This window comes from Tribolium madens, unplaced genomic scaffold, assembly GCF_015345945.1.
Source record: "Tribolium madens isolate multiple individuals breed KSU strain unplaced genomic scaffold, Tmad_KSU_1.1 Scaffold_20;HRSCAF=117;Tcas5.2_LG4, whole genome shotgun sequence".
NCBI lineage: Eukaryota > Metazoa > Arthropoda > Insecta > Coleoptera > Tenebrionidae > Tribolium > Tribolium madens.
In genome coordinates this window covers 8722151-8859681 of record NW_025400985.1, presented here as the reverse complement: position 1 = coordinate 8859681, position 137531 = coordinate 8722151, and the positions used below count along the sequence as shown (strand labels likewise).

The 137531-nt window shown below is 33.6% G+C and overlaps 21 protein-coding genes across 45 annotated transcripts; 8 read left to right on the top strand and 13 right to left on the bottom strand.

The window, feature by feature from the left end:
* Positions 1 to 1332: 1332 nt before the first annotated feature.
* Positions 1333 to 24458, bottom strand: LOC123005697 (potassium voltage-gated channel protein eag). Of its 4 annotated transcripts, none has more exons than XM_044399563.1 (10): positions 24004 to 24458; positions 12369 to 12602; positions 11749 to 11757; positions 7597 to 7728; positions 7427 to 7548; positions 6941 to 7336; positions 5464 to 5887; positions 4376 to 4575; positions 3810 to 4062; positions 1333 to 3763 (listed from the first exon to the last, which is right to left on the bottom strand). In XM_044399563.1, the coding sequence occupies exons 1-10, from the start codon at positions 24080 to 24082 to the stop codon at positions 2421 to 2423; spliced, it is 3192 nt and encodes a 1063-aa protein (XP_044255498.1). In that variant the 5' UTR covers positions 24083 to 24458; the 3' UTR covers positions 1333 to 2420. The 4 variants fall into 4 exon arrangements, with proteins under 4 accessions (XP_044255498.1, XP_044255497.1, XP_044255500.1 ...); XM_044399562.1 differs by lacking the exon at positions 11749 to 11757 and adding an exon at positions 10243 to 10254; XM_044399565.1 differs by lacking the exon at positions 11749 to 11757.
* Positions 24459 to 25013: 555 nt separating this feature from the next.
* LOC123005702 (histidine--tRNA ligase) lies at positions 25014 to 27934 on the bottom strand. 2 transcript variants are annotated; one of them, XM_044399584.1, is made up of 8 exons: positions 27719 to 27934; positions 27276 to 27557; positions 26733 to 26954; positions 26368 to 26589; positions 26111 to 26317; positions 25748 to 26042; positions 25419 to 25699; positions 25014 to 25368 (listed from the first exon to the last, which is right to left on the bottom strand). In XM_044399584.1, the coding sequence occupies exons 1-8, from the start codon at positions 27806 to 27808 to the stop codon at positions 25144 to 25146; spliced, it is 1824 nt and encodes a 607-aa protein (XP_044255519.1). In that variant the 5' UTR covers positions 27809 to 27934; the 3' UTR covers positions 25014 to 25143. The 2 variants fall into 2 exon arrangements, with proteins under 2 accessions (XP_044255519.1, XP_044255520.1); XM_044399585.1 differs by lacking the exon at positions 27276 to 27557 and having other exon boundaries at positions 27719 to 27931.
* Positions 27935 to 28078: 144 nt separating this feature from the next.
* LOC123005698 (proton channel OtopLc-like) lies at positions 28079 to 42970 on the bottom strand. 12 transcript variants are annotated; one of them, XM_044399570.1, is made up of 14 exons: positions 42711 to 42970; positions 38746 to 38910; positions 36808 to 36938; positions 33654 to 34065; positions 33356 to 33421; positions 32695 to 32995; positions 32486 to 32646; positions 31615 to 31771; positions 31297 to 31509; positions 31016 to 31228; positions 30714 to 30963; positions 30385 to 30666; positions 30060 to 30273; positions 28079 to 30008 (listed from the first exon to the last, which is right to left on the bottom strand). In XM_044399570.1, exons 2-14 carry the CDS (start codon positions 38893 to 38895, stop codon positions 29700 to 29702), a joined length of 2859 nt encoding a protein of 952 aa, XP_044255505.1. In that variant the 5' UTR covers positions 38896 to 38910; positions 42711 to 42970; the 3' UTR covers positions 28079 to 29699. The 12 variants fall into 12 exon arrangements, with proteins under 12 accessions (XP_044255505.1, XP_044255501.1, XP_044255502.1 ...); XM_044399566.1 differs by lacking the exon at positions 42711 to 42970 and adding an exon at positions 41869 to 42027; XM_044399567.1 differs by lacking the exon at positions 42711 to 42970 and adding an exon at positions 41869 to 42027 and having other exon boundaries at positions 30060 to 30240.
* Positions 42971 to 43736: 766 nt separating this feature from the next.
* On the bottom strand, positions 43737 to 50607 carry LOC123005701 (proton channel OtopLc-like). Of its 4 annotated transcripts, XM_044399581.1 has the most exons (8): positions 49983 to 50064; positions 48758 to 49099; positions 48145 to 48336; positions 47982 to 48095; positions 46792 to 47015; positions 46502 to 46678; positions 46285 to 46445; positions 43737 to 46179 (listed from the first exon to the last, which is right to left on the bottom strand). In XM_044399581.1, the coding sequence occupies exons 2-8, from the start codon at positions 48820 to 48822 to the stop codon at positions 45022 to 45024; spliced, it is 2091 nt and encodes a 696-aa protein (XP_044255516.1). In that variant the 5' UTR covers positions 48823 to 49099; positions 49983 to 50064; the 3' UTR covers positions 43737 to 45021. The 4 variants fall into 4 exon arrangements, with proteins under 4 accessions (XP_044255516.1, XP_044255515.1, XP_044255518.1 ...); XM_044399580.1 differs by lacking the exon at positions 48758 to 49099 and having other exon boundaries at positions 49983 to 50606; XM_044399583.1 differs by lacking the exons at positions 48758 to 49099; positions 49983 to 50064 and adding an exon at positions 48388 to 48700.
* A 484-nt stretch (positions 50608 to 51091) lies between these two features.
* On the bottom strand, positions 51092 to 52327 carry LOC123005710 (vesicle-associated membrane protein 7). 2 transcript variants are annotated; one of them, XM_044399592.1, is made up of 5 exons: positions 52139 to 52327; positions 51883 to 52086; positions 51602 to 51830; positions 51481 to 51548; positions 51092 to 51431 (listed from the first exon to the last, which is right to left on the bottom strand). In XM_044399592.1, the coding sequence occupies exons 2-5, from the start codon at positions 52084 to 52086 to the stop codon at positions 51267 to 51269; spliced, it is 666 nt and encodes a 221-aa protein (XP_044255527.1). In that variant the 5' UTR covers positions 52139 to 52327; the 3' UTR covers positions 51092 to 51266. The 2 variants fall into 2 exon arrangements, with proteins under 2 accessions (XP_044255527.1, XP_044255528.1); XM_044399593.1 differs by having other exon boundaries at positions 52160 to 52321.
* Positions 52328 to 52548: 221 nt separating this feature from the next.
* LOC123005700 (protein MLP1-like) lies at positions 52549 to 55615 on the top strand. Its single transcript, XM_044399578.1, has 2 exons — positions 52549 to 53025; positions 53074 to 55615. The coding sequence occupies exons 1-2, from the start codon at positions 52606 to 52608 to the stop codon at positions 55516 to 55518; spliced, it is 2865 nt and encodes a 954-aa protein (XP_044255513.1). The 5' UTR covers positions 52549 to 52605; the 3' UTR covers positions 55519 to 55615.
* LOC123005712 (cyclin-dependent kinases regulatory subunit-like) lies at positions 55578 to 56182 on the bottom strand. The gene is made up of 2 exons (XM_044399595.1): positions 56025 to 56182; positions 55578 to 55957 (listed from the first exon to the last, which is right to left on the bottom strand). The coding sequence occupies exon 2, from the start codon at positions 55948 to 55950 to the stop codon at positions 55705 to 55707; it is 246 nt and encodes an 81-aa protein (XP_044255530.1). The 5' UTR covers positions 55951 to 55957; positions 56025 to 56182; the 3' UTR covers positions 55578 to 55704.
* A 5-nt stretch (positions 56183 to 56187) lies between these two features.
* On the top strand, positions 56188 to 58051 carry LOC123005709 (ATPase ASNA1 homolog). Its single transcript, XM_044399590.1, has 2 exons — positions 56188 to 56378; positions 56428 to 58051. Exons 1-2 carry the CDS (start codon positions 56269 to 56271, stop codon positions 57308 to 57310), a joined length of 993 nt encoding a protein of 330 aa, XP_044255525.1. The 5' UTR covers positions 56188 to 56268; the 3' UTR covers positions 57311 to 58051.
* On the bottom strand, positions 57377 to 58809 carry LOC123005705 (actin-related protein 10). Its single transcript, XM_044399587.1, has 5 exons — positions 58652 to 58809; positions 58360 to 58600; positions 58117 to 58313; positions 57994 to 58070; positions 57377 to 57944 (listed from the first exon to the last, which is right to left on the bottom strand). The coding sequence occupies exons 1-5, from the start codon at positions 58717 to 58719 to the stop codon at positions 57412 to 57414; spliced, it is 1116 nt and encodes a 371-aa protein (XP_044255522.1). The 5' UTR covers positions 58720 to 58809; the 3' UTR covers positions 57377 to 57411.
* Positions 58712 to 60044, top strand: LOC123005707 (transforming growth factor beta regulator 1). Its single transcript, XM_044399588.1, has 4 exons — positions 58712 to 58965; positions 59013 to 59217; positions 59276 to 59552; positions 59604 to 60044. Exons 1-4 carry the CDS (start codon positions 58780 to 58782, stop codon positions 60007 to 60009), a joined length of 1074 nt encoding a protein of 357 aa, XP_044255523.1. The 5' UTR covers positions 58712 to 58779; the 3' UTR covers positions 60010 to 60044.
* On the bottom strand, positions 60034 to 61708 carry LOC123005708 (etoposide-induced protein 2.4 homolog). Its single transcript, XM_044399589.1, has 7 exons — positions 61556 to 61708; positions 61370 to 61488; positions 61133 to 61323; positions 60829 to 61084; positions 60434 to 60777; positions 60312 to 60386; positions 60034 to 60265 (listed from the first exon to the last, which is right to left on the bottom strand). Exons 2-7 carry the CDS (start codon positions 61382 to 61384, stop codon positions 60154 to 60156), a joined length of 993 nt encoding a protein of 330 aa, XP_044255524.1. The 5' UTR covers positions 61385 to 61488; positions 61556 to 61708; the 3' UTR covers positions 60034 to 60153.
* Positions 61648 to 62532, top strand: LOC123005711 (trafficking protein particle complex subunit 4). The gene is made up of 2 exons (XM_044399594.1): positions 61648 to 61915; positions 61966 to 62532. The coding sequence occupies exons 1-2, from the start codon at positions 61741 to 61743 to the stop codon at positions 62442 to 62444; spliced, it is 654 nt and encodes a 217-aa protein (XP_044255529.1). The 5' UTR covers positions 61648 to 61740; the 3' UTR covers positions 62445 to 62532.
* A 4253-nt stretch (positions 62533 to 66785) lies between these two features.
* Positions 66786 to 77298, top strand: LOC123005704. Its single transcript, XM_044399586.1, has 4 exons — positions 66786 to 67491; positions 69451 to 69732; positions 76150 to 76387; positions 76849 to 77298. The coding sequence occupies exons 1-4, from the start codon at positions 66786 to 66788 to the stop codon at positions 77162 to 77164; spliced, it is 1542 nt and encodes a 513-aa protein (XP_044255521.1). The 3' UTR covers positions 77165 to 77298.
* A 270-nt stretch (positions 77299 to 77568) lies between these two features.
* LOC123004706 (acetylcholine receptor subunit alpha-type acr-16-like) lies at positions 77569 to 79694 on the top strand. The gene is made up of 7 exons (XM_044398100.1): positions 77569 to 77750; positions 78142 to 78335; positions 78384 to 78713; positions 78762 to 78930; positions 78979 to 79131; positions 79183 to 79352; positions 79399 to 79694. Exons 1-7 carry the CDS (start codon positions 77669 to 77671, stop codon positions 79618 to 79620), a joined length of 1320 nt encoding a protein of 439 aa, XP_044254035.1. The 5' UTR covers positions 77569 to 77668; the 3' UTR covers positions 79621 to 79694.
* LOC123004707 (chromatin complexes subunit BAP18) lies at positions 79686 to 80542 on the bottom strand. Its single transcript, XM_044398101.1, has 4 exons — positions 80378 to 80542; positions 80191 to 80282; positions 80043 to 80141; positions 79686 to 79984 (listed from the first exon to the last, which is right to left on the bottom strand). Exons 1-4 carry the CDS (start codon positions 80393 to 80395, stop codon positions 79762 to 79764), a joined length of 432 nt encoding a protein of 143 aa, XP_044254036.1. The 5' UTR covers positions 80396 to 80542; the 3' UTR covers positions 79686 to 79761.
* A 239-nt stretch (positions 80543 to 80781) lies between these two features.
* On the bottom strand, positions 80782 to 85418 carry LOC123004898 (serine palmitoyltransferase 2-like). Its single transcript, XM_044398413.1, has 8 exons — positions 85315 to 85418; positions 84977 to 85259; positions 84791 to 84844; positions 84690 to 84737; positions 82818 to 83155; positions 82383 to 82747; positions 81736 to 82333; positions 80782 to 81685 (listed from the first exon to the last, which is right to left on the bottom strand). Exons 2-8 carry the CDS (start codon positions 85136 to 85138, stop codon positions 81445 to 81447), a joined length of 1806 nt encoding a protein of 601 aa, XP_044254348.1. The 5' UTR covers positions 85139 to 85259; positions 85315 to 85418; the 3' UTR covers positions 80782 to 81444.
* Positions 85419 to 85458: 40 nt separating this feature from the next.
* Positions 85459 to 95553, top strand: LOC123004935 (THO complex subunit 2). Of its 3 annotated transcripts, none has more exons than XM_044398477.1 (21): positions 85459 to 85593; positions 85778 to 85946; positions 86003 to 86137; positions 86190 to 86305; positions 86806 to 87193; positions 87240 to 87559; positions 87609 to 88436; positions 88487 to 88604; positions 88654 to 88998; positions 89051 to 89635; positions 89687 to 90214; positions 90266 to 90329; positions 90384 to 90480; positions 90537 to 90690; positions 90743 to 90938; positions 90991 to 91028; positions 94752 to 94907; positions 94959 to 95016; positions 95065 to 95138; positions 95187 to 95248; positions 95404 to 95553. In XM_044398477.1, the coding sequence occupies exons 1-21, from the start codon at positions 85532 to 85534 to the stop codon at positions 95432 to 95434; spliced, it is 4524 nt and encodes a 1507-aa protein (XP_044254412.1). In that variant the 5' UTR covers positions 85459 to 85531; the 3' UTR covers positions 95435 to 95553. The 3 variants fall into 3 exon arrangements, with proteins under 3 accessions (XP_044254412.1, XP_044254413.1, XP_044254411.1); XM_044398478.1 differs by having other exon boundaries at positions 90381 to 90480; positions 95068 to 95138; XM_044398476.1 differs by having other exon boundaries at positions 90381 to 90480.
* An 84-nt stretch (positions 95554 to 95637) lies between these two features.
* Positions 95638 to 96853, bottom strand: LOC123004647 (zinc finger protein 91-like). The gene is made up of 2 exons (XM_044398001.1): positions 96455 to 96853; positions 95638 to 96403 (listed from the first exon to the last, which is right to left on the bottom strand). The coding sequence occupies exons 1-2, from the start codon at positions 96468 to 96470 to the stop codon at positions 95889 to 95891; spliced, it is 531 nt and encodes a 176-aa protein (XP_044253936.1). The 5' UTR covers positions 96471 to 96853; the 3' UTR covers positions 95638 to 95888.
* LOC123004646 (G1/S-specific cyclin-D3-like) lies at positions 96353 to 121227 on the top strand. 4 transcript variants are annotated; one of them, XM_044397999.1, is made up of 5 exons: positions 96353 to 96751; positions 109112 to 109717; positions 109768 to 109983; positions 113351 to 113507; positions 120425 to 121227. In XM_044397999.1, exons 2-5 carry the CDS (start codon positions 109520 to 109522, stop codon positions 120709 to 120711), a joined length of 858 nt encoding a protein of 285 aa, XP_044253934.1. In that variant the 5' UTR covers positions 96353 to 96751; positions 109112 to 109519; the 3' UTR covers positions 120712 to 121227. The 4 variants fall into 4 exon arrangements, with proteins under 4 accessions (XP_044253934.1, XP_044253933.1, XP_044253931.1 ...); XM_044397998.1 differs by lacking the exons at positions 109112 to 109717; positions 109768 to 109983; positions 113351 to 113507; positions 120425 to 121227 and adding exons at positions 100588 to 106337; positions 106390 to 106516; positions 106562 to 106764; positions 106821 to 107027 and having other exon boundaries at positions 96569 to 96751; XM_044397996.1 differs by lacking the exons at positions 109112 to 109717; positions 109768 to 109983; positions 113351 to 113507; positions 120425 to 121227 and adding exons at positions 100588 to 106337; positions 106390 to 106516; positions 106562 to 106768; positions 106821 to 107632 and having other exon boundaries at positions 96572 to 96751.
* Positions 121228 to 121332: 105 nt separating this feature from the next.
* On the bottom strand, positions 121333 to 122208 carry LOC123005400 (dynactin subunit 5). Its single transcript, XM_044399129.1, has 4 exons — positions 122077 to 122208; positions 121837 to 122024; positions 121670 to 121781; positions 121333 to 121621 (listed from the first exon to the last, which is right to left on the bottom strand). The coding sequence occupies exons 1-4, from the start codon at positions 122122 to 122124 to the stop codon at positions 121421 to 121423; spliced, it is 549 nt and encodes a 182-aa protein (XP_044255064.1). The 5' UTR covers positions 122125 to 122208; the 3' UTR covers positions 121333 to 121420.
* A 156-nt stretch (positions 122209 to 122364) lies between these two features.
* Positions 122365 to 123063, bottom strand: LOC123005069 (60S ribosomal protein L31). The gene is made up of 3 exons (XM_044398678.1): positions 123008 to 123063; positions 122589 to 122817; positions 122365 to 122538 (listed from the first exon to the last, which is right to left on the bottom strand). Exons 2-3 carry the CDS (start codon positions 122810 to 122812, stop codon positions 122388 to 122390), a joined length of 375 nt encoding a protein of 124 aa, XP_044254613.1. The 5' UTR covers positions 122813 to 122817; positions 123008 to 123063; the 3' UTR covers positions 122365 to 122387.
* Between the last annotated feature and the right edge of the window lie 14468 nt (positions 123064 to 137531).

The window sequence follows — 137531 nt, the reverse complement described above, 5'->3', positions numbered from 1 at the left end:
ACTTGCTAGAGCTCTGTAATATGTCCTCGGTTTTGTCTAATGAGACAGAAAACAAAAGTTTTATTGAGATAACAAAAATTAAATTAAGTTGAATCAGAAGCTACTTTCTGTGATTTGTGTTCAGCAGAGTTCAATAGATTTTAAATATTCACTTTTAAATTAAAGCAATATTGACGAGTAATTTTTCTGTTTACTGTGAGTGTGAAAATGCAGTCGTAGATTTAATTAATATTCCATTATTCAAAACGTTGTATAATATGAAAAAAGCTGACAACCCAAACCGAACGAAAGCCACTTTCATCCGGCTCATTTCCTCTTATTAACATAAAAACTTGTGCGATAAAAGGATTGAAATAGATCCACTAAAAATATTTACTCTTCATTGAACCGTAAAAAACAGCAATAAAACGTCTGCATCTTCAACAGCTCATCTATTTCTACTGAAAATTTCGACTTGACTTAGGCACTTGAACTCGAATTTTTGTGTTGGTTCATTAAATTTAATTATTGTTCAAATTCTTAATTAAAGTTTAACGTTACGCACTAGCGAGCACTTTAGTGAAAGTAGGTTGAGCTGGTTGTTTAAAATTGGTCAGAGACATACGTGACGTCGCTAACAAACTGCATACTTTACTTCCTATTCTCCAAAATTGAGCGAACATTTTTGTTTCTTATAGACCGGAATAATCTCTACTAAATCCTGCGGAAAAAAAAAACAGGAGAGACGCTCATTTTATTATTCTATCAGGTAACGGGAGATACTTCGTTAGAATTATTCTCATTTACAGAAATTTAAATACTTGGCTAATTTCCAGATGCTTTTTTTATCTGCGGCTATAATAAACCCTTTAGAAGGTTTTAATTAAATCTGCATTCATTAGTTGCTACATAATTTATTTAGATTTAATTTGGACCAGAAATTGGTTGCAAGAAAGTTATTTAAAGACCAAATTAATGTCTTCTTTTTAACTGTTTTTTTAATTATTATTACCATGCCGGTAAACAACTACTCAAAAAACAATAAAGTAGTAAACCGTAATCAATGATTTTAAATTCATATTACCATTATTATGAGGATCATGATCATAAATCATTAGTTGTAAGGTCGTGAAAGGCATTAAATTATTATCTCGGAAGAGAAACAAGAGAATATTGTGCGCCATCTGCACGATGGTAGCTTAAAGTAGCATGCAAGAAACCCAAATAAATGGTTTAGATTTCTTTGTCTAAAATACATTATCACAAATTTTTCATTTTTAATTATTTTTTCCTGTAATAAGTCTGTTTACAAAGTTAGATGGGAGAAAATGACTAAAACTCGATTTGGCTGTGTATTTTCAATTGTCTTTATTGCTTCAACAGTACAATAAAAATTTATTATAATAAATATGTTCCCGCTGCGGTAAGTCCGAAAGCAAAAAACGATTTCAAATAAGAATATTAATGATGATACACGTATGAGCAAAATTAGTGCTTTCTTACATTTGTTATTTGATATTCTGATTTTGGAGGAAATAATTTTATTTTTCATTGAAATGTATTTTTGCAGAGCACTATAAGTGGTTTCACTTTATTAAAAGTGACGTAAAATCAATAACAATAAATATTGGAAAAACAAAAACGTAACAAATCACTTTAGATTAGCTGGACATTTGAATACTCCTAATTGAATATAGAAATGTACATTTTATCTTATTTAACGTTTCATTTCTTTTAAAGAAACTTTGTTTAGAAATAAGTAGGAGTAGTATATTGCTAATGATATATGTTACCAGCAACAACGTAAAACTCTAAGATACAAATAATGTTTTCGTTGTAAAATATCAACAATACAATTCATTTTGTAACAATAAAAACTGTAATTATATCTCTAAACTTAACAATGAAACTGTTAAAGTTGCTGGCAAAATTCTGTACAATCTGGAGATAAATTTCTTAAATTTATATCTTGAATAATTTACAATCCTATAGTTGAGAAGTTTAAAGTTCGGTTAAATATTTCTTTCTTCATTGAAAACAAATTTAAACTTCTCTTTACTTTTGCAATATTACTTTTGGTGTTTATAAATATAGAGCGCTAGTAGCGTGAGTTTTACAAACTACTATAAAAGCTCTTAGTTATAGAGCACAAGGCAAGTGTGGCCAAAAATCCATGTAATGCTAATCATTAATTTAATGACAGACGTGAGATTATGGCCGTTTTTGTAATTATTTAAGCTATCGTTAAATTCCTGTTATTTACATATTATTAGAAAACAATAAAACATGCTTCAAAGATGAATTCTAGGTGAAATGTGATCAATTTGATTTGTACAATAGAATCTAATGCGACTTGACAGCCCTGCTGTTCAAATTAAGGCGAAACGAAATCTACTCTTAGTGGCAGGCGAAACTATCCTATAAAAAATCACTAAAATTTGCTAAAGAAAGTCCTTAGGTTTGCGAGAGGACGGCGTGAGCACTGGCTCATCCAGCATTTTGGTTGTTTCGGTTGGACTCGTTGCTGAACTTTCAGGAGATGTAACTTTCCCACTACTAGGGGTAGGGATTTGAGGCGCCGTACCTTTAATCCGAGTTTTCGAACGCCTTTTTCGTAAAATAATAGGCCCTAATCCCGTTCCTTCGGACGTACTAGGTCGAGGCATGAGTTCGGTAGGTCTTTCCGGTCCTGAGCCGGCACTGGAAGACTTTGGTTTAGGTTCAGAATCGCCCTGAGGTGAACTTGAACCACTTTCAGGAGTTATCCGCTTAACCAACTCCGTCAGCAACTCTTCCATCCTGTTCATCTTCTGGTTAAGTCTCTGAATCTCCAACTTAACGTCAACTTTAAAATCCATCAAGTTTGTCATCAACTCCTTGTATTCAGGAGGTGCTATAGGGTCTGGCAGCGGCGTTTGGTACATTGAAGCAGTCGAAGGATCCCTCAAACCACAATCATAACTCTGCATCTTTCTTAGGGATAAATTCCGGGAGTGGTGGTGTTGCGGCTCAACTTCTACCATTTCCTCGATTGTGTCCTGTCGAGTGATTCCGGGTGACGAATTTGTTGAAACTTTTTGTAACTTGGGGAAAACTTTATTGCCGGAACCTGGAGTTGGTTGACTCCCTGAACTACCCGAAGATGAGGAACTCGGTCGCTCTTTCATCGTGTCCTTAGCACTGAGACTTCTAGTGAAGGCTTGCTGAGCTGGAGTTGAACTTTCTGATCCTGAGTCGAGACTTGCCGATCCTAGGAGTCGGCCCCACTTGCTTGCTCGACCTGCTGCAGGTCTGGCAACTGTTGTTTTGACACCACCACCACTACTGTCGTCTTTTTCCGCCACTGATGACAATTTCGTCGTTGACATTACACGTGTCATGGCTTTATCACCAGACTCTTCGCCTTTTTCAACATCGGATGAGTGTTGAGAGTTTGCAGTAGATTGTTGTTGGCTTCTATCTCTTCTAAATTTGGAGAAAATTTTGCGAACGAGGTGATCCTGGTTTTGGTCTAATTGCGGCTCGTTTTTTCTCCTTTCTGCCAGTTCTTTCTCTCTTTTGACATCCGCGACTTTTCGGAATATCAAACGATGCCTTAGGTTGTATGTTAAGATTAAATTTCTAGCGAAGCTATTTGCGAAAGCTTGATAAAAGTCCAACACTTCTAAAAGCTTGTCCCTTTTTATCGTATGTAAATCACAGTATGTTAAAGCACGCACATTTGCCGCGGACTGTCCTACAGCGTTATCCTTCCAAAAGGAGTCACCGAAAACGTCGCCTTTACCTGAAAAAAAGATTACATAAATGCTTTCTTTGTAATCAAATCTCACCTAAAATTGCTACCACTTCGTCATCTTGTATCACTTCAAGTGATCCAGTGACAATGAAACAAAGTGAATCGATGGACTCTCCAGTGTGATAAAGAAGGTCACCGGGAGCCGAATGAGACATTGTGAAATGCATTGCTAACGCACGGAGACATCCATCAGAAGCTAGGCGAAAAGCTGGATGCTCGTTGAACACTTTTCGATTTAAATGGACGCAAATATCAGCCTTCATGTCCTTAGGACAAAAATTCAATACCTACAAAAAATTTCAGATTAAACCACCGAAGTGTTAAGGCAAGCGGTTTGTTGCTTATTAAAAGGCAGCATATGGTAACAATACGCGCCTTGTAATAAACTTTGTTTTCGAGTCGTTTAAACAAGTCTCTTATCAAAAATTAAAATTTTTCCTTTAGAGAGAGAAAATATTTGGCCTGAATAGCAATAAAGTGAATCTGCATTTCAATGATAGCAAACAAGGCAATTGTTCATGTCAAAACAAGAAAATAGTCGATTGGGATTAAATTGATTCGGCCGAAAAAGGGCGTGTAGAGAATGAAATAGTGTAGTACCTTGTCTTGATCGAGCCCTTTGGTCATAGCCCATGTTGAAACGACATAATCCATTACTCGTTCTGACAAGGCTTTAGGGACTTCGTGGAGTTTCATGAACTCCCTTACGTTGTTCAGCATGTCGTGGTATTTAGCCGTGGCTGAAGTCATCTGCTGAATTATTGTCGTCACGTGACCGAAGATTGTTGCATACAAAAGAGCTGCAAAAGTGGGGTTTAAGTTTGAGATGCAACGAAAACTGATCTTTGATTATCATTTAATTAATGAAATGAAATGCCAAAATTATTTTAATCAAATTAAAACAGATAGAATGCAGGGGGGATTCTTTATTTGAGCCAATAAATACTGAAAAATTGACTGGAATCAAGCCAAAAATAAAATTTTAGTGTGTGCTTTCCATGTTTCACTGATTATTGTTTTTGGAAAACAAATGAAATTAGTTGTAGTTTTAAAGGTGTCAACGATTATTTCAACGCTAAATGTACCTTTGGTAGATACTTGAAGACTAAGCAAATATTTGTCATTTAATTTGGATTATAATACAATGAGAAAGTTGACTTTACTTTATGAGGACGTTTACTATCCTCGTACATCATGAGAATTGAAACATTCATTCCAAAATGTAAAGAAAAAGATCTGCAAACATTATTTCACTGCAGCAGTGAAATGTCAAATATTGATATTAGCAGGAAACACTTTTTTCTTCGTATTAATCAAACCGATGACTGAAACTAGAGCTAAAAAATCTTTTGTTTAGGTTTCGGTTTATTAAATTTCATCAACATAAATATGAAAAGTTGCAATTGTACCGAATGCAAGAAAAAGTTAGAAGAATTATTGCTACTTAAGTTTCTAACATCACGGTAGGAAATAATTTCTATCTCTTAATTTACCAACTTTGGCGTCTTGTGACATATTATTCACTTTATTATACTTTAAAATTTATTCCGCACTTTAAAATATATAAGGAAACTTTTATTGTCGTACAAATTAGGAATGGTTGATTCAAATTTTGCAATATGCTGACTTTAGTGTGCGTTCAAAATTGCAATCACTAGTTGATTATAAAACAACAAGCAAAAAATTACCAGCAATGATCATCATGCAAATAGTGAAAATCCTCTCGTTGTCCGTTTCGGCAGCCACGTTTCCGAATCCCACCGAGGTCATACAAGTCATGGTGAAATACAACGCCGTCACATACATGGTCTTCCTCGAGGGACCATTTATTAGTTCTGGCGTATTGGTGTCATTTGGCCACACGTACGAATAAGGACTTTGCGTTATATTCGCCAGTTTCCAGAGCCAACTATACTGGACACCATTATCAGCGTCCGAGCGTCCTATGGAGTACCATATGCAAGCCAGCCAATGTGCCACCAACATATAAAAGCACAAAAGCAGGATGAGCATTGCAGCTCCGTATTCCAAGTACCGATCCAGTTTACGGACAACACGACCCAATCGTAACAATCTTACTACTTTCAGGGCGCTGAAGAGGCTGCCAATGCCCTGAAAATGGCACAGACCATCAAGTTTACATTGACAGAAATCTTTTAAACTAGTTTTTGCAAAGAAAGCAAAGTTTTTATATTTCATATTGTAAGAGATAAAAATTATAAGTTGGCCCTTAATCACCCGTAATGAGTTCTGAAAATTAAAAGTTGAGATAATACATTGTTGAAGGAACTTAAACACATTTCAGTTTATGGCTTTTTTGAAACAGCGTTACCTGATTAATGAGTTTTTCGTGAAGAATTTAAGTCTCTTTTAACTCGACTTGCTCTAGAACGAAAACACTTCTTGATTAATTTGTCGGTAAATTTATTTTTATTAGATGCTCTCTATTTTACACCAAATCTAAGCTACACTAGAAAATTATGATATAATAAAATACCAAGTAATATATCAAAAACAAAAATTTAACAAAATAATTAATTAAACTTAGCAAAATATGGTATATAATATAAAACCTGAAATAACTGAACGTAAATAATGTTAGTACTGGTCTTGTGGAGAGAAACACAAAATAAAAATACTAAAATATCGGCTGTGAAATAAATACATGACACATAAGCAAGAGACATGCACTTTAAGAGTTGGAGCTTTCGCAAAACACGAACTAAAGCTTTTATGTCCAACTGGTAAAATTATTTTTCTTTTCTGAAGAAATCAACATCAACTTTTTGTGAGAAAGTAAACGCTAGTCTTTCTCGATTACTTCTGGAGTAATAAATTGTTCTACACCTCGACTCCTGAAATGTGAGGAGCTTTTTCGCTCTCTTCTACAAAATCGTTTATCAAGTACGTAATTTAGAAAAAAAGTCTTGTCTTGTCCCTCAGGGAGCTCGCTTCTATACGTGTCTAAGTAAACAAAGCGATTTGTTATTTATGCTTGATACTGAATGTGAATTACGCAAGTGTGAAGTTTAGTCTTAACAGGTGTTGATATTTGAAGAGAGTTTTAAGTGTCTCTGGAAAAATCGCATTTTGCGATTAGGGCACTTGATCGGTGGTTATCGTAAAAGTTGAAGTAGATATTGTAAAAAATTGTAATCTACTTACGTCCTCGTCATGATCAAAGGCGTTGAAAACATCGTAAGGCAGACAGCTCAACAAATCGATGATGAACCAACTCTTTAAGTAGTTCATCCTGATAACTTTAGGATCGGAAACGACTTCCCCGCCAGGTCCAACAAAAGTCGTGTGAAAGTTCAAAACAATATCAATGAAGAATATCACATCAACGATGGAATCCACAACTAGCAGAGACACATCTTCGGAAGTTTTGTTCTTGAAAGCCACATTGTAAGGGACCATAATGGCCGTATAGAACGTTAGACATAGGATGATCCAGTCCCAGATGGCCTTGAAAGCGCAATAATGGAGTAAGATATGGGGCGGAGTCTTCGGGGCTTCCTGGCGATATTGCGGCATTATATCTGCACTTAAACTCATCATCTAAACAAAAATAAAACAGAAACAAAATCCCAAGCAGCATGGAACGAAAATGCAATCAATGAAGTTTCATTTTTGGTAGATTTGACTGACTTGTGCCAGGTGTGACTGCTTCGTGGTGTCTTTCAAGTTGGGTAGATGAGAGGAAAACTGAGACACTAAAACGGACCGACTTCGAGTCACAGAACGAGCCAATTTCGCAAACTTGGATAAACCTAAAGCTGAAATATTCAATTTTTTCCCAAGCAATTTCGATGAATTACCTCCTTTGGTATCGTCCGTTTCGATAGGCTGTTTCAAGGCCGTTATGTCCCGAAATGTTAAAAGGAACAAAACGACCAAATCTCGTTCGTTCTTTATGGGAGAGATCTGCAGGAGTAGCCATAATGGTGTTTCTAAAACAGATAAGCTTCCGTTTAAAACACAAACATTTCAACCCTAACTTGATTTTTACAATACTGTTTTGCTTTCTGTTTTAAGCTGCCAAACTATTAAAGCTGTAAATACTACAATTTAAAACTACTCTATTAACTAGCTGGTTGTGTAGCTTTTCGTGCTGTGTAAACTTTAATTTGGAGATTTGTCTTTGAAACTTATTAAAAATTGTCATTTTAATAAGTTTAGGGTGCTTTATTACATCAGAGAGAACACAAAAAATATTAAAAATTCAAATTCAAGGTACGAAAACATCGACAAATCAGGCAAAATATTTCGACATTAATCTCATGCCGGGTTTGGGAAATTTGAAACTTCAGAATAATTAACACAACTTGGATATTAATTTAACTAAATTTACGGCAGCATTCCTAATTAACAGAGGTATTCCCAAAATATACTCATACGTACGGCGACGCCTTTCAAAGTAATAGAAATCAAAATTCCATCGTTAAAATTATATTTTATGTGTGAAAACTAAGCAAGAATTTGTACATTCGCGCATTGAATTTGATGAATAATCCAGTTTTACATTTACATTCCATTTCTACTTAATACTATGTATGAAACATGCTAAAAACCAAACTCTAAAGTTGCAACTAAGTACGTGTTGTTATTCTTGCAAAACACCATAAAAATCTTAACGACCTGCAAAAATCCTTGATTTATTCTCTTATGCGATTACATTAGCACTCCACTAACTGCAAAATCGATAGATATCCACTTTAGAAGAATTATGTTCCAGTAAAAAGACGAATTAATAATTTAAATATATGGTCAAAAATATAACGTATGTGAACGAAAATCCATATTATTTATGTATATTCCAAGCGTATGTCAATGCATGTTTGTTTCTAATTGATTTGTACTGTTTTGAATACATCACACGGGTGATAAATTTTGAATAAAGGAGCAATTTCAATGCCTTTGGGGTATCATTTTAGTTTTTGATTAAATGTTGCATCACACAAACACAATATAAAAAAGAAGAGAAGAGACTTCAAAATTTACATTCATGCTTAAAGTCACTAAGAAGCTGGTTTAGAAAAGTAAATTTAAAATTTTGAAATACAATAATACAAAATTAAGTTATAAATTTCTACTAATTAACTAGTTAAGAATAGGAAAAATTACTTATCATTCTTTCTGTCTCCTTATTGTATATGCAAGCCGCATCTTAAATAGAAATTTAGTTAAAAATAATTTTAATCAAACAGTGTTTAAAGTAAACAATCATTTAAATACACTAATTAAGCCAATATTTGTATATATGTACAAAATAAATAAAAAGCTAAGATGCAAGTGAACTAAACAATAATTAAGATAATCTTAAAATGTGAGAATTTTTGTTACCTTTGTGAATGAAATCATTGATTTGGTTGACCTTAGCAATTTATCAAAGCATCATGAATAATAAATTTCAAGGACAGAATCATTACTTGTTTTGTAAGCCTTTTTTAGAGTAAATACAGATTAATATTATAATTTGATTTAGCTAATCAGCAAGCAGCGGTTAGAATATGACATTTCTAAAACTTCCTTTATGGTTCCGTTGCATGAACTATCCTTTTAAAGGATTAAACCTAATATTATTCTGAGAAGAAAAAACAAATAATGTGCGTGAATCACGCAATGCGCATAACGATCAGATTTTTTCATAGATTCCTTGAACGAGATTTTCCAGTGCACTTTTGTGTCGCAAATAATTAAATACAAAGTCAATAGAACGGCAATAAACGAAACGTAAAATAACCAAATTACCCATCTGATAGCATATTCTTTACGTTTCCGGAATGAAAAAATTACATTTTGTTGGGAGGCATGATCTCGAGGGATGAATACCAAATGCCTGTTAGCAAACATGGATGTGAAATGCCGCTCACAATATGTACGTTAAAATTCCACAAGTGCACTCATTTCAAATTGATTATCAATTTTTTAGCGAATGAACTTGTGTTTCACTGAGGAATACAAAGTAGGGTTGCAATTAGGTGTAAACAGAGATTAAAAAGCGTGGCTTAATTTCATTAATTTTAGTTCCGGTTGCCAGTTTTTATTAAGAAGGTTAACCAAACCATACCAAACTATTCGTCTTGCCTGATGCGGCAGCAAGCGCGATTTATCAATTTTGTTGCCTCAGCTTCATGCTAAGAACTAGCAACAATAATTATTTACAACATGCTTAATATAATTATTGAAATTTGTTGTTATTGTCTTATCGAAAAAAACATGCAAAAGTTATCTAAAGCCTTTTTAAATTTTTTCGGTTTTTTCTCTTGAAAGTTACATCCAGAGAATGGTTTGCAAAAAGCGATAGTTAGAGTGAAAGTTTAAGGAAAAATCTCGTCGTAAAGAGAAATGTCTAAAAGAAAAGTAAACTGAAAAAGATTCAAATTCTACAAAGCGTAAATGTTACAGAAGAATTAGGGAAATTTTATAGCCTGAAAATGTGAGAAATTATTGTAACTACATACCTTCTGGAGTGCCTGTAGAAAAAAAATAAAAAAATATTTTTAATCAGTGCTTTTTAACCTGTAAATTAACATATATTTAAACCAAGTTTTTAACGTTTTAATTACTCCAATTCGAATTTAAACATGTTTATTTGTCTTCTCTTTCTTATTCAACGAGCGCTCTTGAATTATTTATCAAGTCTTTTTTGCACACGATTGTACATTATTTAGACCAAGATTCACAAACAAGCGAAAAGCCTTGAGATTGCTTTGCAGTTTCAGAACTAGAAAGTGATTTTTTTATGGATGTAACTGCAATTTCAATAATTCAGCATTTTTATAGATTATCGATGGTGAGAGTTTCGGTGTAAATAATAAAATATTTATCCTGGCGCATCCACCAAAACTCAATGCCATCGTAAATGCAATTTACGTCCGAATTATCAACGGCTCGTTATTGTTGCCAACAATATCGACGTAGTTTCCTGCTTCGTATTTATTACCAAGCTTATGTTTACTTTAACCATAGGCGCCAACATTAAAACTGACAGGGGTTTCGTTGTTATAACTTGTCAGAAGCGATAAATCCGAAAATCGATCCAAAGGCGAGATATTGCAAGAAGTGCACTGTAAGTACAATGACACTGTGTTTACTTAACTCAAGGGTCAAAGCCGGAGAAAAGTAAACTTAATTTGTGATGAAGAAAAATAGCTGATAGTTTCGTTTTAAAATTGAGTTTAACTGCCCAAAATTGTATGATATGTTTTGATTTGTTTATTTTTAAAAACTGCAACGCTAAAAGATTATTAAAAAGTAGTAAAAACTGCATGTTTTAGAAAAACAAAAAATAATTTGAAGATAGCATAATAATATAAAATCAAAATAACCAGTGATTTGAATAAGCAAGATTATTATCCTTGTGCGTCAATAATAGAATTTGAAATAAAATATAACAAGTTAAAATTTGTATTGTTTGTTTTGTAAATAAAAAATAAATAAAAAAAAGTGATATTGTAAAGATTTGTATAAGTCGGCGCCTAGATTGATCAGAATTAGCTACATTTTCCAAGAAACAACAATGCAGAATATGCCAACGCTACACATTTATTTAACATTAAGCGAACTGACATGAAGTGAATAAAATAAAAGGCGAGTAAAAATAACGAAAAAGCATAGATCGACAATTTTACCACATTATTCAGGGTACAATTACATTTCGAACTGAGTGAAAAGTGATGTGAAGAAACTACCATAAACTAAGGGTATTATCGGAGGTTGTAACACCGCTCTACACACCCCTTTTCACAACCACCATAATAAATAAAATATTTTTTTTATAATTCTGGATCCTCCCTACTTGAAAGGTGTTCAGATCATGCAAACGTGTCCATTTTAATTATATAAGCAACTAAATTTTCACTAAACATGACAACATTCAGCCAGTTGCAACGAAACATCGAATACTAAACCCATTCAAAATTGTTTGAATTGATAATTTTTCTGAGAAAATACTGAAAGCTACATACCTTTGTTTTCTATACAGAACATGCGCGGTGCAGGAGAACGGACCGGGGCAAACACACAGTTATAGTTAAGTATAAAATATATATTTAAACAATTAATTCTACGTAATTTTATTTAAGACCGTGTGTACTCTAACAATTCCTTAAAATGTAAATGTAATTAAGAGTCACATTTCACGAGAAATAAAGTTAAATACTCGTAGTTTATTGCTAATTAATAAAATTTGCCAGTGTTTAAAAGCCCAGCGCCAAAGTTTCATTGTACGGAATATTTCACGGTGAAAATAAAGCGCCAAAGCTGTTAGGTAAAAGCTTTTGGCGTGGCTTTTTAGTAATTAAAGTGTATTTCCGTTTGACTGAAGAAACTTTCTATAAAATAATGAAACTGAATTGCATGTTATGAGTGGTTATGCAAAAATAAATAATAAATTCTAGCTACTTTTGATTGGTCCAAGTGTCGTCCTTGCATGTCTCAATAAAAATGCACTTGTACCACTTTGTATCATTCCTTCATTAAGTCCTTATCATAAAAAAGAAAAGCACAGACTGGCTAAATGGCAATAATATATGTATTATAATTTCTGTATTAAAATTAAACAATAAAGAAAAGTAGCGACACTTACTATTTTTCTTGTAGAGGAGGATCTCAAACTGATCGTACAACTGATGTTCCAGAACGTGGTCTATTCTACTGATTGTCTCCTTGTCGGTAAGTTCGCCGAACATAAAGGCACACCTGCAGGATTTTTGCATGACTTCCGCTCGATTATAACCGGAAATCTTGCAGAAAGACTCGTTGCAATATACTATCGGGTAGTCGACTATCTGTGCGTTTGCCAACAGGAAACTGCTGTCAGCTGTAACAGTTTTCAGTTTTATTAACAAAAATTAAACCGAAAATGTAAGGTGATAGATGGCAGAAAAATCGTATAGAGACTAATGGTTGTTCAAAACGAAATTGCTATTGATGTCTCGGTTTGATTAATACTCCGCTGCTATTTTTCTTACTTTCAACCGTTTTATTACGATTTGAACAATCATTCAAAAGGACTAATCTACTGTTTCGTGACGCTTTCAAGCACGCATCTTGGTCAAGGACAATGCAGAAATTTTAACATTATTTCTCTTTTTAAGGCGTGAAGTAATTAACGAAATTCTTTACATTTTTTGGCCCTAGTTAAGCGATTGAATTAAGACAACTTAAGGTAACTTAATGCAATTAGACATTGTTGTAATTCATTAATATTATTATTTTTGTTATATAAATAAAAATTTTGATTGCATTAAGTTATTTCTCTTTTGTTAGAAACATCTAATCATAGAATCCGTGTATCAACTTGTTACAGGAAGCTGTAAAATGATTTTATCATTTTATACCTTAGATAAATAATATCACTTGTAAAGAATAAAGAAATCACCTCATAAGACCATTTTTTACAGTAAAATTGTTGACTCTGCCTTTATTCAAGTTAATTTTAATTTGACAAAGCTATGGACTAAAAGAATTAATAAATATTAAGTGTTTCTATGACTTGTTCAAAAAGACAATAAATAATTATGCTGCATTAAACGATCAATTGGCTTTTTTGATTATAATGGTGGATGCGCCGGGTTACTACACAATAATATCTTAATGTAAAACTTATTCCTGCATTACCGGTTTTAAAATAAATAATAAGCAATAAAAATATATTGTGTGTTGTGTCAAAAATGGTATCTAACGTTTATTTTTATTAAGCGAAATTTATTATTTTTTCAAAAAACGGTAAATGCCAATAAGAGTAAAGTTATTTTTGTTTTAGGGATAAGTATTTTACATTCGTTTACATAATTATAAAATTTTTAAACAAAACAAAAAGGCATAATCTTTGTGAAAAATCGATTGCGAGTATAGAGTTGAGAATTTCCTGTGGCAGGCCTTTGATGTGGAGTTTGGCAGAACCACACGTTTAAGTTCATACCCGAGTGTGCATTGTACCTTCTAAAGTTTTATAACCCTTTAAAATAATCAATAAAAAGTATCATCAACGTTAAAAAAAGTGATAAAACAAAGTTCATTATTTAAAAGTTTTTAAATTTCTTTCTGTGATTTCTCGGTTCAGTAAATCTCAAAAAGTAAAAAACATGTTCTGGAAAATTTTGTTTTGTCAAGATTAGTTGTCGTACAAAATCTAATTTACACTCTTTATTTTACAACAAAAGAAGCACTCAGACGGCGAAAAATGCTTAAAGAACGTTCACTGAACCAGTAAGTTTATTTTTACAACGTTATTACACTTTTCTACCTAAAATCATCAATGTAAAAATACTAGGAGTATCCTAGAAATAAACGAAAAAATAAACAAAAAATTTAGAACTCATCTTTAATCGATATGTTTACATTCGATTAAATATTCCCAAGCAAGCTAGTCAAATATTTTGATACAATTTCCAATACAACGGATTAAGAGGGAATCACTTAAAATTTTCAAGTACTTCAACTAAAGTATTGATATAACGAGTCAAGATTCCGCTGATAGGCTAAGCTTTCACCGATAGCAACCGGAAGTTGAGTTCTAAAGATAACCGCAAAGCTCGACCTTGATGAAAACACGTAAGGTCAACTAACTTTATTGCATTTCTATTACTCTCCACTGAAAAAAAAATCTCTGATTTGTTTGTTATTTTTCAATTCGAATGGTATCATAGATTGGAAGATAAACTAGTGTAAAATGAGGTTAGTTTATTTTTTACGCTTGCTTTATAAAGGAAATAAGTTTCGTTATCATCGAAAATAACAACAATGTACTATTGTGTAAATTCTCCACAACCATTTTACGTAGAACATAAAACTGAATTGTTTGGTATATTGGAACGGCATGGCGGGTCTTTCCGCTGTAATAGTTTCGTGGTAGTGCCACAGAGATCGAAAAAAAACTCATGACAATAATTTTAAAACGAATTACAAAACACGGTGCTTTGATCGTCTGCAAAAGCTGCTTTTTACCGAGGAGTCCTTCAGGATAAAAGTAAAGTGAAATGCTCTTTCAGCTGAAGTGTCATCCAACAGAATTATTAGATTTTTCGTTTATCTACTTATTGATTGTTATTGGTAGATTGTGCGACTTAATTTAAAATGTCATAGGCATTGACAAAATGCTACGATATTATTAAATCTACTATGAAGCGCATGAATGTTTAAGCAAGTGAATAATCAATAAAAAATTTACTTCCACACATTTTTAACTGTCTTCTTAATAATGACTTTTATGTTTAATATTTATAAATCAGATAAAAACATAAATTACAAGTAATAAGAAAACTTAGTAATCCGTAAGTATATTTAAGCCAACTCATGAAGTTTTCCGCAAGAATTTATCTACTTTCTGTGATAAATGATATGTCAACAGAAACAAAAAGTCTCATAGCAAGATATAACAAGCAGAAGTTTTCCAAAGCAGACATGCTTTTGATTGCAATGTTCTAATTACAACATTAATAAAAAATGTACACACAGTACACATAAAAAAATATTTTTTCTATCATTTATGTAAACAACATAATTTAATGCACATATTCATCAATCATCAACTTGTAGCTAGGGTCACTAGTGTGGAATCTCAGGTCATAATAACTCGTCTTCTCAAATGGAGCATGACTTTACGGATACCAAGTAAACAAAGCTTTACTTTAATAAACAGATAGGTAGAGTAAATGCATTCTGACTCTCCCAACAAGCGTAATTAGCATTCTGGATTACATTCCCACAAAATGCCGCACCTAATATAGCTTCATCAAACACTGTTTTCACACCCATTTTAGTTGCAAATAATTTTTTGTGTTATTGGTTATTAATTTATCAAAATCAAAATAAGATTTTCCGATTTTTCACTGATATATAAAACGACAATCGAGTTCTTTGAGGAGTGATAATTAAAACGTTGCTTTGTAACGATGAGACCTTGTCATCTTGATAGTAGAACCTCTTTATACCATTGTGAAGCAGAATGAAAAAGCTTCCGACTTGGAAGTCTATAGAAAAGACTTCATTTTTTTTTTAAATTAAAGAATCAAGTGAATGATATTTTTCTTATTTTTTAGGTATAATAACCAAAATATACAGTTACATTTTTACAAAACATATGTTTTAATAAAGAAAACCTGTGTTGAACCTTTTTTATGTGTGTAACCTGGTTTCATTCTTTTAATGCAAGACAGCACTCAGCTATCGATTCCTTAAAAGCTTCGTTTTTTAAAGATGTTTCCCGAGAACGTTTTAATAACGAAACCAATTTTCTATTATTAAATTATTTTTACGCAAAAATGAAATCATTCAAAAACTTTAATTTCCGTTCATTTTTTTGTGGAAAATGTTGGTTATTTAAATTACCTGTTGAAGTATTGTTTAAAATTTTCTTTGTCAAGTTTTTGGTTGGCAGTTAAACAAAGGGTTGAAATATTTCGTAATCTTAGCAATCTTGATGGGGGTGCACACGCAAATCAGTTCTGCTAATGTAACAAAATGAGTTTGTTTTTCGCTTGAAGTAATATGATATACTTTTACGGCGACACTTCTCTATAAAGCATCGAATTTCGGGTCGATTCATTAGCATCGATGCCGCAATAATGCTGCAACATTTCCATTGTTGACCGCAAAAGGCCAGTAAGTCTATTAAAAGGCTAAATAAATTATCCGAGGAATAGTCTCGGCTTAATTAAAACGGTAGGTTTGTTATTTTTGTTCACACATCCTGTGGGAATATGACGTGCCTTTATCAAACATACGTCCAATTTATTGCTCCAATAAAAATTTACGAATTATTCGGTCTGTCTGTGCCTTCATTTTTGCTGTCCGGGGAACCAAAATTAGATAAAAATCACTCCAAACTATTTATTTTAAATTTAATTAAAGTTTTATGCAAATTGTTGTCCATTTTTCGACGCTCTCGTGACGCAAAAAACTTGAATAATAATTTACTGCATTTGGTTATACTCCCCAACTCGCTTTAAAGATTGCTTATCAAATAAATTATTCACCAAGTGAATTGTAGTTAGGCTCTAGGAGTAGGTAATGGAAAAATAAGTGGAGAATGTAATGCATTATCCTAACAATGTTATTATGTCAAGTTTATTGTTTCTTATCTCAGATTAAATGTCAACTTTACTGTTGTTTTCTGTTATTTGTTGAAAGCTAAATCTAAATAATTTTTTATTAAATGTGTGAAAGCCGTTGATAAAAAAAATGATGAAAAATTCAAGGAATCGATTTTGATTTGTATCTTCTTTTATTTACGCTTGGTGGCCACCAAAAGTTTATCGAGATCCTAATTTTAAAATCTAAAAGAACGAAAAACACGGGAGATAAAACAGCAGTAAACCTACCTAAGCTGTTTCTTTTTTGCCTACGTAAACCGCTTTTTCTTGATATTAAAAATTATTTATTTACAAAACACCTGGAATAAACTTCAAATTGCTTTATAAATATTAATAAACACCTTTAGTTTGAAACAAAAGTTTTATAAATCAACATTTTTAAATGTTAAATGTAAACGGGTATTCGGTTTGCTTTTGTAAATACCATTGTTTGAAATTTTATACAAATAGAGTTTTATATTAAAATGGTGTTTTTAATCAGTAAAACTAATTATATATTGCCCATTTATAAATAAAATCGGTGAAAATAATAAAAACATTAATTCAATATTGTTACAAAATCGTTAAAAAAAGAATACTGCATTTATAAAGTAAATTTTCCAAACGATGAAAGAGACTTTTAAAAATAGTGTCCTGTTAAAGAAAGTGCATCGCCTTTTATAATAACTAGAGACATCCCGACGCTTCATCTAAACACTTTTTTCATTTTTAAATTGTATTTTCTTAAAAGATTGGCGACGGAGTCAGTAACCATTAAATCTTCTACGTTACTAATAAACATACGTTATTTGTAAAAAATTATTTTTGGTATCAATTTTTTTTCTTACATCACAATCTAACTAAAACTTAAGCACATAACTTAAACTTAATTGTTGTAAATAAATAATTCCACAAGACTGATTTAAAATGACTGGAAGTTCTTTTAGAGGATAAATCTTCTTTCTAAATCCATTGTCACTGAATACCGATTCAAATGGAAATAATTGTACAGAATTAAGCTTTTAATTGGAAAAGTTATCCATAGCTAAAGAAACTTAGTTGTATCGATTGCGAAAATCCCGGATTCTGGCTACCACAAACCTAATTCCACGTAATTAAAATTAATTTATTCATTAAATCAGGTCGTCCAGACTGATTTTATATAAAATGATGAGGTGCTGTTGTATTTATGGCAAGGCCTGTCGGCTCAGTAACCGAACCGAAACAATTAAAAATGAAATAAACACGTGAAATCACGCCATGTCCTGACCCAAATTAGCATTAGCGCATCGCAACCCCTCTGTCAAGAGCAACCTAATATCAAATTCCATCATCCGGAACATAACAATAAATAATTATTTTTCGCATGTAACTATATTTTCTGTCACGTGAAAAGAAATTGGAGCAAATCTAAAAATAGAAGCGACCTGTAAGTCGAGAGGGTTGCGGAACACAACGGGATAACACGAAGGAGGTCGTTCACAGCACCACCACGCCAAAAATAGAACCGAGGGGTTATATTTATATTTACAGATGCACGTTGCAATGTGCGGTGAGAGTAATGAATTGACGTCCCACAACCAGGGTTTACGCAAATCAAATATTTATAGGGCGGAAAAGTAGCACATGGGGTGGATGATCGAAGGAGCGAGTGCGTCACCAGAAACCAATTGCGACGATTGATTATTGAGGAAATAATGCAACCGGCTCTTGCACCGGTGTTATGTAATCAAGCCACTTCAAAAGAGAGAGATAATGTTAGAATAGTTTAACAAAGATTAAATTCCAATTTCAAGCGAAATGACACGTAGAATATTAGTATGCATTTTGGTGGATGCGCCGGGATAAAAACACCCAACTAAATCATTAATGCTTTCAGATTATTAATATTTATTGTTAATTAAAAATGTACTTAGAACTATTTAAATATTTAAAGTGCATTGAAGTCAGATTTTATTTTTATTGTACGAGTAAATGCTGACTGCAGTGAAGAAAATTTATAAAATGCTTATTAGGCAATTTTTTAAAATTACACTTAAAATCCTGAGTTACCTTATTAATAAATATAAAACAAAAAACAGACAATTTACACAAGTATCAGTATGCAAAAAAATACTACTAAATTATTCAGGTTTAATACAAAAACCTCAACCTATTTTTTTTTTATTTTTCATAATTTATAATGCAAAAAATGTAAAAATTATCTGATGAAAACGTGATTATTATTTTCACAATTCTGATTTTTTTTTATTTTTGAGTACCAGAGGTTTGAAAGCACCGTCAATGTAATAAAGCAGTCTCTCACCCACGCCATGAATACAAAAACTCTAACATGACACTTCAGCGTTCTCTTAAACTTCATTACAACCGTCATTAGTTCAACTTATTGACATCATTATGAACACTCAACGTTGCTCTTTTAGTTTCTGAACAAATTAAACATTCGATAATTTCCTAGATTGGAATTTAATGCTTTATTTTTCAACCTACGAGTAACTGAACAAGCAGCATATTTATAAGTTTATAAAGTGTAAATAGAAAATTTTTCACAATATTAGAGAAAAAAGGTGTTGTTTGTATCTCAAATGATGTTTAAAATTTTCGTTAGCAAATATACAGGATGCGCCAGAACTCGCGCCCTAGAGGAAAATGCCATATAAGGTAAGATACCAGGAACATGGCAAAAATGTTAAAAAAAAATTATCTATAAAAAATTCGAAGTTATGAGGTTTTAAAGTTTGCACTTTGACTTTATTTATTTCTGTTGGAAAAATAATTATCCAAGTTTTTTTGTTATAGACTATTAAAAGAGGAAACAAGGAAGCTGTATCCTAAATTGTAACTCTGAACCCAGGTTATTTGTGGCTTTTATTGGCAAAATTTTTGTCCCTTTACTAAATAATTGTAAAAAAAAACATATACAAGATCATCAGTATCATTAAATAGATATAAAAAAATTTCAATTGTCAAAATTTTTTGACAGATAGAATTTTTTAAACATTTTTTTCTTGTTCTTGGTATCGTACAGTGAAGGACAGTGAATTTCGTCCACCCAATTTCTGTGAATTCACAAAAATTCACTGTAGTCTGTGCTTTATTGTCATGATAACTGACATTCAAATACGTATTGTCAAATTTAATCAAATTCGAACATAATAAAATAAAAATTCTGGTACAAGAACGTATGTCTCAAAGACGTGGCTCTATACTTTTGGACATACCAAGGACTACCACAATTACCACTACAAATGACAAAGGTAAAAAGTAGCAAGAAGCATCGAGCATTCTGTCAACATGACAAACGTTAATCAAAATTCTGAAACGAGGTTAGGAAAACCTAAAGACTAATTTACACTTTTAATCTGTCAGGGAAATTGGGTGGACGAAATTCACTGTCCATCACTGTACCATACTTGAAAATTTTCTCTGGGGCGTTAGTTCTGGCGCAGCCTGTATATCCCACTCTAAAAAAATTAATGAATTAACGTAAAGATTATTGTAAAAGTTGTAAGCATTGTGATTGGACAGTTTAAGGTCGGCCATTATAAAGATGTAAAAAACCAATCACTTTTGATTTTTGAGTTCATTCAAAATTTAATGCAATGATTTGATTGGTCCGTTTGAGGGCGGCCATTATAACAACGTGATAAGCCAATCACTTTAGACTGGTTCGTTAATTCGATCTGCATTTTCATTCATTTAGTTAATACTTATTATTTTTAATGAAACTGTTATGTGTGTGCCCTTTATGCGCTCTGGGCTTTCTATTGTTACTATTGTGAGTACTTTATACTATACTGTGAGGGAGAATTTGCCCCTTTCGTTTCGTTTTACTAAATACCTAGTGGAAAATAAGACATTAAACTTTAAAATAGAAAGAGGAATGTTAGTGTTTTATCCATCCTGTGTGCTTAAAAACAACATAAATTGGTGACAAAGATACGAAAGTGAAAGGTTTCTTCAAAGTTGAACATTTTCATATAAGAAGTAAAACATAACCACACTTTCTTGGAGAGAGGTATGTACGAAAATACGATTTTCTACAAGTAACTGAGGCCTACATTACAATTTGCAATCTACAACCAACATTTCCTCACAATCAGTTTTGTGGTGAACTTGGAATTTAGGCACCATAATGCAAAGTAAAACAACAAAACTGTTTTTTTTTTTTAAATTGCAATATTTGCTAGCGCATATAGCTATACAAAATGGTCAATTTTTTTTTAATTTTTATAGGGCTTGAATTACGATTGTTATGATGATATAAGGGGTATGAATATTAGCTTCAAAACAGTTTTCCCCATTAAAAATGAAATTACAAGTGACCTACGTGGCGGTAAGATGTACGTCACTAGCTCTGCGTTTCTTTAATCGCATTTAAAAAAAAATAAAAAATACGTACAAATAAGTAGCGAGAGAACAAAGCTGTTTACAAATTTTAAAAAGAGATAGCGATTTGGTACGTCTTTGGAATTATTAATTGATCCACACGCATAAATTAAAAGAACGAACTTACAATTTTGGTGTCCCAATCATCTCAGAGGACCGAGAACTTCTAATATGTTTATTTCCTAACTACCCTTACAAAACAGTCCTGAAGTAAAAAATGTTGTTCTTGACAACCCATTTTTGAACCTTTATTGACTAGACTAGATAAAAAAATTCTAAAATTATGCCAAACAAATGCGAATTATTTTGATACAACGACGCAGCTTCTTATTGCTTGGCAAAATAAAAACGCGATACTTTGGGATTATTTATTTTACGTTCTTCGTTTATGAAGTTGGGTTTGCGCTTGGAATATGAAAGTGTATAAAGAATTTATTGTAAATTGGACATTTTAACATCAATCATAAATGTCAGGATTTATTCTATTTGCAAGAAAATTTTTTAGTCCTAAATATTTTATTTGAGAAAAGTTTTTAAAATAAAAATCGATCAAAGTTGGGATTATAGTGGTGAAACATAAAGAAGAAAAATATCGTGGGTTCTAAAATGAGATTCTTTTACAGTCAACAAAAAGAACAGTGGTAGGCGGAACTGAAAAATATCTTTGATCTCATCTCAATATTTAATACATTTGACTCGTCCAATAAAAGTTTTATGAAACTACGATTTTAGTACCGTATGTGGTGATGTGACAAAACATGAAGTTATTGACAACATACTGAATAATACCAATTTCATCTCTTATTATAAAGTTTAGTATTGCATAAAATGTTACTAGTGAAATTGTAGCAATATAAGTTAATGAATGAATTACTCCAATGCACTTTAATATTAATAATTTGATAATTTAATACTGAGATGTCGTTGAAACCAATAATATTAAATCAATCCGAAATTCTGTAAAAACGCTCTGCCACACCTAAAAATAGAAATTCTGAATAAGAATCATAGGTACATTATTCCTGGGATTGTAATCACATTTTGCCCACTTTTCTCGATCAATTATGAAACGGCTATTGTCCCGCATTTGTTATTCAACAACAATTGTTAAGTCACACTATAATCAAAGTTGTGTTCTAAATAGAGTTTGCAGGCAATAAATTAAAAGCTGGATTAAAAAAAAAACTCATACAATTTTGTAATTATGCATTTTAGTAAAAAAGTCTATCCTTGAACCTTGAATATTTTGTATTTGATTCCCTAGTATGTTTTGTAACAAAATATTTGTTTGGCACTGTGCCTGTCATACTGTATGTGCAGAGTATACAAACACGACGACGTGTACCGACTTAAATGTCACGAAGGTAGATTTCTTTATAAAAATTAATTTGTAAGATTTGTAAGATTAATTTGTAATTCAATGTAAAATTGAACTTTTTTCAAAGTTCGTTACTCATTAACTGAAAGTTCAATTCAAATTATCCAATTTTCTACTAATAACCGCCACTTTTCAAAGAAAGCATAAGTTTGTTCATACCTACCACAAAAATCAGAGAAACAACAAAAGAATACACCTTAAAAACTGTATTCTGATTGATGTTTTATTGTTTAAGTGGGTATTAAATTTGAGTCATTTTTAAAAACCTTACATTTTATAACTTTACATGTGAATCGATAAGTGTAAAATTGGTACATTAACCGTAAATACTGAATACTGCATCGTAAAAATGTAGACACGATGTGGTCATAAATATATTACTCTCTAACTTTTCAGTTTTAAACAAACGGTGATCAATTATGGTGGATGCGCCGGGAGAAACTTTATAAACTCTTCATCATCGCAATTTGGAATTGAGCTCATTAAAAAATAACAAATTGAGAACAACATTTTCCTCTAGAAATTCATTAAACAAATATGTCACACTTAATGATCTTACTCCATCACCTTAAATTACCCCTCAATGTGTTTTTCCCCGCGACAAATCTTGAATGTCGTCAGCAAGTGCATTCCCTTGTGATTTGCATTCCCATCTCTGAATCTTTATTATGCATCCGTGTTTTATTCAACAACCACATAGCATCGATTCCAAAACCTAAATAAAGCTCGGAAAGCTCTTCTGACACCTGATAAATAGTTGGTACGACCTCGGCTTTCATACTCCTTGTTTCTACTAACCCACATGCGGGGTATCTTACAAGGTCATTGCTGCAATGTCTAGACAACATCAACCAAGATACATTATTTGCCTTGCACACACTATTATTAACCCATTTGCAAATATCGATTATAATACACCAACTGATACGACTTCTCTTTGCATAAATGCGATTAAACTAAACCGATTTTGTGTATTGGAATTTTTTTTTTGTTGAGGTGAAGTTTAAAGGACAACAAGGTCGACGAACGCTAAAGTTAAGCTTCACAATCGGCAAAAATGAAAAATATATCAAAAGTTTTGTCATGGTTTACTAAGTGACAAATGGATCTACAAAGTCAACTTTTACGAGTCTTTAAAGAGTGTTTAAATCAAACATTGACTCGTTTCACTTGTTTGTAGCGTGTAGACATGCTACAAACTTTGCACTTTTTCAAGTCCACAAAAACAAATTGGCCTGCCGCCATTTTGGGTCATGGGAGTTCCCTAATGGTAAAATTAATTCTCCCTTAAATTAAATTACTTCCCTCTGCATCGTCTCACTTTTTAAATTTTCATTTCATTGTTTTTTCCAGCGCAAAAGTTTCGAGGAAAACCTTACGTTGCGAATTCGATCTCCTGATGATGTTTTCTAGAAATGTGTTTTGTGGGGCGACAAGGCCCCTTCTTCCTCCCGGCATTTTTGGTTTCTTCAAAAGAGCAAAGTTTTGCCTGTCATCTTGTCGTAACTGACATTGTGGTTAGTCTTTTACGATTCGTTGCGATTCAAAGAAGCCATAATCACACTAGCCGGAGTCTAAATGCCGTAACTTACGCACCATGTTATTTTTTTTCGGGGACACAAAAGTCGCACGTGCATGCTTTAAACACTAGACCGGCACTCTCGTACATATTTCCATATCTGGGTGAAAACAAGACAAATTCCGATGCTTATCACTACATTTTTAAACTTTCCTTCTTTGATTTTGTTTAAGATTTTCTTGATTTTTGCGAGCACGAAGTGAACATATTTGCACGATATGTTCCATTATACTGGCGATATAAACACGGTGCCGACCGAATATCGCCACTGAATAAACGAAAAATCGAAAACGACTTGAGCGCCAGGCGTCAGGACGCAACGGCTTCTTTTCGTACTACAGATCGGATTTTGAAGTAAGATGGGTAGATAAAAACGGACGCTTGTTATCTGCTTACTCAAACTTTGATTGTTTTTGACAATTCTGTTTCGGCTGATCACATCAGGACAATCCACTCCAGACAAACAGCTTTCAACTGACTTGAAATATATGAAATTAACTCTCAAGGACGACTTCGAGCTAAATCAACGCGGTTTTGCGTTATTGGCGTTTAGTTTAAGTAGAAAGAACCAAAATAAAGAAATCAATTTATCTAAATATCTTAAAGCATATGCGATTTTGCTTCTATTTATTTATTTTTTTGTTCAGACTCATCTCTAATAATTTGTCAAATTTTATATACTCAATAATTTTTTCGACTCTGTCAAGAACAGGCACAGTCAATGAATGTATTTATATAATTTTTCATCTATTATTTTCTAAATTGTTTTAAATCTTGCGTTTATAAAGTCTCATGAAAAATGAGTTTAAACAATTTTGAAGCGTTTATTGTGTAACAATTTCATACAATCTAAATAAAAAAATGACCACTTAAAAATAAATAAATAGACCTACTTCTCCGCCGCATAATAAATATGTTTCATGTTAGTGAAAATATCTTATTAACACGTTCCATTCATACAAGATTTCTGCAACATTTTCCTAATTTCATCCACTAGTTGCGTACGTGGAACTTCCACTTCATTCCTTGAGGTCACCTCTCGTAATTTAACAACACCCCTCTGAATTTCTGATTCGCCCAAAATAATCGCTAGAGGAATACCGTATTCTTCACAGTGTTGCAACTGTGCTAACAGTTTTGGATTTTTCTTGTACGAATGCTCAACCTGAAAAACACAATAATTATAAAATCAAACCCAAACTCATATTCTCTTACTTTAAATCCTTCATTCCATAAATGGTTACAGAGTTTCATTCTCTCCTCAACCAGATTTTTCTGAGCTGACGCAATGTAAACTTGAACTTCGGTAGTTCGGATTTTTTTATTCGCGGCTGCATATTTTGCTTCAAGGACGGCAAAAATGCGCTCGATACCGATAGAAACGCCGACACAGGGAACCTGTTTGTGTTTGGAGTCAAACATGCTGACGAGGTTGTCGTATCTGCCACCCCCAGCCACGGAACCGACTGAGAATTCAGAGTCGCCACCTGCATCACCTTGAAATGCACCAGTAGTGTTTTTTTAACTTTTTTGCAGTTATATACCTGTTAAAACAGCCTCGTAGATAATTCCGGTGTAGTAATCCAGACCTCTGGCTAGGCTGAGATCGAAAGAAATTTTCTCGGAAATGCCATAAAAGGTGCAATAGTGCAAGATTAATTTCATTGCTTCCAAACCATCAACCGCTGATTTACTCTTAAGCAACCTTTCATCTTTTAATAATTTCTCAACTAGGTCTTCTTTACCATTCAATTGGACATATTCACCAATTAGGTCAGCAACGCTCTCTTCTAGTCCTTTTTCCTCAACCATTTCTTTTTTTACTTCATTCCAAGGTGACTAAATCGATAATTAGTCACGTATTTCAAATGAAAGTGTTTCAATTTAAAACTTTCTAAATTACCAACCTTATCCAATTTATCCACAGCTGAGCAAATCGACCGAAATTTATCCTTCGGTACGCCACAAGCCTCAAACAATCCATCCAAAAGCAACCGGTGATTCAATTTTATAATAAACTGATCCATTCCTAACACTTTTAAAATTTCATAGACGATTTTTACACATTCAGTGTCAGGGATCATGGGGTCATAAGCACCGGCTATATCAAAATCCTAAAATTCGGCCCAATTATTGGGGTTAATTGGATTCGAGATAGACCTACGCATTGATAAAATTCTCTATAGCGGCCTCTAGCTATCGAAGGATTATCTCTGCGGTATACTTTAGCAATGTGGTAACGCTTTATGTTCGTGATTTTGTTCATTGCCAGATATCGGGCAAAAGGAACGGTCAAGTCGTAGCGGAGCGAAAGGATTTCGCCGCCTTGGTCTTTTAAATCATAGATTAATTTCGAATCTTCGCCGTATTTACCCGTTAATACTTCCTGAAGCCGTAACAAATTAATTTGCAAGAAATATTTATAAAATTACATAATCTTTCAAGCGAAATCAGATTATGTTGAATGAGTACATGATATTAAGACACACCTCCAGCATCAAGGTCATCACGTGATCCCGTTATACTCACTTTCAGCTCAAAAATGGGCGTATCAATGGTCTCTGCTCCGTGTTTCTTGAATACTGATATGATTTTGTCAAGAACAGAGTTCCTTAAGGCCATCTGTTCCGGAGAAAAATCTCTGGTCCCCTTTGGTGTCTTGAGAATGAATTTCTGCGGACCAGCTGCTGGAGATTCATCCTCGTTCAGTTTGGCTTTTAACTCTAGTAACTTACTAACTTCTTCAGCGATCTGTGAAAGAAATAAACAGTAGATAACACACAATCGCTCGTTAAATGCTGAACTAGTTTGCTAATTGCACCTACTTCAGCATTCACCTCGAGCTTATCTTCAGGATTTGAAAAGGTCGAGGTCAAATGCATGCAAATTGTGCGACTATTTAACCGGTATTGGGAGAAAAAAGAAATAAAAATGCACTGACCTGTGGTCGGAAACTTGGAGAAGAGGTGCATAAAAATTTGGTAAGTCCCACAGGCCGTGACAAGCGACAAATAGAGCGAAACATGTTGAGGCAACCAAATCAACACTTCAAAAGACAGAAAAGGCAATTACCTGCACATCCAGATAAATATCGATTATGTTTTTCAAGTGATTTAATTTCTGATGAGGAAATTTGCGCTTTTCCGCATTGGAAAAACTCGCAATATGAGCGTGCCATCGGTTGAGATGGGGGTACATTTTATAATAATGGTTTGAAACTAGTTGAAATAATTCCCCGTCGGCAGTCGTGGGGCTATATCCTGAGACATAGCTGCGACTCGAAAAATAATCATTAAGGGCCTCATAGTGCTTTTCGGTTAGTTTTGTATGAAAAGGTGAAAACCCATTCTGGCCCTGGAGGAATTCAAACCTTTCATAATGTGAGGCTAAACTTTTCTAAAACTACTCGGACATAAACCGCGAATAACCTCAATACTCATAAATTAGAAAATGCGTATTAACGGTTTGTTATTGGCGCTTTATCACTTATCAATGATGTAATTATTTCAACTTACCTTTTCTTTGCTTTCTTTGGCAGCTTTGTATTTTCTCACAATTTCACCCTGTACTTTGATTTGTTCTTCCAAGATTTGCTTATTCGACATTGCACTATTTTTTAAAAACTTAAATATGATTCAAGTAATTAACAATAATTAACTCTTAACTGAATTTAACTGAAAACATGTGCTTCGCTGTCACTTCGAAAGTAATCTGATGAAATCTGACGTTAGTGTTTTTGTGCATCGGTTTAGTGTTTTTTGTTGGTAGTTGAAAGGCGCGAAACTTGAATGTTTGAAGTTGCGTAAGTCTTATCACAATCTCTTAATTTTTTGCGATTACAATAAAAAAATAGGTTGGGTTATAAAAACTCGTAATGTTTTCGCACTTTTATTAATCTAAATAAATAAACAATGTAAAGTTCAATGAAATGACTGGTTACTCTATTATGTTTATTACGCTAATTACGTTAAATTACACACAACGTACTAAAATATCAAATGTAAGAAGATTTGTATTGAGAACTAATAATAAATATTAATGTCAAGCATGAAACAAATTGAAAATGTAATGGTAAAACGTTGAACATTTAGAGAAAACGGCAGTGTTGAGTACGATTCAAGCCCACCTACACAGTAGTAGTTTTTAAAATTTATCAATTTAATTGGACATTTGAGCTTAAGTTTTGAATTACCTACTACACATCACGACCTTACTTGAATCTTATTATTTTTCTCGACAATTTAAAATGGAAATAAATACATTATGTTTTTAAAATATATACATTTAATATGAGTATATATTTCTCCAATATCTAGCTCTAGCTATAACATTACTTATAAATATGTAATATTAATGTTATATAATATCTTCTTACGGTGATATAACACAGATTTCACAAGACAGTAATGTAGTACATGTAAAATTTTGATGAGAACAATGACTGATTCAATAACTTAGTGCTAATTTTTACTTACAATGGAATCACATTTTTAACGATTATTTGCATTTTCATGATCTAATTCGAGACCTTGTATAGATTTCAATTTTTTGTTCTAATAAACATTGTACCAAACAATTGGTCATTTACTTATTATAATATAAACTGATTCAGAAATAAGTTTTACCCACCTTTGTGGGTAAAGTAAACTCTATAATCATTCAAAGGGAATGAGATAAATAAAAAACTAAGGTCGTAGGTATGTGTTAAGTCTTTTGGTTTAACATTCAGTTTTCGGTGGTCCACAAAAATTACAAGCAGTACATTTCAATAACTATAGAACTAGTGATGTGGCGGTACAAAAGTGACAAAGAAAATAATCTCATTTTGCCTGTGAATATATCTATAAATGTTTATTTGTTGTTTATTATTCTCCCTTGAACAAAAATCACATAAAATTTCCACATTTCCACCAATATGGTTTGTTTGTTATATACACACATATACCAACATCTAACTAGACTACAATTCAATATTATTAGTAGCGCTCACTTGAAATGTATATAAAAATGTTGGAATTACATATTTTAAACTTCTAGAGTGTAATTTCGAGAAAAATGTATGGATAGATACTCTCCCCTCGTCATTACTGATCATCTATGTATACACTAAAACAGTTATTCAGAAACACTGATCTAATGTTGGATGGGTCTGTTCCGAGTAACAAAACGTCTACGGGTTCATCTAAGTACTTTGGTTTTTTTATTACAAACATGTGCGTATAACAAGGGAGCAAAACTCCCAAAAATAAATCGTGTGAACTAGTTTTCTAGCAACTAAATAACAATGAGAAAATGAAGTGAAAAGCCTAAAGTGTAACGCATAAATAAAGTATATACAAAACAAACAGAAAATAAAATTTGCTATTCCAATAAACTATAATAAATAAAACAAAAATTTTGCTTACTTTAGATGAGCAAAACGATCAGACTTATATCTTAAAGGGAGTGTGTTTGTTAGCTGATCCCTCGAAAAAACATAAATGCTTTAAGTACTTATTATTCAAGTCTCGCTTTGTAACTAGTTTTCCAAATTTCGGCTAATGTGACGGCTGAATGGAATCTATGGAAAATGCAAAGTGGTAATGTGAAACGCTGGACGATAGCCCAAGCTAAGAATCCATAAAACTTTAATTGTACAGGATTTGCTTTCACTTTCTGCATCTCGAAAGTGTAAATTATCCACATGGTAACATTACAAATGAGCAGAAAAGTGACCACTTGTCGGCCCGGTTTTGAACGATCGTGTTCCGGAAGATGGACGCGACGGCGCGAAACGTCAGCGATAAACAGCAACTGGAGAATCACCTTCAACATAACAACATTATACCACAATTTTTTTAAAGTCCTTTTTCGTACCTGGAGCACTGAGAGGATTCCGGTAATCATGACTAACAAATTGGATTCGTTGGTGAAGGCGTTCATGTGTCCCGCAATGACACTGAACACCGCATAGATGAACAAACCGAAAGCAGAGACGCGCAGGAGGATGTCATTGAGATCACTTTGTTCTTCAGTTTTAAATTTGAGAGATTGTACCCTGTAATTGAGTCGTGTAGACCTTAGGTGCATTCTTTGATGTGTGTGAAATGAATGATGAGCGCCAAACAAAAACAAAGCATGAAATGAAGAGGCAAATTAGTGCGCAATAAAAAGCTTGATCTTGAGATATCGAGACACTCACCTTATAAATCCAATAATTATAGCAATAATGCTGAGCACCATAAGAACACAATGAGACACATCCGCGAGATAGATTGCGAGAAGTTTGAAGTGAGACTGATGGATGAGCACGAAGAAAAGGATCAGACATATCAGAGACCCGACTAGAAGGAGAAGTCCAAAAAATAAGCCTTTGGAAGCCCCTACGCAATCGACGCGGCCTTGTTGGGCATGAGCCAAAGCGACGGCTCTTCTTGAAAGCATCACTTCAAGACGGTGTTCTAAGTCTTCTTGGGTGACATATCTGGAAAAACTGAGTCATTCTGGATGTTGCAAAACGACCCAAGGTACCTTGGGTTCCTTCCGATGTGTTTCCACATGACGTAAATCACCGCAGCCCCGATAAGCGAATACTCAATGATAAAAGGGAACAAATAAGGTGCAGAATCTTGAACTATTGATCCCATTATATTCACTCGGCCACAACTTAGAGGACTCACATCCGTGCCATTAGAAGCATTTAAAGCTTTCAGCGCTTGAGGTATAATATCTTCCATGAATTCCGTTCCGTTATTAATGGCATTCGACGGCTCTTCCGCCACTAAAAATCCCCCCAAAACAATTAAAAACCCTTCAAAGGCAACAAAGCGTACCGTTAACCACATTGTTAGTATCAAAGTTATTGAAACTTCGAAAATCAAAAAAGCTTCGGTGAGCGGTTGTGGTTGTCGTTGCAAGGGTTGTTGTTATAGCTCTCCAGAATCTGGTAGTTGCAGTTGTTGTTGTTGTGGGGGTAGTAGTGGGAGTAGTTTGAATTAATCGCCACAAAGTTGTTGGTATGATGCTTGTAGGAGTTGTGAACACACCTTACATGCGGAAATTGTTAGTAACTGTTAGTAGAAAAGGGGAAAACATGCAATTTTAGGTGACTTACGTCTAGCGCTGGTGGTTGTTGGCAGCGTGGTAGCTAAACTACTTAACGTAGTCGCAGCAGTGCTAGTGGTAACTCTAGCAAGATTTCTCAGTGTTGATGTAACTACAGGTGCTGTTGTAACAGCAGCAGCTGTTGTTGTTATAATATCTGGCACTGCAACGTGACTTCCTAGCACTGTATTTGCGTTACGCAAGTTGTGCATACGAATACTATCTGCAATTATATACAAAAGCAGCTTAATGACCGCTGAAGCATTGTAGCATTTTGTTTTAGATATGTTCGTAAGTGCTCTTGTGGAAAAATCAACAAAAAACTTACCTGTAAAGTTAAGAGTCGAGTTGAATTCGTCTTTATGGTAGATGGTAATCTCCTTAAGATATTCAAGCACAAGAGTCCGAATCCAGACACAAATATTTGTTGCAACAACATGCATTAAACCGAAACGTGCTATGACTTTAAATCGATGAATGTTTAACTGAAATAATTTAAAAATTTGTTAGAATCCAATTCATTTCTATTTCTTTTCGTTTGATTTAAAAATGCTTTTTGATAATTTAAGTAGATATTTTTACGTCAACATTATGTAAATCACTTATTTCTTCTGCAGAAGGAACAATCAATTAAAAGTGTTTATGAGTATTTAATAAATCAATGCCTTGATTAAATTATGATTACCTAATTCTTAAATTATTCTAATTAGTGCAAGCTTAAATTTTAATGCGTAGTATGTGCAATTTCGAGTAAATAGAATTGGAAAACATCTTGAGACCTATCCAAGTTCAAAAATTACCTATTGTGACATTATTTTGTTTTGTTATATTTTTTTTAATTAATTAAGCCTTTAAATACAAACTAGTTTTCAAGCGTTAAATGCCAAAAAACATAAATTAGTTCCATCTGTATGAATTTCTCTCATATTTATAAATTTCTGCGTAAATGAACTTTTCTAGAAGTATAATAATAATTGTTTATCAATTAGTAATAATACTACAAAATGGCTACAAAAACATTTCTACAAAAGGTGCAGGGTGCAAATAAAATTCAAAATAATTGAAAATGGTAACAAAAACCATGTTACTTGAAAAACACCAAGATTTTAGTTTGTGTTGCCATCGACAGAGCAAAATTTTGACCTGACACCTATATGTATAAAATGTTGGTGAGAAATTTCTGACAAATGTAAACTTACCCTCGAATTCATAAAAATAAAATACATTTGCATAAAAGTGAAGATCATCTGAAGAACAGGATTGACCCCTCGCAAAATCATGTAACAAGGAGAAGTGAATGGCACTTCGAAAAAGGTTCCGAATTCCAGTCCGTTATAAATCATGGTACCCAGGCCGAAAGCTGTAACAATATTTATGATTATTTTCTTTAGTTTTCGATAAATCTCACCGATGGCGCCGATTCTGAGGAAGAAACTGCCGTGACTTTGGTCATTTTGCGTCGTCTTCCTCTTTTTCTTGCATTTAGTGACAGTTCCGGCCTCCACGTCGGCATTGTTAGACGACGGCGCCGGCGTTGGAGGGACCGGTGGTTGTGGTGTCGCAGGAGGTGGCACCGCAGGTGCAGCAGGAGTAGTTTGTTCCTGCGAGACAACAGGGGCGTCAGATTGTGCACTGATTTCAGCCACAGGCACCGGCACTGCAGCCAAACCTGCGTCAACCACCCCTTCGGAGTTGCGCCGGTATGTGCTCTACCCCCACAAAACCAAATAAAATAATGAATAAACGAAACGAGTGTGCGACATGTTTGTGCGTGTAAGTTTCGATGGGAATTTTATTTTGTTTTATGGTAGTATCAGCGGAAAAAGGATGTGATCGACAGCTACGCATCCAGCACTAAAAGTTCTACTTAAGAACCAGTTGAGTGACTTTCCAACACCACTTCACATACTTTTCCTCAACACAGATAAGAAGGGGAAGCTTAAATAAAAAGATTTCATGCTAAGGACAACACAAAAAGTGCGACAAGCAACTTTTTATGATGTTGAAGGGACGAAAAGCCAATTGTAGGAAGAGGAAGGATAGTTGACTAGGCACCAACCTTCGCTCACCTGGTGAGTTGGGGATGTTGCCTTCTGCTGGACCATGTCACGCATCTTACGTGGAAATCTCTCCCTCTACACGCACAACATGCTCAACAACGCAAAATAACTCAAACTTAATAAATAAAGTTAAACAGAAAAACAATTAAACACAAAATTGTTAATTGAAATTAAACGTAAATTAAAGTCAAAAAAGACCACCCCTTCATGTTTACTCACAAATAAGTTATTCGCCTTTCAGGCGCTATAACTTATTCGTGATTGAAATGTTATTCAAACAGTCTAGACGTGATGAAAAGAAAATTACCTTTTCCTGTTTTTTGCTCTTCTTATCTTTATCCTTCTCTTTCTCTTTCTCCTTCTCCTTTTCTTTTTCCTTCTCTTTTTCCTTTTTCTCTTTTTTAAGACGCTCTTTTTCCTCTTTCTTTTTCTTTTCCTCCTCTTTTTTCTTTTCTTTTTCTTTCTCTTTGGTTTTTTCTTTGGGTGGTTTTTTCACTTTCTCTTTCTTCTCACCCTCTGAGCAACACGTACTCTCTTGTAATAGAAAACAGAAGACGTAGAGAAGAAACAATATACTCATACCGTAAAGGTATGTAAAGAAACCTTCGTAGTAATAAAGGGGGATATTGTGAGTTACTACATCTGATATTACGTATGCTATACACACAACAACCAAAAGTTTCGCATACACAAAACTCATGATTATGAACAAGGAAGTCCTGAAAAAAAACACAGTATAAACCTTCGTGGAGACAAAATTCTTACTATATTCTTCATAGTGTATTATTAGTGTTGGCATTGAAATTACATTAGATTCAGACTGGGAAAGTTATTCAAAATATTATTAAAACCGTCAACGTGAAAAGTGGTGTCATCAGTGTGCGTGTTTACTTCCAACGCAAAATGTTTAATTACCATAAGCAAGTAATGATAGTAATCAATATTCAAACATTTATGACATGAATACTCCATAAATCATTTTAGCTAGCATTCTGCCAATTTACTTGAATTAATTTTTCCAAAAAGCCTTTTAAAACTAACGTTTGTTTTGATATTCGTCTCAACCAAGCGTTGTAAAAGCTGATGCCTGAAAATACGTACCGAGGTTTATCGGAAACGAAAAGCTCAAACATTGTGAATTCACTCTGACTAACACTACTGCACTAATTTTCTAAAAATAATCGCGGAATTTCAGATTATAGTAGGGTCAACAGTGCTCCCACTCTGCCTTCTGGCAGTCTTGTTATGTTGTATATTCCAGACCTGGTCTTTTACGATAACATTATGGTCATTATGCTAAGAAGGCTTCAACAAGCCTTTCAGCTACACAAACAATGCTGAATTACGCTTGGCAAAACATTGTTCGACCAGAAGTTGTTTCAGTTTTTATTATAGAAGAATGACATCATGCTTTCAAAATTAAGCAAAACTAGCACAAGGCATTTTTAAAAATATAAATTACAGCTACTTAAAGAGCCTTACTACTTAAAAAAAATTAGAAAAAAAACTATTTTTCAGTTTTCAGTTGTCGATTAAAAATATCAACAAAACTTTTTTCAAAAAAGGACTAAAAAACAACGGCATTATCAAGAAAAAGATGTTCTAGGATTTGTTTATAAAAAAACCCAAAAGTAAATCAAATTAATATATCAATTTGGATAGTCTGGTGATTTGTTTTTATGAAAACAAGGAGAATACTTGAGGGAGAATTTCTTAACATCTGAATCAATAAAGTTCATATTTAAGATGGCTTCGTGAAAAAACAAGATAATTTCTTTGTTACATTATTTGCAGCTCCTTTAGTCATTGATTTGGTATCCATTGCAGCATACGAAAAATACGAAAACAAAATGAGATAAAATTACAGATAATTTACTGCATATTTTTGTTTTTCATTAGGAAAAAACTAATCGTAACTCGAGCCTGGCAGCCATCATTATAATGAATGAGCTATGTAATATCAAGTGTTTGTCATTAACCTCAAGTTCTTTATGTTACGATTTGTAAAATTTTCTACCGTCGAATGTTGATATTATCGATCAAATTATTTCCTTATTGACTCGTTTATTTCTGAAAACACACCAGGAACTGGCGGTTTGTATTGTCTGAGTGTTTCAAAGCGTTTCGAGCAGTTATTAATTAGAATAACATTTTCCAAGCAGATTTTCTTAAAAATAAAAGGGCTTTTCACCTCAAAACAGCAAAGTTTGAGAGAACCTCACGAAAGGATTTGAGGCATTGTTTGTGTGAATACCTTTTGTCTGGCTTGGGTTGAACCTTTTTGAGTTCCATTTCTTTGTTGGCGGCATTATTTTTTTCAGCAGCAGAATCACTTCCGCCGTGGGCCCGTGATACCGGAAGTGTCGCCATATTGTCGACAGACTCCACCTCAACAGTGGCAACCTTGAGTTCACCACCGCCCACCATTATTCACATAAATCCAATAACAATTTTCAAAAATACCCAAATTTGTAATTTCGTTGGTAGTTGAATCACATTTTTAAATTCTAATCGTATCGATGTTCTTAGGCCGGATCAACAATTTTTATGATTGTTTTGTTTATCTTAATCAATTACATTTTCTAATTGCATTTATCAGGGATAAAACATCGAAGGGGGACAATACAAGTTTTTTCTTAATTCACATCATGATCAGGACGCTTATCAACCCGTTTACGTCACACTTAGCACCAATTAATGACAATTCACCGTATTTTTTTTTATTTTTAATGATAAAAGCTCGGCGTTAGACGCCTCGATACCGTGAACTAGAAAGCTCGCGAGAGCCGATAAAGGAAGGGATGCTGCAGGAGAGTCACGTGTTGTACCAGACTTGTTGGGATTGGTCCATGAGAAAAGCTGGCCCGGGATTTCGACCTAGTGACCTCCGTGACCTCTCCCAAAATATTGCCAAAATCAAAGGAATTTTCACTTTAATTGACCACAAAACCATTCAAAACTCCTCAAAAAACCCAAAACAACTTTTTTTTCTTAAGCAAGCCGCTAAATTAAGCAAAAATCAAAGTCGAGCTTTTATGAATTACCAACAGAGCTTTTGATTTCTGATTATGGTTGTCACTATAGCTCCAAACGTTTAGTTTATGACATTTATTGTAAAAGAAAGGATGCTGCGTGGAACGTTATTGATCAATAGCACCCCCACTACCATTTATGAGGGCGTAGCAGCCACTTCAGCTCTCCAGAAGAGCAAATGGAGCTTATTATGTTGCCGCGTAGTACACGCAACATGATCTCTTTACGCTAAACTTTGAGAAGGATCAACCACCGGACCGGAAAGATTTAAAGCCTGATTACCCTTCACGTAAAAGGGTTCGACCTTTTTTGAAAATTAACTGACATTATATGTGTACTTTTATAATAAGAGGGGTTTCACGAGTCACTTCTAAATATATTTATAAGTAAGTGAGAATTCGAATATTTTTTATAAATGCGATACTTACTTAGCATTCTTTGGAACAAACGTGGTTTCGACATAGTGAAAGTCATCTTCAGGCTCTTTAGGCATTAAAGGTGTTCGATCGGCGCGATGATGAGTTGGTGACGTATGAGAACCGTAACCATCGGCATTAAGCTGTAAAAAATAAAGACAAATGATGATTCGACAAATTTGTTGAAAGATCATTATCCTTTAGCAGAAAATCGATTGCGGTGTATTTGTATTGGGGAAATATTGTCTCATAAAAATAAAACTCGTATCTTTGTAGCGGAAGAAAATTAATACTGATTTATAAACGTTATTTCATTTTTATCACAATTTAATGTTGTGGAAGTACAACAGGTGGTTTTGATTTAAAAATAGAACATATGACCCGAAGAGAATTCGTGATTTTTTAGACCACTTGGCCGCTAGCATTTTATGTTTTATTCACGATTTTACGTTCTTACTTTTTTACTTACTTACTTTAAAAACTTTATTTTTGTTCTTATTTTTTACTATTTCCATAAATTTACGATTTGAAATACACATAAACAAAAAATTGTGTTCGTAAGCTTAAAAAACTATAAATTTTTCCTAACAAATATCTTAATTTTCAGAATAAATGTTTAACAAAGTCTTTTAAAGAGGAACCTTCCATTTTATTTGTATTATTCATTTGTGAAAATAAAAAAATACAAATTTGGAAATTAGTATCATTTATTAGTAAAAATAAATTAAAACAATTAGATAATTAAGCAAAATTAATTAATTCAATTTCCAGGGCAATTTATTCCTTGTTGATTTTACTGACTAATTGTTTGCGTTTTACTTTTTAACAGTTTACAATCAAAAATCTAATTATTTAGTCCAATCAAAAGGTTACAGTGACAGGGTTTATTATCATTAAATTAATTAATTAATCTGTATATATCTAATTGTAAAAAACAACAAAAAACTGATGCGATTATTATTGACAATTTACAATAATCTGCAGTAAATAAGCCGCCCATTTTATGACTGCAGTTTAAGTAGTTAACATCTTAATAGGGTTGTAAGACTGTAAATTTATAATGGCTTAAACATATACCACTAAGCAGCATATCCCTTGTCATCATTACGTTTCAAAAATAAACATTCTAAATTTATCCCTACATTTGTGGGATATGATTTACGGTTCGGGAATACCATTATTCCAAATGTTTGTTCTCATTAATTTTTACGGCCTAAATGAACCAATTAACATTCTTTCAAAACTGAAATTATTCAGTTTCAAAGAAACTTTTCCAGATTGTGAAAACGGTGTTTTTACTTGAAGAACTTTTATTTTTTTGGAAGCTTTATTACATTATTGATCTACTCTACATAACTCGTATTCTAAGAAACCCAATATGTAAAGTGAGTTGCATAAAACTTTGCGACATAATGGGGAGTACAGCACAACCGCAAACCAGTTCTTTGAAAGATTCGCGACCTGTTTGCGAAAGAATACAATAAATTATTCAATCAACTTCTCTCCAAGTCTGTATAAGTTGGCCACCTTGGAGCTGCGAAATCCACCTAACAAAACTCATAAATAATAAAATATTTTGATAATTGAAAATCTGGAGTAGATTGTGGAGGAGAAAATGATAGTTTCCAGAGGATTATTATCTATTAATTCGCTTCCAGTTTATTAAATTTTTTATTTTGTGAAAAACGATTATTTAGTAACGGTACAAAAGTCAATAAATCATTCTATAATAATTAATAATACGATAATTAAGAATCAAATACCAAACCGGTTATCGCCTTCGGAATAAGTAGTTAATTTTATGCATCACGGACCGTTCCACCCATCCGCCCGAAAGAGAATTTAAGCATAATTGAATAAAAAACTCAATTCAAGAGCACATCGCTGTAGCGGACTTTTCAACCGTTCGTTTTGTATCTGTATTTGACGTTATGAAAAATCTGTTCTTACTCTAACAATGGTAGCTACAGGCTGTTGGTGATGCGGTTGGTCCATGGCGAACGGCGGTGGTGTTGGTATTTTCTTCGGAAGCGGTTCCATCGGTATCTGCTCCCCCAGGAGGCGCTCTTTCATCTCGTGAATATACGGACACCGTTGCATGTTCGTGATTTTGTACTGGAACAAAAAGGAATAATGACTCGCCCTTGTCTCGAAACCATCATCCTGAAAATGTGCAATTACAATAATAGGCTTAATGGCCACCAAAGGCTTGGTTGCACAATTGATCGTTGGCGAGGTTTACACTGCGATTGAGTTACGACAGGATTTTAATTGGAAAAATGCCACGAACAACAAGTGGTTTTGGTTCCTGCTTTTGTAATTAATTCTGTACATGTAGAAAAGAAAGCGGGAAAATTCATTAATGGTAGTGGTTCGACATGATGAGTGTTAGAATCATCCGCGCAAATATGGACTGGCTTTGGCGGAAATATGTCAGGAAGTCGTTTGCTTTGCATGGCAAATATTTACAGGACTTTCTGACAACAGATGGCTCAATTATATTTAAATCCTGATTATAAAATAATTCTTTTTAATGCTATAAAATCTCATCATTATTCATTATTCGTTCTTTCACAAACTGCTCTTAATTGATCTAAAAACGTTTTGTTTTAAATACAACTATTTGCAATACAATACCTTATTATTTATTCAGTTTCACAGATTTAATCCTTCCTGCTTCAGTTTACTGTTGCTTGCAACAATATACCTATTTCAAATCAGACGTAATAAATCGATAAATTATAAATTACATCTGTAATATTCCCTGAAATCTTAGAGACGACTTCCTTATAAATAAAGTAAGATGTAGGCAGATAATGTTTCTTTGGACTATTAGATAGTTCTTACAACGGGTTTAGACATCTAAAGAGTGGTCAAAAATACGAATAATTGTCCATTTGAGAATAGAAATAGTCGTTTGTGAAATTTGAAACTAATTCAAATACAAAATGCTTGATCCCGTTGGTAATTCAATTTTTCCTTTTCAAATAAGCGTAAGCTTGACTGAACTGATTTGAATAAAACGAGTTTTAACACAAGATTTTTGCTCTAACAAATCAAAATACATTTTCAGTACCGAAGTAAATCCTAGGCAAAATCTTCATCATATTTTGAGCATTAAAACTTGATAAATCGTTTCTAAATATTGCTTTGGACTATTAGATAGTTCTAACCACGGGTTTAGACATCTAAGGAGTAATCAAAAATACGAATAATTGTCCATTTGAGAATAGAAGTAGTCGTTGTTTGTGAAATTTGAAACTAATTCAAATACAAAATGCTTGATCCCGCTGGTAATTCAATTTTTCCTTTTCGAATAAGCGTAAGCTCGACTGAACTGATCTGAATAAAACTAGTTTTAACACCATATTTTTGCTCTAACAAACCAAAATACATGTTCAGTACCGAAGTAAATCCCTTCATCATATTTTGAGCTTTAAAACTTGACAAATCATTTCTAGGTTTCCACAATTTTAACAAGAGATTCAACTATGGGAAAATCTAACACAGATTCTCGTTAATAAATCACTGTCACAGATTGCCGACATATCGCTCTTTGCTTTAATTACTACAAACTGCAGAATTACAAGAAATAATATTACATTTAACAACACTCAGTACACATTTGATTAAATATAAATCTCACAAAGAAGCAATTAAATTTTCCTTCATAAATCATCATCTCTTACATGACGTTAATACAGAGATTAACTTACAAAACGAGTCTAACACCAGGGAAATGCAACTACAATATAGTAAATAAGAGCGATAAGCACTTAATGGGCCATTGGGGTCGTTTAGAGACTTACCAGAATAAAGCCATTAACTCGCCTGAATTATAAAAGATATTGCCGTTTTAGAAGAAATGTATTTTGTAATGCAAATCAAAAGGAATAAAAATTAAATAAATTTTTGAAATGACACACATTTTATAAATGATTCAGCAGTAGTTATTAAATTTTGAATATTAATTGTGGGCTTTGCTCTATAATATTCCGCACCAGAGTGCATATCCTCTAAATTCTGCGGTCCATAACAGAAATGTTGAATGTCATTACCACGCATTACGATTGTCACTTGAACTGTACTTTACCATTGACGTCAATACCAGCTTCAAGTAACTCTGTAACACCTGTGTTGAATTGTAACCGAAAGATAATTATCAATGGTTTCGCTTTACAATTGATTAAAATTTATATTCTAGTCTGTCAACTCCTTAATGGTAGTAATGAAGTCGTTATGGTTTCCTAAATTAGTCTGGATTGAGGTGTGAACAAATAATTCAATTTAATTTAAAAATATAGGTCACACCCTTCCCTATATCGATCAAAACAAAAAGCGCAAAAGCTGAAGCGAAACATATTTTTAACCCAGTTCCTCACCCATGAACCTCGCTCCTAAACCGACCTGAAAGTCATTAAAAAGCAATAAGTTTCACTCTTGGTCCACGTACCAAAAGCTTGTTTATTTATCCGAGCGCAAATACACAAAGTGTATCAAAGTTATTTCAGTCAACTCACCTAAAACCCAGGAATAGGCGCCAGCAGAGTCAGTGCATGGGTGCATAGTGCAAGGACAACAAAACCAAAACAACGCACCACTCGGCGATGTTATCGAAAAAGCTCCCCGGAAATGTCATCGGGAGGGTTGGATACGTGCTTTGGCGGCTAACATAAACCGGAAACAAGTCCGTCGAGTTCACAAAATAAAGCAACAAAAGTGCGTGCGTACAACTAGTCTACTGCGATTAGGTCGACGGACTCGCGGCCAACTTGATGGTAGCTTCGCCACTGCGCTGCGCATTTGTCCCGGATTCCCCGCTCTCTTGATGATTACGGACACTTTTCGCCAATTCCGGGTCTCATAGATTATACAAGAGGGATGAAACGCACACGTGGGCAGAAGTGGGTTGATATCCAAGTGATCGATCAAATTTTGAATTTAGAAAAACCGTAAGTAGCAATGTTTAGAAGCATGACCCAATTTCTAGCAAACTACAGACAGCTTCAAACAAATTTAAAAGCTTCACTCAAACAACATTTAAAAAAAAAACATAGCGAGATCACCACTTACAATTTTAACTTTACATTTGATGGCTTTCTGGTGTCTGTCATCATTTATAATTTCTTCGTTTATTTTGGGCAATTTGTTCATTTTTTATTTGTTTCATTCTAAATGTTGACTATAAGTGCATGGTGATAGAAGAATGCACTTGAACGAACATCTGAAATCGTTATGCGCGAATGTGTGTTGGTGTGATAGTTGAAGCGTTCACCGTCGGACGTCGGTGAGGCGCCACTATCTAGAGCGTCAAGCAGTCTGCTCGTAGAGCTTTCACATTCATTACAAGACATTCGATATCAACTTATCAATTGAATTATTGACGTCTTCTTACTCGAAAGCTCAACTAATTGAAACCAAGTCCAAGACGTCAATCTGATTCAACTTAAAGATTTTTTTCTGATTTCAGCCCTATTTAGGTCACATATGCGACCAGAAGAAGCTTTTGTGACATCTTTTGATTTTTAGTCACGTATTACACGCTCGAGTCGTTTACGTATACTGAAGGGTGGCTATTTTTGTCCCTCATCGGCACCCTACTTCCCGTACCGCATTATTTCACATCAAGTGTTCCGAATGTTGGCCCTAATGATTACATTTCAGGTACAAAAATTCCGAAAACATATACTTCTGAACAAAATGAAAAGAATGCAAAATGCATTTAATGAGGTAACCTTAGGGGTCGTTTATCCCCTCCAAACACCTGTTTCTGCAACCGAACAAAGGAGCATCGGGACGCCACCAACGCCGATCGAAGTCCACTACTACCCTTATGGAAAAAGTTCGAATCAAAACAAAATTTTAGAGGGAAATTTGTTGCAACTTTAATTTTTGTTTTTTTTTTTTAATCTTACCTAATCTCCATGTTTCAAATCCTCAAAGATATCTCTTGTCCATCGACTACTTCTTCTTATTTCTAAATGAAATCACCACCATTTAATTAATTGCGATATGTATCTTTGGTTTATTATTATTTTCGTTTAATTTTATTACAACATTATTAAGCTAACGAGTCCACTACTAGTACTAGAACTAACTGGAAACTCGCGTGTTACCGCTTCTAAACTCTGGATAACTATAGTGAACGTTGCATTACGCTACAGACCGTAGAATGCGTTTTAGTGTTTTGGTTTCCCCCTACTACTGTTTGTATCACGTGACTTGGCTTTAGGGGCTCGGAAATGAAGACCCTTGCGACTCACATGCTATCGTGGACCATACAACCCTCTTATTTCATTCCGATGTAAATTTTTTAACAAGCTAAAGTACAGTTCGACAAAACTTTCATTTTTCTAAAGAGAAACATAATATGTTTTCTTTACGACTTCTGACTGTTAATCTCAAGTGTACAAGTGCACATCAAGATAAACTACATGCTTATTTCGAGTGTGTTTATGATTCTCGACTGAGAACTGTTTATTTTCGCTCTTTTGATGAAAAGTCAATTCTCTTGGGATGTCTCCGGGTTCTTGACACATTTTGGGTTGAAATCAGGAACAGGAACGGTCTTTAACTATAAAACCCGGAAACTACCAACCCTCGCTGCTGCTGTAAATGATTCAAAGTTTCATTTCAGTCCACCCCTTTCACTACCTTCTATTCGATTTTATCTTATTATTCCACACTTTTGCTTTTTGTAATCAAAATTGTATAACTTGCTTTGTTACGGCAACACTTACCCGTTTCTTGTCAATGAAAAATGTTTCAGTATTCATTAATAAAAAAAGGATTTAATTGTAAGAAGTTACTGCTTTCTAGATCCGTTATCGGAGTTTCTGCCAGGAGAAAGATTAAACTGTTTTTCACTTTGGCACTTATTTACGAAACTCAGAAAGTGAAACTGAAGTAAGAGTCGAATAAATAAGACAAATTCACAATGTGTGATATTTTATTATTATTACGATACATTTAGTAAATAACTTGCAATTAAAATTAACATTTAAATAAATCAAATGATGGCTATATACAATAAAATTGTAAATGGATAACAAATAATTTGCGAATAAATTATTTACAAATTTCTAAACTAATATGGCACAAAATAACAAACATAACTTAAAATATGGCTAAAAGCATTTCTGATTGGCACCATTAATTTTTTCTAAAATAAATACACAAATGTAACATTTAAAACTAGACTAAATCGGTCTGTGTAAAGTGGGTCTATTTTGAATATATAATTATCGACAAGGTATATTTCTTCTTTTTGACCCACTTTGTACATGACACTTACATAATACCTTATTATCAAAATCGTTATGATGCATCTAATTTTTATAAACTACAAAATATTGTTCCCAAAAATTTGTACATAACAAAGGATTATTAGTCAACGAGATCATCAACAAAAATTTTAACAAAAATCTCGTTGTTGCGAGAAATTCTAAACATCCATTGTACTTGTAATTAAAAAGCTATTGAGCCAAGTGTAAGTGGTACTAAGGTGCTTATTTTGTATTAAATAGGCAGGACAAAATTGAAGTTTGTACTTTAACAACTATTTCATAAAGGAAGACGGCTTTGTAAATTGCTATAAAAATGTGTAAAATGTGAGAGGTATAAAAAGGTTAGATATGAAGATGGGTTGACTACTCCTACAAACACTAATATGAAAATAGTTTTTGGTGTAGATCTGATGTCCGAAAAGATTAATTATTGTTTGAACATTGTTAACCCTGCATTGATCAAACTTCTGTTACTAGACTACAAAGCAATTAAAGGGCCTTTATATCGAACTATAATATAATTTGTGACTGCGGTGGATGTAACTCTTCACTTAAGCAATTAGGCGTATTAAAAATCTCTCCAAAAATATGAACTAAACCAACTAATTTTGAGCATTTCCGGGAGTCAGTCTTGTAACTCATGCTACGGGATATTTAGGATATGTAAAAACTACTCTAGGTTAGAATGATCGCTTAGGGAATCGCAGAAAATTCTTGCATATCCGGTTCCGTGAAGTCTTGCAACTACCAATAAGTTATGTAACACACACTCGTAATACACTGTCATAAAATACAAGATTTAATTAAAGACGACTTACGTTACTTGAAACTAGACTTTCATGATCAATAAACGAAGCTTTAATCTCACATACAACATCGACCATACTTGCCACTTCAGTCTCAAACAAGAAAAAAGCCAAGACTAGATTACCACAAACCGCTACATATAAGTCGGTTTGATCTTATAAGCGCGCTTCCAAATCTCACACAAGCAAACAGTTGAATGAAACCGATAAAAAATCGCCAATGGCATTGAGACATGTGTTATGATAGTCCACGCCCACAGCCCGTAAAAATGCAATTGGATGGGATGCGACTCGGCCCGGGATTTCTCCAGTGTGTTAATAGCCCACATTGCCAAATTGGTTACAAGGAGGAAAGTGACGATTTGGCGCCCGGGTTTCCGCCGAATTTGCTCCGGAGTGACACAACTGCGCCTAGACGCATCTAGAATAAATATTGTTTGACATGTAGTTTGCAAAAGGGAAGCTAAAGCAGTCACGAGGACCAAAACAGTGTTTCGCTGAATCGTGAACTGACCACCGATTATTGTAAACGTGCTGTAAATAAACATTCCAGTTTGGGCACCAATTAAGAGAATGTTGTCTAATTGTAAATTCTTGCTGCCGTCGTATTTGAGTTGGCGGACCTGCCACATACCAATTATGGATGCCAGAGTGGTCAAACCATAAAGTGTCAACTCGCAAATATTCACTTCGATTACCGCCAAACCAACAAACTCTGACCGAGATATCAGGACAAAGAATAAAATCAGAGATATGATTGTAAGGACTAGGAGGAGAATCCCAACGAAAAGCCCTTTGTGGGCCCTTGCGCAATCAACTGAATAGTGATGAGGGCTCCGTTTGTATGCCGAAAGGTCACTCTTAGCCCTAACCCCAGTTAATGGCAACTTCGATATGTTTTTCCACATGACATATAAAATTGCGGCACAAATTAGACTATATTCGATGGTACAAGGAAAAAGGAAAGGTGAAGCATCTTGAACTAGTGACCCTATAATGTTGGTACGTCTGCACTCGTAGAGGTGGTGTGGTCCTTTGAGCCCCCTTGCTACAATATGGTGGCCGTGGGCTTCCGGTGGATGGTCCATTGGGACTGCCGGGAGTCCCAAAATATTGTTTTTGTAAGGAATCCGATGCGAGATCCGGAGCGAGTTATTTTCCGGGTTGTAGAACGTTAAAATCTCGTGTTTGGTCTCTTGAACTAAGACATTCAACCAAACGGAAAGATTAGTCCCGATCATGTGCATTAAGCCGAATCTTGCAGCGACTTTGTGCCTGTAAACTCGCATTTGCTGGAACAAAGAAACACTAGATGGAGTTGTGTGGATCAATAGTGTGGGTCACAGAGGTCGCACTACCGGGTCGATATTCCATAAAAGTTTAATTTGCATGCTTACCTCGTTATTCAAAAAAATGAAATACATTTGGATAAAAATAAAAGCCATGCGAGTGGCTGGTGTTAATGCTAGGAGGACGTTATGGCATTTGGTGTCTCGTTCGAGTTCAAAGTATTGTCCAAATTCGAGTCCGGAGTAAATCATACTTCCGATTCCGAAAGCTGTAATTTTGAGTTTTGAGTAGAATTGAGGTGGAAGTAATAGTTGGGGGAATTACCAACTGCACCCATACGTAGATAAAAGCTTCCATAGTGGTTTTGTTTGGTAACTGTAGGTAAAGAGCTCCTTCTCGGGCGATTATACATTTGTGAACTGACCGTATCAGCACTCGTTTCCCCCGTATCATTATCAGACTCTTCATCTGAAATACTTTCTTCCTTACTTTTCGAGGTTTCTGCAAGTAAAGTTTACGCATCATTTACATCAGAACGCGAGAATCGCTTGTGAGTTATAACAGATATTACATTTTACGGATTTAACTCGAGCAAATATAATAAACATCCTTACTGTTATTAGCTTCTGCAACTCGTTTCCTTTTTCTTTTATCTCGGAGAAGCACGGTGTACATGTAGAGGAGGAAAAACATGCTTCCAATATAGAGATAAAGATAGTACGCTTCGTAGAACGAAGGAGGAACATACGTTGAAATAACTTCCGCCATAGGAAATGCTGTTCCCATCACCACCAATAATTTCCCGTACAGAGCCGACAAAGTCGTCGCCAGGGCGTCCCTGGAATGGAGCAATCAACGGCGCAATTAAAATCTAATTAGACCAAAATACGGAAACAGTACGCGAATTTTTTTTCATCAAAAGTGGCAAATATTTGTAGAACCCAAGATAGATTTAGGAAAACCAGGTTTTGTATTTTATAAACTTGTTTTTTATCAAAATAAAAAGATCAAAAATTTAATTAATTATACGATTAAAACATTTATTACATATTACCAAAGATGGATTTAGGAAAAATAATTTGTAAGTGACTAACTGTAATTGCTGTAACTTTTGTATTACTGTTTTGCACTTTTTAAGGTAAAATTAATTACAAAATCTTCGTAATTACTTCCACAAGGATCCCTTATAATGATAATTAATCTTGTATTATAAGCTTATATATTTTTTAATCAAAATAAGAAAACAAAAATGTCCAACGTTTTATAGAAAATTAGTTACCCGTATTATCAAAAATTTGAAGAAAAAAAGGTTTATGTTTTTTGGTGTCTTTTTTTTACTTTTTTAAGGTAAAATTATTTAGAAAATCGCCATAATTACCGCCACCACTCCTTTACAACGGGATAATTAATCTTGATCTTGTATACGTTTCTGGTTAGTTGATGTACAATAAAACTTGAAAGCCGCTTTGAGTAATGCTATTTTTACCATTTGTTGGGCCAATCTGTCCCGAAGCGTAAAATTTATCGCTGCAATATGTCCCCCTCATATCGTGGCGGGGCATGAATCGCGATGATCGAAATTATTACCAACGCTCTCAATAACATGCCAGAAACAGTAATTTTTCTCCCTTAAGGAGAGAATAGCGTAAATAAGGAGCACCGAGAAGGAAAAATCAATAAAAGGGAGACAAGTGCCAAATCAGGCATTCAAGCTACGCATTTCAAGTATCATCATAAAAACTTTGTGACAATGAGCCGAGAACAATCTCTTATCGCTTAATTTGCGTAGAATAATTAAACTTACGCTCCGAGTTGTCTCCATTCAATCTGTTTTTCCGCACGTGAAAGCCTTCTCATGACTGGAAACTGCTGATGGTAGCCTAGGGGCGCCACGGCGAGTGGTCCAGGTGACAAAGTTCTGAAAGTAGATTATTTATGAAGGCTTTCTTGTGCATTTTCGGGCTTACTTCGGGGGTGAAGCAATTTGGACGTGTGCAGTTTGTTTGGTGGATTTTGACGGAGAAGAATGATGACTCAACGTTTCTGGTGATACTATGACGGCAGAAGGGGATGCTGGAGATGGTAGTAAAGGGTCGCCACCCCCAAGTGCACTACTCCGACTGCCCCCACTCATATTTTGGGGCGGTATCGTTGGCCAACTATAAATAAAATCGCAATTAATTGTTAGTTTCGTTCGGAAATTGATTCACCCCAACAATGGGCAGTTGGAACAATAATTTCAAAGCGACACTGGGGGTGACAGTATCAAACATTGTAATCGATACAGTTGGCCCTAAACTACACACTGTGGGCTATTTTAGGAACCGTGTCATTTAGGGAAGTCAGATAAACATCCCTCTTTCTTACGAGTCGAGAGATAAAAGGACCAAGCTGTTAATTGGTTGAAACCTCTTCTAGGTTTCTATTTGAAAAAATGATCACCACACATGCCAGTACTTGTTTCCTCTTCAACAAGAAACTAAATTTAAATGAAGGCATTCTTAAAATAAGCCACATGTGTCCAACAAATTACGTGACAGAAATAGTCGAACAAATGTCGTAAATTTCAAGTATTGTTACCTTAAATGGCCTTCACATGTGCGGGTTAACCATACAGGTCCACCATCGTGACCCCTACTAGACATACTAAAGGGTAACTAAGCTGATGGGGCAATTATTCCATTGAGCCAAATCAAACCATTAAATGAGCGAATTGTTTCCCGCATGTTGTGGACCACTCGACCACGTGCAAATTATTTTATTCTTTGTTACAGGGAGTTAATGCATGCAATTTACGCAAAAATCCATGTGTAAAATCGTACTACTGTTGCGATTATAGGGTCAGCGAACTTTAACATAATTCATTGAACACACAACGAAAGGGTAAGTTATTAAAGCAGAAACGGGTTTCAATCGGAGAAGCTGAAAAAGTTTATCTCATTAGAGGGATTTCAACAAATCGGCGGAATTTACAGGCAGCGAAGCTTCCTTTAAATTTTCTTACCGATATTTATTATTCATTATAAACTTTTATATGGTCCCATCATATTTTTTTTAATCCATTTTTTAACATATCTTAGAATATACCAGAAAATGTTTTCCAATTCGAAATATTCGAATATATAAATATTCGAAAGGTATTGAATTTATTCTTGACTTCTTTTTCAAACCCGGAAAAAGTCTACTAAATAAATAAATCAAATATTTTTTAATATATTTATTATTTAGAAAAATGTAATTTTTTTAGACGTTGGTAAAATAACATTTTAGAAAAATCAAGAGATTACCTACAAATCTATTTTTGCAATCTTTTTGAGCAAAGGAATATTTATCATTTGTGTTTTTTTTTATTTATTTAAATGCTATAACCACCAAGAGACTCGTAAATTATGAGTCTCCCTTTCCACGCTTTTGCTTGCTTATTTTAGTTTTTGTGTGAAAGCGTTTTTGAAATATACACGCACGACAAGTGACATGTTTCCCTTCTCACACCCACTATTTTTATTGTTGATAAATTAGCCACTGCGGAACCATGTAAATAGTACAAATGGAATTCACAGAGACGTATAATTTAAAACTTTGTCATATTTTAATGATAATCGCTAGTGCACTATACTGGAACTGACATGAAACATGTCCGGGTCATGTACCGTTATAATTTTTCTTTCACATTCTCGTTTAATAATTGATTGGAGTGATATTCCTAATAAGGTAGAGGATGGACATTTGATCCGTTATAAACCGTGTTTGGGCTCTGAGATTTCGTTCAGGCAAGTTGAGTAAACTGATACAATAAATCACGTACCTTTCGCCTTCAGTTTTTCCGTACCCTAAAGCAGTGGGGGTTGCTGTGGTATCCGCAGTCGTGTCCCCGAGGTCAGCAGCGGAAGTAGTTGCCATTTCTTCAATATCCGAATCGATTCCTTTATCAAAATCCATATAAAACGAATCTCTCGAATCGCTAGATCCTCGTCTTAGCTTAAGACTCAAATCTGGCGAGCTATCATCCATTGTTAATCGATATTTTTTTCTACACACACACTAAAGACAATCTAAATTATTTCAACATTGTCTTTAGCCACGTGACGTAGTACCAAATGGTACTACTTCAGCAGGAACCTGCTACTGATTAATAATCACATCACGGAAATTTTTTCGATATTCAAATTATTTTTATTTTTTGTCAGCAAGAGATGTTATAGCAACGTTAAGGACTACATCACATAATTTTTCTACGTGTTGATCACTCGTTTTACTCAGGATCGCGTAATTTTACATTTTAACGCTTCCAACACCGTCCACACACAACTGATGCTCGGCTCTCTTTTATGTTGAGCGGTAGCTGCTGCGGAGTCAACGACATAGCTACACATCCAACATAGAGTAGGGGGTGTGTACCTCTAGAGGGTAGACGTTGTGGGGTAAAAGCATTGCGAGAGGATGCAGAGGGTTGAAACATCGATTTTACTCGCAATTCCAGTTGACTCACCTTTTACACGAACCGTGACACCGCGTTTGTTTATAGTACAAGTTCATTCATGGTATTGGCATTGTAAAATGGGCAGTACCATTATGGACACGGAGAACAATTTAAGAAAACAGCCATTTTTGCAATAGATGTGATTGTTGGGGCACATTATTTATATAAACTTTTTTTTTCTTTCTCATAAGATTCAAATTTCATACACAAAGTTTAATCTTCTGCATTTCAAAACTTCTCAAAAGTAATACGACGTAGTTATTATCATTCGCTTTTTAATTTTAGTCGCTGTTTGACAAAGATTGTTTCAATCATTTCTTATGACAAAGAAATAAAACAAAAATGCTCTCGCGTTGGAATTTCCTCAATTTTTTTGTGGTTTGCCAGAACAATTTTTTATTATGCATTCGGTTAGACTATAATAAAACTCAGAATGTTTTTTGTCTGTTTTATTTAACGACACTTTAAAAATAATTACAAAATTATAAATTAACTAGGATAAACTACATATAAGAATGGCTTTATCACTAATTTTGCGGAATCTTATATACATAAAGATAAGACAATACAATATTTAAGTAATGAATAAAATAAAGTATCTTTAAAATTTTATTTCTTAGCGATACAGCCTTGCCAGAGAAGACCTCCACAAGCCATGCAAACAATAAAATAAACAATCACAGTAATAATCACACCAATAATAACATAAAGCTTAATATTTTTCCAGAACATGGAACGTGCCAGATTGCGACTTGTCTTTCTGAATGTCACGGACTGAAACATATCTTTCAGAAAAAAAAACATTTTTTTATCAAATACTTACTCCACTATTCAAATTTTCAGCTTTATTTACTAAAAGTTCCAGCCTTTCTCCCCTCATTGCCACATTATCTTATCAAAAAATACAGTATATGTTACAGTGCAAAATATTTATTCATACTCACCTATATTCTTTACCATAATGTTTTTAAGTTCATCTAACTCTCCATGAACTCTTGAAATTGTATCGACGTCGTGGGATTCAGAATAATGTTTCATTTCGTTTGCTAGAACTCTGGAAAATTCAGAATTCATCGCATATGCGATCGCGGTATGAATGGAGTCCCCATATTGAGACCTGAAACGTCTTTTAATTTCATTGAGAAATAAAAACGCTCGTGATCTCTCAAATTCCTAAAACAAAATCGATAGAACTATTTTATATTTAACACTGCATTTACATTACATCGTCAGTAATACACATGTAAATAATTTGATTTTCACAAACATAATGGAACAAATAATTTCCATGTGAGTATGTCAACTTATCATCATGTGGTGGTATTTTTCCAATAATTTGTTCAGTAACTTCAGCAAAATTTCCGGCACAAGAGGCATATCGAACTAGGACTGTGCTTCCCCGAGATATTACACTATACAAAATAGGCATCTAAAATGAATAAACAATGTTAATTGCTCCTAAATAGTTAGAACGTAATTACGTTTTAATTTTTTCAGTTTACCTTGACAACTTTACATCAACGGCAAAAATGTTAAACACGTAATAATGATAACTCACAGCAAAACGAACACAAATATCTTTCGAATTATTCGATATTATAAAAGTTTGCAAAGAACAATAACAAAAACGTCATGTGTCACTATGACGTTTGGTTTACAAGTGCGCATGCGTCAATGATGACTCAGTCGATGTGCTAAATACCACACCAGTGCCGTACAACAATTTTTCGAAATTTTTGATAAAAATAAATTTTTACTACTGTTTTGTTATTGTTCAAATTTTTGTAAATTGTGACCACCAAAAATAAATATGAATTTAAATTAAATAGGTGTTGGAAGCGGGTCTACAAATTATATTTTTGGGCCACTTTTTTGAAAATCGAGTGGCGCGTTGTCAAAGAATTTGAAAAAATGTGGCCGAGCAAATAATTTCAATCATTTCAATTTCATGGCGCAAATTATGGAATTCCTGTTAAATTTATTGTTACTGCGTGGAAAGTTTCTTACCACAGCGGCGGCCGAGACACTTCATGAATATATTAAAAAATGTATGCAATTTAAGCGAAAAATTTCGACTGAATACAACAATGCGACCCAAATAATACCATTCGAAAATATGTTGGAATTTATCAACGACAACTCGAGCAAATATATTTGTGAGGGAGATGTTGTGACGAATGATATACGATATTTATATGAACATGTGAATAAAATAAAGCAAGAAAGTGGGAAACAAGTTGCTTTGAAGAATGAGCTCATTCCACAAACAGTTGTTAAAAAATTGGAAAAGTTAACAAAAAATCAAAATTTGAACACTGTTCCTGACTGGTTGCGCCGTGAACAGAACAAAATTAACAATGATCTTAAGGTAAAAAGTCAAGAACATATCATTGATAATTTGCACGCAATTCTCAAGTCGCAAGAGTTTCTCTTCAAGAATATCATCAAACTAGTGAATATCCTCGAGAAAGATGCAGTCATCAACTCAAACAGTGAGAAATTGGATAAAATCAAGAAAAAACTCGTTGCATGTACTGACATTTTGTCAAACGCAGCCAGTTCTCAACAATTTACAAGTCTTATCAATAAAATCATCGAAGAAGAGATTACGCGTTGTAGGTTCAGACACGGTGAAAGCAAAACTAGTGCTGAAATTAACTTAAGAGTGCCAAAGCCTGAAGGAATTGAAGCTGCTTTGGACACGTCGCAGAAGAATAATGACATCAGAAAATTGAAGAAACAACTCGCTGAGAAGATCGTTAAACCAAACATAAATAAACAGAAGAATGAACGTTTGAGGGGGCGAATTATTGACATGGAAGTGAAAACAAATGCCCGAAAATTACTAAAACGCGCAAAATCTGAACCTGTTCTAAATGAAAACAGAAAATTTGAAACAATCTGGAAGAAAACACAAATAGATATTGAAGAATCCAAAAAAGTGATACAAGTCAATGAAGATCGATTTAACAAATTTGAAAATACACTGTGGCATACGTTAACTACTATGAAATTTATGTCTCTTAAAAATGATTATGCGAATATGTGCAAGTGTGCGTTCTATAATAAGAGACAATTTGTGGCAACGGAAGCAACAATTTCTAAAAAAGTCAAAGAAGAAGAAAATTTCGGCAAGTTTGTTAAAGTAAGTAACTCCATGTTTCACATCACGGAAAAAAGATTGTCATTTGAGGAAGAACACCAGGATTTTGTTACAGAAACAGGAGGAACAAATAAGACAAGCAAAAGAAAAGATGGATCGTCCCAAATAAACGAACATAAGATTTTGGCAAAAACAGTAAAAAAAGTAATGAGCTACGATCCCCAAAAATCTGTCAAAAACGCTCCACCTGTATTTATACAAAACCAGAAAACGGTTTCAGACGAACAAGGCAATAACACTGTTATTAATGGCAATGATTTAAAAAAGTTGATCCAAAACCATTCCCCAAATGCCACTTTTGCAGTAATTGTTGAAGAAAGCGACAAAAGTGTGATCAAATCACGAGAAATAGTTCCCACTGTACGAGATAACAAACAAACTAATACAATTATTAGTGTTCACAGTTTTCCTAAGAAGAAAACAACAGATATTTTTAAAAACATTTCTTCTTTTGATGAGGTTACGAAAAGTGAAGCTTTAAATCCTATTAAAACATCAGATGAGGGAAAACCTAATCCCTTAGAAAAACATGAAGAGCAACAAATTATTAAAAATAAAGAAGAAAACTTAGCAAATGAACCCAGAAGTGTTTTATCCGAAAAAATAAAAAGAAATCAACAAACAGATAAGCACTTCGTGCAGTCGTTAAGGAATTCTGATTTAAATGAAAAAAAACCATCCAAAACACCTAAAAATGTAAAAATGAGGTTGAATGTGTTCTTGAAAAGGAGAGATTCATTGGGAACAAATCCGACTAAGTCGCCGTCTCCAATAACCGTACATTCCAGAAATGAAGAAAAAAAGGAATCGTTAACAAACATTCCAAAAACTGGTAAAAAGCAAAACTTTGAAATAACTGCAAAACTCCAAACTATTCCCAACGATAATTTAAAATTGTGCACAATGAACGCCATTTCAAGTACCGCAAATAAGGAAAACAAAAAAGTCTCCATGCACGAATTTAAAAGTGAGGCTGACCTTATCTATGTGAATAACAAGGCGTTTCAAGAACTTGAAACCACAATCAAAACAGTTCAGATTGTTAAAAAGTGTCCAAAAACAAATGAAACAGCAGAAAATGTTAGGAGGGAGAAAAAAAGTGTGTCTAGTGAAAATCTCGCATCGATTTTAAAACAGCGAAACGACATTAAGCGCGAAATGAAATCCGAAGCGTCTTCTAGAGGTGGTGGTGATGAGAAAGTTAGCAAAAATAAGCGCGATTTACATACGGAAGTCAAGAAGTTGCCCAGTGAAAAAGGTAAAACTTTTTTGAAAAATTCGAAATCAAGTCAGAAGAGTATAAATCTTCAAATCAAAAAATCGTTTGTAAAACCGTCCAAGCCAAACCCCAGTAATTTTCAAATGCGACGTACGACAAAAAATGCAATGAAAAGGCAACAAGTTATGACGATTTTGCCCAAGATTGCGAGGGATAATCAAGAGAAAAAAAAAGCGCAAATTCGTTTGGTTGAAACTGAGGAAATAAAAACTGTTAAAATGAAACAACTTACAAAAAAAGAGAGTTGCGTAGCTAAAAAATCAAGTTTCGTGAAATTGGCAAGAAATTTTTCACCTAAAAAAATGTTCCGTAATTCGTTGGCAAGCAGATTGTTGGAAAAATCTCCCAACAAAAAAATTAATCGTACGAATTGGGAAGAAGAGGAAGGGTGTAAGGTTGTCACAATGGTGGAAGACTAATTAAATGTGTTTCAGTCTTCTTGTCTTGTAATAGCGTGCAAGTGGAATAAATTGACGAATTTTATAAAACAAATTATTTATTCTTCATTACAAGAACTAGTACGACATAATAAATCATTATGAATTCCCTGTCATAGAAAACTTGAAAACTTAAATTTATACTTAACATATTTGCACTTGAAATCCTTATAAACTATTTGAATTACTTTGCGAGAGAGGACGCCTAAATAGTAAAATATGTGGCTCAGGCGTATGAAGCATATAATGCACCCAATTAGGACTTTGTTGTACCCCTAAATTGCGCCATTCTGTCTCAGTCATTAAATGGGGTCGAGGCACAAGTTTTGCCAAATCTGGAGGCAAAATCACGTGTCGATATTCGTAATGCTCATCGGAGTATTTTTCCGAGTACAAAATATTATTTACAGGCATTTTTAAGCTGCAAAATAGTTTTGTTTTGATTTGACATAACCTCAAAATCGCTTTATATCGTACGAAAAACATACCAATGCTCAAAATCAACGTGTTGATTGTTGGGTTGATTAGCGTATTTTTAGGAGCTACCAGATACCCAATGAATCCAAAATTAATGATAATTTAAATGAAATTTAATCTTTTTCATCAATTACCACGCCACTGGATAACAAGTTCACCAACTACTACAAGGTACCACCCACTTAAAATTAAAAAAACTAGTGTCACACGTGGATTAAGTCGTCAAATTTTGTTGTGTAAAAAAACAGATCCGCAATGTCAGATTTTGAGCCCTTAGAACCCTCATTAAAAAATGTAATAGACCAGACAACTCTTAAATGGATTTTTGTCGGTGGAAAAGGCGGTGTGGGTAAAACAACTTGTAGGCAAGTGTTGTCACTGAAACTGATGTTCGTATGTAACCCCCCTTTCCAGTTGTAGCTTAGCGGTACAGCTTTCAAAAGTCCGCGAGTCTGTTTTAATCATATCAACTGACCCAGCCCACAATATATCAGACGCCTTTGACCAAAAGTTTACAAAAGTACCAACTCTTGTGAAAGGCTTTAACAATTTGTATGCTATGGAAATTGACCCCAATGTGGGTTTTAACGAGCTTCCTGACGAATATTTTGATGGGGAACCAGAAGCAATGAGAATGAGTAAAGGCATCATCCAGGAAATAATAGGAGCCTTCCCTGGCATAGATGAAGCCATGAGCTATGCAGAAGTCATGAAATTAATCAAAAGCATGAATTTCTCAACTGTGGTATTTGACACAGCACCCACAGGTCACACATTAAGACTCCTGTCGTTCCCACAAGTTGTTGAGAAAGGTTTAGGGAAATTACTGAGATTAAAACTGAAAATTTCACCTCTAGTCTCACAAATCAGTGGTCTTTTGGGCATACAAGACTTCAACGCTGATACTCTTTCTTCAAAAATGGAAGAAATGCTTTCAGTAATAAAGCAAGTCAACGAACAGTTTAAAAATCCAGACCAAACGACTTTTGTTTGCGTTTGCATAGCTGAATTTTTATCGCTTTATGAAACTGAACGACTTGTTCAGGAATTGACTAAATGCAAAATTGATACTCATAACATTATTGTCAATCAGTTGCTCTTCAGAAAACCCGACGAAAATCCATGTAAAATGTGTTTGGCAAGATTTAAAATCCAGGAGAAATATCTTGACCAGATTAATGACCTGTATGAGGACTTCCACGTCACGAAGTTACCATTATTAGAAAAAGAAGTCAGGGGTGGTGATAATGTTAAAGCTTTTTCTGAGTATTTAATACACCCATACACTCTTAATTAACTTATTTAATGATCTGTTTATGTTAAATTGGTTTATTATGGTTTTTTAGGTGATAAATATAGGTCATACAAACAAAAACATTTTTATTAAATTCGGAGAATTCAAAGATTCCTATTGTTATCCCTCATATTCGGCCAATCAGATAAGCGATTTTCCTTGAAATATTTTTCCCGAGTAAGAGACTTCATGCCCAAGATTTCAGTTGCACCATAAATACCTCCTCCCAACCACGCAGTGTAGTTTTCCTTACAAGGTGGATTATGAAACTTAACCGTTGTAATTCTCAATTTATTATATCTGTCGTATTTCAACTGTTTATGTAACTCTTCTTTCAATCTTGCCTTAAATCCAGGAGCCATTACAGTACCCCCAATTAAAAGAATATTCTCTGCAAGTTTGTTTCTTAAATGCACATCAACTTTTAATATAGCATCCAGAATCATTGTTGAAAGACACAAATGGTCGTTATCTTCCTCATATAAAATTTCATAAACCTTTTCACGCACTTTTCCTGAAATTGTTATCATATCTGAGCCTCCAATGGGATATTTAACTTCCGGAGCAAAAGTAATTTCAGGTTTTGCCAAACTGAACTGCTCTGCTCGTTTTTGTTTGGTTACAAAACAACAGCGCACTGAAATAAATATTTTATAACTGTTTTTTTTTTTCTGACTGGTTTAAACCTTTAATATCTTCCATAACCGTCTCAGGCAAATTGTTGATTCCTGTATTTTCAGAACTTAATAATGCTTGCAAGTTCCTGAAATAAATTATTTAATTTTTTTTTCTCTTTAATTTGAGCTTACTTATGAATTGCTTGTGATCCTAAAGGTAAGGCCTGCCAAGCGTGAATTACAGGCAGACCAAAACAAACAGGAATAGCAACAGCTTCAGTGTAACCAACGTCAAGTACTAAAGCTGTTTCAGCAGCCAAAGTAGATAAACTTACTAAATGTGAAGGCAAAATCAACATCATTGAAATTTCATAATGTACGAACAAAACCTGCAAGGAATTGTATCAAAGTAGATTATGTAGTTTCAAAACATACTTTAGCTAAAGTTTCTCTAAATAATGTTGGCGATAAAAGAGATTCAACAACGACAATTGGCTTGTCTTTGGGACTAAATAATGCATATTTGAAATACAAAATGTGGATGAAATCCACAAGTAAATCATACAAATCTTTTTCATCTTTATAATCAATAATTCGCCGTATTTGATTCGTTCTTTTACACCGGACCTCAGAACGAATTATGCATCGTGGGGCGTATTCCCCACTGAAGCCAAATCTACAAAATACACATTTATTGTGACTGTAATCTTTATAAATTTGGTCTTACTTGGTGTATGCAGCCCCTATATCTAGCACTACAGTTAATTTATCACTCAAAGTTTCGTATATTGGCATTTTCTTATTAAAAAAAATGTTTTTGCAAGATTTTATTATTGTAAAAAATGTCAAACAGCAATGTTGCCAACATTACCATCAAATAACATAAAATCACTGCCATCAGACTCAAAAAAAATAATGGCTAATGCTTATGAAAATTATTTGAGAAGTGTAAATGCTAATAAAAATTTACAAGATCGACTTCCTGGGAAGTATAAGGAAAAGTTAAATTACCTCAAGCAGCTAATTCGGGAATACGTCCACGTATGTCGTACAAAATTGTTTCTTTGGTTATTGAAATGTGTTTGTAGGAAAATGCGGCTTTAGTTGATGAATTAGAAGAAGTACAAACTAAAATAATTATTAGGCAAGAGGAACGTAAATTTCTTTTGCGTAAATTGTGTGAATATGAACCGCAGGTGGCTGCAGAAGTCCAAAATTTGGCAAAAGCTGGATCCAATCAGACTGCATGTATAGACACTAAAAAAGGAAAAAAACGCCCCAATGTCGACCCCGGTAAATACTTTTATTCCCCTTAGAGAATAAGCAATACCTGGTGAAATGTTTTTTGTAGACAGGAAGTCAAAATCACGGAAAAACTGCAGAGCACGTAAAAAAATCGTCCAACCTATTCCTCTAGATAATACAGGACGTCCAATATTTCCCATTGAACTAGGGAATCTCACCATACATTGCTTAGGTGAAGTTGTATCAGACAGGATAGAATTTCATTCAGAAGATGTGATTTATCCAGTTGGTTTTATTTCTACTAGAAATTACGGTAGTTTGGACGACCCCACAGTGAAATGTATTTATAGTTGCAAAATTTCTGAAGTTAACGGCTTGCCAAGGTACTGTTTGTATTAGTGAATCTCTCAAAAAATTATTGTTCAACATTTTAGATTTGAAATTGAAATGGATGACAATTCGAACCCCATCATAGGAGACACTCCTGATGTGTGTCACTCCCTACTTCTCCAAAAAATCAACGATGCTCTCTCCTTAAATGTGGTGAGCACAAGACCCAGAGGAAACGATTTCTTTGGTCTTTCCCACCCCACAGTATTAAACCTTTTGCAAAGCTTCCCTGGAAGTCGCAAATGCGTGAACTACAAATGGAACAAGTTTGAAGTATCGCGAAGTGGGGACATATACACTGAAGACAATGATGCAGCCCTCAGTTACGAATATTTGCAAAGAAGTATTAATTTCTGTAAATATAAAATGGCACCTGACATACTCCAGAAACCATCAGATGAGTTTATAGATCATAAGGAGAAATTGCACGATTACTTATTAAATAATTAAGTTTATTTCAATAAAATATCAAGGTAAAAAATCAATCACATCTTGTAATTAAAAAATAACAAACAAAAAAGTCACAATGTTTAAATTCAAACATTCCAATTATTCCCTATATCTAGGCCGGTAAAAAAGTGTTATCAGCATAGATCATCTCCTGGGGGCTGCTGGTCTATGGATCTGTATTTTTTTTTCTTTGCCTATAAGGCTAAATAAAGTGTTGGATAATGCGATCACTGGTGAAAAAATTTTAATACGCGAACTGCAACAAATTGAAGTTTATTAAGACTTTTTTTTATAATACGTACCAAGATTCCACAGCAGGGTTTGCTTCATTTGCACTAATTATATACAATGGAAACAACATTGAAAAAATGCAGCCACTACAAATAATATTTAGACTGTGACATTATTCATAATAAAAATGTACTTAATTATCCACGAATTTGATATTTGTGTGAGCAATACAAGAGGCAATCCAAATCCAATAAAATACGGCCAATGCGTCTCAATACAAGTTAATCTTTTGTGAATTTCCCAACCCATTTCGCCCCATTTGTACTCAAAAGCATACAGTGAGTATAAAAGGCATAAATGAATTAAATATAAGCCATATCCTAGATAATAAATGGGGCTATAAGTCATGACAAGTGCTTGAATTAAGAAAAGTGTTTCTACCACTGTACTAAATATAAAATCTGCCACTGTCTTGCTAAGACTTAGAGAGGCGTTTGATCTACCCCTACTGTACTTGTAAGCTGATTGTCCTATATCCTACAATAAAGCAAAATAAAAATTTAAAAACACAGCTACGACTGGACTTACTTGAAACCATAAATTGTTTATAAATTTTGAAATAGCAAATAATGGGACAACCCAAATGGTTTGAAATGTAATAGTGAGAATCAACTCCACCCAAAACCACACTGATTGTGCATTTGGTGAGTCTTTCCCGAAAATGAGCAAAATCACTCTTTTCATAGTTGGCAAGAATGCATATTCAAACAAAAGGATACTGAGCAAAAATATTGCACCGTTTAATAAACCACATTGGAATACTCTCGACATAACTGTTGATTCCCTACAAATATCAGCTTATAACAAATTTTTAGCTTTCACTAAGACCTACTCATGTTTCTGCAAAGTTCTACTAGGAGTTTGTTCACGCGATTCTGATTGTCGTCGACGAATTGGCGAACTTGAATGTGTGGGTGATAACCTAGAGAGCCTTCTCTTATTTAATTCTTTATCTAAACGAAATAGTATGTAAAACCCCTTGAAACTATCGCAAACGCCCCAAAAAACAGCTGATCCAAAACCCTACACACAATTTGTTTATTGTAAGTTGTACCATAATTTGAATTACCTTTGCTACATCCATTGTAATGATTTTTTTACGTCGTGGTTTATGTCGAAAGCATTTTACTCAACTATTACATTGCAACTTATTTTTTTTGTTATCACTTAATCAGCTGATGGCATAACCTACAATATAGACGCAGTGAATAATGATAACGTTATAACTGTATTAGAAGTAACAAATTAGACTTACCTGTTTATTTTTGTAAAACATAAAATTTTTAATAAAAAAACGCAATAATCGAAAAGAAGTTCGCAAATATTTTTGCGTCAATCTTGACTATTGCCAACTCCACGTACAGAAATTTACTAACTTCAATAATCATATAACCTCAAAAAATAATTTTAAATTATTATAATTATTTTATTTTACGTAAAATGGTAGTTTATGGTGTGTACATTGTCTCCAAATCGGGTGGTTTAATCTTCAACCTTGACCACAATGTTCCAAAAATCGAAACTGAAAAATCATTCTCCTTTCCCCTCGATATCAAATTGCGGTTAGAAAATAAGAAAATTGTAGTAGAATTCGGCCAGAGGGATGGCATTCATGGTACTCATATTTGTCAGAATTATTCCCTTAATTAAATAAATTATTTTAAGTGGGGCACGTCTTGTATGCCATAAACGGAATTCCAATCACTGGCCGCCAGTTGGACGACGGAAGAGACGCCTTTGAAGTTTTAGAAAATAAAGACAATTACCCCCTCAATCTAAAATTTGGAAGACCCAAAATGACAACAAATGAGAAAATATTTCTTGCTAGTATGTTTTACCCCCTGTTTGCTATAGCAAGTCAATTGAGTCCTGAGCCAAAATCGTCAGGGATTGAGGTTTTGGAAGCAGACACGTTTAAGTTGCATTGTTTTCAAACTCTGACGGGGGTCAAGATGATGGTGGTGGCTGATAGGAATCAGGCAGGGGTAGAGATATTGCTGAAGAGAATTTATGAAATTTATGCCGACTATGCGCTAAAAAATCCGTTTTATTCGCTGGAAATGCCTATAAGGTGTGAGTTGTTTGATCTCAATTTGAAGAGTATTTTGGATCAGCTCGAGAAATCGGGGATTTCCAATATTTAGAATTTTAATTAATGTAATTATTATCGATTTCTACTATGAGTATGTAAAAATAATAATATAAATATTTATAACACCCTGTGATAATTAACAGTTCTTTATTATTTCTACCTAAAATTAAAACAAAAAACGATAACGAAAACTCTTTTGTTAAGCTAATGTTACTCAAGTCCGTATACGAAGTGTTTTCCAGATATTAATTTTAAAAAGTTTACGCAAATTTGATACGGTTCATCAGGCGGTAGAGTAATATTTTTTTGCAAAATGAATCACATTTATGACCACGTTTTCTTTTTGGTGATTGAGCACAGTAACAAGAAAATTGCTACATAAATGCTTCTTGTTATCTATGACACATGATATAAATCATCATTAAATTTACTACTAAAACAGCTAAAAATAAAATATTGCAAACAAATTTTTATTTCATCTTAACAAAACTCGTATCTAATTAAAAAAAAAAAAACTACAAAAAAAAACAGTTTTCCTCTACACAGGATGAAAAGAAGAGGATATTTACATTTTTCATAAAAAAATAAAAAACGCCAATTCATGCCTAAAATTGATTTATGCTAATCACATATTCAATCAATCTAAATTATTATTTATGTACGACATTGTAAGGTTTAACGCTCAAACATCAGGTAAAATTAGTAATAGATGTAGTGTTATTAGTTATTACACTTTTTTTTAATTATTTTTATTTAAAAAATAGTCGGGAGATATTTTATTGCACGAGGCATAACTGAAATTCTTGAAATTTGGGATTAACTTTTTTTTTGAATTCATAAAAAAGCATCAGTGTATCCACTAATTACTATTACCATATTGCACCCAAAACCCCAAATTATTTTCAGAGTGGAGCAGTATATCACTTTTGAAATAAATATGTAGTTCAGAAATTACATACCAAAGATACTGATCTTGATGAGAAAATTTTGCCTCGGGTGTTATATACAGGTCCGACTTTTGAAAGCTGTTACAAGAACTCCTCAGCAATTGATGTGTACTTTCATTTTAAACAATATTAGCAATTAAAATGCTTCATATAAAAAAGTACCCATTCTTAAGTCTGCGAAAAATTTCATAATTAATTTAATTTAACAAACAAATTGATTAAAAATCGAGGGACAACCCTGTAGAAATATTTTTGGCGCGAATAGGAATACCATTCATGGGAACATTCCTCAGGAGCTACTCATACAATCATTATCATACTGTCCGCATTCCTAACTGCGGAACAAGATTTTTATGAACGAACCTCCCCCTCTTTACAATAAAAATTACGTGATAGTTCAAGTCTTGGTTTAAATTCCATTTCACCGGTTTTTTTTTTTTCAGCAGAGGTCCAGAGTACTATTTTTATTTGTTGCATTTACTGTTGCGAGAATTCAGTGACACTAGTATTCGAATTATTTCATTATGTAACATTTGGCTTGGTAAATAAAATTCGTGGAATCGACTACAACATAATTAACCACAAAATAACTGAACATGTTTTAAAAATGATCCCACGTGCCTTGTAAATAAGATATTACCAAACCGAATTGCCACACAAATTAATAGGTCTCTAGGTAAAGGGATCGCGAATTAACCTACCTGTTTTTCTCAACTACAATTTTTTATTATGTAATTATTTGTTACTTAAAAAAACTACAAGGTTTTCCAACTGTTTTACAGTTGGCTAAATTATTCTACCGCGACTTTTTTTCTTATTTTGATTATTATTTCACCACACATTAATTCACCTTCGTGTTTTAGTGGTGGTTTATTTATAGTGTAATAATTGGCCACACACCTTAAAGCCACGTGTGTGGACCAGTATGACCAATATCGATACCTAATTTTTGTCTTAGAGGTGGGCTGTTCCTCTTGGTTTATTTCTTGGAAAATCTAAAGGTCAAAACCGTTCGAAAGGATTTGCTTTCTCGATTGTTTTAGGATTTCTTAATTGTTGGAATAATAGTGAATGACTTGCATGAATTAATTTTATTAAAATTGTTTATTTTCTAGTTTTCTGTGTCGCTCACGATACAACCGTTTTTTTTATTTTCTTGAGTTTTAAACTATAATTGCTTGTGGGTTTTAACAGTACCTCACCTAAAGAGGCGCCAGAAATAATAGCGACTATATCGTGCGGATAAACCGCAAACTTCCTGTGTGTTTTGCATGTGTTAAGTTGGCACCAGCTCCAAAACCACGAGTCCAGTCTCCCGCTGTCGGAGTCGCTTCTCTCCATTTCTAAGAATTGCTTTCAAAAATGGTAATATTGCTGATGGAAACCTAATTACATGCTTTATAAAACGTCAGCGTTTGATAAATAACGTATTGCTCTCTATTCGTTTATTGTTTCGCCGCCTGTTTGCCAATTTCATAGAACGATTTACTTTTTGGTTTTGCCGCTTTTTACCGCTTCCGATTTTATCGCTCGTCTTTACCACCCAAGAGCCTCACATCAGATTTTCAATGTTTTATTGCAGGATTGGTGGACGTCATAAAATCTGAATGTCACTCAGTTGTTTTGACCGCAAATATTTTAACAATTCGGGACGAAATTTATGTGCCATATACCTAACAATATCCTTAGTCATATTTCATGCCAAAACCGTTCGACCAAGGTGGTATCGTTCGTCTGATTGATACACTAAAAAGCTAATCCATTCCCAAGTTGTTGGCATCACTAATCAAGTGGAGAATGAGCGGCGAACTTGCTTTAATCCTTCAATAAATATAACTTTTTTTATTGTTCTTTTAAAAAATTGAGGTTTAAACTAGTGAATAGTAGTGCAATAGACAACGATTGTTCACCATATGTAACCAATTTATTTTTAAGTTTCAAGAATCTCATCTTGGCGCCGACTAAAGGTGATTCATAAAAATCATCCTAATTATTCATGAATACCAGGAAATTATTTGCACTTAATGGTGCAAAATAGTGTAGGAGCAGGAAGTTTATCCGCAAATATTTATTTGTTATGTTTAAAATTATGTAACTAATTTATAAAAAAATTAAACTTCAAAAATTAATTGAATTGAAGACAATAATTAATAAATTAATAATAATAAATGAGATATTAAACAACTTTTTTCCATCTATTTTCAATAGATCTATATGCAATAGAAGGCCATTCAATACAACAAAAAAATACATATTTGTGATATTTTTTAAATTCTAAATACTCAAATTAAAGAAAAAAAATGGTTATGACAAGATTCGAACCTACATCTTGTAGAATCCTTCACGCCTAACTTAATCGTGACCCCACAAAAGATAGCATTTATATGTTGCAACGTCTTTATAAAGGTCACATTTGTTCTAATTTTAGAATCTCAGTGCATTGTAAAAATAATCTAACAACCGTGTTTGTTAACGACAAAAAGAGATGATTCATTTATGACGTCTTGCAAACTCATAAAGTAACTATATCTCAATTATTTCTTAATAATTTTGATGAAACATTGAAAAAAGTGATTCGCGGAATTGATAAAAATTTGCATAAATTGTCATAAGTAAATAATTAATATTTAAATTTAGCTTCATTATCAATAATGGCTTTTGACCATAATTTAAATGATCCAATAGAATTCTAACAAAATAGGTTCGAAGCTATTACTCATCTGTATTCAAGCGCGCTACATTTTAGAAATTTTAATTGCTTCTTGTTCGAGAACGTGGTGATATAATTTGTTAGTAGCTGAATATTAAATAAAATAAAGTTAATAAGACAAGGATGAAAATCTGACAAATAAAATCGAGTTTATATCTTTTTAAGCCACTAATTTACGATACAACGCGAGATTTGTTAAAGCTTTCCATCCTAATGGAAGATCGTTTCGGTTCCTTTTATCGTGTAAGGACAATGCCGAATTTCGGCAAGGTTAAACAACAATAACAAACAACCCACACATCCTGTTTTAATAATGTTCTGTGAGAAAGAACAACTTAATAATTTATAGTAATAAATCCTGTGGGTAAAATCCGCCTTTTGCAAAATCGGTCCAATGAAAATGTCGATATCAATTTTTTGTGTTAAAGAGGAGTGCCGTTCTTTTTTGGGTACTAGAGTTTTAGCCAATTGATGGTTGCTTCAACTTCATTCATAACAACTGGTTTAAGAAGGTGTTTATTTCAGTACTACAGCAGCATCCGCAGCTTACGTGCACAGTTCAATGTGCAAAACCGAGCGGAAGATAATTAAGTTGCAAAAAAGAGGATGTAAGACATAAAATTCGGTGGGTTTTCCCGAAACTTGACCGCCAAGAAGTAAATTGCATTGAAAGTCGGGTGCGTTGCTCATATGAAATTAAACTTTTCCGGGAAATTGATGCGTGAATCAGTTAGCAATGATCTCTGAAAGTGGTGAATCAACGGCCAGTAGAACTGTTGGTTTCACATCGGCTGGTGAGGATTCATTGTTCCACAAACTGAAAACTTCCGAATTGCTCAAACATCTGCTGAAAAAATCGGGTGATTCACAAAATGATTCAGTAAATAAATTCGCGAAGGTACCGCCGAAAATCAGTCCGCATCTCGAATCAGTGCTAAGTGGTGCCAAAGACTCCGATAATGGGATTATGGACAAATCGTGTGACAGTGATGGTGAAGTGCGGAATTACAGAGACAACTTGCAGCGGTTTCTCAGTGACGAAAGCTCGCAGTCGAATCAAAATGACGGATTGTCCGAAGAGGAGCTTCCGGTTATACCGGATGAAGGGTTATTCAATGAAACCGTCGATTACATACTCGCAGAAGCCGAAAAGAATCTTCACATACAATCGCCACCTTCTAGTCAAGTGTCGCAAGACAGCGATAGCTACGAATTCACGGAATTGCTGCCAGTTTCAAAACTGGCATTTTTCGAAACGTCTTTTTCGCCACAGCCATCAACGTCAAAGAATGATGTTTCACCTGGCGCCACGTTTGATCCGACGGCTGCCGATGATAGTTTAAGGAAATCTACAGACAGTATTAACACAAGCCAAAAATCTGCTGGAAATAACAGCGACAGTGATAGCGATATTGATAATGAAATGGTTTTAGTTCCTTCCGGTAAGTTTAGCCAAAAATCCCAGTTTTTACTGAAATAAGTTTCTACAAATATGTATATGTACTTAAAATAAAAAGAAATATATTTTTGTTGATGAGGTAGTTGTTTATTTTTCCGACGGCAACTAATTTTAAACTATAACATACCTACATTTTAAAATGAAGGCTAATTTCTACAATTTTAACAACTGTAGGCGATTTATGTGTTTATATTCTGCAATAAAATATTTATAATGGAAGAAACAATAAATATGTAATAAGAAATGTAGTGTGTATAAGTAGGTATATGTGTTATTACGTAAATACAGAGTGTCCCAGGGTTTATTGATTAATTACTTTGATATTAATAAAAAAAAAATCAAGTTATCACTTTAAAAGAATATTACAGATTCCAGAAAAAAATCTTAGGAAAATCACTTTTAATAGAGTTTGTCTTATTTAAATGTCAAAAAACTTTTTATTAATTAGAAATTGTTTGTAGAAACTAATTAAACCAGCACTTCATAGAATAGAATACATTGTACTCTTTTTCTAATAAACACATAGACCTATGAAAATAGTATATTATACATAAAGGTGCTTGAGGGCTATAAAACACCAAAGGAATAATAGCATTTCTCTCCAATGGTCAAAAATTTTTGATATTTATTTTTTGACATTTGACATGTTATAACTTCGAAATTTTTATAGATAGAATTTTTTTAACATTTTTCCATATTCCTAGTATCTTACCTTACATGGTATTTCTCTTTGGGGCGAGAGTTCTGGCGCATTCTGTATATGAAAACTAAAATCATTAAGAAAGCTTTCAATAAATACAAAAAACTTACAAGTTTTAATAGCAACGTTTTCTTTTTTCTTCAAAATTACTTTTTCCGCTTTTTTTTGAAATTTGCTGAGAAAGTGTTAACACACCTAAAATAATTACCTGCCTATTTAATATGCCTGTGTGGTGCATAAAAATTAAAAACCACTTTAATTGAATTTTAAATTAAGTGAAATGAGTAATAAATCTCAAAATTAAAAATACAAAAAAAAATACATTTTTTGATGACCAGTTGTCATCACTTGAAAATAATTCACTATTTAAATTCTAGAATCAAGACAATTTTTACATAACAGGCCTGTGTAGGTATTTGTAAAATTTTATCTTAACGAAAAGAAAATCAATCAAAAAACCGTAATTTTAGATTTTTCTACGTTGTCTTTCTAAATTAGATTTTAACATTAAAGATGCAAAAATTCAATTTTTAGTATTTACTTTTAATAATTATCACAATATTATATTATTGCTGGATGTAGGTAGTCAATACATTTTCTAATAAACATGTGTGGATTATTTAATAATAGTATATTATGTTGTTAGGAGTAAAAGTGATAGTTTATGTTTAAATAATTCATTTGAGCCACATAAACTCACTTTTACTCCAAACAGCATATACTATTTATTTTATCTGCAAACGTATTCAGATCGAGAGTGAAGAGCAACACTATAATTAGCAAGTAAATGAACAAAATAATCAGAACGCTTTGCAATGAAATCATAACAAACATCAATGTCGAATGCTGATCATCTACAATATACCTCTCTAGACACTGCTGAAACAGCTTAAGAGACCACATTGGTTAATGTCATGGTAAAAGTTAAAAACTAAATTTTTATTCCACGCCTGAAAGGTAAAACTTTTACTTGTGACATTTAGTCATAAAAATAATAGTAAAAGTGATACTTTTTAAATTCTTTAATGTAATATTTTTAAGTCTACAACCACATAGCCGAAAGAAAAAAAAAATAATTAAAAAATTTGCAGTACACTTTTTTTCTTGTTTCTATTTTTAGTATCTTGTTCCTGTTAGAAGCCACTTAGCAGTTTTTCAATCATTTCAAATTACAATGCCCTATTATTATTTAATAAACTCTTCCATGTTCCATCATTTAATAACCCCCTTTTCTCCGTTCAGATCCCCTCGAATGGACCAACACCCATATTAAATCTTGGCTGTCATGGTGTTCTCGGAAATTCTCACTAAATCCGAAACCCGATTTCGAGAAGTTCCCCACGACCGGAAAAGAACTATGCGAACTAACAAGAACTGATTTCGAAGCCAAAGCAGGTTGTGCAAGAACCGGCACGATTCTTGCCAAACACATCGCTCATCTTCGCCACAGCGTCACTGGAAGATCCACCAGTCCCCTAAACGTCGAATGTAAAGTCTTCGAAGACGACGATGACGACGAGAAAGGTACGAGTTGAAATTAAAACGCTTAATTAACTCTGAAGGTCCAAAAAGACCGGACGTTATTTCCCCCCAGGGAGATTTCAAGATTTCAAATCATTGGCGTCCTTATCGATGATTGCTATTTTGGGGTGGGAATGGTCGAAGTTTCAAATTTTCCTTGCGAATATTTCGCTTGTGTCACAAGTCGGGGTCGAATGCAGTAAACACTTCCAAGAATAGGCAAGGTGGTTGTGAGGTTGGAATTAAAAGTTGTGGGTTTTCCGATGCAGGAAGACCGACAAGTGCATACTGATTGTTATTCTAAATGGTTTCGGTGACGAAAACCAAAATTGGTACCTCTCAAGCATCAGAAACAATTAGTACAAAATAAACTAATCACGTTTTTAATTTAGCGCATCCACCATTTAACTGATATTTAGTAAATAAATCACAAATCAAAAACATAATGCATTAGTTGTCTGTTTTTTGTTGTGTAAATCTACGCAATAATCTGTATAATCATATATGGGCATCCCTTTCTGATAAGTGGAAAATTAAATTTGATGCTTGTATTGTCTAAATCCGGCATTTATCCTGGCGTCAAGTCGTGTGATCCCTGGTGCATTTAGAGCGTATAATAATGCAATTATCGCGTTGATACGTCTAGATATTTATCAAGGGTCGAGCTCATTCATATTTTCTCACTCTGTTTGATATAAAATGATCATTAATATTGTGGCATTATCTGGAATGTGGAAAGTTTCGGAAGTACGCCGGTGTTGAGGAAGGAAACTCGGCACGTAGGAAGGAAGGAAGGGTGGCGGGAACGAGTTATATATTACCCTTATAGAGCTCTTGCTGAATTTCAAGTGGTATTTACTCCGGCTTTTCTCTTCTTTTACTTCGGTCGAAGGTTGAATGTCGCCTCGTAAAATTAACATGTGACAAGGGTTACTTTTTAATATTGTATGACGTCTTATGATTGTTTGAAACGGTCACTGATTTGATAAAATCATGTGTTACGTACTTAAGATTATTATTCAGTCGCTTATCAAGACCGTACAATTGTTAAATGTGATAATAGCTTTTCCGAAGGGTTCAATTTACTTCTTTCTTCCTCTACGTAATCGTTTCCATTTCCAATTCCAGTCGTTTTCCGGCAAAACCGATTTACGCGTTCCGGAGGGTTCTTATCAGTCTTATCGTTAAATTGCTTAATAGATTTAGGCACATTTACAGTCAGGGAAACAAACATTGCGCATAAATTACTTAATTTTTATGCCCCAATCTCGCCGTTGAAAAAAATCTATGTAAAAATTATCTTCTTAAACAATGTAATTTTCGCATAGAGCAAATGTGTACATGTAGGAATGATACGTTTTTTAAAGAGGCGAATTAAAAGGAAAAAAACTCATCATAAAAATTGGATATATCATAAAAAGTGCAGAAATTTAAGTTGTTATCTTTTGATAAAACTTTATTTTTTCTTTAAACAACTGTTTATATAAAAAAATCGAATCCCTTTTATTTGATCTTATGCAGGGTGTATCAAAAATACGTCTGTTAATTTTAACACGTGAAAGAACTCAGCAAGTAAATCAACTTTTCTATAGGTATAACATTTTGCAAAATTGTTATTAATTGTTTTTATTGTTTTTCCCAGAATTTTGTGTAAACATGCCGTTCAATGTTAATAAATAATCACAACAATGCAGTTCTTTTAATGTAGTTTCGTTTCTATCACAACGAAAATATTTCGGAACTTTTAATTTGAGGCACCCGCCGTTTTGATATGTTATCTTTTCCAAATTTTAAGTCAAATTTGAAAGCTTTTATTGAAAACTTACAAATAGAAAAAAATTATTATTTATTGAGATGTGTTACATATTAAAATTAACACACGTATTTCTGATACACCCTGTATAATCCTGTAGTTGATCTGTTTACAAAAAGTTCATTTAAATCTATGGTAGGGTTTATTGCATCTGTCCAAAGAGTCAAATCCACTTCTTTTATTTTTAAATTTTTGATACTTTTTGAAAATTTACTTACAGTTGGAGACAAAATACTTTGGTCGTCACTTTTCTGACACTTTAATGTAATTCAAGCTTTAACGTTACAATTTCAAATTAATGACAGCGACTGTATTTTCCTATCAAAAATATGTCCAACTTGTCAAGTGTGATTGACAGTAGCTAAAATAAGGTTAACAGTCCTAAAGCATCCTTTACAATTTAATGTCACTCAAATCACATTGACGACCAAAGTATTTTGTCCCCAACTGTACTGTAAGGCAAGCTTTAATCTACACTTTTTAAACGTCAAAATGTCAAGAACACTGTGAGAATATGTTAGGTGTCAGTAGAATGTCCTTACTGTCTCATTTTTTTTTGTTCGGTATGGTACCTATATACAAGCTATTCTTCTTACTAGATCCTCTTGATATGGAAATGATAAACAAAAACACGATTTAACCCGTCACACCAAACTTTTATTTTAAACCTCAAAGTGGTCATCCTCAGGTGAGAATAAAACTCCCTCTTATTCTCACCTGAGGATGACCACTCTGTGGTTGAAACGCGTCGTATTTAAAATAAAAGTTTGGTGTGACGGGTTAAATCGTATTTTTGTTTATATGCAAGCCAATAAACATTTTTGTGTAAAATTCTGTAATTTTGTATTTTTTAAATGGTCTAAAGTTTCGATAGAAAAGCATCAGTCACAACCACCTTAAAAAAGTGTTTAAAAAACTACTACAATAATAGCACATTGGACAACTAAAATGACATATCACAATGTTGCTTTTCACAATCAAATTGGAAAAATACTTTTATTTTTAAAAATTGCTAAAATAAACAATGCGACAAAATTGCAAACTTTAAAATTTTGTGGCAAAAATTGTGTTATATGTAGGTAATGGAATGTATAGAAGGTAATGTATACCTAAATTATTAACTAAACGTTAATTTTTATTTTCTGAAAGATTGTTTAAAAACGTTTTCTACAAGTATTTAGCAAAGGTACAAGTAAATTAGGTTCTTTTTTTCTATATAAAAGTTGTTGGATATTTTGACAGGTTCGATCTAGAGGTTGGGTCTAAAATGCAAAAAAATAGAAACATTTAAATGAAAATAAAAGTGTTATTTATATCTTACATTTAAAGTTTTGTTTTGCCTAATATAAACACCGCAAGTTTGTGTCCTCCTCGGGGGAGGTTTTCGAAGCGCCACTTGGCGACTTAATTACTAGGTAATAAATAACTTAGTAGGCTAATATGGTAGTTGAAACGGCGCCCCAAATCCGGGCCGGAGATAATCCTGGCACACCAGGGTTTATCGTAATCCCGGCCCTGTCTCATTATGCAGCACAGCGGGATTCGCGATATTGTTTTCTTGATTACCTGTGCCCTTAAATTCACGCTACTTAAGCATACGAAACACCTTTAATTTTCGATTAAATTGTAACAGAGATGTGGATGATTATGAGACTAAATAAACAGTATATCGAGGAGGGACGTCGCTTTCATCCATTTCAGCGGAGACTGAGTATCAGTTTTGGGATTACACGCAGCGGGGGCACATCTAAAAGTCAAATACTGTCACTCGACCCACAGACTTTACAGGGCTTAGACGTTTGGCCCCTCGTCCTTTGTCAGACTTTTGCTCTCTTGTATTAATGGAGCCCAGAAATACCATCAATTGTTATTAACGCACAAAAAGCGCATTAATTCTTTCTTTAATCAATTTATTTTTTCTTTTATATGGGATATTTGACCTTGAACTTTGTACCCCGCTTATCAAAATTTCATCACGCACGTTTAACAATAGTTATTTTTTGTTAATTTTAAATGATAGATCACTTTGTATACCTAAATCGTTGTTACGAAATGCTTTTCACATTACAACTTTAATTCCTCTGGTATACAAAGAGGATGCTGAAGAGGAAAGCTCGGGGAAGGAAGGAAGGATGAGAGTTGAAAACTTCCTACCGCTTTGGATATTAGCCCACGTGACATATTCCAACCAATCCAACAACGTAATTTACTCACAGAATATAAATGTAAACAAATTGTTATTAATAAATAAATCCAGGAGAGAGTTAAAGAGGTTTCATCAAAAATTTTACACTGCTTTTTCCCTTTTCTGGACATGTGATCACAACCCATTTATACGTGATTAGGGTTGGATGGAGGGGGTGAATTTGAAACTGAAACGTCGGCGTCGTGGCGCCATTCCACGGTTGACTTCGGTGTGATTGAATTGAGGTGACTCTAATTCAATTTAAATTGTATTGTTGTTAAAATGTTAAGTGTATAAGTGGCAGCCATGTGGAGGCTGCCGGGTTGTAGCCCCGAAGATTTGTTAGTGGCAAGAAGACTTGCCGTTCGATCTCATCCTGTTCATCATAAACTGCATACAGGAAGCATGATCTATAACGGTATGTTGTTTACAGTAAAAACACTAAAGAAATAAGCTACCAAAGTGATTCACAAAATGAAAATAAAATAGTAATTACACTCGGATGATGATGATTATATTTATTATAAAAGCATATTATCTGCGCTTTTAATAATGTTTTTACCACCCTTTTGGATCTCCCATGTAGATGGTAGATTACTTTTATTTGATTTTATGGAAATTTGTTAGTTTTACAGTCATTCTAAAATATTTTTTAATTTCGTTTTGCAACTTTCTTTGCGTTATCAACACCCAATTTTTAGTTTCACAAAAGGAAATCCTATAATTTATTCAATGTACCTACAATTGACTTCTGAACAATTTGTAACAATTTAAGAAATCAAGTTTCACTAAAATTCTTCTAACATTTTTGGTTGTTTGGATTTTTGGATTCCTTTAACTCTTAGGTATATCATTTAAAACAAATTAACGTTTTTTGCCTGTGATTTTATACAGGGTCGCTAAAAAGTATGGATACAGCTAAATATTTTCAGAACGGTTTAGCAAGGCACGTTGAAATTTGGGAAACAGTTTATCTATTTTTTGGTCAAAGTTCATGCGGCAGAGCTAACGATAGGACAAAAAAAAACATTTTTCAAAATTTAATTAGTTCGATGATTTTTTTTTAAAATAAGGTACCTACGCATCATGTGTCGCAAAAATGCTCTTTTTAAAAATATTAAATTTGACCTTCTTAACATTAAAAAAAAAGCAAGTTAGCCTTGTATCCCCAGAACAAATGAAGATAGAAGTTTGATAAATATCTCAGGCGATACTACTTTTAAGCATATACCAAATTTCAATAAGTTTTGATAAATAGTTTTTGTAATATTTAACTGTATCCATACCTTTTAGCGAGCCTGTATATCGATTAGGAAAACATCAGAATGGACTTTGAATTTTGATGTAAGATTGAAAATTGTTGCCGTTTTCCACTCAGCTATATTCATCTACAAAAGATGAAATTGTGAAATTTTCAAAGGAACATACAGTGTCTTTCCGGATAGGTGAAACGACTCTTGTAAATAATAAAAAACGTTTTAAATTTTCCATTATAAAAAAAATTACATTTTTTTAAATTTTATTATAAATTGTGGCTTATTTTTTTATTCATAATAAAAGAAGTGTTAAAAATAAAGTTCTTTAATTTATGGAATAATAGTTAAACAAAAAAATGAAAAATTATAGTTGACCGATGATTTTGAAATTTTTGGTATAGGGGTTTAAATATTGATTCTAAACAACTTAACAACTATTTGTAATATTTGCCACATAAAAGACTTTATTCTACAGAAAAATAAGTTTTTTTGAAAATATCCAAGGCATACTTGATTTTTCAAAACCAGAATAATGTTAGACATTAGTCTTTAACCAAGCAGGGCTGAACCCTAAAGAATGAAAATTAAAATCGAGAATTTTTTAACTTTTACCTACAAGTCATTTCACCTATCCGGGGACACTATATTTTTTAAACATGACTGGATAGATTTTTTATTTAATCGTACCTAATGTTTGTTTAATTCTCTTGTGTAAAAGTAATTTCGTGTCTACATTTTTCAGTTTTTCAATTGTTATTTTTATAAAGGGATGCTGTTATCTAACTAAACATTAAAGAAAGTGCCAAAAATAAGTTCAAATAATAAATGTAAAACAGATTATCATCAAAAGAAAAGGAATGGATAGATGCCGTTTTTACAGAATTTTGAATCATTTCTTTCTTCTAAAGGAACTCACTGACATGTAACATTTGAAACAAGATGTGTTTTTTAATCTTATTTTGATTTTTTCGTATTTCCGCTTGAAAAGAGTTTTATTTCGAAGCGATTTGAAACACTAGTTTGGTGATACAAATGTAAAAAAAATTGTATAAACGGATCGGTCTGCAGTAGAAAATTCCATTGAAACCCCAGACGAGCATTCGGTTCCTAGTGTTGCGACATGATTTGATAAAAATTCAAGATATTTAAAGATGGCTTCTTTATAGATCCCTATCAACTGTTAAACGCGGCTTCAAGCCGATTGGTGGCCCAAGGATCCGGCCAGATCCAACTGTGGCAGTTTCTCTTGGAACTGCTTGGCGATTCGTCGAATTCAGCGTGTATAACGTGGGAAGGCACCAATGGAGAATTCAAGCTTACCGATCCGGACGAAGTTGCACGGAGATGGGGAGAACGAAAATCTAAACCAAATATGAACTATGATAAACTCAGCAGGGCGCTTAGGTGAGATAATAAAACGAAAACTTTCTAATACAACACGGTTTCTTGGAAAATACTGACAGATTTTACGTCAAGTAAAATATTTGCTTTGTGAAGGAATATTTACAGCAGGAAAAATTCTGATCGTTATTTGCCCACAGCTATTTTATAGCCACTTTAGACAAAAATTTAACATAAACGACAAATATGACACTTTGTATATTATTTTTTGTTTAAAATAACGAGTTAAAACAGAGTTTTTTTTCAGTATTTATTTATCCTGTTAAAAAGGGTATTTTTTGCAACTGCCCTAAAGAAAAACTGGTTAGATTTATTCCTGATAGAAAAATATCAACAATGCGATTTTACAAAAATAAATTATTTAAATCCCTATTTTTTACACAAGCCTTGTTAGAATGTTATGCAAATGTCTAGCAGTGAAACAAACAAAGTTGCCTAACATCAATCGTGTTTTTGTCCATCAGGTATTATTACGACAAGAACATAATGTCCAAAGTACACGGAAAAAGATACGCTTACAAATTCGACTTCCACGGTCTCATGGCAGCTTGCCAAGCACAGGCTCAAGGTCAGACTGATGTTACTCCAGGATACCATAAATATCAACCCCACCAAAGTGAATTAGGAGCAGCTTTGTATCCCACAGGACACACTACCGCTGCCAAAATACCCAGCATCCTTCCTCCGGGTGCACAACACGCCCAAACAGGATTATTCCCACCGCCTAGTTACTGGCCCTATTCACCTGGATCATTCGATCCCAGAGGACCTTTTAATTGAGTAACATTCCAAATGATTTGTTTTTGGTCAAGTTATAATGTTAGAAATATTTAGAGTAAGTACTTATGTTACGTTTGTGTATATTGAGATTAAGTTCCTTGTTTTTTAAATAAATTGTACATATTGTGTTTGAATGTTGGTGTTTGATTATAGTTATGTAGATAATTGTAATGTTTCTAATTTGAGTAATCTGTTAGTAAAAATTATTTTGAAAGAAAAAGTTTGTTTCATTTCTTTATTGCGTAACTAGTTACAAGAGTTAAATGTTGTGGGTGCACTACAATTTAAATAATTTCAGTCACATGACTGCATATTGGTAATAGAATCAATTTAAGTAATGCACGAGTAGGGAAGACAAGAGTGGCAATTACAGTAACCTTGCACCAGTTGTAGGCGACAAAAGATAAGAACGTCCGTTGCAGGAAGCACTTATCAAATAAAGTTAGTGATGTTCAATGAACGATCATCATCTCGGAGAACTTCAGTATGATTTAGTCTCGTAGAATGGCAAACATACTGAAGTTGATGATTGTGGTGTGTGGTTTTTGGGGACCGGATGTAGCATTCGCAGGATTTACCACCAGAAGTAAGAATGATTTGTAACTTTCTCGTCGCAATGAGACTTAATTAGTTGTTTCACCCTGTCAAGCAACACTTTTTTCAACCAATCACATTGCTTGTTTTTGAAACTATCAAATCGATAAATAATTAAATAAATTTCACTTGATTTTTACACTAAACCCAAAATTTGATGTGTTTACATTTTTAGTTCTTACTTTGTGAGTTTTAACTTTTTACAAAAAAGTGTGAGTGGATTAGAGAAAAATGGTGGCGGCGCCGGGTTTTAGATAGCAAAATTTCAAACATTTTAAAAATAGTAAGTGATTTTATAAACTCTCTCAGGATGTAGACCACTTGGGCGATAACTAAAAAGAACAAAACAAACTTGACAGTTTAATCGGTTTATTATCTTGCAGAACTGGGGCCACAACCCATATGGAATTCCACTGTCACTGATAAGTTAAGACAAGACCTCCTGCTTAATTATGATAAATTTGCAAGGCCAGCACAACACTACAACACAACTAAAGTCGTCTTTGGTTTAACAATAAGACACATCGAACTTAATGAATTTAAATCGACACTTGTGGTCCATTCGTGGATACGTTTGGTATTTGAATAAATTAAAATCAATGCTATTACTGGAAAATCATTTTAGAGTTGGAAAGACGAGAAGCTAAGATGGAATTCGACAAATTACGGCGGACTTACAACACTCAATTTAGCCGATCATGAAATTTGGCAACCTGATATATTTTTATACAATAGTGCAACAAGTTCTGGAATTACTCATTATGGTAATGTTAATTGTATTGTTTACGAAGATGGGGATGTTTTGTGGGTTCCACCGGCACAGTTTAGTGTTTTATGCAATTTAAATTTGAAATATTGGCCTTTTGATACACAACAGTGTGAAATGATTTTTGGATCGTGGACGTATAATGGGGATCAAATAGACATTGACCTTCCAAATAACGAAGGAGTAAAGGTAACAACAAAAAAATGGGTATTTATTTGTTTGAAAAAGTATTTACAGCTGGAACTTTTGATTGAAAATTCGGAATGGAATATAGTTGACACGTCCTTAAAAAAGAATTTAAAATATTACCCTTGTTGTCCAAGTCCTTATCCGGATATTACAGTCGATCTTTCTCTCAGTCGAATTTCGCCCTCCTATAAAGCCCTTATTGTTACACCAGCTTTCGGTAACACTTATCGACTTAATAATAAACAACAATAATTTTTTTTTTCAGTTGTGATAATTTTAGTATTAGTAAATTTTTGGCTGCCACCACAAGCAGGCGAAAAACTTATTCTGAATGGTTGTACGGCTTTGATTATTTGTTTATTTATGTTGTATTTCACACAGAAGATTCCCACTATGGGTACACACACACCCTTAATTGGTAAAACTATACAAAAAATAGTCACACATTTTTTTTTAATTTCACTTTCAGTATTATTTTACAGTAGTTGTTTATACGTAGTCGGATTTTCAATAATCACTTCGGTAATAGTAATTTGGTTATCGAGAACTAAACACAGTTCACCACTACCCTGGATTATTAAACAACCGTTAACTGGAACATTTGGAAAAATGCTAGGGCTGCAAACTTATATTCAACAGGTGAAACTGCTACAATTCTTACTAATTAATACGTAATTTGTTTTAGTCGTCAATGACGTCTCACAGAGTCACAGCTGAAGAAATGCGCGACCACCAAGTAACCGATTTTGACGAAAATAATAGTGGAGACGAACACCACATAATAAAATCATCAAATAAAATGTCCATACAGCAAGATTGGATTTTGTTAGCAGCGGCAATAGACCGGATAACTTTCTGCTTTTTTTGTTTCGTATTCATCATTTTAACTATAGTTTACTCGGTGTAAAATTGTGATTTTGAACAATAAAATCTTGTAGTAACTGTTTTGGATAATTCAGGAAATAAAAGCGCTTCATGTTGTTCAGTTTATTATTTAAAATAATTTAATTACAAGAAAAATTGCAGAAAAACTATATAGTTAATTTATTTACGACGATACCTCCTCATTTGCCCCATCAAACTCCAGTTTAACCTCTTCATGTAACCCTTCCACATCAACTTCTGATTCAGCTGCATTTAACATATTTAAAGTAACTTCCGATTTAATCATTGGTGGTTGCACATTCTGTTGGGTAACTGTATTCAGCTGTCTTACTGGTAACCCCGCGTCTTCAAACGCTTTCTTCTTTAATGCCGTCCTAATCTGTGACCTAAACAAAACCCCTTGAAATAAAAATCTCCAGAAATGAAGAAATTGGGATGACTTACACTGTCCGCCGCTTAATATGTTCACTAATTTGATTTAAACCATCGGAAAATTGTTTAACTACCTGTCTAAGCATCTCAATTTCTTCATCGGTCCATTTGCTGGATCAAAAGAGTCAAAACTTGAATCTTTCCCAACAATGCAACTTACCCTGATTGAGACTCTACATTGGGGTGTAATTGCATAGTGAGGTCCCCCAGTCTGTTAAAAGCTTGACCTGCGGCCGTAAAAATCTCACCCACCTTAAAATTATCACGAAATGTGTAAAATTTATCTTAAACTCAGCCAGTATCTGGACGCATAACCTCACTTATTTAGGATTATTTCATATACTCACCTTGCTTGCCGAACTCATTTCTAATTACGTTGAGGAGCAATACTTATCTCAAAATGATTTGTAAAGTAAATATGGTGAATATTTAGTAGAAACGATATTTTATTTTCTATTATTTCAATCGGCTTGTTTGTGTTTCGCTTCTTTTTGGCGCCATCTACATGTCAGGCATCTTTGTCAAGGTCATAAGTAATTTATTCTTCTCATGAATAAATAATTATTATTCAACAGTTTAGTAATGATATAATTATGTTAACATGTGTGTATAAATAAATATCTACATTTCATGTTTTTTTTAACAATCATTTTCATGAGAAGATTACCATACTTTTAGATGTTGGCGACACTGACAAAGTTGAGAAATTTTTTAAAAAGTAATTTTAGATTTTTTTGTAAAATAATTAGAGTTGTTTATGTAAAGATTTATTAGATTAATCTTTAACAATAACAGCAAGGTGTAGAAAACACAACACGGTTAAAATAGAAAAAATTGCAATAAAATATAAAAATAAGTAGGATTTCAGCAAAAATAAAACTGGAATGAATGACCATTATCCTTAAAATTGACAAAAACACACTACGGATAATTAATTAAAGTAAAACGAATGTGTCTTAGCTTGTTTAGCATTAATTTCTAGTGTAAGTAGTCTAACAAGCGACTATGACTGTAACTATAACTTGATATGTTCTTTAAGTCATTGAATTCTATAAAAAGCAGAAATTTGGTTAATACTGTAATTGTGCCTTAATTTAGTCAATACTGAAATTCATCTGCAAGTAGAGCGGTGTCTGAATATGCGCTAGTGGTATAAATAAAAAATAAATAAAACAGTTTACAAACAAAAACTAGATGACTATTACATTAAGTTAAACAATTCAACTCAAACGTAAAATTATGGATTAGGTATGTTAAGGACATTGTAATATACAATGTACACAAAATTTGTATAAACTGTAATAAAGGTTTATAAAAGTTCTCAACCATCAAAAATTCAATAAAAAAATATTTTGCCTATGTATCAAAATTTTTAACAAGCAGACGTAATTAAGCTATAAATTTGATTCAAAACTTAATCGACATACACCTTGATTTTGTCATAATCGATAGGTTCGGGATTGATCGGTTTGCGCGAATATTTCAATCCTAACTCATCTGCGACTTTCTCGATAACATCCAAGGCGTAGTCTAGTTGTTCTTTGGTATGTGCTGCTGATAGACAGATCCTTATTCGGCCTTCCATCAACGGCGTCGCCGGATATCCGACACCGACCGTTGCAATTTTTTCCTTAATCAAAGTCCTGACCATAGCACTGCAACCAAAAAATCCATTTATAACCCCAACCAATCAAAACCCACTCACGCAATCTTCGAGTAGAGGTAAACAAGAATAGGGACAACCGGCGAATCCTCATTTCCATGTATAATAATCCCCATTTGTTCAATCCTTCTCCTAAAATATCGCGTATTCCGTGCCAGCGTTTCGATCCTCTTCTGTCCTTCATTAGTACCGTCTCGGCCCATAAGTATCTTCAAAACAGCGATGATTTGAGCAGCTACAGGTGGCGCCATTGCCCAGGCATGCTTCGAAGCAAAACTATTTTTCCGCAAAAAATCTATCAATTCTTTGGTTCCAGCTATGTAGCCCCCAGCTGATCCAAAACTTTTAGTGAAAGTCCCCATTAGAATATCTATATCTTTAGGATCACAACCGAAATAATCAACGATGCCTCGGCCGTGTTTGCCCATTGCACCGATACTATGCGCTTCATCTAAATATAAATAAGCTTTGTACTTCTTTTTAAGTGCTATTATCTCAGGTAAACGAACAATTGTGCCCTCCATACTATAAACACCTTCGACCACAATCAGAATTTTCTTCCACGGCTTGTACACACCTCCTTGATTCGGCTGACCTTTGTAGATGCTTTCGCGAAGGATTTGCTCCAGATGTTTGACATCTATAAAAATTTCATTATCAATAAATCGACTCCAGCCAATTCGATTAACCGTTATGTTTGAAAACTTTGACGGTGGCTCCGGGTAAACGTATTCCCAAGATGAGAGAAGCGTGGTTTTTCTCGTCGCTGATAACGAGACAACCTGGTGATAACAATGTTGGAATGTTGAGTGCGTTTGTTGCAAAGCCCATTCCGAATGTAATTGCATCTTCGACGCCCAAAAATTCCGCTGTTAACTTTTCCAGTTCGACGTGTAAGTCACAAGTACCGTATTGCTGTCTAGTGCCACCGGTGGTCACTCCATATTTGTAAATCGACTCGATTGCAAACTCGGCACAGGGGCCGGAATTTTCCGCAAAACCGAGATAATTGTACGACGCCAAGTTCAAGCATTTGGTTTTAGAGCCGGTGAACCTGGCGAAAATTAAAAAAAAAATGTTTTATTCCGTCAAAAACATTTTAATATAAAATTATGCAAACTCACTCGAAGGTCCATCCGTTGTCATTAGTGACTCTATTTTTCAAAACCACTTCATTCCCTGGCACACTGCAGATGGGGTAATTCCAACAATCCCGTATTCTTCTGTAGACATATCGCGAGTAAAAACTTGCAAATCTATCGAATAAGGGAAGATACCCATCTCTATTTTTCTCTTTAACTATCTTTGGTGGAAACAATGCTTGACTCAAATATCCCAGAAACATCAAAATGTAGAAACTAATGTGTGTTAATGCCGCGGTAAGAAGCGTCGGTGGCTCGAAGGATTCTTTCAAAATTCGTGTTTTTGGTGTCGGTTCCTTTAAAGTACTTTTTATGTATCTCTGGAATTAAAATAGATATTTTTATACGAAGACAAACCAAGAATGTTTGTTTGATTAAATAAGAGAATAGTAAGCATGAAAATCAGAAATTTTGATGTTATCAGTAATGTACTCGATATTTGGTACGAAATGAATCATTATTTGCCTTGTCAAATCGAGATCTCTTATCTCACTAATCGTATTATGTGTCCAGCTATCATTATTATTTTTCATAAATGAAAAAACTCGAAATTAGATTTCCGAACTTACCTTATTCATTTCACAAGTCGCGTATGACCATTTTTACTATAGTTTTTGGTTGGTTATCTCAGAGTATTCAATTTTTTATTTTAATACTTAAATTGTGTCCGTTTGCAATAATGCAACGTTTTGAATGTAACTGAGAGAAAAGGAATTAAATATTTTATATTTGTAAATGATTAATGGGAAGACATAAAATTGTAGTGTTGATAGCCACTTTAATAAACGAAAACAAAAAGTCGTAAAAACTACCCAAAATTTCTAATTAACTTTATGAACATGTTTTGACCTTCAAATAATACAACTCAATGACAATGTTTTATATAAATGAGTAGGTATAACGAATGATAAAGACCGATATTTTGTAAAAAAAAAATGCAAAAACGTATGATAACCCATGTCATATAAGTGAAAAGTATAGTTCTTTCTTTTATCAAACCTGATGTTGTATACAAAGTAACATAAGTAAAAATAAAGATAAAAATTTAAAAAAAAATAAAAACCTTTGGTAACAAGAAACATTTATCACAATTAACATTCAAAGTTTAATGTAAATATTCAAATGTGAAAAAAAAACTATGATAATATTAATTAATTAATAAAATAAAAATGTAATCTTGAGTGATAGTACCGCAATGCAAACATTTACACGTAGAGGAAATAAACTGTGTGCACCTCGTTAAATGTTTTCAATGTCGAAAATCATAAGTGAATTATTTGTTGATCTCCAAGGAGGAATATTTTACTACTTGGCGCATGCAGATTTAAATTTTCCGAGTGATTTTCTGGGTCAAATAATGAATGTGTGCACATGTTGAGAGAATTATCTCACAAAATAAAAGCTTTAATGTTAACGATTACATTTTTAGTGTGTGTTATTAGCCGTCTTATGAGTTGAACTACTGGAAAACTAACAATTATCAAATTTTACGTGTTTATACGTTGTAAACACGTGGTAGAGATTATGTTTATGCAGCTAATATATATTCTAATCAAGAATAAACATTAGAATAATAAAAAAACAATTAAGTTTATTGAAAATAAATGCTTGGATTATACTATGAAGGTGAAAGTAAATGTGTAATGCTGTAATATTTGTTTCATCCTTATCTGAAAATTCGTGTTACTTAATCTCTATAGTATAGATAAGTATGGCTCATCGCGTTCTTAGAAAATTTAAATCAAAAATATTCACTGAAATCGTTGCGTTGTTGGAATTTTTTAAGAAAAATAAACACGCTGCGACTTAATAAAGTAGCAATAAATAATTTTGTCGGCGTAAAAATAGACTCACGTTTTTTATTGGTCCCTTTTTGGAGGTGCATTCTTCATCAGAGGATGCCTGAAAAATAAATACAATGAGATTCAGAAAAATGTAGGCCAATATTTAATTACCAGCACATGTCCATTCTGCTCAGATCCTCTGTACCCATTCCTTTTATTGATACACTGCAAGGATAATAATAAATTATTGATAATAAAGATCAATTTCATTTGGTCAGCACTAATGAAATGTTAATAGCTTGATGAGCCACCCAAAAAGCCGGAAAACGTGCCGACTATCTAGAAATAAATATTTACCGTATATCCATTTGCGAAGCTGCCCGAGTACGGGCCGTATCCGTTCGAAATGACCTTTTGGTGTTTAGTATTTTCGAAATCTACCCCACTTAGTAGCTCTGTAACAGCTTCACCTGCACCCTCTTCCATTCTCGTTTCTATACTGAAGATTTCACAACGCATGCGTCCACATTTTACAAACGCAAATTTTTTGTTGGTTGATAGCGACTCGCGTGATACCTTGCAGCAACCTTGTATTCAAAAATTTGCGGTCCATTCCCAATTTACCAAAAATACTAAAACTCTAATTAAAGCGTAAATATTATTCACTCAGGTGTAAAACCTCAACAGTTTCATACCTGCAACCGAAAAAATGCAATTACAACAAAGTAACAGTTAAAAATTGAAAATTTCGACTATTGTTAACCACAATTCCGAAAAGTTGACATTTTGCTTAAATGTGTCATTTTTTAGTGTGTTTTAGTCCAATTTTCAAAAATCTAGGGATTTTGGTGTTGACGGTTGTCAACCCGAAGTCACCCATGTTCGGAGAAAAATGATGCTTGGTTGCTAAAAATGGCAGGTGTTGTTAGTAACGATGTTTGGAAAAGTTGGGATAGATCCGGAAAAACAGAGTTGTAAGTGCACATTTAAATAAATTAATGTGGTATAGTTCATTTGCTCGAAATTTGCTTTCGTTTCATGTGTTATTACATGTGGAATACGCAAACACGAGTCAATGTCCACACTTTTATGTATTGTTGATTTTACACTTGTCCCTTTAATATAAGTAATAAAAACTGGACTCTCTGTTTATTTCAGTGTTAGAACATGTATGCAGTTATTAAAAGATGAGACAAAATCACCGGTTTTTGACGAAAATGGAGGAAAAGTTTCAAAGCTTATAACCAACATAAATATGTTGATTGACAAAGGACTAAAAGGGCAGTTAAAAGTAGAAACTGTTGTTTCAACACTCCAGGAACTTGTTGTAAGTTTGTTGTAATTAAAGTGACAGAAATCTTTATTGTGAGTTTTTTTTTGCAGTCTCTACATCCTGATGTACCTTCAGTAATATTAGATGTTTTAAGTATTACAGACTCTTCCTGCATACCAGATAACAGTAATGACGATTCAAAAGAAAGGAACAATTTGTGTTCCATTATTAAAGAATGCGAAAAGGTAAAGTATTTAGTCAAATACTTGGATGTGTTCTAATTTTTAGAAAATTCAGTTGCTTTCAGATCAATTGTTAAAGGAACGGTTAGAAATAGACACGTTACAAGAAGTGGGTATCTTGAAAAACAAGACGTTTTATTCAAAGTTCATTAAAGTGAAAACAAAATTATAGTAAGTATACTGCTGTCTTAGTACTGCACAATATACAGAAAAATTATTTTGGAGTACAAAATAGTTTTTCACTGTCGTGCTAGAGTAAGTGCATTAAGACTGTCTCAAACAGGTCAATATTTGAGATTTTGGATGATGCTAACAACTGTGTGATACAGTTTTTTATTGTTAAATGGCAATAGTTTGAAATTAGCATATTACCATGTCTAGAGTAAAAACTTTAGAACAGTAAGTGTTTTGACTTAATTAAAACACAACAGATTACAATGCAATTGTTCGTTGTTAAAGAAACGGTTTTGTTTTCTTTTTATTACATAATGTTAATGTGTTTGATATATGTATTGAAAATTGGAAACATATTGAGACCTACCAAATAACGGTGAATTCATAAAAACAAACGAGGCCACTTCAATTAATTTTCTTCTAAGCATTTTAAACGTCATATTATTTCACGAAATATTTAATTAATATTATTGCTAAGGATAAATTTTATTTTTTAGTTACAAACAACGCAAATTTAATTTATTTCGCGAGGAATGTGAAGGTTTTGCAAAATTGCAAACGGAATTAAATCAGGAGTTCGGCGAGAATACCAGTCATGAAGACGTTCTAGACATTGTTCAGTCGTTAATTGGTTGCTTCAACCTCGACCCTAATAGAGTCCTAGATATTATTTTAGAGAGTTTTGAAAATAAACCAAAAGACGCGCGAATCTTTGTTCCTCTAATATGTTCGTATATGAAAGACCCGAAAATCGTGAGTGAAGTTTTAGCATCGAAATTCACTTTTTTGAGAAGCAGTGAAGCTAATGTTCCACGATCTCTGTACATATTAACGGCGCAATTATTACAACATAATATTATATCACTGGACGATATTTATCTTTGGGTAATCAATTGATTTTTTAAGAGTTTAGCTCATGATAAATTTCTAGTTAACGCCTGAAGATAAAGTCATGTTTAAGGAGTGTGATAAAGCTATGAAAGATGCAAAAGAGTACGTCCGTAAGTTGCAAGTGATCTCTATAAATAACAAGGAAAAAGAAGAAACACCTGAAGAGCCCGAAAACCTCATGGAAAAATATAATGCAAATCAAAAGTTGGGTCTATGCGAAGCTTTACTTTTAGTGGGTGATTGGAACAACGCGAAGAATTTAATAAATCGCCTGCCTGAGCACTACGCACTATCATTCCAACCGATCGCGTTAGCACTTTGCAAATTGTTGCATTGCATTATTGAACCTGTTTACCGAGAGTAAGTTTAGAGAAGTTCTCCATTTAAGTTTCTACATTGGATTTTATAGATTCTGTAAGTTGGGACCAAAAATTAAAGGAAAACCTATCCCCCGTCATGAAAATCCTCTTAGCCCCAAACAAGCAACTTCATTCTTGGAGCTTAGAGATCATGCTATACCTATGTTGATTACTTTAGGAGCTTCGTTACGTTTTGATCCCGTTCTTATGTATAAAGTGATAAGAATTTCGAAAGCGGCGTTAAATTCCTATGGAGTTGAATCGTCAAAAGCGCCTTGTCCCTCTGGTGATACATTATATTACGATATTTTAACATTGTTGGATACGACAATACTGTCGTCACTTTCATACATGGATTGCAACTGTTGTATAGCAGAGGAAGTGTGGACGGTCCTCAAACTCTACCCATATCAGAATAGGTACTGTCTTTACAGCCGTTGGAAAAACGAGACGTATTCGCTATATCCCGACTTGTTACGAAAACGCGGAGACTCGGAAAAACAAATCAAAAATATTATGAAACGTGTCAGTAAAGAAAACATCAAGCCTGTGGGCCGCCTCATTGGCAAACTCACTCACTGTTCACCCGGATTTCTTTTCGATTATATTTTACTCCAAATTCAAGTTTATAGCAATTTGATCCATCCAGTCGTCGACTCGCTGAAATACCTGACAAGTTTGTCGTACGACGTTTTGGGTTTTTGTCTAGTTGAATGTTTAGCAAACGCCGATAAGAAAAGAGTGAAACATGATAGTACCTCGATTTCAACGTGGCTACAAAGCCTTTCGAGTTTTTGTGGCGCTGTTTATAAAAAATACATCATAGAATTGACTGGGCTTTTGCAATATGTGGCAAACCAACTTAAAGCACAAAAAAGGTATATTTTACTTCTATGTGTTTCGGTTGTGGATTAATGAATGGTTTTAGTTTGGATTTGCTAATTTTAAAAGAAATCGTTCAAAAAATGGCAGGCGTTGAAGCCGCCGAAGACTTGACGATGGAACAAGTGAATGCTATGGCTGGGGGCGAACTTTTGAAAGCTGAGGTAATGATGATTATTTTCTCAAATTGAAATTTTGACAATTTATGTTTAGGCTGGATATTTGAGTCAAGTTCGTAATACTAAGAAATCATCGCTTAGACTTAAAGAAGCAATGTCTGAACATAATCTCGCTGTAGCTTTATGTTTATTGATGGCTCAACAGAATTATTGTGTGGTCTATAGAGAAACACAGAAAAATCATTTGAAATTAGTTGGGAAATTAGCCGATCAGTGTCAAGACACTCTAGTACAGTTTGGAACTTTTCTGGGGTCTTCTCTTTCAGTTGATGAATATGTTAATAAGTTGCCAAGTATACAAAGCATGCTTTTGGATTATCATATTCCAAATGAAGTTGCGTTTTTTCTGGCGAGGCCTATGTTCAATCATGCCATAAATGTGAGTAGCCAGTTTAGTTTTCACCAGTTTTTGAGAAAATTTGCCTTCCTAGATAAAATACGACCAACTACGAAAATCAGACTCCAACTACAAGAAACTCTCGACGAACGTGAAAAACCAGAAATATTTTGAGGCCGTGAACGAAGTCATGGAACCCGTTCATAAATCCATTATTCCTCTTCATCCAACGAAAATCTGGGAGGACATTTCTCCTCAATTTTTATCGACCTTTTGGTCTTTGACCATGTATGACCTTTACGTACCTGATGAAACGTACCAACAAGTTATAAATAAGACCCGTCAACAATCTTTAACAACGATAGAATCGAGTAACAATAAAGGTAAAAAAGAACAAGAACGTTACTTGACCTTAGTCGAGAAACTACAAGACGAAAAGAAGAAACAACATGAACACGTGGAGAAAGTAATGTATAGGTTGAAACAAGAGAAGGATAGTTGGTTTTTGTCAAGATCGGCGAAATCGGCCAAAAATGAAACAATAACAAGGTTTTTGCAGTTGTGTTTGTTCCCCAGATGCACTTTTACATCTATTGATGCGGTGTATTGTGCAAAGTTTGTTCACGTGATTCATATGTTGAAGACACCGAATTTTTCGACACTTTTGTGCTATGACAGGGTAAGTGTGATATTTTTGTGTCGATTTGTTGGTTTATCTCGGTTTGTTTAGCTGTTTTGCGATGTTACTTATTCGATTACTTCGTGTACGGAGAATGAAGCAATGCGTTATGGCCGATTTCTCTACGCAATGCTCGAGACAGTGATGCGGTGGCACAAGTCGAAAGAGTTATTCGAAAAAGAATGTGCCAATTATCCAGGTTTTGTTACTAAATATCGTTTAAATAATCAACATGCCGACAATTTGGATAATGTCGGTTATGAGAATTACAGGCACGTTTGTCACAAATGGCACTATAAACTAGCAAAGGCTATGGTAACTTGCTTAGATTCGAAGGATTACGTACAAATCAGGAATTCGTTAATTATCTTAATTAAGATCATTCCATTTTTCCCTGTGTTACAAAAGGTCGGACAGTTTATCGAAAAACGGATAGAGAAAGTGCGAGACGAGGAAAAAAATAATAGACAAGATTTGTTTACTTTGTCCAGTAGTTATTTGGGGTTGTTGAAACAGAGGATTATGAGTGGGCATATGGTGAAAGAAAGCGATTTCCATATTTTGGTGGAGAAAGAAAAGGTAGGTATTCTAAAATCAACCAAATTATTGTCATCACATTGTAATTTTTAGATTGTTAAAAGTCATGAAACTAAGAGTGAGGCAAGTTCTAGTAAACATAACGGTGAAGTTAAAGGTATTTTTTGTGTTTTAATTTGTTTGAAACCACTCATTGTAATTATTTTAGAAGAAATGAAGGACAAAAGCGAGAAAAAAATTAAAGTGGAGGATCTTAAAGTCGTTTCAAGGATGTCTCAAGGATCTCAAGGCTCTGGCGATTATAACGCGTTAGTATTTTTATTTTCGTAGAAATTTTCCCATTTGAGTGCTTCTTTTTAATTAGGTGGGAACGACCCGAAAGGCCTTATAAAGAGGAACCCAGGGAGAAACACAGAAGGGAAGAAAAACGTGACGATTTTGAGAAAGAACGTGAAAGAGAAAAGCGTAGAGAACGTAAAGAAGAGAAATTAGCAAAACAGGAAGAACGACAATATCGAGTAATTTCTTTGAGTTTTTTGTTGTTCGAGGGTTATTTTGGGTGAATTGTAGGAGGAGCGCTATTCTGACATAAGTCCGAAAGATGAAATGCGATATTCAAGCGATAGACAAGTGGAAAGATATTATGACGAAAGAGGAAGTCACTACTACAGAGAAGTCCGCGACGAACGAGAAATCGGGTTGAGTGGTAGTAATAATGGGTCAAGCGGTATGGGAAGACATAGTCAAGAGCCCGAGACCGATAGAGGTATAATACTTGGCTTCATGTTAGGAATTTTGATTAATTTATTTTTGTATAGATGTTAAAAGAAGAAAAATGGATGGTTCTTCTTTGAAGGTTAGTATCGGAGTGACGTAACAACGATGCAGATTTCAGGGTTCGAATACCCTCTCTGGTATTTTCTTTGTCCGACACTGGGAGATTGGGCTGAACGTTTTCTCATAATCGTGCCGTTAAAGTGTTTTAAATCTGTCGCAAAAAAAGTGTTGTAGACTCGAGTGCTTTGTGTGTTCGAGAAACTTTTTGCTAATTTCGATGGTTGTCACCAAGTCCTGCACAAATTTTTGTTTTTCATCACCGGGTTCTTCTCACAATTGCCGTTTAAACAAATCAAATCACAATTGTCGTTAAATGAATGGGGGATTAGGCCGAAATTCAAATTGTCGTAACAACGTTATGTAAATAATTCCGAAGAAGTTTGTCGTTTAAATCGATTTCTAAAATCGCCGGAGTAATGTTGGAGTGATCTCGTCGATGAAGATCGGGAAATGTCATGAATTGGAATGGTTGAATTGTGAAGAAGAAGCAAGAATTTCGAATTTTTACAACGTGCGAAGGTGCATGAAGATTCATTTATGTAAGAGTGGCAAAAAGTGACACTTGTGTAAGGGACAGTCTGCAATCAGCCCAATCTTCCATTTTGTTAATAGTTTTGGGATGGGAAGCCAGTTACAGGTAGGTTCCGGATTAAATACGGCGTTTCTCTGGTGACGTGCAGCTCCTTTTATTGAATTACATTCTATAAATAATTTTATTTATATTGAAATTGCTTCCAAATTGGTTTTCTGTTTTGCAAAATTATTTTAGATTTGTTTCTGATATTGGTAATTATTTCTGTTTCGTAAGGTGCAAACTATGCATGTTTTTGTTGTTGTTAGACGAAATGTTTTGTTGAAATATTAAAGAGCTTGTATTGATTTAATAAGGAATTCTTTTAATGCATTCCTTAATTAGCAAATGGTTTTTATACATAAATATTTTTTATTGAGTCACCAAAACTACTGACGTATTTATTGTATTATTGTAAAGAATTTTTTTTATTATCTTAAGACGTCTATTTAATCACGTTTTTCTGTTATTTTGAAGCTTGCTGTTCCATATTCCTACTCCTTCATTTTAGAAATGTTAATAAAAATATTAAAAAATCCGTATTATGCCACTGGATGTTCTGAAACGAATCATTTCAAACGGTGAGGAAGAGAACTAAATACGACGTTTTTTAGTTTGTGCAGATAAAATTTTCATTCTTTATCCTGTGTTTTTAGTCTGATCTAAATTGATCAAAAGTTCAAATTACCCAGGAACTAAAAACTGTTGTTGTGCGTCATAGCACATGAAAAAAAATTGTCAAACAGTATAGGTGTCCGGAAAATCGCGCATCTCCGTGACACTGTATCATCGGACGATGCCCTAGACAACAAGACAAATGTTAAAAAAAAAACTATCTATAAAAATTTCGAAGTTATGAGAGTTTAAATCTTGCACTTTGACTATTTATTTCTGTTGGACATATAATTTTCCAATTTTTTTTGCTACAGGCTATTAGAAGAAGAAACAAGGAAGCGGTATCTTAAATTGTAACTCTGTTTAGTGTTTTTGTGGCTTTTATTGGCAAAATTTTTGTACTTTTGCTAAATAATTATAATAAAACATATGCAAGATTATCAGTATCATTAAATAGACATAAAAAATATGTCAAACGTTAAAAAATATATCTCAATATCAGAATCTTTTAAACATTTTTTCAGTACTGTGGGGGACTACCCAATTACTCCTTTTCAAGGAAGTGCGCGAATTACGGACAACTACATACTAGGAGACGAAACGAGATACAAAATTGCTTGATTTTTTGAACCCAAAAAAAGTAGTACGACGTTTTACCGTCTCAGTTTCAAATCGTTTTTAATTAATTTAAATTTAAACCATACCTCTATTTTTAATGGTTTAGGCCTCAAAGACGTTCAAAGCCGCTCAAGCGACGGATTCGTTTCATTTTTACTGGTGATTGAGTGCCGGGGGGGGGAACACTTTAAAGGAATTTAAACCTAAACCGTTGAAGATATGGTGTCGCGGCCTTTTTTTAGAAAATTTTATTCTCTACAGTTTTGTTTCTTACACTTTTTTGTATCTTTAACCATATTCGAAGCGTTCTTAAAACTATTAACTAGTAACGCAAACTGATAATTGTTTATAATTTATTTTTAATACTGTTTTCGATATTTTTGCGAATACGGTTGAAGATACAAAAAAAGTGTAATAAACAAAATTATAGAGAATTAAATTAGAGACCATATCTCGATCTTCAACCGTTTAGGTTTAAATTAATTTTCTGTCTCTTGACCACCGGTAAAAATGAGCCGTATTTGTCGCTTTTTTTTTGGAAATTTCATTCTCTACAACTTTCTTTTTTATATTTTTCTTGTATCTTTAACCGTATTCGTAGCATTTTCAAAAATATGAGACTGGGCGCAAATTGCTCAATGTTTGAAATTTTTTTTAATTTAGTTTTCAACAAAATTTTTGCATTACCTTTATCTCTTATTATTATGGAGAATTTAATGTTCTATCTGCCTTTATTTGCGTTTTGCTCACCGTTATGTAAATACAGCCATTTTTTTAAATTAAAACTTGAACGGGAAAGGAACAACTGCGCTATCTGGCCTCGCTAACGGAACTATCGAAAACGGGGACGTTTTGTTTTACATCGTGTCGTATCCTAGTCTTTAGGTATCCGTAGCGAAAATTTTGAGACACCTATATAATAAACATTTGAAGCATTTTAATGGTGTAAAATAGTCCATACTTACATACTTTTGTTTATAAAAGATTTTTGGTGTCACTAACTATTTAAATTTGTGAACTCTCGTTTTGACAAATCGAATTTTTTATGGTAATATCTATGCATCACAAACTTATTTTAGGAATATTTTTATTAAAAATGGTCGCTTTATTTTCTACTTTGCCATTAATAGTTATTTAAAAATAGACTTCCGTATGTTGTCATCATTTTGACCAAAGTTTGGCATTTTCCTTTGTTCTTTTCGCATTTTGCATTTGCAAAATTAAACTTGTACTTTTTTTAATTTTTAAATCTACATACTATCATTATTTCGTATTTTTGTTTTTCTGGTATTTACATTTTTTTATTTCGGTTTCTTCTGTTTTATAGTTCTTTTTATTTTAAACATGAATTCAATTATTTCTATTTCGTTTTTTTTTTTTTTAATTTGTGTTACGTATCCATTGTCTTCATTGAGAACCATGAAGGGGTCACAGGTTTCGGTATTTGATTACCTGCAATAAACTAATATTTTTTTCCTAATTACTGATCTCTGAAGCGTATGTATGTGCAATTTAAGAATGTTAGGGTCAGAAATGGAAAGGAGATTCAACCGAAATTTCTTGTAAATGACTCAACGGCTGGAAGAATCGAAAGAAAACGAAGAGAATTGGGAAGATGTTCTCGTAGTTGGGAAAATAAGTTAATTTATTGTAGCAAAATCTGAATGCTCTGAAACTGCGTGACTTTTTTGTGCAATAGAGACAGTGGAAGATGGAATTATTTAGACGAATGTAATTCAAGAAAAAACAAAATCCGATGCACGCTCAAATGCACCTAATGACCACTTACCTGTTATAAAACTATAGAGATTTAATTGGTGTTGTGCCAAAAAGCAAGTCGAGTTGACAGCTAGTACAAAGCAAGCGCCAGCGGAGGCTGCTATTGTGCAACACTGTCTCAACCCGCACGTCTAATGCAGTACCCCTGGTTGTCTGCAGAGTTCGAAACACGAAGAGAGGAAACTACAGCAACTCGATTACATGTTAGAGAAAACGGACAAAAAAGAACGGTCAGGCAAAGCGAAAGAAAAGAGGGAAAAATTAAGTGATGAAGAAAAAGAATTGAGAAAAGAAAGGAAGTTGGGAAGGAAAAGGGTAAACGAGAACGAATTTAAAGAGTTTTTTAATGAGATTCAAATTCGACAGGATCGAACCGAAGAAGCGCTCCAAGTTGAAATGAAGAGGCGAAGAGAGGAGGAAAAAGGTACGTTATTACTTCTTCTTTACAATTTATTTAATTTAGTTTTAATAGCAGCGAAAGTTTCACACCAAAATGGAGAAATCATGGAACCCGTCCACCAAAGAGAGAAACATCATCGCTCGAGAGTAATCAATATTTTTTATATTATATTTTTATTCATGTTTTTAATTCAGGACTTATCACCATATCCAAGAGAGAGGTCACACGATGATAGACTCGAAATGAGGGAAAAACAATATCCTTTTTATAGACAATTTTAACTCATTTTTCACTGTTACGTTTGTAATTTTCATTATTAAATTTCTTTATTTCTCTAATGTAGTTTTGCTATTTGTGGCTCATTTTTCATTTCATCGTCTTTTTTAAAGCTTTTTCCTTAATGAGGTTTACCAGAAGAAGTGCCGAAAATAAAAGGAGATGATAATTTTTACGAATGAACGTATTTAAATTTTATTTTTTAGTAATTTTAAGTGTATTTCACAGGATTGTACGTTACTGATGTGATTTGTAGAATATGAAAATAAACATGGTAATGTGGTATTTTATTGTAAATCCACCTTTGAATCCATTGTCCTTACTCCTAAATATAATAGAAATGAGGATGAGAGGAAAGAAACAAACTGGTTAAGGTTTTTTGTGAGGCACTTTATTTGATAAAAATATGAAAAAGTTGTACAATATTCGACTTCATTATAAATATATAAATCTATTAAGTACTATTTTGGCCCTGTTTGACTAGGATTAGGCACAGAATATTGGTTCACACTAAAAAATACAAAGCATAAAAATCACAATAATCATAAGATATCTTTGGTATAACAAAAAATTGGAGCAAATCGTAAGTCTTAAGTAAAGAACGAAATGAATACATTATTTTACATATCCTCCGTCATAACTCTCTTAATCTTACTCTTTTCCTGCTTCCTAGACTTGATTGGTTTCAAATCAGGAATATCACCTGGCACATGACACTTTCTTTGGTGCTTTTTAAGTAGAAAATTTCTGGTAAACGCGGAATCACAAAATTGGCATTTGAAAGGCCTTTCGCCCGTATGTATCAAAATATGGCGTTTTAAATCAGTTGGCCACCCAAATTTCTTCGAGCAGTATTTGCACTGGTACTTCCTGACTTTTTCAGGCTCTGTCTCTTCAACCATTGTAACCAAACAGAATTTAATTGGGTTGACATCTTCAATTCCTGAATCACTTTCAACGTCCGAATCGGGTTTTTTCTTAAAATTAATGGGGTAGAGATCTGGGAGTTTTTTCTGGGTCATTGACTTCTCTTTGTCCATTGAATTGATAAGGCAGTTGGAGGCGTGTAAAGCAAAATGTTGAAGCAATGAGGCAGCTGAATGAAATTCTGTTTTACATTCTGAACATACGAAATCTAAAAATACTTTTGAAATTAATCTAAATTTTTGAAGTGAAACAAACGTACCTTGTAAAGCCTGCATTACTGCACGGGATTGAGGTTAGGTCTAGGAGTAAATCACTGCATTTTTTAATTTAGAAATGACCAGTTTTTTGTAAAGACCATTTTTTTTCTTCTTTCTAGTTTCAGGCAGACATGTTTTTTGTGATTACCCATAAGACGTTTATACCGGAACATCCGTTACAAGGCAGTCGCCATATTGTTTTTCACTATTTAACAGCGACGAATAATTGCGATTTTTCACTGCAATAAATATTGTTTGAGAAAAAGTAAAACAAGAAGATTGCAAATTGATGGCGAAAGGTAAGTTTATTTACAAAATTTAAATACTGTTTCTCCTAGACTTAACTTGAACGTTTATTGTGAAAGTTAAATTTTTGAGATAAATCGCCATTATTGTTCAACGTTTTCAATACCAACCGTAAAATGCAAAAAATTGCTTTTCAACAAATCCATTTTTAACAAATCGACTGTCTTGCATAACATTTTAAGCAGAAGCCCACGCAAGGAACGAAAATTACTAATATTAATTAAATAAGAACGATTAAAATAAACATCGCGTTTATTTGTTTAAGAACCAGATTTGCAGCCCATATTTTCATAAACTAAAAGCGAAAAGCACAGTCTTGCGTTGAAATCATTAGCCATTATTTGAAAATACCAGTACACCAACTAACATTTTAATCATTTTACATAAAAAAAATCAAAAACTGAAAAAGTAGCATCGTAACAAAAAAGGCATTTTGAAACCTACTAATCAGATCACGTGGTGCTTAAGACGCCATTTAAAAATCATTATTTCCAAATTAGAATCCTGTAAAATAAAACACTTTCATTTTGGTCAGTTTGAGTTTGAAATATGGAATTTAAACGACATTTTCTCTTTAAAAATCCAAAACACGCTACTTTTTTACCAAAATTTCAAAATGTCAGCAAGCAACGACAACAACGCCCTCTGGTAAAGCTTCACTTAATCGATTCTTGGTTTCTCTTAATTTTTTTACATAAATCGATGCAGCAAAAATGATAAAGTTTGATCTGAAAATGTAACTAAGACGCTCTGTGTATTTATCTTAGTTTGTAGATAAAACGTCAAGGTCGTTGAGTAATTATTTGATATACGGTTACGTTTCGTTATTTTTCTTTGAATGCGCGGGACAGGAAACTAGGATTACGGATGGCGGCTTCCGCTTCAACATGTGATACAACCGCCATTTTGTTATGCTTACGAGAATAAAAAAATATCATTCTAGGGTAAAATGGGGTTATTATTTGATTTTCATTCGTATTATCAATGTAATTAGTGTTTATATTCGAGTTGCGTGATGTGTGTAACTAAGAACTAAGGTAGTCATTTGGAGTGAGGAAAAATGGCGGTGTTTAGAGTATAAAGTTTCGTCCATTTTAGAAACATCATCAGGTAAGTAGGCGAAATAGATTCTTTATCTAAAGTGATTATTTAAGTATCCAATGAAATTATTACGTTCACAAAAAGTATTTCATAAAAAATGTCATGTAGTAAAAAATTTAATAGTTTGCCTATTTGCAATGTGGATAATAATTATTAATCGATGTTTTCACGTTTTATAAAAATAAGTAAGAAAATAATTATAACATGGTCTAAAAATACTATTTTTTAAAGTAATTGGGTCAGTTAAATTAAATTCAATCTCAAAAGTGCCAGTCGTGTAAAAGGATAGGTAAAATGAATAAATGATGGCAGTTAAAATCAATAAACACGATAAGGGGGATTCATTTTCATTTTGTTTTTCAATTTTTATAAAGAGTGATTTGGCCTTTTTTGTACAAATAAAATGATTAATTGTAAAACTATTTTAACCGTTTTTTGACAATATGGAGTAGCTGTTAAAAATGTTAGGCAACACATTATACACGTGGCATTTGTAGTTTTTGCTGTGAAATTCTGATTAGATATACATAAATAGAAAGCATTCTTTGTTAATAAAGTGTACATCGATGGCTAAGCGTACAATTATTGTATGTCTATTTATAACTTAATATGAATTTGTTGAGGCTCCAAATTTTGCCATTAGCACAATTACTGTACGTTCAAGAAACCTAGTTCTTTTAAAATTTTTGTAACAAACATTGTATAAACAGTTTTGTACATTTTTTTTCTGCACAGTTATTGTACAGAGTTATTTACGAGAGATTATTTTACCGCAACCCATTATACATATTGCAACAATTTTGAAATTTGAAAATATAACTGAATCCACGATGACTATTATTAGTTTGTTAGTTTTTTCATTCTATGGTCTTGTCTCTTTGACATTCAAGCAAAAATCACCTCTCAAAAGTTACGACATGTTTTGTTATCGTTTACCAACCGATTTGGCGCAAGTTTAGATGCCGATGGTAGGCACTTTGAACACCTTTTACATTAACTTGTTAATTTATTTCTTGAATTTTGGTTAAATAGAATTAAAAGAAATAACATTTAATTTAGTAGTTACTGATATTGGTATTGTTGGTTGCGGAATAAAAAAAAAATCAGAAGTACCGCTCGCTCTCATAATAATGTATTTCTCATACAAATTTATTTTTATTGTCTGAGTACCTAGGAAGTATGTCCAAACATAATACAAAACCACTTTTAGAACCCAAATAAAACTTCTTAGAAGAACTTCAAATTGAAATCTTAGGTATTTTTTAATGAATTATTTTTGTTTGTTATCAAAATAAGTGGGTTTAGTTGAAAAAAGAAAAAAATATTTATTTTCTGTTTCATAATAGTTATTTATATACCAAGGGGCATAATTACAAGATTATTTTGGATTGCGTTTTGCTTCTCTCAAATAATAATTTAATATTTACGGTGAATTTGGTGTAAAAATCGAGATCGACTATTTTGTGTGTTATAAAAAAGGCCCAAAGGTCAATAAAAGCCAAATTATTGGGTGCTTAGTTTATAGTTTATAGTTTTAAAATACAACAATAGTAAATTATACATAAAGGGAGATTACGATTATTTCTGAGGTGCCGCTTAACCAAAGTACCAAAAGAATAATAACATTTTTCTTTAGGGTGCGCCAGAATTCGCGCCCCAGAGAAAAATGCCATATAAGGTAAGATCCAAGGAACATGGAAAAAATATTAAAAAAAATTTATCTATAAAAATTTCGGAGTTATGAGGGTTTAAATTTTGTACTTTGACTGTATTTATTTCTGTTGGAAAAATAATTTTCCAAGTTTTTTTGCTATAGGTTATTAAAAGAGGAAACAAGGAAGCTGTATCCTAAATTGTAACTCTGTTCAATGTTATTTGTGGCTTTTATTGGCAAAATTTTTGTACCTTTACTAAATAATTGTAAAAAAAAACATATTATACAAGATCATAAGTATCATTAAATACACATAAAAATTGCCAAATGTCAAATTTTTTTATAGATACAATTTTTTCTATGTTCCTGGTATCTAACCTTACTTGAAAATTTTCTCTGGGGCGCGAGTTCTGGCGCATCCTGTATACTATATTTTGCACGGTTTGAGTTAAAAAATACAAGAAATGTGTTGTACCTAATTTTTTAATAAAATTCAAAAATTAGCATAAAGCTAGCATTCTTTGAAATTACATGGTAACAATAAAAATGTTTGTTGATAATCAATCAATGAATGAAAATGACTTAGTAACGGAGCAAGTATTTGCTCCCGTCGTTATCCTCCGAAGAGAAAATTTTTCACAACCAGTATTCGTTATTTTTTGATATATTTTTTTTTTAAATCTTGCAATTCTATTTTATTACTTAAATATAAATATTGTATTGTCAAAACAAAATAAATACTTGTGTATATCATTACTTATTATTTCCGTAAACGTTTTAATTTTGTAATGTGTACCTACCTACCTGTGGGGCTATCTTTTGAGAAAAATTACAGTGCCAGCATATTGTAGTTACGGTAACAAGAATTTGCGGTAGTAATTTAGGGTAGCTGCAAGTAATGATTTTACCGCCATTATCGATTTGTATAGGTAACTTAAATTTAGATTTCTGTGATAATGACTATTGGACAAAACATCTTGTATTTTAATAAAATCAACAAAATACTGATTTTTTTTGGGTTTGAAGAAAGAAACTTAAGTAAAAGTAAATAACTACAAGTGTGTTTTTTTTCAGATTAACAGAAAATTAAAAATGGACGGTGACCTTATAGAAAAGCTCTTACAAACGTCGGGTTTATCATGTGAAGATTTGCTTGTTAAACTTCAGCAATATAAATTAATGCAATCGAGTAAATTGGAGAAGAAACAAGAGGAAAGCATAATTCATGAAGAAAACGTCCCTGAGGAACAGCAGTGCACTAGAAATACTGATAATTCTGTGATACTAGAAACCCAAAGTTGTACAGTAGATAGTAGTAGCAGTGCAAATGATTCTACAAATGATACACAAGTTGTTATTTCACTTAAAGAAAACATAAAAGAAATTGCACACAAACCAGTTGAAGAAAAGCTTTTAGCTGATTATCAAAATGATAACAGTTGTGACAGTTCTTTTGTCCAAAAGATAAAAGGAGCAGAAAGTTTTGAAGAATCTGCGGAAAAACGAGGTTTTAAGGACATCAAGAGTATCTCAGTTGTGGAAGATGAAAAAGAAAATGAATATGGTGAAGAAAGTGTTGAAAAACTTGTTGAAAAAAAATATGAAGCAAATGATCAGAATAATGACAGTTGCAATGTCTCAGTTGTGGAAGGTGAAAAAAAAAATGAATGTAGCGAGGAAAGTGTTGGAAAACTTATTGAAGAGAAACATGAAACAAGTGAACAGAATAATGACACTGATAAAAGTACAGTTTTACAGAATCTGAGCAAAGTGGAAAGCAATGAAGAAATTGTTGTAAAATCATTGGAAGTAGAACCCGAGACGGATGATATGGATAAAACGAGTTGCAGTAAGGAAATGAGTGAAGAAATTATGGAAAATCAAGTTGAAGAAGAAACAATTAGAGAAAACATTGTAGAGAGACTACTTCGAAAAACATCAGCAACGAGTCGTAAAGATAATTGTGAGGAAATTGGGAAGAAACCAGTTGATGAGGGTTCGAAAACAGATAAAGGTGCTAACGAAAAAATTTCTGAAAATACATGTAAAGATGACACTAAAATGTTTAGTGAAGATTCGTCCAACAGTGCTGACATACATAATTATAGTGATTTCATAAACAGTTTAGAAGAAGAAGATTCAGCTTCTTGTGCAAGTGTATTATCCAAATCAACCTTGGATACTTCTGAAACTGTTACCAGTGTTCAACCAGAAATGTCTGTTTCTGAAGTACTACCAACATCAGAAGAACAGTTAAGAGATGTATTGAAAATGCAGCTTTCTTCGTTACGTAATATGAAAAAAAGTAGTGGTTATCTTCCAGATTTTAATAGGAGATCAATATTTTTTCATAATTTGAAAAAGAAACGAAAATCTTGCGATGTAAAAACCATTAAACCAGTTACAGAAACCGAAAATAATGAAGAAGAGGGAAAGAAACATGAAGAAAATAGTAATAAAGTCGATACAATTAATGATGATTCTTTAGTGTCGTTGTCAGATCAGACAGATTTTGTTATAGTTGATGTTACAGGAGGAATTGACAGGTTAACCCCGGAAATAAATGAAACAGGAAATAAAGAAGACATTGAAGAAAGATGCTTTGCTGCTGTTAGTAGCAATGGTAATGAAGATGTGCCAATTGAAAGTAGTAAAGATATGTCTGAGCTAACTAATGTAAATAATATTGAAGATGCGACGAAGAATTACTCGCCAAGTAAAGAAATTAGAAATCTTCTTACAAATTATAGAAGAAAAATGTCTTTGAACTATTTTGACGCTAATTTTTCAACACTAAAAGGTCAAGATAAATTCAAGACGATTGTGAAAGGTCAAGATCAACATCAAAACTTATCAACAGAAGATATTAATCCACATCAAATTCAGGGCAAACTAGTGCAAATTTCTGTGAAGAAAAACATTTCAGAAAATTTTGATGAAGATCCTGGAATAAATAAATCTGTTAAAAATAACGAAAAGTCTCCATTTGTGAGCGACTCTTTAGAAGATTTTTTAAACGAAAGTTCCCAGTTGAAAATAAGTTACTCAATCCCAAAATTAGGAGCTGAAGAAGGAATCAATGAAAGTACAAAAGAAATCAGTCCTTTTGATAGTATGGTTAAAGTGCAGAAAATAGAACCAGTTATTGAAAAAGAAACACCACAAAGAGAACCAAAATTGATTAAAGCAAAAACGTTGGCTGATATGAGGAGACAATTTGAGAAATTAAATGCTAAAGAAGCTAAGAAAAGAGAAAAGGAAACGAAGAGTGAAAGTCCAAAAATATCTTCATACCGAAATAGTCATATTATTTATAATAATAAGAAATTATGGGTGACTACTAAAACTAACACTAGTTGCGCGGGTGTGATCAACTCATCAGATGGAAAAGATCATTTGTCAGCTGTAAGTAACAAAAAACCATCACTTCTGTCAACATTGCATCAACGAAAAAGGCGGAGTGTTAGTTATAAGCCCGGACCTCTTTCTAAAAAATTTAAGTTACAAGATACGTATAGTCGCGATAAGTGGACAACTGAACTGAAAGTTTTACCCAAAATTTACTTAGAGGTGACTCCCGAGTTTAAAAAAGCGATTGATCCAGAAGTAGTTCATTTGATGCCAATTTTTGATGATTGTGTTATAACCGAAGAAAGAACGAATTTTGCTTTGACCGCTTTGAAGCTGGACGACGAACCAAAGTCGTACACTTTCCCAATTTCCTACAAAAACAATCAAACGCAGATAACTGTGCGAAAGCGAGTAGAACCAATTTTGACCAATTCAGAGGTTGGTGATTCTGATCCAGAGAAAGTTATAGCAAGTGTGCTTAGCGATCTTATTAGTTATGTTGAAGTTAAGGAAATTGAAGACACTTTAATAAAAGATGACGATATTGTTTTGGAAGATCCAGAACCGATTACTGAGGTAACACCTAAATCTAGAGGTCGCAGAATTAAGCGTAATAAAGTAGACTTGGAACTTCTTCGACTTAGCTGTAAAGTCATTGATGTTGCAACTAATGAAACCGAAAACAAACCATGTTCCAAATCTTTTTGTAAAATGGGATGTGTTTGCAGGAGTTTACTTTGTGAAAGTGTTTTTTCCGATCATTGTCAATTGGTTGATTGTATGTTTGGATGCAAATGTCCTCCTACTACTAGTGATACTTCAAGTAATTCATTACCTGCTCACACTGTTAACCACTTGGAAGATAAAGCTAAGAAAAATTTAGCGAAAGTAGAGCGAGAATTTACCCAAACTGTAATCCACACTGACAATGATACGATTCTTGTTGGAACAGGAAAAGTGAGGAGATGCACCAAAACACCAAAGAAGTACACCGATTATATTGGCGATGTGGACGATATTGTTATAAAACCTGCAATTGACGTCGAAACCAAGAAGCCACTGAGAGTTAAAAACTGTTCAGTAGTTTTGGAACGGTTGAATTTGGGGAATATTAAACCCCTTTGTCTCTATCACAGACTGTACGATTGTGATAGATGTGCTAGTAGGTTACCATATGTGGACAAACCATACTGTTTTCGTCATAGGATTTTCAACTGTTCCTGTAACAAAGACCGCGAAGTGAAACAACCTAACTACAAGATCATAAATCAGAAGCCGGCTGAAAGTTGCGCAAGAATCCGTAGAGTTTTTTCCCAATATAAAGAACGGAATAAAGATCCTTTATACAATGCAAAATTGCGAAGGAAGAATCAACAAAAATTTCGACCTGATCTTGAACAAATTATAAAAGACGCCATTAAAGTGACTAGCGAACCAAAACAATATGAAGGCAAAAAGCCAAGTAAGCGGAAACAATCTTTTGTTGTTCGTGAAGACGAGCCAGTCCTTTATCCAAGAAAAGAGACATTTAGTCCTAAAGTCTCGCCCTGTCTAGATAATCAAGTTGACAAAGATAGAGAGATGCAAATTGTTTCTCCAGGTAACGAATTTCAAATCCGTCGTCCTGATAAAGAATTTGCTCTTCAGCGGAGGAAGAAAAAGAAGTTTGTAATAGACACACATTTTCAAAAAGCTTCAGCCGATTATGGAATTTTTGACGGAGAAATAAAACTTTCTCTTAAAGAAAACCAAAACATGTTACCTTTTGTTCACAACCAAGCTTCCTTGGAATACCTTCGAATTTTGCCATGGACAAATTTAATTAAAAATTTTCAAGACCGAAAAATGTTAATTTGGGCAAAAGAAAATGGAGCAACGATTCTATGCAACGCTGTTGGATATCTCCCACCGAAGAATTTTGTCAACATAAGAAGATTAAAAAATAAATCGGAATTTATTACTTGGATTGTAACAAATCATTTGCCGAATCACATACCTCGTAATCTTATGCATGTCATATTATCACCAAGAAAGAATCACTACATGATTTCCGGTTATTGTTTAAAGAAAGCTGAAGACATTAATGCCACTAGTGTTAATTTAAATTTAGAAAATAGTCAAATACCAAAACTTGAGACAGCACAACCTTCTACCAGTTTTGAAAATCTTTTAACAAATGTAGAAAGCCGCGAAACAACTACTAGTAAAACGGACGACATTACTCTAAATTCACTTCTGAAGGATCACAGCACATTTAAATTTTCGAGATTGTATAAATCAGTCTTACTTAAACCAAAACCATCACCGGAAAAAAGGCCAAATTCTGTGGTACTTGAGAACAAGAATTCTGGAATAGTAAAACTCAAAACATCAACTACATCAATAAAACCTGTATCGGGGGGTGCAATAGAAGTGAATGTGCTTCCACTTCCAAAGTGTCCCTCACAGAGAGATTCTGAGACAATTGAAATTGATTGTGGGTCAAATCCAGAAGCTCAGGATAATTCTCAAGATGGCTTTGTAAGACAAACTAGTGATACGTACGAATTAGATGAAGTCACTTCTCAAGTAAAGGAAACTTCACAATTACCAAACAAGTTGTCTGAAAATACGAATTCAAGTAGTACACATGCTCTTCTTCCGGAGAGAACTTTGAAATGTACTCATAAAGATATGCACAATCACAAGAAGACTATTGTTTTAACCCACAAAGAGTTAGTGAAACGTCGGGTTTACTTAGAAAATGATGCTTTAGGAAGTGAAATGGTTCTGCCACTACCAAGAGTACAAAAGAGTTGTCGATGGAGAATGATCTATCTTAATTCGGATTTCAGTTACCTCAATTTTACCAAATCAAACTACTCGATAAAATATACAGATTTGTTAGATGTTGTAAAAATGGCAAGTACAGTTGGATCAACTATAATTCTTCGCAATCAGGAAATACGTCAGTTTTACAAAAATTTCATGTTTGGGATATTTTGCGTACCGGACTACCAGGATCGTATCTTTGTCGGTCCCTATTTCCAGTCGGAGAAACATAATATCGAAACTTTGAGATATTTGCAAGGAAAATTGATAGACACTGAGACTTTCAATAAAATAATTGGGAAGAAAGTTAACGAAAAAGGTCCAGTGTGGGTTTATGAAGTGCTATGTCCTAACAGCTTACCGGACGGCCTTGTGATTGATATAACTGAAGATGATGAAGTTCCTATGACCAATGAGGGCGTTGACGTTTTATTAGAACCTTTATCCAACAGTTTATTTTGCCCTCCATTTGTTAAAGAATTAAATGAAGAAGAGTTAAAGTTGAAACACAGTTTTAATAGATATATCATTACTAATATCCCTTATTTGGGATATTTCGGTGCTTGCCAACGTGACAGCAAAGAAATTGAAGTCTTCTGGCCCAACAATACAAGAGGTTATAGGTTTCCAAATGTGACTCTTGCGAAAAATTTGTTAATACAGTAAGCAGATTTTTGAAAATTTATAATATTTACTTACAATGTTTCGTTGTAGCTACTTGTCCCAGATTTTCTGCCCTATTCCTCAGTCTTTCAAAATCAACGTTATAATAATGACTCATCTAGATCTAAAGACGAACACACCAGTCAACTCTAGATATTTGACTGAACCTGGACCTTTTGTAAGTTTACAATTAGAAAAAAAAATTGTTTTATCTTTAAAATAGTTTTGTGGTGAGTTTGGCATCTACGACAAAGGAAATGTGCCCGAAGACTTACTTCAAGAGTGTAACGTGCCATCACTTGACTCACTATTAAAAACTTACAAAAAATTTCTAGAAGATGATGAATCGATTATTAAATTGTTTGGTTTGTTTCTAATGTCGAATGAAGAGTTGCGGAAATTCCCAGAGCCTCAACAAATCTTACAGTGGGTACGTATTTTGTTGCTCTAACTTCTGTTATGTTTTTTTATTTGTGATTTAGGCGAGTTCTGAGATTTATGTCCAAAAGAAACTTTCTGATAATTATGACTCGGAAAAAAATGATTTGAAAAGTATGATTCGTAAAAAAATGGAATATATAAAGGGGTTGCGTAAAGAAATAAGAGATAGTCAAACGAGCAGTAAGGTGTCAGAAACTATAGAGATTCCAGATTCTGATGATGAAGATAAGCAGCAAACTCAAAGTGAAGTAAAAAATACGAGTAAAGTAATTGGTTATGAAATGGCAATGAAAAAAACTTTATTAAGCAAACCCAAAAGTCTCCTATTGAAAAGGAAAGTTGTGGTACCTGCTCAATCAGTACTCAAAAAGAATGACCAAGAGAAAGACACCAAACTGTCGCCAGTAAAAAATGTCATAATGCCAGTTGTTGTGGATAATTTTTTTTAATATTGTTACTTCTTGTAACGGAAGACTGGAATTGAACTTTTGTAATTCAAGTAATGTTAATTTTGTGTATATATTATTTCCACTGTGTTTATTTTGTAACGTGGGAAGACCCCGCAATAATGTGATTATTAATGTTATAGTTTCATTGAATAAATTTGTTTACGAGCAAATTGTAGTTTTACTAGCCCTTACAAAAATTGACCGATAATTAAAAGTGAATTAAGCGAGATGATGAAGCATGTGGAGGAATTCATGTATGACTAAAGGGGTGACTAGTTGGGGTAAATTGGTCATGTGTGTGATTCAGTCTATTAGATGCTTCAAAAGACGGGTGCAAGAATTCAAAATTTCAAAAAAAAAAAAGAATTTGGATGATTTTGATTTAGACTTGAGGTGAAATTCGTTCAAACGTGCCATAGAAACACCAATTTCATGATAAAATACAAACAACATTTTTTCTACAGCAGACAAAAAGAAAAGAATACAACAGTAGTAGTTTATTATTATTATTTTTAAAATCGAAAGGAAATATTATCTGTTACCCTTATTATTCCAAGTTGCCTGATTTAGTTGGGTTCATAAGAGAAGTATTATGGTTTTGATAACAAATAATAATTTGAGTTTTTTTTTACGTAGAATTTAATAATGTAGTTAACAATTTTTTTCAGTTTATTGTTTATCCGTAATAAAATAAACTTGTATTTTTTTTAAATGGGAATCATAGATGGCTATGTCATTTTTAAAAAGCTTGTTTTTTCCTAATCTAAAAAATATATACGTATTTGTAACAAATTATTATAATACAATTTTAGCAAAAGTTATCTTTGATTTTTGTTCGCAGTTGGCCATGAAAAAATGTTGCATCTTCAACTAAAAGGATTTAAACAATATTATTCAACCAGAGTCACTAATAGAAGAGTTTTCTAAGTACTAAGTAATAAAAAAAATGCAAAATAAATCATAAATCAACTTATTGGCGACTAATAACATTTCTTTGTTTTTAAACAAACTAACATTACCTTTGTAACTTGTAGTGATACATAGAGCTTTAATTCTTCAATAAAATATATTTTATATGACACAAAAATGACGATTGGCTATTCAAATACCCATATTCCGTCTATGTGGAACATTATCCTACCTCCATTAGATAACCAAAAAATGTTTTTTCTAATTGATTTTTTTTTGGATTTTTAAAAAATATGTAATATAATTTTGTTCTGAGATGCTCACATATTTGTTCAATACTTCTAACATTCGTATTTTTTAAATTTTATGATTTTTTCATCTATTTTACAGCTCACAAAACTCTTATTGATTATTATTTACACATTTGGAGTGAAATAGTTTTTCCATGGCCAACTATTATCAAACAAAATATGTATTTCTTTTTTTTAGTATAATTATAAAAAAATATTCTGTTACAAATATATATTTTTAGATCAGAAAAAAATAAGCTTTTCTAAATTGCCATAGCCGCCTATGATTTCCATTTAAAAAAAATATGTTTATCTTATCACGGCTAAACCAATAACTGAAAAAAATTGTTAACTACATTATTAAATTCCTCGTAAAAAAGTGCCTGTATAATGTCTTTATTTCAAATCTGTATCTTCTATAATAACGAAGGTATGATTTTTTTTAGATTACCCCAAAATGTCAACTTTTGTCTGTAAGTCGAAAACAAAAGACGATAGCGTGATGCGGTTTTAACCAATATTATTTTCTCAAAAAATGAGCCCCAGAATGTATCATTCGTTTTTGGCTAAACATCTTAGTTTCGGAGATTCCCTATTCGGCCATCCAAAATGCAGCAGCCTGTACATTTTTTTAACATACTTTATTGAAAGAGAGAAGTGAGTGCTGTAATAGCATTGTTTTAGAGTCTGGACGCAAAGCAAAAAATTTTGAAGTTTGAATATTTGCTCTGTGATGTAGACTTCAACATTCTTCCTTTTCACCTGGTGTCAATATTGATTTTTCTTGACACTTATTGTTCATTGAAAGATACAAAAAGGGAATTTGGATGATCGAAGCGATTATTAAAAATTGTAGCAGATGTTCCTCAGATTAAACACAGGTAGACCTCGAAACTGGAAGTGCAGGTCCTTTCCTGTCCACCGCCCAGGTGTCACACTCCCTAAGCGCGCTTGCGCCTTCCCCCCACGTGCACCATCACAACAATAATTAATTTTTCTTCGCCGCCGCGGCCACCAGTTGCGAAAGAACTGCCGAAGGTGGAGGAGTAGTTGAACGTTCAATCGCGCACAAATCACGTGAAGTGTAGTGTCATGGATCTCGCTTGTACGGAAAAGATCACTGCCCCCACGTATGCCCCGAAAGACCCCAACATCTTCAACGATTTTCGTGTCATGAAACATTTATTGAGCGATGAAGTGTTGTACACACCTCATACGAATTATTTTCAACATGTTCAAACTGACATCCAGCCGTTTATGCGGAAAGTTGTAGCTACATGGATGCTAGAGGTAAAGTGAGACATGGCAGATTTTTACGAGGGGTAATTTGGTCGTTTCAGGTATGTGAAGAACAAATGTGTGAAGACCAGATTTTGCCTTTAGCGGTCAATTTGATGGACCGCTTTCTCTGTGTGTGCGTTATCAAAAGGCAGCAGTTGCAACTCCTGGGGGCAACTTGTCTTCTCATCGCCAGCAAAGTCAGGAGTACGAATATTTTGCCCATTGATTTGCTTTGTGCATACACCGATTATAGTGTCACAAGCGAAATGTTGGTGGTAAGTCAGAAATTTGTTTATAACTTTTGATATTACAAAATCGTCGTGCGTTAAAATATTCTTCCTTTCCGACACCATCTAACAGAAGTGTCTTTGTTGACACGAGTTGGAAGACATAATTATAAATAACATTCCATTATTCAATGAATGCATTATCGAAAAAAATAGCGAAATTAGTATTTTTACACCCGGAAATAGGCTTTGTTTGTGTAATAAATTATTCAATGAGAGTTGACATTTGTATCTTTTGACTCTTAGATAAGTTTAATATTGCATATGTGGACCATTTCACATTCCGTGGAATTCTTTTCGTTGCCTCGTGTCAGGAAACCATCCATTGATCAAAGAAATGCCGCTTCATACAACTCGTAAAATCGAATTAAATGTTTTATTAAAAAAACGAGAATTCTTATAATCTTTTTTTATATTCGTTGAAATAAGAACGTTTTAAGTGTACGAGCAGGATGTTATTGGATAATTTGTCTGGGCATATACAGGTGTCTGGAAAAAACGTTGAAAGATTTCGGAGGTTAGTTCTCTAGGTCAAAATAAGAGAAAAAGTTTTTATAAATGAAGTTGAAAGATTAAATTATTACTGTAGCTTCCTTAGTAAGCATTTCCGGACGTAGGTCTATTAAAACTTTTTCTTATTTTGACCTAAGGAAAGCACTAATATTATTGCAGAAATAATTGATATTGACGATATTAATTAACCGAAAAGGTCTTCGCTGAGACATATTGTATATTTTTTTTTTTAATTTGGGAAGTATATCTAAAATATTTAGATACCAGATTGTTCAATTTTTTAACACGCTTTTGAACTTGTTTTAATTCGAGACTTCATTTTGAATTAATTAAATAACTTGAAGTCTAACTCCGACATACTTTTTATTGGTGTTAAATTCGCAAAACGTTTTGAAACTCATAGAATCATCTTCATTGCTAAATGAAAAACATTTTGGCGAAAGAAATTTAACATTTGAATTAAAAAAAATGAAATTTTTGTTACAAGTACTTACCTAAAATACAGTTTTTGTTGACGAATCGTTGCTGTTTCCGGAGGAGGTGAAACCGAGTCTGGACTAGTAGCAAATGAGTCCGCAAAAACGTTGTAGGTACGTGTTACAAACAATATTTTTTGTTAAAGCTCCCAAAAAACGATTTCACACCTTTTATTAATTAAAAAAAATTTGCACAGTAACCAAATTGACTTTTTTCGACGGAAAACCCGTTTTTGGGAACTGAGTACCCTGAAATAATCATTTTACGTACTATTTTATTAAATCTGGAAAAGACTATTCTTAAAAAACATTGTTAATAAGTAGACACGTGACACCCGCTGCGGCATTGTCTTTATAAAATGTTACTTTTTCAAATTTTTTTTTAACAATTTTTTTTGATCAAGCACTTTGAAAGTGACTTTGAGTAGTTTTATTTCTCTTCGTTAAATCCACTAATTCATTTTGAAATGAATTTTTTGAGAACTTATTATTATCTATTGAAAAATTCATACTTTTTTAAATACAGGGTGATTCTTAAATAGACCGACAAAATTTTATCACAGCTTCCTAAGGATAAATGGAGACAAACTGTACCCTTTTTACGTTTATACCTTTTAGGGTAAAACCCCCTTGATCCGTGCCACTTACAGCGTTTATGAATTGTTGCAATGATCAAGTACATTAATACCAGGGTTTCCACTACCTGTGCTAACACATCACTGGCATACGCTTTACTTCGAAAATAACTCTAATAAATTTTATTTGAAGAACGTTTAAACAAGGAATTTTTTAAATATTTTTCCAGCATATTCTCATTTGATAATACCAAGAATAAAATTTTGTCGGTCTATTTAAAAATCACTCTGTATTATCTGTAGTAGTTTAGCCATTCTATACTTCGTCGAATAAAAACTTGCAAATAACATATTTTTATTTAATCACGCAATTTATTTGTGGTTAAAATAATTCTCCTTTGAAAAGAACGAGCAGAGCATCAAGCAACCTGTTTCGATTATTATCTTGCTAAATAACTTCTGTCGCACTACCGCTTCGTGCTTTTGAAACATCCGTCATTTTCCATTTCCTTTTCACCAAATCACCACCATACATCTGAGGATATAAGAAATTTCTTGTTGATACTAAGACAATACTGCATACATCCGGACCCATTATCTACTCATCTCTCTTCGAAGACCATCGCCTGCCTCGAGCGCTCCATTGTCCGGTTATTACTTTGATTGTCGCTTCCGTAAACTGCGACGAAATTCCGACCGCAAATTGGTCGGCTAGGTGCAAGCAATAAGTTGGGGTGTGCAACCACCCTGAATCCTGTAGGTTAAGATGATATCCTCGACTAGTTTCACGCTCTCGAATCCTTTTTTACACTCGCTTTAATCGGAAGCTGGATGGGAAGAACCCGAACCTTTATTTACAGTTCCGGTCCTTTCTGGGACCCTTGTCTGTCCCCTTCGACTGGTTATTATTAACTTGTCCAAAACGGCCCAGATTGGAATATATCACAAAAGGTGCGCTTTCTCACACGGGAACCATGGGGTGCAATAACAAGTGACCTTTATGACCGTTAATAAAATTATTAGCTCATCGCGTGTAGTCATGCGTGAACAAGACGTGTCGTTAGTATTTCTTGAGGGTTTTTCTGTATCATTATTTAGAGCAGGATTTTAGGAAGGAAATAGGGGAGAAACGGACGTTTCCCACGAGTTTTTTCCGAAATTCGCGATTTTTTATAACTGACCTAGAGAGTCTAGACGGACAACAGACGGTTGGTCTTGAATTCAAACTGATTTTATCGTCATCTGGTCGTTTAGATAAAGGAAGAACCTAATTGACAATTATGTACCAACAAAAAGTTGCGAAATTATTGGCGACATCTGCACACATTAATTAATCACAAAACAGCTTCTGTTATGTAAATTTTATGTCGGAAATTTTTTGGTCCTGACCTTGGCTTTACTTTCGGCAAATTACCCAAAATGTTTTTAGAGTTGTCAATTAACTATGGGAATTCTTTTTTTTTTTCTCAATGTACCTTTTGGTACAGTGGGTTCCACAACCCGATAAAATCGTGCACCATACGTTTATCAGTGCGTATTTTCGGAGTATGTCGCATTTCCAACGACCACAAATTAGCATTAATTGTGATGGGGCGACCACAACGATATGCGACAAATTTGAATGGTCATCTGGCGGCCCCGTGAGAACAAAGCGGACCAAAATCGTAGCATCTTGGGGTGATGTGCCGTTAAGGAGGGTGTCGAGACAATACCGCGTCTGTGGGAATGTGGGGAGGGGGAGTGAAATGATAATTAATTAAGAGGGTCTTGATACAAGTTTCGTTTTTGCAGAGTTGGGAGCTGTTGGTTTTATCCAAACTGAAATGGAATATCGCCGCAATCACCGGATTTGATTACATTGACCAGATCATCGAGAGGTGTTCCTGGGGCGGCGAAAGCAGTTTGTTGAGGAGGCACGCGCACACCCTCGTCTCCATCTGTTACACAGGTAAGAAACACCTGACATTCAGCAATTAACTTCAACGAGATAGCGAACAAATGAGCCGCTTCCGTCAAAGTATATTACGAAACAAAAAGACGGACAAGTGGATAGAAAAAACGAAATGTATTATTATTTCATAACAGAATGCGTCTTTTTATATGAATTAGGACTTTTTTACACTATCAGTAAAAGTACATAATAAAAAATAAGTAAGTGGAATTAATAATAATTATAATAAGAAGCAAAAAAAAATTCTCACGGAAATATTCTATTCAAATAATTCTTTAATCTGTAGTGATTTTTACACCGTTATAAGTTAGCAAACGATGAGCTTCTCGTGTTGAGCTTTCATCTGTAATCCTAAAAACACATACACAGGAGACAGGTGTTAGTGCATGTCAGCAACCTTTTCTTTGTTGCAACACTTTTGAGTGCTAACTTTTGACTCGATTCCATATATCCAACAGGTGGTCAACTTCCACTCACTACCAGGTTATGCATAAATCAAATTGACTATTTTAAAATTATTCATGGAATTATTTTTGTTCAAACATTATTTTTTCGAGAACCATACCTACGTGAAGTATTAATAAAAACTAGAAATTCGTCGATTTTGTATTTCCGCCCTTTTTGTGAATGTTAGCAAACATTTGCTTTTTTTATTTGTCGAATCTGTATTTGCTTTCCGTTCGTTGCCTCCCAAGGCCATCCCAAACTCCAATTATTGTAAAACCATTTAAAGTCCACTTTCCGACCGATTATTATTCATTCCGCGGCGATATAAATTTGATAGGCAGCTGTAAAGTAATGCATGTGTGTCACCAAGCCCCCTAAAACAGAGGGCTTCCCCCGGCAGCTGTAGATTTTAGCAGATATAGCAATACTCTAAGAGCACAATGCTCCTTTTTACCACCTCCCGTATCAAAAATCGAAATGTTTCCATATCGCGTCGAAAGTTAAAGACTCTTAATCATAGTACGAGTTGTATTGAGATGCAAATGAAAGTCATTGTGTTTGGGATTACGGGCAAGGTGTTGTGTGCATTCCGCCCCTATTTGATTATTCTTATTGGAGAGAAAGGGATTCTTGTTGGATTTGCAATCTGGTAGTTGGACCAGTTCGGCGCCCGATGATGGAGGCAGATGCCGGTGGTGTATACTTTTTATTTTGGACCCGTTGCGTTGATTGAAGCACCAGGTGTGCGGGCGCACATGCTACTCGCGGACATTTAAATCGGCTGCCATTTTTAAATGGACGTGGGCACGTGGACGCATTGGGGGATAAAGGCTTTTGGAATTTTTAATCGGGCAGCGATGCATTAATTACTGTTTCCGTCTTTGTACCAATTACGAAGTCGAATTACAAAATACTGTTTTCGAACAAAAAATGAAAAATTAAGTGAGATTTTCAGCACTGTTTCTTCCACAAATATATTCACTGCAAAAGTGAGTTTCATTAGAATCTAAGATTATAGGATATTCCACGATTATTCACAAACTTTTTACTGTGGATAGATATTAGATAATATTAGTAATGTCTTTAATGAAAATTAAATAAACTGCTCCACAAAAGTTAAGGAAGTTAAGGAAGTCGCATCATTTTTACAACAAACAAATTTTATTCTAAGCATTATGGAATCCAGCAAAAGTAAAAAAGTAAAAAGATTTTTGGTAAAAATGCTTAAACAAGTCAATTTTCTTTTAAAAAATACAGTTCAACTTGATTTAAAATTTTACACTTTGGTTTTTGAGTAATGACGTCATCGACATTTTTTTTTAAATGGGAAGCCCTAATTTTTTTTATCCAATTCGATAGGTCTTTTAATTTTCGAAATGACAACACCAAAATATTAAATATTAAATAAAATTTTCGAAAACAAAATCATCCAAAAAGTGAAATAATATAATATAAGTAATATAATAACACAAACATACAATTTTAAATTACGTAGTGAATTTTCTATTTTTTTAAAGAAAATTGACCTGTGCCAGCCTTTTTGTCAAAACAAAATATTTTCAGTTTTAATAAATAAGATTATTCTATAATTTTGCCGCTCACTGTATATGGTTTAAAGTTGAAAGTATGTTGGAATCAATATAATTAACATAAAAATTATTTATAAATTATAATTAAATCTATCGCTAGAAGAACTATAGTTATAAATAAGAAAAAATAAAATAATGTGGAAGAAATGGCAAAAATAAAACTCAAGAAGTAAACATATAAACTAAAAAAATGTAAAATGTATGGTAAAAATTTAATTAATTACAGAAAAACAAATAAAACAAATTTAATAATAGAGAAGCAAAAACACATCGCATGATTTTCACTTTGTTTGGATTGATAAATTAGAACTTACTAATGAAGCAATTTTTATTTTTTATCAATAAATTGTTCATTTACCGATTCTTTTCTAAAATAGTAGTGTATTTAGTAAAAAATCCTTTATTTTATATCTAAGTGAAAAGAATAACTAACTGATTAGTTAAATGAAAATGCAGGTATGCCAAAATTTATTCAAGTACAATTGCAAGGTGGGTATTATTTCTTTGATTGGTAAACAATGTTACATCTTATCAAAACATATATTGTTGTATAGAAAAAAGAAACCAGAAAACTTTGTTAAAAAAGATTTACAGTTGATTTTTTTTTAATTCTGTGAAACAGAAAAACAGTTTTTGTGTTTTGAATTCTTCTCTTGGCAACATTTGCAAGATACCTTAACCTACCACAATGCCGCTGTTTACCTTCTCCTCCTTTACCTGGACCAAGCCTTGAAGGGCGTCTGGTCCAGCCGGCGAGACGCCAGATGCACCCTTGATGTTTCTTGGGGTCGCGTGCCCCACCGTCACCCATCTTAAGTCACAATACCTCAAATCGCAGACGGTATTGTACTTCCAGCTCTCTCAGCATCTTAGCAGACGACACGAGCCCCGCCAGGTGTTATGCAAGTAGTTAGAAGGGAACCCCGCGGTCGCATTGTTAAGAAAAATAAGGACCAACAAGCAAAAAGTTCTTTGGCCCTTTTGTATACTAGTGCGCAAGACGACTAATCGAAGGGTGTATAAGAAAAAAAAATTCGGTTCGTTTACTACCCCTCCGGTCAGACTCGCCCTTTGTGGAAGTTTCGATTATGATTGCAAGCTTTTGTCAAAGGACAGGATGGTTTTCTTTCGCGACGACTTAGGGGTTGGGGGATGCAGACGCTTGAGCTGGTTTCGAACCGTCGTCTACCGTTAGGGGTTGCGCTGAAGGCGCGCAGTTGTAAGGCGTTCCGTTATGTTTTCATATGAATTTTAATTAACTGTTACTGAGAATAACACTAATAATGAAATAAAAAAATCTTCATATCTGCATCGAAATACGAACTCGTCTGTCACTTGAATCATCAATTAAAATAAACTAGTTTTTGCAAAGAATTTCGAAGAATTCGCCCAGAGAAAGGGTCCGAGAACTCCGAGAGTTGAACAAACCCGTGTTCATTCCTGGAAACTCATAAAAAAGTCCCTCTTTTTAAAACACCAAAAGTCAATCTAATTTTCCATTTAGTCGACTCAAAATCGAAAAATAATGACCATTGACCAGATGGGATTGTATAGATATTTATTTGGATATATCGACACGCTTGACCAACTCGGGAAGTGGGTTGTGTTTTATTGCCGCTTTTGGTGTAAAGTTATCTACACTCAGTATTAATCAGGTGGGGTGAAGTATAGGTGACGCGAGGTGAACTCCGGGCACCACCCCAAAACACCCCGGATCCAGATGTGTGATCCGGTCATACAAGCAGCTGGACACTGCCCTCGCCCCGGAACTTCCGAAATGATCATCTAATTGTTCAAACCACAAATTCATTACCAAATTTATCTAGTATTGAAAAATTACAAGAAGTTAAGCTTTTATTTTAAATGTTTTTCTAGGTACAGTTTTCGTTTTATTATTTTTTGACTAATTAGTCTAAAAAATGCGTAATTGAAAACCTAATTTTTATTAATCTATGGATCAGAGTAAGAAGAAAATTTCGTTAGGCAGGTGCGACAAGACGTTCAACCGATGCTTATTTTAGGGAAAAGGGGGACGAAATTCGGCAACAATAGAAAATTCAGACCCGCACCGTTACAATAAGAATTACTGCAACAATAAGCCAAGAAGGTTCACAGAATCGACCAAAGCTAATACTGATCCTGATGTAACTTATTGGTTATTTATTTCGATGGCGTAAAGTTGTGGCGGCTGTACTTGATAAAGGCCAGCAGCTGCAATTTCTTTTGTTTGATAAAATGTCGTTTCGCGTATACCTGTGTTGGCGATTTGTTCAAGATTGTGAATTATGCGTCTTGAAATCTGGTTTGTTCAACACAAAACCAATATAAACAGTTGGCGAAATTAGCTCATACAAAGAATTTTCTTTTTTTTCCCTGTTGAGATGAAATATTTAACACGCAGAAAAAAATTTCTTCTCAACCTCCCAACGTTTAGGTATTACGCAATATTAGGAATAAATTCTTATCTCGTGATAGGAGGGATATCCTTTGAAGATTTATATCAATAAGCAGCTTTCAAATTATGTAAATACATATTCCTATTTTGCAATTGTACTTTTTATGAATAAATATTGAAAATAAATGTAGATCCACAAGGTTTTGATAGAAGTTCACTGTATACCAATTCACCCTACATTTGGTAAAATTGTCTTTAAAAATAACTATACGATGGCCTCCATCGTAGGCTGAAATTTTTACTATTTTGACGTTTTTGTTCGTTGTGTTTGTTTGGTTCTTAAAAAAATTATTGAGAGAGAATTGTACTCAACAAATAGTTATATTCGAATACGACATTTTTTCGAAATTATACAAAATTCCAGATTTTAAGAGGAATTAAAACTTGAACAACAATATTTAATGGGACATTTATTTCTCAATTTCTCCGTGATGATGAAAAAATTAAAAAAAATACCGTTGAGAGTAAAATATATATATAAAAAAACAGTTATTCTGCTTGATAAAATACAAACACGTAGGTACATAGTTTCTGATTAATTTCTCTTATTAATAGCATAACTATTTTTTTGTGTTTCAAAAATTAGTTGAATTTATATAAACATTTACTTAATAGCAAATATTTAAGTAAGTTTTATGTTGATGTTAGTTCTATAATTAGCATAGATAATAATTTAGTAATTAGCATATTTTTGAATTAAATTTGGTCACCAAGTGAATTTTTCAAAGCAATTATACACTTTCTATTTCTACTTTAAAAAAATCGGTTTTGTTAAGAACGGTTCTTATTTTTTTTAATACATAGAAGTAAGGTGGTGCGGTTAGATCTTGCACCATATTAGGCACTTCGGGCCACCTGTACCTACCAGAAAATAACATAGTGTCTATAAATGTCTGCATTCGAATCGAGTTACATTTTAACATCCGGTATGCACATCTTGACCCAAAAAATCCGATTTAAATTTACGTCCGCGAGGAGGGTAACATCCTGTGGATGCAAAGATGGTGAAACCCATATTCATTGAAAATTTGCCTCACCCCTGAGGGTGAAAGTTCTTTTGATATTTATATGAGAAGCAGTCTCAACGTAAAAAATCTGGGATAAAAACAACCCTATTGATTTCATTGAATAGCCAGGATCGTAATAAGGGTGTCTGTGCCAAATCTTAATTACAAAACACCCCAGATTAAGACTCAAGATCTCGTTTGTGCTATTGTTAAACATTTTACCTGGCAATTCTTTGTGTTGTAATATGTAGGTACCTTTCCTTTGTCAAAAATTTGCGAGTTTCGTGTGAAAATCGATGTTTTGATTAAAGTAAAGCGGCAGGTCGACGACGTACGATTCAAAGTTCATGTCAGAGGGTAATTTCTGACTTCATAATTACATCGAGGCAGGTGGTAGACATAAGGCAGGTAGCATTACGTCCGTTTTATAGTGCACCTTGCGTCGCGAGATGCTCATTATAGCTGCTTTTAAATCTCCAACGCTCAACACATGCCGGCCGCAGCCTCGAAAAGGACCATTTTTCGATTATTTTGATTATTTTTGGTGTTATAAAGTCGGAGATTCGGCCAAAATGGAGGGGGTTTGACGCGTGTACCGGTTAAACCAACTGTTGCACTTCGTTCTAATTAATTGAATGTCTTGTAGAAACCGAAAACCGATCTGTTGTAAGAAGTGCATCAAGCGTAACCATCAACGAACGCGTGTCTTGGCCGCGTGCGTCTTCGGGAGGGCCCACGAAGGCATGACACGATTTCCACGCCATATGTGACCCAATTTGAATCATTAGAATAAATTTCGGGAGAAATTAATAAACTGCAGTTGCTTTAAAGAGAGAGTGAAGAGTGATCGTAAGGCAAACGTAAACAAGGAAAGAATTCCACGTTGTTATTAGGGATGAGTCGTGGAAGTAGGTAGAAAAAATTGCTCCACCACCTGCTCCTCGTACTATCGACATTTTTCTACCTTTGCCTTGGCATATGTTTCTAGTTTCTTAACCTCGCGTGTTTTTATATCGAGGGAAGAGTATGAAGGAAACTTTGACATCGTAGTAAAATTAATAAAACATAAAGATAGGGGCGAATAGGGACAACGACATCGTGACACCTGGAATATACAAGACGAGCGATTAACGAACGATATCGTGCACAAAAAATCCTTTTTTATATCAAAGAACCCTTTCATTTACATATGTGACAAAATGCGTGTCGAAATGAGAAAAAAATTACGGACGTCATTTGCAGAGTCCTGAAGAAATTGAAAAATGGACAGTGTTTATTTCATATTAACTGCCACAAATTTGCAATTTTTTCTTAAAAATAAGTTTTAATTAACATAATTTTTTAATCAAAGCAGAAACTGAAAATCTCATCTAATCTTATTTATTTTGGCTTAATTTATTTTTTTCTTTGTTGCAGAACCTTCTTTGGTGCAAACTCCTCCATCGGCTATTGCGGCTGCTTGCATTTGCTCGGCCGTGCGAGGCCTAAAACTGTCTTCGTCAAACGCTGCTACAAGAGATGTTTGTTCAATGGTCAGCATTGAAAGCGAAACTTTGGAAGTCTTGGTCACAATTGTTGACAACGCTGTTGATAAAGTCGTGCCGAAAACTCCCGAAAAGCCCCCCAAAGCAGTGGAAGGTTTCGAAAGTCCGCAGTATCCACAACCGGAAACTCCGACTGAAGTTGAAAACATCTACTTCTAAACAATTGTTGGCCATTTTGTTTGTGTTATTTAGATTTAATTTTATTAACGAATTCTAGACACGTTTAAAGTAATGTTACGTTGAATAGCCAAAAAGACGCAAAAATGATCTCTTATTTACCAGTAGTATTGACAATGCGTTATGTAACGAAGATTCCTGCTAATGTATTTGATCTCAAATTCATGGTTTAAATAGTTTATGTGCACCGTTAGTGCTAGTTGTGTTAAGGGCACATGTCTTACTTTTAAGAACTCTTCTGTGATTAAATCAAACCACTATAAAATTGGCACAAAAGTACTGGTATTTGGACGCATGGTTTTTAAAAATTGTTTTTTGACACTCTTTTGGTTATTGGTTTGTTATCTAGTCTTTAGTTTTGTATTTGCGTTAGTTAATTTTCCCCATATTTATAGTAGCATAATATACTCAGATAGCATTTATACTTATGTACGTTGTATTATTCTACGTGTACTATGTATTTATTTTTATTATAATCATAACTTATTGTAAGACCAAAGTTTTTTTTTAAGTTGAGTACTTAAAGTGTTCAATATTATTTTATATGTATTTTTCATAAAATGTACTACGTTCATATTAGTTTTATATTAAAACAATTTTTAAAAAGACAAAGCTTTTTTATTTTCCTCAATTCATTTATATAGTATAAAAATCAATAAATTATACATTATATTATAAAAAATGTGATACTTTATATAATTTTGGTTGGTTGGAAGTGTTGATAGTAGCTGCGAGTATAGTCAACCATCAAATCAGCCTGACACTCAGGTAAATCCCCAATATTCATACCAGGTGAGCCTCCATATCTTGTAAATGGAGGAACAACAGTTTCCGGTGCCAAAACTGTATTATCCTCAATTACGCAGCAGTCTTTCAAAATACATCTCCGTCCCTTTAAAAACAAAAATTCGATCCAATTCAAAAAATTTACACAACTTACAATAACACAATTTCTTCCTATGTATACATAAGAGCCCACAACAGCCGCACTCACAACTGACCTTTCCCCAACAAAAACATGATCACCCATTACTAAAGGGAAAAAAGCGACTCTAAAACATTTTACGTTGCATATTGTCTGTTTGATAATAAATTTAAATAAAGTACCCTTTGCTAAATTTTTTGTAAGGGGGTCTTATGACCGCTTCTTTACTTATAATACAGTACCGACCTGTCCTTACATTTGCTAAATCTCCACGAATTATCGCTTCAGACTGGACTATTACTTTGCCTTGTAAAATTATATTTTGAGAGCCGCATAATACTGTTTGACGACAAACTTTGTTGCCAGAAGCCTTGGAAAATTTTCTGATTAATAATTTAAATATGTTTTATAAAACTCCTCACCGTTTCTACGTAGTCTCCTTTGTTGTAGTTAATTTCGGGTAATTCCATCGCTAATATTATTTGTTAAAAACGGAAAACCACAAATTATAACCTCTAACTTTACTTTGACGGATGTCAACATGACAATGTCCATGCGCACCATTTCTCATGACCGCTAATTTTAAAATAAAAATTCACTGCTTCATAAATCAGAAATAACTACACTATATTTTCTATTATAAAAAACTAAATGAAACTTGAGACTTCGATAAGTAATCAGGAAAAGCCTAATATGAATAAAACACAACATAGTGAAAAAACTTTATTTCCAGTTACTCTTGACTGGCGTCAACATTTTCAGTTTGTAGTCCCTTGAAAGTTCCTACAGGGACGTAAGTCACTAAAGTAAAAAGTTTGTTAACTGAATCCTCATCATCGTTTCGTCGCCGAGACAAGCGGACGCGAACACGGAAAGGAACATTCCTAAAACACACCATTAAATTATTTACACTTTATGGTTTAATAAGCCAAACCTGATCCCTTTTGACCACAACTGTTTGTTCAAACGAGTATCAATCCTGACATCAGGAGTACCCATCTGCTGTTCAGCAAATTTCCTAATTTCCTTGATAGCACGAGGGGCTCGTTTCTTAAAGCTAATTCCGTGCAACCTTTTGTGAAGGTTTACTGTATATTCACGAGTTACCACCTCATTGATGGCGGATTTGCGGCTTTTCTCACCCTTTTGCTTGGCCATTGCGCCTGAAATGAAACATAACCTTAATCAGTCACCTGCCAAATATTAATACAAACATAAAGAATTGAGTAAAATTTAATAATGAAGGACACTAGCAGCTACTAAAGAGTGTACCTCAATAAATAAAAGTATATTTTAGTGTTTCAAAACAAGGATGATTAGGATATTTAAGAAAATTTAAAAAATAATGCATACCTTTGACGTTTGTCAACACGAAGAAATTCCGAAAACGACAGTAGCGCCAACTTTGCCTAAAATAAAAATAAGCCGATAAAATAGCAAACTGCTAAATTTCTAAAACAAACATTTAGCAACTCATTGGTAGATGGCACTCAAACCTCTAAATTAAATTTTAGAATATTTTTTTTAATATAATAATAGAAAAAATTGCAACTTGTATTCAAAAACTAATAATATTTATTTCATTGTGTAATTTTTAATTAATATATTTTTTGAGAAATTTTTGTGTATATGGGGTTGCCTATAATCAATTTTTTTAGTACATTTTTTTAGAATCACAATATTACTTATTCTATGATATTATTTTTTAACTTTGTTTATTAATTGTTTATTACTTAATTATAATTTTGAAAATGTTTTTCACATTAGCTTTGAAATTCGTTGTATAAGTGAAAAGTTTTGTTATTTTTTGCTTGAAATTTATGCATTTTGGTAGCAGATGTCGGCAGTAGATTTGATTTTTGGCCAGCGACCAAAATCGAAGATGGTTTTAGCCTCCGCGTGCTGAAAATACTCCAACAAAAGCTTCTACGCATCTCCGCCATGAATTAGCCGTTTCCATGTAATCCTGCAGGAAAATGCAATTGTTCCTGCTATTTATACGCCTAAAGCTGCGCATCATCTCCAGCGCCATTCCTGCTAATCCTGCTTGTGTAGGTTTTGTGTTGTTAATAAAATTCATGAGGGCTGATGGCCACGCATTCGCGCGTAATTTTGGAAGGCTGGTCTGGTAGATGGTGTCTGGTGCGTGAGTAAACAAGCGACGCATAGAAGTAGGGTTATATGTGGAGGCCAATGCTCTGCCGAATGCAACGCGGTCGCGACTGTTGAAGGACAAGGGTCTAAATTCAATGACCTAACTTTAGAGGACCTTTAGAGGACATGCAATGCGTATGCAAGCCGTGGCGGTTCCGGGGAGACGCGGGGACTTCACACAACCGGGGCCAGATGCCGGTACATTCAATCTAGAAATTATCTACGAATAAAAAAAGCATCGGGACCTTGAAAGCTAGTTTTTACAGTTTTAGACCAAGTCGCGGCGATAGCACGGATTCTAGGACAAGGCTCCAATTAGTGGAGAAAAGAACCAATTTTCCAAAGGGGCAATTGAATAAAGTTTTACTAAAAATCAATGCGCAAATTCGAACCGTTCAAAAAATACATACCAAAGAATCAAACTTTCTCGAAAATCCTGAATGAATTTCAGCTACCTAGAGAGTGCAGTGGACCACTAAACAGCAGATTTAAAGAAATTTCTGATGGCCAGGTTTCCACGTATTTTGCTTACAACTTATGATTCTGACTTTAATTTTCAAAGTTTTTGATTGTTAGAACAGCAAACTAAAAAAGTAATATAGCTTTCCTAAACCAAGCGTTTTTTTCTTCTCCATTGCGTGGCCAATTTGGACTTTTGATTTGATTGAATTACAGTTTTTTCCATTCATAGCATATAGGTGGAGAAACAACCAATTTTTAAATGAGAACGAATTTTACTAACAACCAATGCGAAAATTCGGAAATATTAAAAAATGCAACTAATAAATTTACTTTCACGAATAATTTTCAGCTACATAGAGTGTGCCACGTCTAAACAGCAATTTAAAAAGCAAATCTGAGTATTTTAAGTTTAGAAATAGCAAGTTTCTATGTATTTTACTTAAAACTTATGTTTTGACTTTAATTTGAACGTTTTTGCATAACTATGGCGACAAACTAAAAAACAATTATTTTCCACATTACTTACTATGTTTACAATTGTATGCTCTAAAAAATTTTATCATTACGACTTGAGTTAAAATTGCAGTATTTAATTCATGGGAATCTTCCACTCATTATCGAGAAATCGCCTAATTTTAAAGTGAGGCAAAAAACAAAATTTGACTAATAATTAAATAATGTCCAAATAAAAAAATGTAAAAAAAATGCTTTTATGAAAGATCAGCTTTGCCTGGAGTGCCTTGTAAGACTAAACATTTCGTTTTAAAGAATTTTATGACAATTCTAAGTTTAAATATATTATTTTAACTTATTAGATTAAACGTATATTGTATTTTGCTTAGAACTCATGATTCTGACTGGTATGATATGGTAACAAATTAAAAAGTATTTTATTTCTAAAATCAGAAATCAGAAGGTTTTTTATATTTGGATGTTTTAAAATTTTCAATATAAAATTTAATTTTTTTTGAGCAGTAAATTTATTTTAAGATAGAATCACTTTATAAAATGGAATTGATTTGAGAAAATACAAAAATTTGGAATAGAGGGAGCAAAAGTCAGTCGGGGATTAAAAACGCTAATTTACAACCCATTTAACGCAATACGGGCAGATAATGGTCCTCATGAGCAGTTTACTGAATGACGCATCCGCTTTTTACTCCATATGTTGCACACGATTGAGCAAATCTAATGCAATTTGATATCCAATTACGTCTCGATGGGACGCGGACGCCTATCTCATTGATTGGGGTACAATACACCCTCATAAATGGCGAAAAACTAACAAACGGTTCGAATTCACTACACATTTTTTTATTGACATTTATTCGACTGGTCTCGTGGCAAAAAAGGTTTATAATGACCCACACCCAACACATAGTGGAGTAATTTCAATGCTGGGTCCGGTGGTGCATTGATTTTTTTAGGAGAAATTTGCATATTTCGCAAGAATGAGTCGAGGCTTAAGATTATATCGAAGTGACGTAAAACTGACACGAAAAGTAAAAAGTGAATGGAAAAATGTTTAGCGAAAGAAAAAGTTGATTTTTATCGGAGCTAGCTTATTAATGAAGGTTGAAATGGCACACAAGTGTGACATTTTTAGGCCATAGCGGCTTCAAATAAATTTAAAATTTGTTTATTAACGGAAATGCAAAACCGTCTTCAAGTTGCTGGTCAAGTTTTTGATTAATTTAAAAATGTTGCTGTCTTACCTTAATTGCAAGCTCAATTCTATAAAATTTACAAAAAAGGATTACAGAAATAAGTTTTTATATGTGCAAACTCTTTATTTTTTAATTTTTACACTAAAGAAAGAGTATTTATACATAGAATTTGCTCTTTATTATTTCTGTTTAAATAAATAACACACTTTGTGTTACAAGATTTTGCGGTAATGCTTTACTGAACCAGCTTGAATGAAAAAGTAAAAATACCAGTGGCGTCCGTTTATCAGTTGGGCTAGGCCAAGCCAGCGTCTGGTGTGTAGTCCACACGCCCCTCCCACGTCAGCATCCTCTTTATTCATAACCCTTGACAACCGTCCGATGATCTTCCGGTTTCGGGCGCAAGAAACATCGCATGAAAGTCAAATGAAGTGTCGGTAGATAGACTTTCCGCGGCATCTTTGTCACCCTACGTGAGACCACCACCGGAATGGTTAACACGAAAAAAATTGAGTAATATGTAGCGTCTGCACCAGTCGAGGATGATGACAGTCTGCGTTCCCACCAGCCAATTACTCCTGCAGTCTGGCCGTATTAAAATAATTTGGCTTATCTAAAAGAGAGACGGGCGAAGGTCGTAAGGCCACCCTTCAACCCGCACCCGCGTCGCTTATTAAAGAGTAAAAAACGCATACGTCTTGTTAAGCTGCAGGAGGCTCTGGAGGCGCGCCTCCGGATTCGCTAAATTGTTTATCTAGGTGTGTGGAAATCGTCCACGTGACGTCTTGTGGTGAAAGTTGTCAATTATGTCACAAGAAGTTCGTTAATGTCGAAACCATTGCCAACATTCGCTCAAACACGAGGCCGACGACTAATCTACGCCAATTAATTACCGAATTATGTAAATTCCAGCTTCAAAATACGATTGTGTTTAACGTTAGGTTAACTCAAGTTGGGTTTGCTGAGGCCAATAACCTTGTCCTAACTACCCAATCCATGTGCATAGCGATCTTGGCACCATGTATCTTTCATTTTAAACAAACCAAAAAACAGAGATAAATATTTAAAAACGAACTGTCTTTACACAAACTATAAATCGACGGAATTCTAAAAGAAAGAAAACAATTAAATTGGATACATTTATGATGCATGCGGAAGCTTGATGCACCAATTGGTTTAAAAATAATTCATTCATTTCAGCCACATGGGTCCAATGAACTTTTCGCAAAGCTACTCAAACAACTTTCTAATATTAGGTACTTTTTATTTGCCCATAGTCATGCTAATCCAAAATCAAACATTTGAATTTCCTAACTCCTCATTATGAAGCGGTTTTTGGGACAACGATGTTTTGAAATTTTAATTTTTCTTTGAGCAAACAGTAAATTCAACGGATCTTCGCATTTCTCACACACCTTGAATTTTAAATGCAAATCTAGACAATAAACATGCCATTTTGTGACAAAATTTTACAAAAAAATATTCATGTTTTTTTGGTATTGCATTTTCACTGGCTAATCAACCAAAGTATTTATTAGAAAGATGTCTAGGTAGATTTCACTTCCAGTTTTATTTTCACTTTAAATTCATTTAAAGGTTTGTCATTGTTGACAAAATTGAGCCAATTAATATAAAAAAGCTTCGTATTTCTTCGATTACTCTGACAGTAAAGAAAATAACGAAATGCGGTTTCTTTTGGACGATAAACATTCATTTTTTTCTATGGTCCGAAAATATTTTTGTCATTATAAGTAATTTCTATATAGGGTGGCGCAACAAAGTTATATTTTTTCTTATGGAACACACGGTATATTATGCGCTTATTTGAAAGAGTTTTTAATTCTAAGAATATCCAAATTAGGTTTTATGGGTCTATCATGGACCGTTTATCATTTATGGGCAATTTTATGAAAAAAAGGACCATTTTTGAAAACTCACAACGGCTTTGTTAGAAGGAAAAAGTGAATAAAAACAATTGCAACTATTTTTACTGAGTCTGGTCCTAAATTATTATGGTAGAAATTCAATCAATCTTTTGCAACCACTGCAGTGTTGACATTCGCAAAATATCAATTATCTTGATTTTTTCAAATGAAACACCCTGTATGTTATTACATTATCGTGTAGAGGTTTTAATAAGCTTTCTAAAAAACCTAGGGTTTGGAGGTCCCATAAAGCCTAATGTGGATATTCTTAGAATTAAAAACTCTTTCAAATAAGCCCATAATATACCAGCTGTTCCATAAAATTCCATAAAAAAATATAACTTTGTTGCGCCACCCTATATAGGAATTACCTATAATGACGAAAATATTTTTGGACAATAGAAAAAATGAATGTCTATCGTCCAACAGAAACCATATTTCTATATCTTCTTTACTGTCAAAGTAATCGAAGAAATACGGAGCTCTGAGATTCCCTGTATTACAAGACGTAAAACGTTTATTTCTTACAATTTATTTCAGTATTGTTTGTCATAAAACAACTAGCAAAAATTGTTCATTATACAGAGCGATTATTATTATACAAAAACACTGAAAATTAAATCATTAAATCCTCCCGAATTAAGCTGTATATAATAATATAATGTCTCTATTACTCCAGAAGAATGTAGACTTAATTAAGCACCGTCATCACGTCTTCCACTTCCAGCTGAATCTCAGCCTCGGAATCTGCCACCGGTAATAACAACTATCTTCACCATAATTTATTGTTCTTTTCCCGAGAACCCTTTCTAAAAAAATGCGCCATTCTGCACCCTTTCCTTCAAGGCCGGCTCGCAATAAATTCGGACAAAAAAGTTGAGTTAAAGGGTAGCATGACGCCATAAAATATGCAATTTTTTTTATTATACCGGCGAATTTCTTTCAACTCGGATTTTTTTCGGCCGTAAACGAGGCAAGGGTTGCGGTTTGATGAGGGTGCGATTGCCCCAATGACCATCTACAAATTGCATTTCGGCATAACGGGATCTGAAAGCCAACACAAATAAATTGCGCTCTCTAGATATTTCGGGTGGGTCGTAAAAAAGGGTTCGCTCGAATTTCTCGCCGAGATGGGAAAGCTATTATAATGTGGCTTTTGAAATTTTCAACGAAAAGTGTGTATTTTAATTTGTGCAAAGTCAATCAAACGTTCTGTATTTTACGGCGGCCTGAAATATTCATTTCAGGAAATCGCTACACGCAAAAATAGATCTTATCGCATTTACGCATTTTTTATGACTACACGTGTATCCTATTTTTATTCCGGTCATTCTCATTGGGCGGCTATTTTGCAATAGCACATCATTTAACATAATTTATGTCAAAATAGTCTCTATTTTTATATTTATGACACTACAACATGTGGACAACCTGTAGTTAAAAAAATAATAAACATAAAATAACATCGACATTGCATTTAGCAAATTAAAATTAAAATTTACATTTATCACCTGTTATAAATCTAATTTAACACTTGCATATAAAATGGATTAATAAATTTAATAAGTTATGAAATTTTTAACAACAGATGCTGTTGGCATTAATTTTATTCATTGAAGAGAAATTGCTAGTTACGAGTGTTACTACAGGTGCAAGATGTTAAGTGTGATAAGTCTCTGCATGATCACAGTTTGTAAATTAGTTATTCTCTTTATAAAGCATGACTTGACTGAACTCAAACAATACAAATCATTACAGGGAAATTATCTAACGGGATTTTGTGCAATCGTATTTTTCATCAATTAAATGTAATAAATGAAAGGAGCTATACGAGAAAGGCACTTACATTTTTTAACTTTTCATCGTCATAGAAAATAATTCACTCGACAATGAGTACTACATCACTCCACTTAAGCAATTAATGATCCACACCTCTCAGTAAACATCAAAAATTATTTAGAGAAACCTCTAATTCGATCGTTTAACAACAATTTGTTGATTTTCTCTTTCTAAAACAGCAGATAATTGAAAAAGTACCGTAGAGTGTTCCAGGTAGTGTCACAATTTTTCATGGTTTTAATATTAAAAAAGCGTTCAATGACTGGTTGCAAAACCTAGACGAAAAAAGCACTGTCATTGCCAGGAAGTGCATACACGTGTAGCTGAAAATTTCAGTACAGACTGCTGCGAGAAAAGTATTTATTTTTATGCTTGGGTGAAAACGAGCAAATGGTGTTTAATTTTCTGAAAACGCATTTACACTTTGATGCAATTATGACGTGATTATTTTTTTCTCTCATGTGTGGCATTATTCAGCCCTCGCCTACCCTCTCTCGCCCACCTACCCCGCTCCGTCTGGTTGGCCAAGGGCAAGAACGGGGTAAATCTGTAAAAGAACGCTGAAATCCAGCATCACAAAAAACTGCCAGACGATAAACCCCGACCCTCTCACGACCAGTCTAGTCAAACTAGCCCCGAAATAACATAAAAAGGCGATTTCCAGCGATTTTATTTCTAAAGTTATTATTTATGATTTATCGCTTGGGTCTTAACGACCCACAAAATATGAAAATTTATTTCAAAAAATTATTCAAAATTTTAAATCCGGCTTTTGTGTCTCCAGCGAAAAATTCCAAGTCAAAACAATTTCCTAAGTTTGTGAGGGGGCTCCGCCCCTCCTAAGGGTTCAGGTAGACGTCCGCTCCACCTGACACTTTTACTTTTATTTGTATAAAACATAGTTTTGTTTTTATCAAGGGGCCAATGCTAACAGGAAAACTTTTAACCCCGATTATGCGAAAACAGCGGAAATGCAGAAAAGTGATCAATCACAGCAAAACAAAAAGAGGTAAAGGTCAAAAAAAGGCGAGCGACAACGAATGCCGGCTTCTTATTTTTGTGTCTGTTGCGTTATTTTTAACATCTGTAGTTCAATACACTCTGCCTTTGTTTGCAAAATACTGTAAACATCCTTTTTTGAGGGGTGGCAAGACGTGATTATACGGCGCGTCGCTTTACTAAAATGCGGTATAATACTGATCCGCTGGGGGAAAAAAAAAATAATCCGGCTCTGTGGACGCGTTCATGGTCTCGCAACCTGCACGCATTTTAGAAAGGTGTTTAGTCGTGCTATTGCTCTACTTACGTTTTTAATAATTTTACGGCGAAAAAATAAAACGGCAAAAGAGTTTCTTGAAATTGGTGAATTTTTTAACGCCAGGTTATCAAAATTTCATTCTTAATTATTTCAAGTTGTCTGATTAATCATTTCGTTCGTAATTATAACATTGGTATCTATTTCACTATTTATAGAAATAAATAAGTCGTTTTAAATATAGGAATTTTATTGATGAATATTCTGAATATATCGCACAATGAAAGAGTTATTTTGATCAATGAAGTAAATTTTTTATACATAATAACTACTTTTTAAAACAAATAGTGTAATAAGATCAACCAACGATTAATTATTATTTTTTTTTCTAAAAAAAATAATTCCTCTTTAATTTATTAATTAGAGAAAGGCAAAAAAGCATATGTTTTTCCAACAAGAGTGAAATTTGTTTTACCTAAATTGATATAAAAAGTGTAACAGAAGAAATTTCAAATTTAAACTGTAAATTTTGAAATATATATTTCAGCCATTCATTCCGTTGACTGAATTAATTTTTGTAAAACTGACAAAACAAGTCAGAATGTGGAAAAACCACTGATAATAAAAATATATCAAGTAGAAAATTATAATTTTGAAAAAGATTCACTCGTAGACATTAATGAATAGAATTTATGTTTAGTGCCATTTCACCGAAACAACGCTATATAATTATGTCTTAAAATATTTTTATGTCGACAAAGGAAGTATGATTTCTAATTTACGAAGAAAGCTGAAAAATGATTGGGTTTAATCTTAATCGAAGATGAATAATTTCGAATTTCTGTTCGATTTGTCGTAAAATTATCTCAAAGCTCTGTAATCAAGTCTGAAATGGTCCGTGAAGCTGCATAATAGGCCTCTGTTATGTCACAGGGTGTTCAGATTTCCGCCCTTGGGGTCTCGCCAGACTAGAATGCGGAATGCAAGTGCAGGGGGGCGGTACGCGGTTCGGGGGGAGTGTCTGCCAGATTCTGACCTGACCCTGACTGCGAGACAAGTGTCTGAAAGGGTAAAATCTGTGCCGAGTAAAAAACCAAAAAGGGGGTGGCTGCACTGCATCTAGATTCGCCGTGTTTCCCAGGCTCTAGACGTTTCAAGGCCGCATCCACCCCTAACCTGCATCAGCATCAACCCTTTCTTACCTCCCGCCTCGAACCGATAAAAAACCGAATTTATCGCAAGTCATTGGTGGAGCGGAACGATTTATAGGAATTATAGAACGAAAAAAAAGGCCGGAGAGAAGCAAACACCTGTTGTGATTTATACACACAGACCGGAGGCATTTTTATATAAAAGCCGCGAATAAAGCCCCAAATCTTTTCCCAGGCTTGGGTTAGGAGCGTCAAAGTCCCTCATTCGTGCAAAAGTCAGGCATCTAAACGGAGATCTAACGGTATTTTTGAGATAGCGGACCCATTAATGATCCTTTTTTGGCAGACAGGTTGACTTTAGATGGACCCTGGTGGGAAGTGCATAAAGAAAAACATTAATCACCAACCCCAACGAGGCGACCATTTCACGGGCAAATTTTTACCAGATTCCACAACAAACCACCCAAACCATATATAAAAAACTCTTCAAGATATCAATTCAGTGCCACCTTGCTTGAGTTTTAATTACGCTTCAATAACCGCCGCCTTGTCTCTTATCAGTCTTTGAAGAGGGTTAAAAATTCGTTGGGAAAAGTCTATTGAGATATTTCCCTTCATGGGTGTCTATATTTGGGTGATTAGAGGCGCCGTATGCACTATCGGTTAGTGAACTCGCTAATCGTTCCTATGCACTATCTTATTTACCGAAATGAATTAGCCAATGAAATTCACCAAGATATAATTACGTTGTAAACAAGTTTGTTGGCCAACGTGACCTGAAACAGATCGCGAGCCACTGTTTGACAATTGCATTACATGGAGCTTGCCGGGACGCCATTTTGTTTCAAAACATTTGATAACTTGAAATATAAACTATTTGCATTGATATCACCCGGGAGATAGAAAGCTTATCAATGCAGTTACTTTATAGAACTCAATTTTTCCAACACACGACAAAATGTTCAAAACAGTTATCTTAATTTTGCACAGTTTGTTGTTAAAGCAATAGACAATATGACATTCTTTCGATATGCTACTGTACAATGCTCAAAAATTAAAAGTTTTATTAGACCGTGAAAGTTCCTATTTGAGACTGTGTAGATGCAATTTATAAATTTTTATAGGTGATTTTAAGAATTATTATAAAGGAACTTTACATAAGCATATTTTTATCATTTATTGGCATTCTTGTGTAATTAATTACAAAAAACCTTGACTAATTAATTGTTATTTATTTAAATTTAATTATTTATGTTTATTAAGAAACGAAATATTATTAATTTTTCGGTTCTATAAACGTCAATGTTTTCCATATTTTAGCACCATTAATTAAATTTGAACGATTCTTTTCTCACGAATGGATTAACAGCACCTTCTTTTCCTAATGAATGCTATTTATAATAATCCAATTACTTTTTCCTTTAACTAATCGAGCAACTCTCGAAATTGCCGAAATAACATTGTTATGAGAGAACGCAACTTGCTGCAAGAAAATGCTATTACATTTTTAGTCACGGTTATGAAAGAAAAGAAAGTCTTAACTAATCAAGTTTGATGTTTGACAGGTTTATCTGTGCCAAAAAAGATTCGAAAGTAACTCAATTAATAAACTTTAATATGAAAATTTAGAGTATCGAAATGAAATTCTCGATTTTTTGCTTCGGATGTGTGTTAATCAGATTTTTTATTTGCTGGACACCTTTTACTTACCACATCCTTTGTTATAACTTGTCATACTAATATTTGTACTTTCTATAGTTATGAATGGATGCTTGTTCATTTAAATTCAAGAAATGTCATAATTTATGTAGTATTCATGTTCGAGTGTTTGATTAGAGTTTTTGCATTGGAAATATTGTGGAATATTTGAAACAGCAGGCGTTTGTAGATACCGTTTGATGCAATGAACTCGACCATAAACTAAATTTTTAACGTTGAAAAGAAGATTAGCAGAGTCACTCCAATGGAATGTTGCAACATTGATGTACAAAATTGTAGGTACAGTCAGTCACCTGCTTATAAACCGTCTATGTCCGGTGTAGGCGTACCTTTACACAGTATGTTATTTTTATTTTCGTACGAAAACACTTTGTTTGTACCTCGTCAACATAAATATTTAATTGCTAATGCGCATTGGCTTTTGCGGCAAATTACTGTTATTTCCAATCGATACCAAAACTCGTTACATTGCTCGTATACTTCACGTGTTTGCTATTTATTAAGTATTCTGTTGGCAATATTTCCCGTAATTGATTTTTCAATAAAATATTCCCCTGAAACGTCAGTGAAGGGCGAAATGTTTGTATCAACAAAATACATACCTTCATATTGTGCATTTCAACACCCAACTCAGACAACATCAACCGGATAGTTTCCGATTATTAGAAAAGCAAATGATTTCAAAAATTCATGGAAGGCTACTTGGGATGAATATACCGTTAGTATTCACCACGGGACCTGTTAATTAAACTAATTGCTGAGAGTGGAACTTCGACACTCGATTGACTGCTTTTCGATTAGAATTGCAGAAGAGGCTCAACATCACCTCACACTTCGGCTCATTAAACACCTCACTACTTTCAAAAATAAATCAATTATTTAAAACTTGATAAATTATTTCATCATACGTGACATTTATTGTTTGTTATTTTTATTCTAAAAATGTAAAATAAGATAAGCCATTACAATTTATTAAGTACCTATTTCTTGCATTTTTTAGTCTACTAAAAGTATCCAAATATTACATAAATTTTTCAATAAATCTTCGCTGTCTGTTCAGAAATTATCAATTTCATGGTTATGGTAACGATAATTAATCGCCGTTTGCTAAATTTTACATTTCTTCGACTATTAGTTTTTCAACTGTGACATGAAAAATGAGTTCATAAGTTCTTTCTTTTGGGATTTGCAAATCCATTAATCATAATTCCATTAGTTTCAATAATAGACTTTTTGTATTTTTTTTTTCTTGAAATAGAAATTTAGAAAACTGATTGATAAAAACTATATTTTTGTGCAAAATTGGTCGAGACAGTCAATTTTCATTGAAACCTAAGCATATTGATTAATAATCTCGCGTAAAATGAGGGAAACGCAGGAATTCGGTACCACCGCTTCCCAGATCCCACCACCTCTCGAGCTTTGCACCCACCATTCCTGCTGCAAAAGTTCTCAAGCTTTTCTCGCTCATAAATCATTTAATTCTGATAAACCATGTCAACACTTGCTTCAAATCCCTCTTTTAGTTTTTGTCGTTTGATAAGCAGCAGACGTTTTGCATTTTTTGATAACTCATTCTTAGGGCTTGTCTGATTCGCTCCAGGCAGATGTTTTCTAGAAGATTAGTAATTTGAATTTGGTGGCCCCGAAAGTGCAGTGACCTCGGCGCAAGTAGGAACACATTGTGCTTCGCGCCTCCGCGACTTGCGACTCGAAGCGGCTTAGCAAGATTTTGGACAGGGTGGCGAAGGGGGCAGAGAGACGGAGGAAACAGCCAGCTATGTGTGACGGTGAAACCGAGCTGAGCTCGCGATGCATCCCAGAAAAGGAGAAATCATAGCCTCGAATATTACACCAAAAATAAATATCTGACATGTCTTACCAAAATTTTGCAAAAAAATCTATATTTTTTCTACTAAATTTACAATTCAATTCAGTCCCAGGCACATGTAGAAAATAAGTAGAACGACTTGTGCTTTTTTTTTAGAAAGTACAATGTATTTTGAGTCACCTGTATAAGTAAGGCAAAAATGAGTATTGTGCTAGATGAGTCAACTTGACTGCACTAAAATTTCGTGTTGATTATGACCTAATAAAGTCAACAAAAGTCACATTCCTAATCTTCTGTAAGTTGTTATTACATAAACTACTTCACGCTGGGCAAATCTTCCACGTTTGTTTTTTCTATTGTTGTACAATTTCGTTTAAACTTGTTATTAATGATACGCTGTCTATTAAATTAGATTAGTTGAGCTGTTTATTATGCTTTCTACACATAAAATATCAAGTTTTTTTCTATTGGTGTTCTAGTCTTAGTGTTTTTATTACTTATGTTTAAAAAATGACGAAGTTTTAAAACTAAAATGCAAATTTTGACTTTCCAACAAGCAGTTTTCAGGTTTGATCTGAAAATCAAAAATATAAGTTTATAAGCTTACAAATCAATGAGCTGCAGTTCTAAATTAAAACATCGGAATCAAAGTTCAAAAATTCTAAATTTTGAGTTAGAGTTAAAAAAATTTGAAGAAAATCTGGATTTAGTTTTAAATATTGATTGACCTATAGGCATAGCTGATTAGAACAACGACATAATTTTAAAATTAAATGTAAATTTATGGTAGGTATAGAGTTAGAGCTTCATCTTCAAGAATTTTAGGTTTAAACTCAAAAAAATAAATTTAAGTCAGAAAGCTGCAACAGAAAATTTAAAAGTTTTAAGTGAAAATAAAGTTAATGCTAGAAAAAATTAATTTAAAAAACGAAATTTTAAGTTTTCGATAAAATATTGACTAATCAATAAGTCTTCAAAAATTGTAGGTCTAAAAGTCATAACTTTAAATTTAAAAATTCCTTTTCAAATTTAAGAATCAGAATTTTAGAAATTAGAATTTCAAAGCTGATTAAGAAAAAAATGTAAATTTTGGATTTGTATTTAGAATTTGGGTTTAAAAATCAAAAATTTTAATTTAAAAGTCAGAAATTCGCAACTTAAATACAAAAATTGTCTTTCAGATCTAAAAATCAAAGTTAAAGATTCAGAATTTGAATTGTGTCGGAAATGGTTAATTCAAAAAACCAAAAATTATTTCCGATAAAACCTAAAAACTCCACTGCTTATAAAAAATGTGTTATTTTGTGTTTATAAATAAAATGCATGTCGAATTTTAGGCATCAAATATAATGTTTCATAACTGACGTTGAAAAATTATTCTTTTTCTTATAAAGGTCTAAGGTCATAGGTTGTAAATGTCTCAGACCGTTTGAAAGTTGGTATCTTATCTTTTGAGTTCTATTTTGCTATCAATTATACTGTGGTTCTCTTTCATTTTTCATGACAACCCTTTAGGGTGCTGTATTACAAATACAACTTCCACTTAATAAAAAAAACGGAAATGAAAAATAAACTTTCTTTACCACAAAACGCACGAATTTTCTTTCCTTGTTTTAAACAACCTCCACATTGATTTTTTAGCAATATTTATTAAATATGACATCAGTGTTCGTACAATATCGAAAAAATTGCTTCATTGCTAAGGAATCGATTGGTTGTTTAAACCCGTTCTAATTGTCAATCGTGTACTGGCAATTTCGTAATATAAAATTTACGTGTTCGTTTAAGCAGAGATAACGGTATTTTCGTGGAAAACACAAGTAGCTCCCCGTAAATATTTAACGAAATTAGGGCCCGAAAATTGTATTCCATTG

Excerpts from the sequence above, each read along its gene's own strand:
- LOC123005708 (XM_044399589.1), bottom strand. Across the intron at positions 60,778-60,828 it reads TAAACAATTTATGGTTTCAA|GATATAGGACAATCAGCTTA; the intron begins GTAAGTCCAGTC and ends GCTTTATTGTAG. Across the intron at positions 60,266-60,311 it reads AACCCTGCTGTGGAATCTTG|TTCGCGTATTAAAATTTTTT; the intron begins GTACGTATTATA and ends AATTTGTTGCAG.
- LOC123004898 (XM_044398413.1), bottom strand. The coding sequence starts at position 85,138 with ATGCGTTGTGAAATCTTCAGTATAGAAACGAGAATGGAAGAGGGTGCA. Across the intron at positions 84,845-84,976 it reads GCTTCGCAAATGGATATACG|TGTATCAATAAAAGGAATGG; the intron begins GTAAATATTTAT and ends TTATCCTTGCAG. Across the intron at positions 81,686-81,735 it reads TACCTCTACTCGAAGATTGC|TGCTATGGTCAGGACTTTGA; the intron begins GTGAGTGGGTTT and ends TTTTGGTTGCAG.
- LOC123005712 (XM_044399595.1), bottom strand. The coding sequence starts at position 55,950 with ATGCCTGTAAATAATATTTTGTACTCGGAAAAATACTCCGATGAGCAT.
- LOC123005698 (XM_044399566.1), bottom strand. The coding sequence starts at position 41,949 with ATGAACAAATTGCCCAAAATAAACGAAGAAATTATAAATGATGACAGA. Across the intron at positions 38,911-41,868 it reads TCAAATGTAAAGTTAAAATT|TACAAAATCACGAACATGCA; the intron begins GTAAGTGGTGAT and ends TTTTTGTTCCAG. Across the intron at positions 30,274-30,384 it reads ATAATTATTGGATTTATAAG|AATGCACCTAAGGTCTACAC; the intron begins GTGAGTGTCTCG and ends CACACATCAAAG.
- LOC123004646 (XM_044397996.1), top strand. The coding sequence starts at position 100,606 with ATGGACGGTGACCTTATAGAAAAGCTCTTACAAACGTCGGGTTTATCA. Across the intron at positions 106,517-106,561 it reads TGACTGAACCTGGACCTTTT|TTTTGTGGTGAGTTTGGCAT; the intron begins GTAAGTTTACAA and ends TCTTTAAAATAG. Across the intron at positions 106,769-106,820 it reads CTCAACAAATCTTACAGTGG|GCGAGTTCTGAGATTTATGT; the intron begins GTACGTATTTTG and ends TTTGTGATTTAG.
- LOC123005701 (XM_044399580.1), bottom strand. The coding sequence starts at position 50,188 with ATGGATGATAGCTCGCCAGATTTGAGTCTTAAGCTAAGACGAGGATCT. Across the intron at positions 47,016-47,981 it reads GAATGGAGACAACTCGGAGC|GGACGCCCTGGCGACGACTT; the intron begins GTAAGTTTAATT and ends GCTCCATTCCAG. Across the intron at positions 46,446-46,501 it reads TCTACGTATGGGTGCAGTTG|CTTTCGGAATCGGAAGTATG; the intron begins GTAATTCCCCCA and ends TCAAAATTACAG.
- LOC123005069 (XM_044398678.1), bottom strand. The coding sequence starts at position 122,812 with ATGGCCAAGCAAAAGGGTGAGAAAAGCCGCAAATCCGCCATCAATGAG. Across the intron at positions 122,539-122,588 it reads TTGTGGTCAAAAGGGATCAG|GAATGTTCCTTTCCGTGTTC; the intron begins GTTTGGCTTATT and ends GGTGTGTTTTAG.
- LOC123005707 (XM_044399588.1), top strand. The coding sequence starts at position 58,780 with ATGTTGCCAACATTACCATCAAATAACATAAAATCACTGCCATCAGAC. Across the intron at positions 59,218-59,275 it reads ACGCCCCAATGTCGACCCCG|ACAGGAAGTCAAAATCACGG; the intron begins GTAAATACTTTT and ends TGTTTTTTGTAG. Across the intron at positions 59,553-59,603 it reads GAAGTTAACGGCTTGCCAAG|ATTTGAAATTGAAATGGATG; the intron begins GTACTGTTTGTA and ends TCAACATTTTAG.
- LOC123005710 (XM_044399592.1), bottom strand. The coding sequence starts at position 52,086 with ATGCCTATTTTGTATAGTGTAATATCTCGGGGAAGCACAGTCCTAGTT. Across the intron at positions 51,549-51,601 it reads CATTATGGTAAAGAATATAG|ATAATGTGGCAATGAGGGGA; the intron begins GTGAGTATGAAT and ends TTTTTTGATAAG. Across the intron at positions 51,432-51,480 it reads CTGAAAATTTGAATAGTGGA|TCCGTGACATTCAGAAAGAC; the intron begins GTAAGTATTTGA and ends GATATGTTTCAG.
- LOC123005400 (XM_044399129.1), bottom strand. The coding sequence starts at position 122,124 with ATGGAATTACCCGAAATTAACTACAACAAAGGAGACTACGTAGAAACG. Across the intron at positions 121,782-121,836 it reads TACAAAAAATTTAGCAAAGG|AGTCGCTTTTTTCCCTTTAG; the intron begins GTACTTTATTTA and ends AAAATGTTTTAG. Across the intron at positions 121,622-121,669 it reads TAGGAAGAAATTGTGTTATT|GGACGGAGATGTATTTTGAA; the intron begins GTAAGTTGTGTA and ends TTGTTTTTAAAG.
- LOC123005702 (XM_044399584.1), bottom strand. The coding sequence starts at position 27,808 with ATGTCGAATAAGCAAATCTTGGAAGAACAAATCAAAGTACAGGGTGAA. Across the intron at positions 26,955-27,275 it reads ATATTTATCTGGATGTGCAG|ATCGCTGAAGAAGTTAGTAA; the intron begins GTAATTGCCTTT and ends TTTCTTTCACAG. Across the intron at positions 25,369-25,418 it reads TATGGAATGAAGGATTTAAA|GTTGAGCATTCGTACAAGAA; the intron begins GTAAGAGAATAT and ends TGTGTTTTTCAG.
- LOC123005705 (XM_044399587.1), bottom strand. The coding sequence starts at position 58,719 with ATGCCAATATACGAAACTTTGAGTGATAAATTAACTGTAGTGCTAGAT. Across the intron at positions 58,071-58,116 it reads GGATCACAAGCAATTCATAA|GAACTTGCAAGCATTATTAA; the intron begins GTAAGCTCAAAT and ends AATTTATTTCAG. Across the intron at positions 57,945-57,993 it reads GGTTATGGAAGATATTAAAG|TGCGCTGTTGTTTTGTAACC; the intron begins GTTTAAACCAGT and ends TATTTATTTCAG.
- LOC123005711 (XM_044399594.1), top strand. The coding sequence starts at position 61,741 with ATGGTAGTTTATGGTGTGTACATTGTCTCCAAATCGGGTGGTTTAATC. Across the intron at positions 61,916-61,965 it reads CCAGAGGGATGGCATTCATG|TGGGGCACGTCTTGTATGCC; the intron begins GTACTCATATTT and ends AATTATTTTAAG.
- LOC123004935 (XM_044398476.1), top strand. The coding sequence starts at position 85,532 with ATGGCAGGTGTTGTTAGTAACGATGTTTGGAAAAGTTGGGATAGATCC. Across the intron at positions 86,138-86,189 it reads TTATTAAAGAATGCGAAAAG|TTGCTTTCAGATCAATTGTT; the intron begins GTAAAGTATTTA and ends TAGAAAATTCAG. Across the intron at positions 91,029-94,751 it reads TGGATGGTTCTTCTTTGAAG|AGTTCGAAACACGAAGAGAG; the intron begins GTTAGTATCGGA and ends GGTTGTCTGCAG.
- LOC123005704 (XM_044399586.1), top strand. The coding sequence starts at position 66,786 with ATGATCTCTGAAAGTGGTGAATCAACGGCCAGTAGAACTGTTGGTTTC. Across the intron at positions 67,492-69,450 it reads AATGGTTTTAGTTCCTTCCG|ATCCCCTCGAATGGACCAAC; the intron begins GTAAGTTTAGCC and ends TTCTCCGTTCAG. Across the intron at positions 76,388-76,848 it reads AAACTCAGCAGGGCGCTTAG|GTATTATTACGACAAGAACA; the intron begins GTGAGATAATAA and ends TTTGTCCATCAG.
- LOC123005709 (XM_044399590.1), top strand. The coding sequence starts at position 56,269 with ATGTCAGATTTTGAGCCCTTAGAACCCTCATTAAAAAATGTAATAGAC. Across the intron at positions 56,379-56,427 it reads GTGGGTAAAACAACTTGTAG|TTGTAGCTTAGCGGTACAGC; the intron begins GCAAGTGTTGTC and ends CCCCCTTTCCAG.
- LOC123005697 (XM_044399561.1), bottom strand. The coding sequence starts at position 24,082 with ATGCCGGGAGGAAGAAGGGGCCTTGTCGCCCCACAAAACACATTTCTA. Across the intron at positions 5,888-6,940 it reads CCTTTGATCATGACGAGGAC|GGCATTGGCAGCCTCTTCAG; the intron begins GTAAGTAGATTA and ends TGCCATTTTCAG. Across the intron at positions 4,576-5,463 it reads TTGCATGATGATCATTGCTG|CTCTTTTGTATGCAACAATC; the intron begins GTAATTTTTTGC and ends CCACTTTTGCAG.
- LOC123005700 (XM_044399578.1), top strand. The coding sequence starts at position 52,606 with ATGGCGCAAATTATGGAATTCCTGTTAAATTTATTGTTACTGCGTGGA. Across the intron at positions 53,026-53,073 it reads AAATTAACAATGATCTTAAG|TCGCAAGAGTTTCTCTTCAA; the intron begins GTAAAAAGTCAA and ends GCAATTCTCAAG.
- LOC123004706 (XM_044398100.1), top strand. The coding sequence starts at position 77,669 with ATGGCAAACATACTGAAGTTGATGATTGTGGTGTGTGGTTTTTGGGGA. Across the intron at positions 77,751-78,141 it reads CGCAGGATTTACCACCAGAA|AACTGGGGCCACAACCCATA; the intron begins GTAAGAATGATT and ends ATTATCTTGCAG. Across the intron at positions 78,336-78,383 it reads TCCATTCGTGGATACGTTTG|AGTTGGAAAGACGAGAAGCT; the intron begins GTATTTGAATAA and ends AAATCATTTTAG.
- LOC123004707 (XM_044398101.1), bottom strand. Across the intron at positions 80,142-80,190 it reads AATGTAGAGTCTCAATCAGG|CAAATGGACCGATGAAGAAA; the intron begins GTAAGTTGCATT and ends CTTTTGATCCAG. Across the intron at positions 79,985-80,042 it reads CATATTAAGCGGCGGACAGT|GTCACAGATTAGGACGGCAT; the intron begins GTAAGTCATCCC and ends GGTTTTGTTTAG.